The sequence below is a fragment of the Ylistrum balloti genome, unplaced genomic scaffold (assembly GCF_031769215.1).
Source record: "Ylistrum balloti isolate Yb309-2 unplaced genomic scaffold, AGI_CSIRO_Ybal_v1 Utg371158, whole genome shotgun sequence".
Classification (NCBI taxonomy): domain Eukaryota; kingdom Metazoa; phylum Mollusca; class Bivalvia; order Pectinida; family Pectinidae; genus Ylistrum; species Ylistrum balloti.
Window position 1 is genome coordinate 355 of NW_026782634.1, and position 144,179 is coordinate 144,533.

At 35.0% G+C, this 144,179-nt stretch overlaps 4 protein-coding genes across 5 annotated transcripts; 3 read left to right on the forward strand and 1 right to left on the reverse strand.

The window, feature by feature from the left end:
- Positions 1 to 7,029: 7,029 nt before the first annotated feature.
- LOC132561161 (15-hydroxyprostaglandin dehydrogenase [NAD(+)]-like) lies at positions 7,030 to 25,895 on the reverse strand. Its single transcript, XM_060225889.1, has 5 exons — positions 25,770 to 25,895; positions 19,325 to 19,448; positions 9,936 to 10,048; positions 9,519 to 9,615; positions 7,030 to 7,307 (listed from the first exon to the last, which is right to left on the reverse strand). The coding sequence occupies exons 1-5, from the start codon at positions 25,860 to 25,862 to the stop codon at positions 7,030 to 7,032; spliced, it is 705 nt and encodes a 234-aa protein (XP_060081872.1). The 5' UTR covers positions 25,863 to 25,895.
- A 7,057-nt stretch (positions 25,896 to 32,952) lies between these two features.
- On the forward strand, positions 32,953 to 48,021 carry LOC132561159 (solute carrier family 66 member 2-like). Of its 2 annotated transcripts, XM_060225886.1 has the most exons (6): positions 32,953 to 33,023; positions 35,196 to 35,540; positions 36,310 to 36,446; positions 39,467 to 39,559; positions 43,873 to 44,089; positions 45,333 to 48,021. In XM_060225886.1, the coding sequence occupies exons 2-6, from the start codon at positions 35,278 to 35,280 to the stop codon at positions 45,517 to 45,519; spliced, it is 897 nt and encodes a 298-aa protein (XP_060081869.1). In that variant the 5' UTR covers positions 32,953 to 33,023; positions 35,196 to 35,277; the 3' UTR covers positions 45,520 to 48,021. The 2 variants fall into 2 exon arrangements, with proteins under 2 accessions (XP_060081869.1, XP_060081870.1); XM_060225887.1 differs by lacking the exon at positions 39,467 to 39,559.
- Positions 48,022 to 60,530: 12,509 nt separating this feature from the next.
- Positions 60,531 to 99,361, forward strand: LOC132561160 (retroviral integration site protein Fli-1 homolog). Its single transcript, XM_060225888.1, has 7 exons — positions 60,531 to 60,598; positions 61,724 to 62,585; positions 81,381 to 81,596; positions 82,144 to 82,257; positions 94,266 to 94,319; positions 98,093 to 98,146; positions 98,701 to 99,361. The coding sequence occupies exons 1-7, from the start codon at positions 60,596 to 60,598 to the stop codon at positions 99,225 to 99,227; spliced, it is 1,830 nt and encodes a 609-aa protein (XP_060081871.1). The 5' UTR covers positions 60,531 to 60,595; the 3' UTR covers positions 99,228 to 99,361.
- A 5,255-nt stretch (positions 99,362 to 104,616) lies between these two features.
- On the forward strand, positions 104,617 to 107,944 carry LOC132561162 (putative uncharacterized protein DDB_G0291608). The gene is made up of 2 exons (XM_060225890.1): positions 104,617 to 104,659; positions 106,194 to 107,944. The coding sequence occupies exons 1-2, from the start codon at positions 104,617 to 104,619 to the stop codon at positions 107,942 to 107,944; spliced, it is 1,794 nt and encodes a 597-aa protein (XP_060081873.1).
- Positions 107,945 to 144,179: the final 36,235 nt, after the last annotated feature.

Genomic DNA, 144,179 nt, shown 5'->3' on the forward strand with positions numbered 1-144,179 from the left:
CAGCAGAACCAGGAAATAGAGGAAGAAGACGACTCCCCGTCACTTACCCTGTCGCTGACCCTTCATGGATCTTTTGAATGGATCATCTTCACACAAAAAATGCTGTCTCTGTCTTGTTACCTTTCCACAAAATGGAACAAAATCATCAGTCTTACCAAAACGTGCAAGACATCACCTGATCTATTCACAAACTGCTGTGTTCCCACCTCATCCCGCGTCTGCTCCATTCACCTTATTGGTAACGACTTAGATCCGTCTACAGAGGTTGTCCTTGATGGTAGCGGTTCCATGGAATCTCAGTTACCAGCAAAATCGTCCGAAATCATTAATGACCTCCTAGAGGTGTCGCACGTCCTTTCACAGAACCAGTCTGCGTTTACAATAAGCTTTTCGTCTCTTGATGTCTCGGCATGCATGGCCTGGACAGATTGGTCCAAAGATCAGTTCCCCGAACTCCACTCGCACTGTTCCCCATATCTTTCATCTGGTATATATACCAAGACTACACACAATGCTCTATTACTGTTCTGGGTAAAACTGAAAACTGACATTTCCTTTTTGGAATTTCCAAGTCAAGTGTGTCCAAAACTTTCCACTCCATAGTACAGGCATTAGACACATCGATAGTCCCACAATTTCTAGGTCCGGATCACTTGACAAGAGAACAATTGCTCGGGCACAATACTGTCTTTTCAGAAGGAGATAAAGCCACTGCCTTATTAGATGGCACATATATTTATATCCAGAAAAGCTCCGACCACAAGCTCCAGAGAATGTCCTACTGTGGCCAGAAGAAGAGAATCTATGTCAAATTCATGAGCATCGCCTTACCAGATGGCTACATTCTGGACACCGTAGGACCATTCACTGGCAGCGAAAATGATGCTACAATTACAAAAAAAGTCATGGACAAGCTAGTTACTTGGCTACAAGCAGACGACAACGTTGTCGTTGACCGAGGTTTTAGAGATGTCCTACCAGTTCTCGAAGCCTCTGACCTCAATTCTAGCATGTCGTCATACCTGAAACCCGGTCAAAGTCAACATTCTGACGTCCAAGCAAATCTTGACAGAACTATCACCAAATCGAGGTGGATTGTGGAATCCTATCAAATCGAGACGTTCTTGGCAATTGGTGTAACAGCTTTATCAATGTAATTGAGGCCTATCACTGCCTGTCTGAATGGTATTGAAACCAATCCAGAGAGAGACAAAGATAGGCTAATTCTTGAAGGACCGTTTGACAACACCGAATGGTTTATCCGGCAAGATAATATAAAAGGAATCAAATTACCTGATAATACAGAAACTGCAATAAATATGTTTGCAGACGATACGCAACTCCTTGAATCTGACGAACAATCAATTGAAGAATCATTCAGAGTGCTTAATGTATATCAATCAGCGTCTGGTTCAAGAATTAATTTAGAAAAAACTACCGGAATATATTTAGGTAGATGGAAGAATAAAGAACCCGTATACAGCAATATCTCATGGACACAAAAACATGTAAAAACATTAGGTGTACATCACGGTTATAATATAGATAATAATGCGATATGGGAAGAGAAAATAAAGAAAATCAAAGCATGTATACAAGTATGGAAAAGTAGACATTTAACTTTATATGGCAAGAGTCTAATTATAAGATCTCTTATCTTTTCCTTAATTGCCTTTGAGACAGAAGCTCGAGGTATACCTGAAAAGTATATTAAAAGTATTAATTCGTTAATTTGGAATTTTGTTTGGAACGGAAGAAAAGACTTAGTGAATCGTAAAATATTATCAAAGCATTATCATGAAGGAGGTATGAATATTATAGATGTGAAAGATTTTGTTTTTAGTATACAGGTAAAATCTATGTACAAAATATTAAAAAGTGACACTGATACATGGAACGCGATAGGCAAATACTGGCTTAGGTCTTTGGATGACAAATACAGAATCGAGTTTTTTGTTTGTAAACTATCGGACATACGTACGTTGAACCTATCCAACTTTCCATTGTTTTATAAAAAACTGTTAGAATCATGGTCAACTTATCAGAAATTAAATTTAAGACATGTAAACAGAAACGAGATTCTTAAACAACCGCTATTCGGTAACCACTTTATTCAATTTAATGAAAAACCTTTATTTTTTACCTCATTTACGAAAAGTGGCATCTGTACAGTCAACGATATATGGGATGTACAAAACAAGAATTTTAAAAAAGACCGTGATATATACTCTTTGTTAACAGATAAGCGAAATTGTATGTCTGAGTTATCGAGATTAAAAAATGCTTTTCCAATAGTATGGTTAGATGAGTTAAAGGGGAACAACAGAGAGAACAATGATTATTTATACCCTATTATTGATAGTAACCTAAATATTATTGGAAGAGATGGGAAACCGCTCACTATGAGAAAATTAAAACCTAAAATCATCATGAATACACTGAATAAAAATCTGACACCGAATTGCAAATTGAAATGGGAACAAACTTTTCAAAAACAATTTGACTGGGAACTGGTTTGGGATAACATAGAATTAACATTTACGACAACACAGATGAAGGAATTGCAATGGAAATGTATACACAACGTCATTTATACTGAAGTAAAAATAAGTAAATTTAGTAATTCAGACGGAAAATGTCATTTTTGTAAGACAGAATTAGAGGATATTTTACATCTTTTCTTCTCGTGTAACGTTGTAAAATCTGTCCTTATTCAATGCAGAAATAAAATATTTGTGAAGTTCCCAAGTTTTAGGAATGAACTTTTGACTCCAGAAATATTAGCTCTGGGCTATCTGGAAAAAGGTATCTTTTCTATTTTATTTAATAGTGCGCTAATTGCATTCAAATGGACAATGTGGAAATGTAGAAATGATATAAAACATAATAGTATTAAATATAGTATCAATCAAATGCAGAAGAAAGTTCAATCAGTAATAGTTAGCAATCTAATTTTATATGTAAAGTCCAATAAAAAGAAAACATTGCCTATTGAATATGCACAAAATATACTTAATAAGATACTAGATCAATGAAAGAGGCATTCTTTTATTACAAGTTAAATGTCAAGCTATGTTTAAACATATATATTGAATAAACAACTCATTTGTAAAGAACAGATTACAATTAAAAGTATAAAACGAGCACTGTGATGAAGAGAGAAAAAAAAAAAAGAGTTGATGTGACGTGATTTGAGAAGTTCCAAAACATGTAATATAACACTTGTTAATTCTCTTATGCATCTGTTGTGTAGTTAAAAAATTAGACTAATTATCATATATCATATATGTCTATGATTAGGATCTGTTATGTATACCGTTCTTTTGTGTATCTTAATATTTGTGACTTGTAACCGATGATAACGCAATCTGTCTGTCGTCCGCATGTTTATCGTTTCATTTTTCATGGAAGGCCGTATGTGATTTATCTGTGTGTCTGTGAGTATGTCAGTCTATGTGTCTGTCTGTGTATGTTAGGGTGTGTGTGTCAGGATGTCTGTCTGTGTGGCTGTATGTTTATTTGACTGTCATGTGTTTGCTAGTGTGGCTGTCTATGTTTATGATTGTGTGCATGTCTGTCTGTCTGTTTCTCTGATTGTCGGTGTGTCAGGGTATGTCTGTCTGTGTGTCTGACTGCCTACATTTCTGTCTCTCTGTCTCCTTGTGTTGTCTGTGTCTTTGACTTTATGGCTGTCTATCTGTCTCAGTATTTACTTTGTATATTGGTCCTGTTAATGTTTGAGTTAATTAATGCTAATATATTAGAATGAACGTAGACATTTAAAGAACGTCACGCTTATAACATTCTGAATGAACGTAGACATTCGAAGAACGTCACGCTGAACGTCATGCTGATACTATTCTGAGTGCTAAAAAAAAAAAAAAAAAAATACAGCCTCTCTATTATCTTTGACAAATGTCAGCGTCCTAACAACAATCCGTTTGTCAAAACTGACCTCAATTCAGAAACTTAATACCCTCTTTTATATACTATTGAATGTCAGAGATAACAGTTATGGATCAAGTTATTTACCTATTTAAATTATTGTGTCCCCGTTTCGATTCCTTTTTACTTCATTATAGCGATGTGTTTTGATGAATTTATTTTTTGTGTATTTTTCATTTTCAATAGAAAGGTTTCATTGTTCTGTTTGATGCTTGACGCGAAGATCATATCATATTTCAGGGGTGAAGCCGTTTTTTGTTTCCTATCATATTAGGTTTTCATTTTCTTTTAAAATATTCCAGTATTTCTTTTCTCTTCATATTTGAACAAGAAGTAAATTGAGAAATTATTTTAAGTATTCTAATGATTCAAGTTAAAGGCATATCATATCGAATGTACTCGTTGCCAAACACTCATTAAGCAAGCTTTTATCAATTGCCTATGAGTTTCGATGTTTTAAACCTTGTTCTCATTTGACAACTTAATAATAAATAATAATAATAATATACAACATTTATATAGCGCACTATCTATTTTGAAAAAAATACTTTAATGCGCTTCACAATTACATAATAATCTTACTACAAAATTTATAGAACATGTATAACACAGTAATCAACATATGTAACACAGTAACCAAATCAAGTAAGTAGTGGTGATAGTATGTATATACAGGACGTCTGCGTGAGAGTCTAAAATGCAGACGTAAACAGGTGGGTTTTAATATCCCGCTTGAATTTGGCCAGGGATTTTGACCTTCTGGTAGCAGATGGTAAGCTGTTCCACAAAGTGGCCGCTACCTTTCCAAAGCACCGGTTACCATAAGTCACAGTCAGAGAGTTTGGAACGCACAACAATGATTCTGTCTCCGATCGTAGTGATCGTGACGGCTGATAAACGGTGACAAGTTCCTGCAAATATTCAGGAGCTGTTCCATTTATTGCCTTGTATGTATACATCAAAATCTTGTATTGTGACCGGAATCACACGGGCAGCCAATGCAATAAGTAAAGGACTGGTGTAATGTGGTCCCTCTTTCGAGTACGGGTAACTAGGCGTGCTGCGGTGTTCTGTACCCTCTGCAGGCGGCTCATTAGTGCATCAGATACACCAACGAGTAACGCGTTACCATAGTCTAACCTAGAAGTAACAAGAGAATGTACCAATGTCTTGCATGCATCTGTGGTGATGAACTGACGGATACACCCAATGTTTCTAATTTGGTGATAACAGGAACTGGCAATTGAGTTTATCTGTTTCTCCATGTTCAGAGAGATATCAAAGTGTACGCCAAGGTTTCTCACAGCTTGGACGGCCTCAATAGTTTGGGCACCGACCTTTAACTGGAGACCTTTAGTGTGTTGACACTTGTGGGAAAAGACGATCAGTTCTGTCGTTTCCTGATTGAGCTTGAGCATATTTGAGTTCATCCAAGCACTGATGTCATTAAGACAGGCTTCAAGACTTGCTACTATTATGTCCCAGTTGTCTTGAGGTCTGATAACCATGTAGATTTGTGTGTCGTCGGCATAACAATGGTACTGAAGGTTATGATGACGACAAATCTCCCCGATTGGTTTCGAATAAAGACAGTATTTTCTAGGTCCCAGAACGGACCCCTGAGGAACTCCGAAGTCTAAGGTTTTGCTGTCTGAAACAGTTGATCCAATGGCAACGCACTGTCGTCGTTCATTCAAGTAAGACTGGGTCCAGCGTAATGCATCACCAGTCACCCCATAAGAGTACTCCAGACGCTTGAACAGTGTACCATGGTCAATAACATCAAATGCAGCAGACAGATCAAGCATGATAAGAACCGCTCTACACTTGTTATCCAGAGAGGCAGCAATATCACTGTAGACACAAAGTAGGGCCGTCTCAGTGGAATGTCCTGTGCGATAGGCTGATTGCAAGTTGTCATGAAGACTGTTAGCATGAAGATGATCCTCAAGTCGCTGGGACACAATCTTCTCCAAGATCTTAGAGAAGAAAGGGAGATTTGACACCGGACGGTAGTTCTTTAATTCTTCCTTGTTCAGTCCAGGCTTCTTCAGCAGTGGTCTTACATTAGCCTTCTTGAAACACAATGGAACCCTAGACTAATGATTTGTTCATGATTAAGGTGATCAAGGGGAGCAGTACATCAAGACATTGCTTCAGTAAAACTATGGAAAGCGGGTCCAGCTCACAAGATTTCGATTGAGAGTTTGTAATGATCTTGCGCAATTCTTCTTCGGTTGTTGGAGTGAACTGCGTCAAAGGTTCACCTGATATTTGGATATCGGCATCCATGGCAGAGATGCCAGTGTCGGAAGTTGAGTTCACAGCATCAATCTTTTGCCTGATTGTGTTGATTTTATCCTGGAAAAAATCACTGAACTTGTTGGACAAGATTTTTTCAGATGAACAGCTTGGTAGGGCGATTTCACCAGTATGTCCCATTAGGTTTCTGATGAGTCTAAAAAGCTGTCTTGTATCCGATCCACATTCTATGATTTTACCTGAATAATAATCCTTCTTACGTTGAATGAGTAGTGAACTGACTGCCCAACAATGTTCTCTGTATATCTGGCGATGGATGGTTAGTTTGGTCTTTCGCCAACGTTTCTCCGTCTTCCTCCGCAATTGTTTTGCATCACGAAGTTGTTCGTTGTACCAAGTCGCGTTAGGTCTGACAGTAATTACCTTTGTCTGAAGAGGTGCTTGTTTCTCGATCAGAGCCTCGATACCAGAGTTATATGCTTCAACAAGACAGTCACCTCCACCCTCAGTAGTCTGAAGGACTGAAGATGACTGAATGTCTTTGATGAAATCAGGTACAGAAATTTCGCGGGATTTCCGGAAGCTGACCTCTTTTCTGGCACGTTTTGGTTTACCACAATTTAGTATGGCATAGACAGCAAGATGATCACCAGATAGGTTTCCCTTAGTGTCGCTCAGACATGGATCTGCCACTAGAATTGCTCCGTGGATTAGAGAAGTATTTCCCCTAGTGATAATCACATCTAGTGTATGACCATGTGAATGGGTAGCTTCTGTCACATGTTGTATCATCCCCCGGGAGTCAAGGATTCCGGCGAACCGTCAGGAATCAACATTAGTGTTATCATCCAAGTGGAAATTCAGGTTGCCAGCGATAATCAGCACCCGAGGCGCTACAACCTGTTGATCGAGATATGAAGACCATTCATCAAAGAAGAGTTTGTTACGGAGACCGTTCCGTTTAGAAGTGGGAGGCCTGTATATGACGCACAGTCTGAATTGTGTATCATAAATGGTGACGGAACACGTCATGTGCTCAAAGTGTGTAAAGGAATCCTCGTTGTTGGAATTGAGATTTCTCACACTCAATCCTTTCTTTCCTGGACGAAATGTCGTTTCCGATGTAATATAGTTGAATGACAAACTCGTCAATTAAAGAATAAATAGAGTTCTTCAATTATTACTTTTTTATATGAGATTATGCAATCAAAGAATGTTACTAAAATGTCAAATGGTCTAAGTAAATGTGTCGTACCGTTTTAATTAGAAATTTACGTATGACTCGTCGAGTGCGATAAGACGAGAATGAGTCGTAGTACGTTTACAACGAAAGGGGTGTTGTCCTGACTATCGTAATTAAAATTAAAATATGTGAAATTGAATAAACTATGTTACAAAAGCTGATATCACCAATCTGTATAAAATAAAGTAGACTTCACAGAGCAAGACAATGTGGAAACACACACACGACCTATCGGAAGCCTATGAAACAAGATGGCGACCTATCCAAGCTATGCGGTATAGCGATGAAGACATTGCAAATATCACCACATAGTTATGTAATACAATAACAAATGTCTGTATCAACTTATAAGTTAACAGAACATATTATTAGAACTAAACAGAGAAAATAAATTCAGTCAAGATGTAATATTACGTGGGTTGACCAGGTTTTACACGACGGTGTCATTGATGATAACTCTTACGGAACACCTGGTCTTATTCTCCTTGTACCTTTTCAAGAGTCTCCGTTTAAGTCTTTCTTTTGTTCATATCGTTTTATTGCATTCGAGTTTGAATTATGATTATGTTCTTTGTAGGTACTTTCCAGATTGTTATTTAGATAACTCCTGAAGCTGTCATAGACTAATAACATATGTTACTATAATTATAGGTATAGATTTGTTTTGAGATCATATCGTTCTCGGTGACAGACAAATCGATGATACTGGAGGCTATGTAGGTTGGTTGGTGTATTGAATTTCACATTGAATCCTCTTACGCGTTTGTCACGGACATATGCCTAATAAGACTGACACTATTTAAACATGATCTGTGTTCTCAAGTCGGTCATGACGTGAGTACGATGCGGTTAACATCATAATCACATTCGAGGTTATCGTCTTTTCTGGTTACTTGACATCCATTTCCACCCCTAATCAGTATAAATTATACATTGTCATGTTCATGAAAGGATCAACTTCCTAGCATGGGTACATTAATATCTCGAAACTACTTTTGAATGCACTCGTTTCATATAAATGTATTCAAACACTTTAAAATCCTATCATTACTAAAAGTAGATCATCAAAACTGCACAATTCCTGTGATGCGCTGTTTTGTTTTACTATGGAGCGTGTCTAGATGCCTGAAGCGAAACCCTTTATTAAAAAAGTAGGACTATTTCATTCTCTCGATACAAGTACGAAAACAAATCTGACTTAGATATAAGCAATATATACAATGCGTTCTTTTCGGAAACAACATCTTAAATGGCGTATACCCTACATATTACTAACCAGTGCGTCAGTGATTAATTAGTTTGAAACATTTCATTTTGTTTGGACAGTTTTTACTCTTTTAAAATCAGGATACATTTTTGAAATATCAAAATGTATGTTTTAGACCAAAAATATTTCCTAGAATTTTTCGACATGTGTATAAATTTGCACAAAAAATCGCAAGCTAGTAGCAAATACCGAACCTACTCTGCATCCGAATTTTACTTAAAGTATATGCCTATCCCTAAGAATAGTTACGATGAATTAGATACACCCTTTGAACAATGTGGCATTGACATCAACATGATAAACTTAAGTGATATCTGTATATTCTTGCATAATTATCGATATACAGCTATAGATGTATTGGGATATATATTGATAACAGTTGATAACATCAGCGGATGTCGACACTAGTAAACAACCACATTCTTATAAACAATTCGGTCAAGCCATTACAGCGACTACAATAATTCATAAACAAGGCGAACGTGTCATTTACAGAATATATGAAAATGTTGTATACATAAGATGTAAACAGCTTAGCATCTCCTTAGTAAAATGAGTAATTACCTGCACACTGTTAAGTAAGGAGCACTTTACTCTGGTCGAAGAATCCCAAAACATGTGCACGTTCAACATCAACATATCTTAATTATATGGTTGCAAACATGTAGAAGAATGAGAAAACTTTTACTACGTTAACTGATTAAGAATGTGGACGAGAAATCCATATAATAATATCAGGATTATATCTATAGGATTATTGACGGGATCATCAAAGGTTTCAATGTACGTATATGTATGTACCTGCAGCAGAGGAGATATTGACGATGACGCCTCCATTTCCTCCTTTGTCTTTCCGAAGGTATTCAACAGCTATAAACGTGCCCCGCGTCATTCCTTTCTGCAATTACAAATTATGACACTTCTATGTTCAGTAACTTCTCAAATTTTATTAAAACTAAATTTAATTCAATTTCTAAATCTGATTTATCTTAATTTTGCGCTGCTATTTACAAATCTAATTAGCCTGTGAAATTTCGTTCATGTTCGAATTATCTTCTATCATTAAGGCTTCATAAGAGAACAATACATGTAATTATGCAGAATGACACATCCACCAGTATCTAATATCCTTTCATAATAATTGAACACTGACAATTAGTAAAATCTCCAATAGATTTTGTATTTTGCCTGCGTATGATTGTCTAAAACACTACGTACTATATTAACGTCGACAACTTTCTCCCATTGTGGGTATGACTCTCCGCCCATACCAGCATTGTTACAGACGATGTCAATTCGTCCGTATCTCTCTTTTGTTGCTTTAAATAACGCTGAAACATAGAAAGTAAATATAAAGCAATACAGCTCAGCAGTTATAATGATCTCACGTAAATAAATTGTCAGCTAAAATACAACGTGAAATTGTTCATTTTAATATATTTGATACATCAATAAAACAACGTCCATAATAACGAAAACAAAAAACAAGTAAAAACAAGTAAACAATATAGCATCGGCAAAACAATTGTTAATGCTTAGTGACTCACAACCACGAACACTAAACACTCATGTTTTACGGTGCGGTATCGAATCATAAGTGAAAATGTATGTATTGATAGCAAGTCATCTTATTGATTACCTACAGAGGGATGTGCTGTTTCAAAAAACAATATGTATCTTGATAAGCCCACATCAAAAATGTTACCAAAGCGTTTAATCAAACTATATATAGTAGTAACCATTTCAAGAGACAGGCATGACAGTTAAGATTCATACATTGTATAGTGTATGTTGTAATATAAATGATTATGTACATATACCTCCATTTAGATGGCAAATAGAGGTCTTCAATATATATGAAATTTTTAATGAAATCGTAATTTTATCATGTGATCATCATAAAAACTGCCTAAGCTTAAATTTATAGCACCAATGTCCAAATCATTTTCACGTATCAATAAGCAAATCTTGTTGGGGTAGACGGTGGAAAGAGATTACTCCATAATGGATGGTGTTTGATAATTTACGCTAAACAAACAACAATGAAAAAACTGACATATCAACAGAATCTTCATATCAAGTTAAAATCTATGAAACAGAGATATATATGAGCAAAAGGAAGGTTTACATGGAGACCGATGACAAAGTACAAGGAAAAGAAGACCAGGTGTTCCGAAAGTGTAAGCTCTGCTGCTACATCGACACTTATTTTGTAGATATTGATCAAGTCGGGGAAATAAAGTTGCATCGAATGATTTAATAACGCAATCATTATGGCAGTCGAACACTTCCTCATAATCTGATCTGCATCACTTGAAAACCAGCGCTGTGAATTAATCTGTCAGCTGTCAGTACCTTTCTTGAAAATCGTGCTATTTGAAATAAGCGAATCGGTTTGGGAGACAGGTGATTATATATCAGAATGAACTATTACTTAAACATTCCGGTACATTTCTTTACCAACGTCATTAACATAAGCCAAATAAACATTTTACTAGTGTTAACAAGTTCTTGGATTGTAAACTCTAAACTTCTTTTCAATGTTTGTTTACATGTAACTTTTTTCTTCTTGGTTTTGTACTGGGTCAATAATATAGCTACTTGAGGTTCGGTCACAGATACTATTCTGGGGTAACATAATCCAGAGGGCTACAGACATGTTATCAGCCCCTATGATCCTGAACAGTTGCATCGCTGTACAATTAATGTCAAAATACATATGTATCTTTTTTGGCGTTCGGCTTCTGTGTGTAACTGATGCCTTTTATCTTAATTCATAGATTTCCATGAATCTAACCAACATTTAAAACCAGAATTACCAGTACGGGAAATAGTTTGCTATATAGACGTGCATTGTATGGAGACCGCCCACACGCTTATATCAATCTTCAACACGAGTACAACTACACTACCGAAACTGACTCGTTTTACACACCTCTCAAAATATGAAATATAGATGAGTATATATATTATAACATTTTATTAAATGTAATAATATCACTACATGTTCCTTGAGACTACTATTGTCATATGCAATCAGCACATTTTCAAAGTATTAGGTGTTTTTTCTATAAAACAAGTTAGGTATGGCAAAATTATTCACTTAAAGGATATCTTATTATTTTGTATCCTTAATTATGTTTACATCATCAGAATACATTATCTGTTGTAATGCAACCTAGTTATTTTCACAGTTCTATTGCACATATAGCAGCGTGTAAATAGACAAATAAACAACACAGACGCACCGGCAACAAAGCGCGTTTAATGCACTGCACCATTTCTTGGCAGATCTCTCTGTCCAAATTATTGGTTTTTGTTATATGTAATTACACTTGCACACTAAACGTCTGACCCCAGATAACTTCTTTATCTCAAAGAGCGTCTTACTCAAAACTGCTCTCGAGGTTTCTTTTCAAGTGTAGCCGTAGACGCGATTTTCTTTGTCAATTTTGGATAATGTTATAGGTAATTGGAATCTCGGATGCAGTGTTATTGGTAGTACATGTTAGTTATGACATAGATACAGTGCCACACGGCAACTACACGACAACCACATACACATGAACTCAAACACATCCGTTATTCTTGGTAAAGGGATACTCATCACATGGAAAACAGCGGGTCTGGAAGTTATGTAATATACACAATATCGGCTATTGATTAAATGTGTTTCACAGCTGCTGGTTTTCAATGTGACCTTTGTAATATAGAATATTCTTCAACTAGACGAGGCAAACTCTCAACGAAAGTTGAACTTCCAAAACCTTTTACCAACATAACCGCATTTTTAAATGGATTGCATATGAAATCAAATGAAAACGTCATATCTACCCATGGAAGTAAAAAATTGTGTAACATACGTAATGAGATTATAATTGTTGGGTTAATCACTTAAATTATTGTGTTGTTGTGTCACACACATACGATGATGAATAATTAGAAGAATTTGCAGCAGAATCATGTTTCTAAAGATTACGTAAGATTTGTGTATTTGTACCCCGAAATAATTAAGCCTTCAACATAAAGTGCGTTCCACTTGCAAAAGCTATTTAATAAAATGTCGAATCTCACATAAATCAAAAGATATCTTTCAAAATGGAGAAGGTTTTCTCTTTCAAGTATTCAGTTTTAATGAACTTAACAACAAGTAATCTCTTTCAAGAAATTTGAAAATTGCAAAGACGGACTGACGAAGTATCCGTTGACGTTTAAATGCGCGAGGGGAGATGTATAGGTACATGTAATTGATGGTGCTATCAACCTAGCTGGTCCATCCAATATTGATGCTGAAACACGAGGCGATCCATTTTACGGGGAAGTGAACTGGACAAAACAAATGTGACATATATACCAAGTTTGATATATACTGTGAGATAATGTATTTTCGAGAGGATCAAATTTCGTTGTTTTTCGAAAAAATGTTAATATGTGAACGCTTGACTTCGTGGTAAATTAAGTTCAATTAATCACCCACAAAAACAACAAATTTATTATTCTACCCAACTTATATACCTCCATAGAATTTCTATATATTCTATTTTCAAATTCACTTTCAACATAATTTTTAAGATGTAGATGAATTAAGATATTTTTCTATACAAAAATTGTCGATGCATGCATTATTTTTCTTTTACTAATTCCAGAATCATTTTGTTCCGAGTGTTCATTGTAAACCCGATGTTTCAAACTTTTGTTGATCCAGGCGCCAAAGAATTATATCTTCTCTTTGAAATGCAACAATGCTAAACTAAAATGTATTCAAATTATCCCTTCATTACTGATAAAGGGCTCAGAGGTGATAAAAAAAATCTTAAATTTCTATCCGTTCAATTAGAAAAAGCCTTTGAGCTGGAAGAAACGTCTGTAATCAGTATGAAATATCTTATATTTATCACATATAGACCCGTTAGGTAATTGAAAAAGACATAGTTATATGTTTCGTATATTTTCGCAGCAAGCGAAATTTCAGTTTTATTCTCAATATTCGTAGCTTTTTTTCTCGAATGTAAGAAATATCATTCCAATTGTCTTTTTTACCTTCACTCTTTATTTCAGATAATGCAGACACCCAAACTGTGTGTTTATACAAGTTAAATCCGACCGATTCTACAACAAATCTGGCATTGTTCCGGAAGTAAGTAAGAGCACGTCAGAAAAACCCTAAATCAGTGGAGCCATTCAGAAAATAAACAAAGATATTGGAGTACGGACATTGCTTTCGGAAGAAACTTTATCTTTGCATGGGATGAATCTTTTTACTAATCTGGTACATTTGCGAATGATAAAATGCACAAGTCTAGTGGAACATTGATAAGGGACCCTCGTATCTACAGGTAAACACACAAATCGCTGTGCTCTTAGGATAGCACTATTCCGTGTTGATAATATACAAAAGATAATTACATTTTCGGTTCACGTGGGGGGATGTTTGCATGCAAACAAAGATGAACGGAGCGTTTTGATCTCATTCTAATTTGACCGCTAAGCAACGTTTATCATTCAACAGTGCGTATTGTTCTGTACAGTTGTGTCTCTTTGCCAAGTAAAACCACATCACTGGCTGGTAATTACTGAGTTGTACACTAGCAGATACTTTGCTTTGCATGTAACAGAAGGCAAAATCTCAAACAGAAAAGAAATGAAATTGAAATATTCAAATACTGATCTCTAACTACAAGAATTTGAAAAAAGTGACATACGAATAAATTTGCACAAGATTATAATTTAGAAAAAATGCATATAATCCAGGTATAGTTCGTCAACAACATATGTTACGGAAGACTTATCACTTATCACTTGTCAAATCGAGTCGACAAAAGGAGAATCAGACAATGAAACAAAAAGCTTCAGTGACCAAATGTCCCTAAAATAACATACTTAACTATCATGTTTGAATTTTCTAATCGATTAATTAATCATTTAAGAATAGTATTGGACGCTGTTTGCGAGTTGAGTGAATATATTGTATGCCTTTGTTTTCAGGAGGTTGTGATATACTCGTGTAAGCATATTTGTGATAATGCAGAACTCGAGCCAACTTAATAGTGAAATACCACTACCGCTTTTAAAGGCTCTAATATGTCGAAGCCAGGGGACAGAATTCAAAGTCTTCCTCAAGGAGGCAAACTATCCACAAAACGTGAGGGAGTATAAAAGGACACATTATGAAGAAAATTTTTCGGAATAGAGATCAATCATAAATATTCCATGTAGCAATAAGAGACAACAGATACAATTTTCACGTCCTTCCAGTAGTGCAGTCATTAAAACATAACTATCCCGAGTGATACGATTATTTGAACCTTTTAGGTAAATATATCGAGAAACAGAATCAATGTTGTGATAGCTTTATCTGGTTATTAACATAGACATTGATACAAACATCAGTATGAATTCTATTTTTATCATTTCCTCATTTTTTTTTTGTTATCGTTATTATTTAATTCACGCGCTGTCGATGACAATGCTAGGTACATATATACACAATACAACATATGCTCTCTACATGTTTATTCTTCGTGCCATGTTTTCTTTCTCTATTGGCCAGGACCTGCAATTTGGAATACCGAAGATGTGTGGTTTTGCGTTCATCTTATACTAGTTCGGCTTCCATTCCCCATCTGTTTTACCCAATTTAACAATGTATGTATACCTTGTTTTCATTACCCATGAATCAGACATATATCTCTATAAAAACAAATCACCGAATCAGCTGATTGTAGTTCTGTCAAATTTTCAGTAATTGCAAACACTATTTTATTAAAATTCTCTTTAAAATATTCTTAAGTTTCCATATATTACAAATTCGACGATAGGTTCTCAAACAATACATTGTTATATTTGTCCTACTTTAGATAAAAATGAAATTCTTTTAACAAAATTATATACGTTTCAGGAATACTAAATATTAGTAACACATATTAGTGGCTATAGTCTACCGTATGATTATATGTAAATACGGAAGCAGCAGTCAATCACCCTTTGTATACATACAATATAATCGGTTTCAGGACGGAGAAGAAACTGATGTCTGTACTGTGTACATCGTGCAACGATCATGTCGGATAAGCATGATTTAAGAGAGGTTCGCGATGACCTACCGTTAAATTTACAGGGGTCAGGTGCGAGACGTGGTTATTTGTAAACATTGACTGTTTTATATTTATCTTGGCTTCTACTCTGGCTTTACATCTTTATAAATTTGGTAATTTGTTTACTGATTCGGATTGGATTCTGGATCGTCCTAATTTTTGAACATGCATACTGAAAACTAATAAACGTTCGCCAAAGTTTTAGTTCGATTATTTTTGGCTACTTTTAACCCACGAAATAATATGCAAAAGTAAACTTCTTAATAATATCTTTCCCCTGAATGCCCATAGAGGATCCACTTTTGAAATTTGTGCACCACGAATATAACTAAGTTTGCAGTAATATACATTGTCTAAACCAGTTTATCATTCGTTACCAGTGTTATCTAAGCCCACTGTAAACATCCTACACAAAGTCATGGATATTTTCCAAACAACGTATCACGAGGTTTCAGATTTTTCTCAATGAATTACACATATTAAGTTTCGGTAAGATTTGTGGTGATGGCTGGGTTTTTTTTACGCCGTTGTAGATACGCCTGTTTTAGGTATCATCATAGATATGGCTTGGCAAGCGACTTTGTTGATATGAGGTACTAGTAGAATAAAACCTCTATTTTGTAACTTGACAGATATCGTTCCTTATCTTCAGACACACGCATACAAAAACGACATCCTCATTGGAAACAACTACGTTTTATTTCTTTTGAATGAAATCAGATCTTGCGTCCTGTAAAAACGTTATATTTCTGTTATTGTATTAGCGATACTCTCACTCAGTGTGTTAAACGGTGGTCGAATAATCCCGCCTTCAATGAGGGCATGTAGCAGTGCTAGTGATTACTCCCTACTAGTCAGTGTCTGTGTTTTGGTAAGTTCTTCGGTAAATTCAGCCTCGCAAAGAAAAATAAGTCAGCACAGTTTGTACCCACTGGTATGCCAGTAGTCTGTGAGAAAATTTTGCCACCAAACTAACAAGTTTTTGAGTATATTTCTCTTGACTTGTACATTTCACAAAATATGCTAAAGTATATTTCAAATCCATACACATGTTAGGTTTAAATTTCTTTGAAAAGAAAGTTTCCAACGACCAGAAAATAAAGGAATTCCTTGAACATGGAATGGAGATCGTAGTGGACAGATTACAAATATTAAATGTTTTTATTAAAGTAATGTTGAAGATACATCAAAAGCCACTTGCTGAGTAAACAGCATTTCAATAGGACTGCGCCCCTGTTTGATAGCACTATAACCTTCATCTCGAGTGGTCAGTGAGGTCAGATAATATCCATGTGCATATGATATCGGTGAGTGATATATCCAGTCATGACCTCGATATGTCATGGTAATAGTTTATAAATCAGATTTTACGCAGAATATTTAACAGTTGACTATTTGGCGCCAGCTATCACGGACAACTCAAAATTGCTGCACGTGAAACTATCACGTGTTCTTCTTCGATGCGTATCAAGGATTTTCGATGTTCAATATCCAATAAATGTACTTATTACACGCAGTTAGTTCTAATTATCGTATTTCATTATTAAAGTATATACATTACTGTGCAATTATTAAACCGCACACTTAAAAGCATGTTTTAGTTAAAAGAAAATACACAAAGACCTGATCTTCACTTTATTTTTAGCTATTATTGTGTTATCTTTGTTTGGTTGGTTGTTTGGTGGGTTTTTTTCTTGTTTGTTTGTTTTAGTACCTGTTGTTTGTATATCTTAATATTGAAATTTGCGTGAAAAAAAATGTACTAAATTGTGTTCAAAATAGAAAAAAAGAAATAGTTCACAAGGTGATGACTTTCCCAGGATATAACTTAACTGATGTTTATCATCTATGAGGGACCCCGCTGTTGACATCTAACATTAAACATCGAATCTGAAAGCACTGACCTATTCCAATATCTAACTAGCGTCTTCTCCATGTTTTGAGTTATTTCCGATGATTATATGAATGGCCAGTAAATAGCACCTTGCCATACAAATGTTGAATTGCATCAGTAGAGCAAAATTATAAACTAGATGGCGTCATACAGCTGTTTCGTCCTTCTAGGACTCGTCAGTGATGCTGCATTATATAGCAAATTGTCCTTCTAGGACTCGTCAGCGATGCTACATCATACAGCTGTTTCGTCCTTCTAGGACTCGTCAGTGATGCTACATCATACAGCTGTTTCATCCTTCTAGGACTCGTCAGTGATGCTACATCATACAGCTGTTTCGTCCTTTTAGGACTCGTCAGTGATGCTACATCATACAGCTGTTTCATCCTTCTAGGACTCGTCAGTGATGCTACATCATACAGCTGTTTCGTCCTTCTAGGACTTGTCATGTTACTTAATTTATCGGAGGCTGAATCTATCTCGGATTTGACACCCCTCCCTTTCACGCTCCTCACTACACCTTCAGTAGAATCACAAAGCATTACAGTACACAGATTATCTTTGTAAATCGTGTGAACAGGAAACAGACACTACTGTCATGAAAAACATTTATGAATGGACAGATGCCAAACGCAGTAAACAATTATGTTCATTGGTTAGAAAATAATAATGATACTTGACTGCGGTTTCTGACGACCTACAAAGCCTATCTAGTGGTTGCCAGTGGAGACAGAACAATGTGAAGAATGCACAACTCTTTTTGGTCAAGGAACATTGATACAAATTGTACGTAATACATACACATCAAATCGTTTAGATAGGAAATACAATTTTCTTTTAATAATTACGTAGTTAAATTATCAGGCAAAGTGACTAGTCAAGAAAACAGATCATAAACTGCATCAAATAAAAGTTACTGAGCTCGTTATGGTTATATCATGTGACTTATAGTTACGTTAGGAGATGACGTCACATTCTCGCAGAATGCATTGTGACGTCACAGTTGAAACCATATAACTATATAAATGATTTGGAGAGTGAAATGACATCGAACAACATGTATTTTATGTGATTTATGAAATGGAATACCTACAGTTTTCTAGTAGGTAACAGAAAAACTGGTAATAAACATAGACCTCACAAACGAAATGAAGAAAAACCGGTATGATTTGTCGCGATGAGCGTTTCTTGCACCAAATATGGAACATGTAAATGTCATTTGTGTGTAGTAAAGCTGTCTGCTGTTTTTCAATGATTTTTGACAAAATTAATATGTCTTCTAAGATGACTTGGACTTGCATACAGAACGAAACAAGCAATATACAGGTGTATACATATCGATGGTGCTGTTTATTACTAAAGTCAACACAGACTACGTATTCACAATTCTATATTGAAACGTTTCGTGTCTAAAGAGCGAAATAAAAACCCTATAACAGTGTTTTGCTGTAGTGATAAAAATGTACCGCATACTCTATCTTACTTATATTACTGGAATTAGTACAGATGGCTGATTATCATCACTTTGTGATTAGTTAGGTAATCTTAGTATTCATACCATGGATATCGTTCAATTTTATTTACCATCCATTAAAAACTTTATAAGATTTATGACATACCTTCCATGTCTTCCTGACTTGTGACGTCACAGCGCCTAAACATAATCTTTTCCTTGTCATATTTTTCACAGAGTTCTCCAAGAGTGGCCTCTCCCTGACTGGTGTTGATATCACAGAAACAAACCTGGAAACGAAAACAATTGCGGTTATTATTTTTCGCGACAACGCGATATTATATAACTGCTTAAAATATACTGACCTTCTATTACCGCGTATAGAATTGCACTGGACCTGCCCTCTCCATTCCATGATCGTGATAGGCGACTGAATTGGTGATCTTAATCCTATCTCTATTTCCTGAAGACCTTATCCCTTCCTGACGTTTCTACACACCACCTTACCTTTGATATCTGAGTGAGTCTGCGTCGAAATTGGAAAGTTTGAAGGTTCAGTAGCGAAACAATGATACAGCGATTCTAGTCACTAAAATGGTGTATCTTGCCCCTTGTTTGCTACTATGTTTTAAAAGTTATTCGAACAGACCGATAAACCATTTGCCCATAATGTATTGCTTGGATGGATGTTATATCTATCGTATCTAGGATGTAACATTTCAGTTTGTTAATATTGTAAACGTGTCCGGTAGTGTCCCAATCATTTCAGTTATTATAATCTTGTTTACAGTAAGTGAATACAAAAAATTAATTGGTATGCACGCACGTCATTTTGCATCCAATTCAAGTATAATACGCAGTGATCCAATTTAATGACTTTACTATGTCTTGTTTTGAGGACAGAACACATAGCTTTCCCGATTAGGTGGACCGTCAACGCTAAGATCAAAAGTAAAGTGTAATTTAGAAAGGCCTTAGGAAATAAAACCAACTTAGCGGTATTTCGGCGTAGAATATACCAATGTTACCTGTCGGACAGCACTAGGACTTCAAGGTATAGAAAGGAATTATTATAGAAACCATCAACATCCTCAATGCTAAATTCGGTGTTTCTAATAGCTTAAATACACTGTCATCAGTTTAATGACATATTTTACATAAAAATATGAAGGAAAGAAAACTTGTGAACATAATCATGATCTGAATTCATAGTTTGTAAAACTTGTACATAATATGAACAACAACAACAAAGTTTTACACGGATACTTCCAAAGGTAGTGGTGATTGTAGGTTACTCGCACCATTGACGCTACAGTTTGGTCGGCTTGATCACACGAATTTACTCCTTTCGTTTGTGAATGACTGTTTAGTTAGTAACATGAAACAAATACAGGACTAATCTGTCTGACGAGAGCGAAAAAATACAAGTACACGTTTTTGTTTTGTCCTTAAAAATTGTATTTGATGAGACATTTCATGTAAATGCACACGTTGATGTGATTCTTTTACCAGACGCCTGATATGTTTTTTCATTACCTGTATACAGTATCTACATTCTTGTCACGATATGGAGAAACCCGATTACCGCTGCGTGTAACATGCGAATTGAGCCTGACTTTTTTAATGTTAAAAAGCTGACGTAACATGGTGCTTTATCATGTCTCCAAATGAAAAACTTGATGTGCATGATAAACACATTTTGTCTACTGAAGATAAACATGTAGTACCGTAACACTAAATCACTTAATTCGGAAATCTGAATAAAACTTTTCTAATGATCGATTAAGCCACCGGCTAAATCTTCCAAACCCCAATGTTGGTATACTTGCTTTACAGACCTATGTGAAGTTTACATTATGAAGCTAATATAGTATTATAATGCTTGTTCCAAATTACCCGACACCTGACAGTAACAATTTCAAATCTGGGTCTCGAGAAATGCACGTTGACATATCACTATCTCATTTGGATAAACCCTAAATCAATAGAGGTTTAGATGTTATTGACATGGTTCTCATTTTGAAAGCATGACATTTCTGGCAATGACCTACATGAATATCGATGAAGCAGAAGAAGACGCTCATAGTGAACCTGGCACACAAGGTCTTATTCTTCGAGCGCTTTGCCAGATGCATATGTGTAAATATTTTCTTTCATATTCTGACGTCAACATATTTGATACCTTTAATATTCGAAAAGTGTCAACAGATATTTCATAGGATTATATGCGCTCGACATGGTATCTCTGTTAACAGTGGAGATTTCAGAAAACCTCTAAAGATAATAAAAGCATAGCATCTGGGTCACATGTGGTTTTGTTTTATATTAAGGTCCTATCATGGTGTGACACTTCACGTTCAATAATAGTGGTGTCAGTCAGTATTGAAGACTCTGTGGTATGAGTTAAAATAAGTACTTGTCAAAGGACAAAATCAAATTTACTTTCAATCTCTATAGATGTTTGACAGTCTTATCTTAAACGTAAACATTGTCCATACGAATCAGGGGCCTTGTAAACGGTTTTATGGTATCTCTATACAGTGCAGATCAGGGAACCTTTAAAACAAAAACGTCTATCAGAAAGCACATGTTAGGACTAACATTTATCCGACGGTGTTATTTAAATGAATGACCATTGTTATTTTATATCATTTATTTACAATATTTCATTATTTTGTCCCTATTTCATCGAGTTTGTGTTTAGATTAAGATTCTGTGAATATGTATGCATTCTCTCCGCCATATACATGTAAAATGAGGTGATGTCTGTGTGTCCCGATCAATGTGACGCACCATCTCAGTATTTATTAGTATTCATTTACATTTTGAAGTTCTTCTCCCCCTCCTTGACCTCCACCACAAAGAAAATATAGACTTGAATACATTTGTATATACAATGTATTACACGAGAATGTAATATTTGAAGTGGTCATGTCTCAACACTGCATTGTACACTTCAGACAGGACAGGAAGTAACATTACAAGAGTCGGTCCATCCAAATGTCATTTCGAATACCAATTTTTGCTGACTCATTCATTGTATGTATACATATTAAAATGTTTGAATGAATAGGTCAAAATGCGTATTCTAGTGAACGCCAATTTGCTTTCTACAAGTTAAAAGACGATGATGGATATGAAGAATGATAGAGGAAATGAAAGTTGTGCTGATAAAGCCGGTCATGTTCCACGATTATATCCAATTAATCATTGTAGTTAAGTTAACCGTACGCACGACAAATAATTAATAGTTAACTTTCTATGCGTTTTCAAGTTGTCTTCTATCCTCATTGAGATGTGTAAATCTAATCCCTCAATTAAAGGGGAAATTTTATCTGACTTGTAACACAATTGAAATTAATCAAAATGTATAATACTGATATAACCTTCTGGTCAATACCTGAGGTGGTTAAGATTGAGCAGTAAATATATTGCTATTCTTAAAAGACGTTTGGCTTATATAATATGGCTGACAGCTATATGGTGTCCATTATTTACAATGTTGGGTAATACAGACGGGTCTGTGTGTAATAAGTTACCTTATCGACGTTAGCTTTAAAAGTGGGGTATAAAATAGCGCTAATGTATCGACTCATATGATGAATGTTCCATGCATTATATGATGTGGTCAACATCGCTTAGCTTACCAAATAAACCATTTAAATAATACAGTACTTTGTAGTGCGTGGTGACCCAACACCTTTCCGTGTTCGGTATATAAATATATGAAGTGCTAGGAACAGCCCCGTCTGGAAAAATTGCAAAAATATCTGGCTATTTCATTTCCTATTGGTGTATTTTACAACTTTCGTCGTAATATGTCAATTACGTACCGATTCAGGTGCATAGTGAAACGCTGTCGAAAAGATGGATATCAAGAAGGAAAAGGTTGGCAAGGTATAAATTAAAGTAGAAAAAAATGTAAGATGATAACACATTTGTAAGCTCTCATTCACAAACAGACAGACAACCCGACACTTACAATGACCGGTATAGGAAGCCGACTGCAGCAGTCCCACGAAAACATTATCTGAACAATGATGTTAAAAAATGTTGGTATATGAATAATTATTACTGTCAAACTGCTTAGATGGGATCAAAACTACTGCGTCTGAACCGTATAAATATAATAAACTAAATATTAGTTTTACTAGAATATTACAATGGTCACACAGAACATAATGGTGTGACGCTGCGTCATAATTACTTATAGTATAAAGAGTTTGTCCTGTGTAAAGGAAAACCTAATTAATGTAGATGTCGCCACTCCTAAACAAGATGAATGACATATTTTTGTTGTAACATAATTAATGCGAACAAAACACAACGAAATCCTTACAAATACCTGACATAGTTTTTTCACATGTCCAGCAACATAATCCGCATACCTCCTAAATGTACATTTGATTAAATAGTCAACTTATTGATCCAATTACCCATTATTTTATTGTGCCATACACTTAGTCAACATTACATAAGGCTGTATTCTTTGGTTGAATACTGATTACCTCAAGTTACTTTTACAGATGAAAATAATATATGGTTTTAATAAAATAGGACAACATAACAATGTAAAACTTTACTGCTACGCTAATTAATTAGAAAGCTACGTGTTCGTCACAATTATTCATGAACAAAACTTAAGACAGTGTAGCATAACCTAACTGACTAGCATCGTTTTGATGTTGAGTGACGGATGTTTCAGCACCTATAGCTTAGGTGCGCGTTTTGCATGGAAATTTATCAAAACAAAAACGTAAGGTAACACAAAGGAGATTAAAAAACGTTAAGATAGTGCCAGTATTTGTTGTCAAAATATGTCAGATGTGATGGAAATTCCAATTACACTTCACAATTATATGCTTCGGACAATAGACAAAGTTTTGTAAACTCTACCTGATACATGTTAAAGGATACATACAACACGTCACCACATGCTTTATGGCTTGTGTTGAAACTTAAATACACAATTACAAGGATATCCAACACCGTTATATATCTTAATAACTGTAACTTGTTGATGACTTACAATCATTCGTTACTATGTTATTTTGGATGTACATGATTTTGTGCGTCGCATCTTAACTAGATAATTAGCAGTGTTTCTCGTACTGGAGACTGCAATCTATGGTAAAGAACTGCTAATATGCTGGTGTGACGATGACCATATGGTTGTATATGATTTATGAAACGTGCACGGCCATACATTTATCATTTTAAGTAACTGTCATGTCACTTTAGCACCCTGTACTCCTTGTTTATCTATGTATAACCAACCTTCTTGATGACAAATCGTTGTGAACAACTCATTTACAATGATTAATCACATGAATATACACAAACAATCTTGAATGTGCATGAACTTGCAATGTTCAAAAGCCCATGTGTTATAATGGATAAAAAGGAAATATTGTAATAAGTATATGTACATCAAAACTACATTATATTAGAATTTCATTAAAAGAGATTTCATACATTTGAACCAAAATGACACGACATCTAAAACATTAAACGGGTTCGGTTGAAGACCACATATATACGCTAAGTAATACCTGAAACTTGTATGTTCGGTGATTATGATATATCATGATAAAGTCTGCTACGAAATGTGCTTGCTAGCTTCAATTTTGCATGTTATTTCGTTGCCTGTATAAGAAGATGATACGTACGGGATCAATACAGTACAAAAACTACAGATTTAAATCTATCCTTGGCAGGAAATGTTACTGGAGTGTTCGAAATGCTATCAGAACATCTTTGTAATTATATCGAGTGCGATACCCATAAGTATGTACATTTGGCCCCGACTTTCAGAATAGGAGATCTATATACATGATACACGTATATATATATATACTGAATGTTGCTACTCTCTTGTGGTATTCAAACAGCAGCTGATATATAAATAAGGAATGATATCCTCACTACACGATGAAATCGAAAATTCGGGGGTCACGAGTAAGTACAGAAACAGAACTCGTGTTTCAGTCAGCTAAAGGTACAGATATGGCGAGTGTCTGTTATTCTTTATCATCAAACGGAGCCAAAACAACACAGCAGATATACTGTAATGTGTATCAATAGAACCAGTAATGTTTTAAAATATTCGTCTGTTGCACACCAGATGTAAAACGCCAGACCATGCGAAAATCCGAAATCCTCCTGGTTGTAGCTCATAACATGAACATTAACAACTCAGTATCTTTACCAAATGTAAACAATGGACCAATCGATTTGTAGAGAAGTTCCATTGTACGCGAGTGATTCTGCTATGTCGGTAGCCCAGATATCTGATGCTTCATCCTGACCTCTTTGCTTGTATCATAGTAATGATAGCCTTTCTTACAATAGTAGTAGATGTCATGATATATTAATTTAATATACTTAGTTAAATCAATGTATTCTATATTGTTCATAGCATGGCTACGTATGATTATTTCTGCTGTAAGCGACTTGGTGTGTGGCCTTACAAACAATACTACTGGAAACATGTAAATAATAACAACATCAATGTTACAACACTGCATTGTCAGTTTAACAGCAACTTAAATGAATGACGACCTAGATTGTATAATAATACAGACAGACAATTACACCTTGACATTTCTTACCTTTGCTCCTTTGTCGAGAAGTGCTTGTACAAATGCATATCCTAAACCTTGAGCACCTCCCGTCACAAGCGCAACCTTGCCTTCTATCTGCATTCCGCGGGTGTTTGTAACTGGGAAGTTGGCTCTACAGATGTCTCTGGTGTGAGCGATTGATCCAAATTCTTCCTGGGCTTGACTTATAAATAGAGAGCCATATTCACTACGTATGTGTGTATAGCGCTGCCGTATGTTATACTTAACTGACTACTAGGACTACATTCACAAACCAGCGCGATGTCTGTCGTGGTATTGTCTGTTGTAGTATGTGATCCCTATCCATGTCCTATGTATTATTATCATAGGAGGGTAGATGATACTCTTTTCCTTCCAAATACAAAGGCATCAGTCAAATGTCTTTTCCCGTATCCATTACCTATTTGGTTAGTAAATAAAATTAACGCTATTTGAAAGCTCATAAAGACATGTTTTGTTAGCTCTTTAGGACTATTGTCATGGAATGTATTGCTTTACCATGAATGTTTCGATAGCAGTATACTTTTTTACAAACAAAAATTCCTTCATTTTGCTTTTAAAGTTTACAGAGTGTCGGAGTGGCTCTTAATTAGGGACTTCAGTAGTGATATCTTAGATATAACTAGTCACATACTATTTCGTTCCATGCCGCGGGATCTTAAACAAAGTTACCATTGTCATTTTAGCCCCGTATTAAGGACTTGATTACAAACTAACTACAACCGTCGTTGTCCTGTATCAAGATCTCAAATACAAATCAACCACATCCATTACGCCCCGCATCAAGGGCTAACTACAACTGTTATTGTCCCGCATCAGTGGCTAACTACAATTGTGCTTGTCCCGCATCAATGACGAACCACAACTGTTTTCGTTCCGCATCAATGACGAACCACAACTGTTTTCGTTCCGCATCAATGGCTTATTACAACTGTTTTTGTCCCGCATCAAGGACGCTTAAAAAATAACACAGCATCCCCCAACCCCACCAGACCTCTATTAAAAATACATCTTTTCTAAGCAATGACAAGCGCCTGAAGAACAGAACGATGACAAGTCGAAACAAATATATGGGTTACGGCAACAATGACATTTCTCAATCAAGTCAGCTATTAACTGTCCCGGTGTTTATTAATATGTCCCTTGAAAAAAAGGAGTAAAATTTGACACATCAAATAGTTGTGAGGTACCAAATTAAAACTCAGAACATTCAAATTATGAAATTCAAAATAAAAAGGTTGTTTTTCAGATACCGAATTATTAGTTCTGGGGTTAAGTAAAACCTGAGTAATGAAAGACACTTTCGGATACTGTAGGATAAAAGACTTTGGTACAGTAGAGTAAAATCACTTTGGTACAGTAGGGTAAAAACCTTTTGGTACTGTAGGGTAAAAACACTTTGGTACAGTAGAGTAAAAACCCTTTGGTACAGTAGGGTAAAATACTTTGGTACAGTAGGGTAAAAACACTTTGGTACTGTAGGGTAAAAATACCTTGGTACAGTAGGGTAAAAACCCTTGGGTACAGGGTAAAAACACTTTGGTACTGTAGGGTAAAAACTCTTTGGCACAGTAGGGTAAAAACCCTTGGGTACAGTAGGGTAAAAACCCTTTGGTACAGTAGGGTAAAAACCCTTTGATACAGTTGGGTAAAACACTATGGTACAGTAGGGTAAAAACAATTTGGTACAGTAAGGTAAAAACACTTTGGTACAGTAGGGTAAAAACACTTTGGTACAGAAGGGTAAAAGCCCTTTGGTACAGTAAGGTAAAAACACTATGGTACAGTAAGGTAAAAACACTTTGGTACAGAAGGGTAAAAGCCCTTTGGTACAGTAAGGTAAAAACACTATGGTACAGTAAGATAAAACCCTTTGGTACAGTAAGGTAAAAACCCTTTGATACAGTAGGGTAAAAACACTATGGTACAGTAGGGTAAAAATCCTTTGGTACAGTAAGATAAAACCCTTTTGTACAGTAAGGTAAAACCCCTTGATACAGTAGGGTACAAACACTATGGTACAGTAGGGTAAAAATCCTTTGGTACAGTAAGATAAAACCCTTTTGTACAGTAAGGTAAAACCCCTTGATACAGTAGGGTACAAACACTATGGTACAGTAGGGTAAAACCCTTTGATACAGTGAGGTAAAAACCCCTTGATACAGTAAGGTACAAACACTATGGTACAGTAGGGTAAAAATCCTTTGGTACAGTAAGATAAAACCCTTTTGTACAGTAGGGTAAAAACCCTTTGATACAGTGAGATAAAAACCCTTTAGTAGGTAGAGTCAAAACACTTTGGTACAGTAGAGAAAAACCCTTTGGTACAGAAAGGTAAAAACCCTTTGGCACAGTAGATTAAAAACCCTTTGGCAAAGTAAGGGAAAAACCCTTTGGTACAGTAAGATAAAAACCCTTTGGTACAGTAGGGTAAAAACACTTTGGTACAGTAGGGTAAAACCGCATTGGTTAATGTAATCGGATTACCCGTGATCTCTCGGTCATCAAATTACTTCTGGTTACTGAAACAAAACTCAACGAATTACTTAACGTACATTATTACTTCTAAAGCACTGAAATTGAGATATTTCGTGATGTATTCAAATGCTTTATACGGGGAATGTTAAAAAATACCTTCTACGAAATAAAATGAATTACGAAAATTGCAAAAAAGCCAAATATTTACATGGAAACCCTTAGAAAGTATCACTCACATATGAGTGTGTTTCCTGGAAGAATAAAGTCGATGCAAGCCATCTGATTTTAAATCGCAGCTAAATAATGACGCGTTCTCAATCAGAACATAAGAACAGGGACAATAACTATTATGTCGCTAGATATATTATATATATAAACAAGCATCAGACACGGCGAAATATCATTCAGTCCCACGATGAGAATATTTCTGAAATGAGAAAGTCATGGCTGTCATATTAATTTTAATCAATCATGAGTATTAGTAATTAAAAGTTCTGACTTCAAGTAGAGGAAGTAGCGGAGCTGGTCAAAGAACAGAACAAAATGTCATTCCCGCAGGGACCAAGAGAGAGGCGGTGTCAAGGGGACATTGGCAGAAAATGAATAATTATGAAATATGAAAGCATACAATGCATAACTACAACTGAACCGCTGGCCATCGGGAGGATAAGGTATAAATATGGCGAATTTCTGTACCGTTGTGTATCTGATACTTAATTAATTAAATCTCGGTTGACGTTTTGTTGTTGGTTACATAATATTTCGGGGTTTTTCCCCACTTACCTTAACAACTTATACTTATACATTACTGAAAAAAACTGCTAGCATGGCTGTACTAATAAAGCAGTGGTAAAAAGTGTGGGATGTAGTTCAGCATGTTGCTATCAACAGCTACAAGACATTTCAACATCAGGCAACGAGGAACTTAAAGAGCAAAACTGTCGTGACTTTTGAAGTGTCAATATCCGAACTACATGATGGAGAGTGATTACGAACTTCATCTGAGGTTCCGGTCTGCTCATAAGGAAAGTAGCAAACATTCAACAAATAGGCATCTTATGGAAATCCAATTTATCAATTAGGCTGGGGTTCGATTATATTTACCGGGTAATAATAGTGATATTTTCCTTAAACGAAACACATTATGATTATACTTGTGGACATCAAGTCATGACACATTACCTAAGCCTGTGTCACTCCAATGGTAGGAGTCTATACAGAAACAGTCACTACGGATTTTATACCAACAGTATATCGGGTCGTCTATCTTTAGGGTGTGATATTCTTGGATAAGACTTCATTACTCAAGGTCTGATGCTCCATACATACATAATCGGTCTCGTCATGATTAATCATTTTTGTTCATATTTGGCATTTTTCGATTTTCAAAGTTGCGATATAAAATTGACCTTTAACGTTAGAGTGAGATAACACTTATCAGTCTCTAAATGTGTAGTGACATGCAGGTATGACGTAAGTGATCGAACAAGGCGACTCAATGAGTGGTCTTCACGGTGTACTTATAACTAAGACTTTCCTTCTTCCTTAAATCCCTCTCGACTCTACCTCACATTTAGCTTTGGGTTGAGCGTCCGCCATGTTGAGAAAAGCTATCAGTTTTCTCTCAAAGCCATGTCAATTCAGTCTTTAAAAGTGTGTTCCGAGCTCTTTGCTTGTCACTCAGTATTTCATGTGATCCTCCAAAACCCAAATAGCAAGTGGTCGGTATAATGTGTATAAGGGATGCCATGCTACTACGTCCAGGATGTGAAATTGTAATATGATATATTTATAAGAGCGTCCCGAAGTGATCCCTCATCTGTGGGCACGATTTTCAAATGACACGGCTGTTATCCAGACGTCAAACACAGACAAGTTAGTTTGACAGAGACAGGAGGGTAAAGATTGCTTTGGTTTATCTTTACGGAGTATAGTGTACAAAAAGAATGTCCTTTTGGTCTTTTTATTAAACATTGATATAAGACACGGTGGAAAACCTACAGAGTGCCTACCATTGTCAGTAAGGATTGTTAGAAAGTTACCAGTATGATTTGACTGAGTGAGAAACCATGTCACCATTTAAGGATTTCACAAAGATATCATATTTAAATACAAACTCAGAATTAGATACAATATACCCAAATAATGAATTTGACTGAATAATACAGCTGCTTCGTCCTTCTGCGGCTCGTCACTTAGTCTGTAACATACAGCTGCTTCGTCCTTCTGCGGCTCGTCACTTAGTCTGTAGCATACAGCTGTTTCGTCCTTCTAGGACTCGTCACTTAGTCTGTATCATACAGCTGTTTCGTCCTTCTAGGACTCGTCACTTTGTCTGTAACATACAGCTGCTTCGTCCTTCTGCGACTTGTCAGTTAGACTGTATCAAACAGCTGCTTCGTCCTTCTGCGACTCGTAAGTTAGACTTATCATAAAGCTGTTTCGTCCTCCTATTACTCGTCAGTTAGACTGTATCATACAGCTGCTTCGTCCTTCTAGGACTCGTTACTTAGATTGTATCATACAGCTGCTTCGTCCTTCTAGGACTCGTTACTTAGCCTGTTACATACAACCGAGGTAAACCAAAGTAGACCGAAAGGAATGCAGAGGTCGCTAGTATTTGGTGTTTTGTATAAAGGGAGGAATTCTAGCTACCCGTCCGCGACCAAGACAAAATAAAATCTTTGATAGGTAGTCAGAACCGTTCGGACTTTATATACCCTTAACCATAACCTTAACCTTCACTTATCCATTTTATTGACCGTGAATAGACAATTCGTGTCAGATCCTTGTGTATACATATAGGCGATATATTTGTCTTCTCTGTGTTAGATTTTCAACAGCTTAAATCACACGAAGATATGATCACATATAGTTAAATCGGGCCAATCGAAGTGACAGTATATAAGGTCACGTAATATATAGGATAAAACAGTAAGCCACGTACAGTGTACAACATATCATATCATGGTCAGGTAGTAATCAATATAAACAGGATCTCATTTAACAAAGATCCTAATTGCCTTCCGACCACATAATATTATACTACTAACAATTCACAAAAAAGAAATATGTAATTACCATTTCTGCTCGGTTCTGTTTGTTTCTTGTGGCGTCTCAATTATCAAGTGATGACGTTGAAACATTTATTATTAGGATGAAAACTTAGAAAGACTAGTACGGAAATCAGATATATCATACTTAGAAAATCCAAAGTAAAGTCAGTAATGTCGAGCCTTGTGGGGATGTCTATAACAAGCTAGCTTATTTTTTGTCATGGAGCAATGTCGGGCCCTATTTTATTTCAGTGTACATGTTGATGTACAAGATATCAATATAATTGTGATACATAAGGTATCTGATATGTTATATAAGATACATCAATTATTTTCTGTATGGGATATTTTATATAATATATTGAGATATAATGTATTTTATGTAATGTGAAGTCTCGTCTTAGATATGATATACTATATAGGAACTAGACTTTGTTAATCTCAGCATTTTCATAAGATAATCCAATGATTATTTATATAATATAAGAGCTGACTTCCATTGTTTTATGTTATCAATATCATTTCCTTAAGAACCATTACCGAGGATAAGGAATAGTTTCGTCTCTCAATACATTTCTCGAAACTGTCAAGTAGCGTGTTCCTTTCGCCATCGAGTGCATATTCGCAAGCACCCCAAAGGATTCTTGGAGAGAAGTAACTTCATGCCACGAACTCTCATTCTACATGAGATATCCCATATAGAAACGAGATTTCTATTATATTTTATATATTCTATACGATATCTTATATAATGAGATATATTATCTATGATATAGCATACTATGTGTCATTCACTTTAACATATCTCTTTTATACATGTTTGCCCTCCGATTGACATTTGAAGTACTGATCCACCTGTCTTTCGATATAATGCACTATTTTATTTCAGTGCGTGTTACCAGGAAAACAGTGTTTAATGTGGCTTAAAAACAAATCGTTTATACAAATAATGCTTACCACCATCGAATCACAACTTTGTGGAAGTATTTGAAAACAGCTAAAACGCATATCCAGTATCATTACATTGCACCAGATTGGCACTGTGTATATGCTACATAAAATAGCAAATCACATTTAGAAAATCATACAAAAATATCACAAATCCAAGTTGAACTCGCTGCGAAGCACACTCGTCTCCAGCTAATTTTGTGTCTTCCTCCAAACGGGATTGGAAGGGCATATATATTGATTGTTTTTGTATTTTCCATTGATTTAATATATTTAGGTATTTTTAAATCAATATTTATATTCACAAGTATACATGGCCAGCAGTTTGTGTTTCTTTGAAACTGTCCTAAACCAAAAACACAGCACGAGAGACCAAGACCAAATTACTTTCCTGATTATAGTTATATGTATTCATAGTCCTACTTGCAATTCTACAGAGTAGCAAATTAATGTACTCGGAATTGTATATAATTATGTTGAAATGTTTAAATTTTGCGTATTCTTTATATTCGTATGTGTGTGTTGTTGATTATTTACTTTATATTAAATGTAAAATAAAGCATCTTTTTAGATATTTGCTGTTGTTACGATTCAATACATGGGAGACAAATCAACCATGAGTAGAGTAACCTCCCCTAGTTCGGAACTCTTCTTAAACTGTCGACGACTGGAAGATGAATTTAAGCAAATAGACGAACACACACCGGCAGATAACAACAGTGGGATATTCTGTTCCAGAATCGTACTCATGAAGGCTAAGGTATAGCCAAAATCATTACATCAAAGCCAATTTTGCATCACAAATTGATATCCATCTAACTTGTTCATGAAAGTTTTGATTTGGGACGTTGATTCTCCAAGTCTGCTCACAGATTGTCTTCGAAGCTTAACTAATTGAATTTACCATATGATAGCTTTGGATTGTAGCATTTGCAGAGAATAGATACAAAATGACATAACCAGACTATGTTTAGCGACAAATGTGTTATAATGGACTCTAACCTAAATACCAATGTGGATACTGGAACTTTATGTTTGCACATAAACAGTAAGTTCCTTGTTGTAAACGTTTGCAGACAAACGTGATTGACGTATTACGCAACTCATACGGCATATAGGTAGTCAGTAGTGCAGCATGTTTCTTCGTGTATCACATGTGCACCGTAGTAACAAAACGCTATACTAAAACAAACGGTTAATTAACATTTGTATTTCCTGGAGTAAAACCTAGATATTTTCTAAAGTTAAGAATAATTTAAAAGAATGTCATCTGTATAATATACATAATTTGAAATCTGATATGTGACTTTATGAGTTATGAAAATTACATACTGTATACATAATATATCACTGTATATCAGACATAAATATCATCACTTTTTGATAATAATGGACATCTAACATGAGTTATTTAAAAGGTACATAAAGTATACAATATGGTACATATAGGAAGAAATCCATATCATGTTATACATTTATTTTTTTTCCAAAGAATTTTTAAAACAATACATTAAATATAAACAAAACTAATTTCACTCAACATACAATTACAATTCTTTCATTTAAAAAAAAATTTTTTTTTTAGAAAAAATAGATATCTTAAATAGGGAGTAAGAACATGAAGATGTTGCATTGGAAGATCAAAGGAAAAAAGGAGAGATATAGATGGTAGAAAAAATAAAGTTTATTTGTAATTGAGAACAGATTGAAAGAGTAAGACAAAAATACAAAAACAAACTAAAGACATTCCAAGTTGGGCAACCATATAAAAGAAAAGCGAGGGTAAGGCTTTCCCAGTAAAGATATGAATGGTGTTTGTACTCTTTTTTTTAAAAATCGTTCGCATTGGAAAGCCCAGAGCGACATTTTAAAAATTCTAAGTGTTGATGAGTCCCATTAATTATGAAAACTTGCACATTTCTATATATGGATGAGTCCCACAGGAAAAGCATAAGTCCAAAACTCAAATATCTGTGTCCAAAATCACTATTATGTATTGTTAAGAGGTTTCTATTTATGGTAACTTATTTTATGTAGATGTGGAATTGTTCATATATGTAGATTGGACACCTGAAACTAATGTTAGATACTGAAAATTTCCAAGTACACGAACTTCAAAGTAAAATACTAACAAAAACATCAACAAATAAAGTACAGACTACAGTAAATTAGAACTACATGTATTCGTCATATCATTGCTTAACCTTATAATGTAGAGGCTGTACTTAATTAAGAGGTGGAGATGATCACATTTTTTCTCTAAATAAAGCTGAGAAATAGATTAATTATTGATCATGTGAATTTGGTGACCTGTTTGATCATACATGTATGAACTGTTTTTAACATAAAAAGCCTGCAGGTTTTGAAGTTTTGGGTATCTTTGTGTCCGAGATCCCAAACAATTTTACATAGATGATGTAGTAAGGTGTCATGTGGACTTGTGGTCCTTAGCAGATTGACTTCAATATCATTATTAGAAAGGTGATAGACACATCTCATTGAAAACTGTCGAGATGCACAACATTCACATTCTGAATGTAAAATATTGTATATCAAGCTGCAAAACAATAAAAATCTGAATTTTGAATGCTGTAAAAGCTTCAAATAAGTTATAATATGTTTCATCTCTGAAAACATTTCAGCAGCATATCAAAATGCCGGAAATCAGCATGTATCTTGCTAATTGTTATTCAGTATTGTATGTCAAGCTACGCAACAATCAAATTCTGAATTTTGAATATTATAAAATGTTCAAATTCATTATACATATACACTCTTTGTAATTGTTATGTTTCATCTCTGAAAACAGTTCAACATTATATTTGATTGCCACTAAATTATAAGCTAAAACATGTTTCTAGATGATTGTTATTCACTGATATAAGTTACTTGTTTTGTAACAAGGTATTAGATTGTGCTTTTTTCTTTACAGATTTTGCAAGAATGACAAATTACTTGAAAGGGTGACAACAATATCTACACTGTTACTATAGGAAGGCCAGGATTTGAGGGATATGATATCATCATCAGACTCCCCTGTAGCTGCTCAACTTGAGGCGATGTTAGCTGATGTGCCAAATCATCTGTCAGGAATGTTACCTGAGTTATCAGTTATGGGTATTATCAACTGGGGGGCGGCAGCTGCCATGGTGTTTGGTGGAGTGGTGCCGTTTATTCCACAATACCGAGATATCAGGAGAAGTGGTAACACAGAGGGGTTCTCCACATTTGTCTGTCTCACCTTGCTTATAGCCAATATACTCAGGATCATGTTCTGGTTTGTATCACATTTCAATTTATGAAAATTTCAAGTGTATTTTAATGCCCTCTAAGACTAAATTTTGAATTTACCTTTGTCAGATTTGCTAAATATAAATACACAATATTTCTGTTTTATGTTGTGGGGATTCATATTATAGAATGTATTGAAGAACATTTATGAACAAGAACTCAAATTGTTCTGAATATTCTTGTTCATTTAATGATAATTTGACACATTGTTTTAGTGCAAAATAATGATATATGAGAATTTACATGCAGACTGTATTCAGTATGTTCACTGCCTTGCATCATTAAGAATAGAGTACAAGTTTTGATATGTAGCTTTATCCTACAATATTTTGGGCCTATCTCATACAAGTTTCACTGAAGCATTCAGCTTACAACTGCCTAAACTTTATACAGAAATGTGGTCCTTTTTAAGTTTGTTGAGTTTTGACCCCCAAGGTTCACAAAAGGTTGACATTTAGGAACACAATACAGTAGTTTTTGTCCTCCTTAGGTATTGAATAGGTTAATATTCTAAAACATCATTTTCAATTATAATCCAGAAGCAAAAAACAACATGCTTGAAATTGCATGTGTGCTGTATTTCTGTGACTAGAAATGAGACTTTGACAAACAAATTATAGCAAAATGGAGAAATATAGACAGTTTAGTTGTTTATAATTGGAAAACAAAATAACAATGAAGTTCCAAATATAGATGAGAAGGAAATCTTGTATTTAAATTTGTTTCATAATTTTCATGAATATCTTTACTTTTAGGTTTGGAAAGCACTTTGAGTTACCACTTCTTGCTCAAAGTATCATAATGGTGTTTACAATGTTGATGATGGTTAAGCTGTGTGTACAGATGAAAAACAAATCAGAAATAGTGGCATCAAAACCACACAAATTCACTGGTAAGGATTTCTAACACCATGCATCTGTCTATAACATTGAGCACTCTTATTTCAGTTATACTCTATATATCATTAATACTACTAAAGGGTAGAATTTTCATTCTGGAATATACATAGTACTTCTGAGATATTTTGTAAAATTCTACTAGATATGCTATTTTGGTGGATGGGTCATATCTCTCAGGTCATATATACTGGCACTCTGAACTACTGCAGCACACACTACGATCACACATGTTTTCTATTGAGATTTTCTACTTATTGACATATTCTAGCATTTTGTGTAGCAAAAACACTTGCTTTTACTATCATTTAATCTTCATCTATCCTCCGTAAACTTTCAAAATGTTTATGATGTGACATTTATAATATTTATTCTTTATATGAAACAAAAATCTCTGTTTTGTTTACCTGTATTACAGATATAGTGTGGTTATAGTAGTATTACTTTGAGGTACAATATACATTGAAGTGTTTAAACTCTAAATGTGTATTAAAGTGCACTGTTAACTTGTCTTTTGTACAATCTTAGACAGAAAAATTTATTAGTGTCATTTAACTACTGGACACATTGATATGAGGAAATTTTTTTTTTCTTTTCATGAGTCTTTTGAATGTAAATAATACTTTAATGTAATATGGATTATTTTATAAAAATATATGAGATGATAGTTTTGGTGCTGGTGAGTAGTGCTAAGTCTAGTCCAAATTATTCTGATGTTCTCACAACTTTTATGTATCAACTTGGATTGATGAACATTAGAACTTTGTCGCTGTAAAAGATTGAGGGAAATAAGCAGAACATGCACATGTTGGCATTGATTTGATAACTTTTGAATGAAATCATCATTTTTACATGCGTATTGCACATGAATCAAATGGTCATTTCTTCATCTACAAGCTGATACCAATGTCATATTCTAATGTTCAGTGAAAACATTTATATAGATTCTTTTTGTTAATGAACACATATTTTGATGGAAATTAGGGCAGGAAGTCAACCATGTGACTTAACAAGATTCTACTATACTCAAGGTATTTCCCACATAGCTATGATGTGTATCATTACTGAAATAAGCTAGACAAGTATAAACACACACTTCCAGCTTTATTTAACTTATGAAAAGGAATGGTCCAAGGCAACATTTGTTGTTCTTAAATTGTAAGTGGATTATTTCCTAGTCATAGTCTTCATATAGGGCTCCATCCTCTGTAATTGTTTACAGCATTGTCTGAACGTTTACACATGCGCAAGAAGTGGTGAGGCTATGGGCAAGTGACTAGAGGAGGCATGGCTAACACAAACAAAAGCTTAAATAGATTGAGGCTGGGAAAATGTACATTTTGTGAGTGTATTGGTATTAAGAGACATGTCCCATTTGAAGATATAGTAGATAAGGTACAGACCTTTCGATCCGTGTGCAAAATGTTTGTGAAAATGGCAATTTCTTTCCACAATTATCATTTGAATGCCAACCCATTTGAGTGCTGCTTATTTTCCTTACTTTTTATAGGGATGGAATTCTGACATTCATAGACTCCAAGCTGGTGTATAAAAGTACTTCATGGAATTGTGCCAGGTTTCTGTCCTTAATTGGTTTTTAGTGAGTTTGAATCCAGGTGTTAATTGTCACAATATTTCATTTTCTCTGTAAATGAAGAAGTACTGTACCAGGTGTTTAATTAGTATCAGGAGATAAGTTGTAAGAGCTTATTGCCAAAAAAAAACCCCAAAAAATGAAGCCTCTCAATATTTAGGCATAAGCCCATGTAGTGTGCATCTTCATGATTGATAATAGTTTATGGTATATATGATGGGAGTGTTTCCCATCCCTGAAATTCATATATCTATATTATTTCATTGTAAATGTCAATAATGTAGTTATGAAGATGCCCAATACTTCAGTATGAGTGTTGTGGTTAAGATAGCAAAATATATCACTTTTTTTGTACTATGATTACATTGATGATTGATGTATGAATGGATGTGTTAGTGGTATTGGAACTTTTGCTTGCACGGTTCTGGAGGAGGTTATTAGATTTTTGGATGTCTGAAATTCTACATCAGCTCTAGTTGATCAAAATGTCAATGATTATTTAACTTTGGATAAAAAAGTAAACAAACCAATTAATCACCTATCAGAATCAGGTAGACATTGTCTTTGGTTGTGGTTGAGACAGGTAAATTGTGTTCTATAAGAAAATCTGACTTTGTCTTCCAATATGAGTTTTCTACTGTTCTGTTGTACTTCCTATTTGCTGTTTCCTTCCTGTATGATATTTACTATTTCCTGTTTGTTGTATTGTATATCAGGTCATTGAATATGGTGTTTTAATATATTTACACCTTGTATATGGTATTTACAGTTTTGTATCTACAGGTATTTAATGTCTTTTTATTGTTTTCATGTATAAACTTTTAACTTGTACCTGAAAGATATTTACGTGAAGGTATACTAGTAATGGTATTCAAAATTGTTTTCTTTTTCTCACATGTTTAATTTGAATACTTCTGCTAATAATAGCTTTAACTATGAATATCAAAATAAGCCGAGGACAGATATGAAGTGATATTTTTGGAATCAACAGCAAGGTTTACTAAAAACTTCACTGTTATTTTTTTTTTTAATTTTTTTTGTGAAAATGAAGCATGCAGTCATGTTTACTTTGTTGTCAAAATGTAAACTGTTAATGTACATGAGACTGAAGTTGAAATAATGTCATTGCAACCTCCAAGAGCTCTCTGTCAGCATCAAAATGTTGGAAGTTTTTTGCAAGGGAAAATTTATAACATAACAGAGGAAGATAAAGACATCAATGTGTACTTGCTTAATTATCATTTTCTAAAGTGGCTCTAGACTGTGACAATTAATCAGTCCCACATCGCCAGCAAACTAATATTTTTCACTGATAATGGCATTTCCACCTGTAATCTTTTAACTACCTCATCAGCACACTATTAATAACATACATCCCCTTTTAACTCATTGTCAGTCTGTTGTTTGCTATGTTCGTGACAGATTCTCAGAATCATCTTCACCAAAATGGCGACACAGATACCTCCCGGTCATACCCCAACTTGGGGAAGACTGTTGGCAGGTCTACCTTTCTTGGTATGTAGCCAATAGTTTTTTATCATCCATCTTTTATATGCACTGACTGTAACCTCCATCTTTCTGCTTCTTAATACAAACACAGTTAGTTTTTGGCACTGTGAGAGAGATGATTGTTTTTAAGTGTTGACCTGTTTTAAGTTGATGGGAGTTTTGTTTCCTAATATTTCATATTTTTTACAGCCTTGATATTGTATAGGTAGATGCAATAATTTATTTGTCGTAAATTCAATTTCATATCATTACTAATTTGTTGACTTTGAGATGAAACCTGTTTCAACTTTGAGAGCCAATATTAACCTCACACAAAATGATCACTAAATATTGTTCTATCTGAGTTGTAAGTTAATTCTGGAAAAGTAAAGTAATGGATTTGGTATGAAATTTTCACTTGCTGAGCTACATTTTGTAGCTTTGATATAAATTCAAACCTACCATGACACTGAAATACACTGACTGAACACTGCTAACTTATATTTCCATACATAAAATAACTGGTATATGACAAGTAAAAAAATGTTTATTGAGAAGTCTATAAAACGGTATTATAAAACATGTGTTTAACTGATATTTAGATATACCAGGCATTTTTTTAAGCATCTTAATTTGGGTTAAAATAAGGTTTTATTGAGTCCTGACTCAAAGGAAAGTAAGAATATGTCCAAACATACTCAATGTTAGTTATAATTGAGTCATGACTTCGGGTAAGATATGATTGAGTCCTGTTTAGGATGACGCATTATAATTGAGTTCCGAAGGGTAAAATATGATTGAGTCCTGTTTAGGATGAGACATTATAATTGAGTTCTGAAGGGTAAGATATGATTGAATCCTGTTTAGGATGAGACATTATAATTGAGTTCTGAAGGGTAAGATATGATTGAATCCAGTTTAGGATGAGACATTATAATTGAGTTCTGAAGGGTAAGATATGATTGAATCCAGTTTAGGATGAGACATTATAATTGAGTTCTGAAGGGTAAGATATGATTGAATCCAGTTTAGGATGAGACATTATAATTGAGTTCTGAAGGGTAGGATATGATTGAGTCCTGTTTAGGATGAGACATTATAATTGAGTTCTGAAGGGTAGGATATGATTGAGTCCTGTTTAGGATGAGGCATTATAATTGAGTTCTGACTATGGGTAGGACATAATTGAGTCCTGATTTCAGCTACGGTAGGGTATCGTGACATCCTCACGTATAATAAAATATGGTTGAGGTATGACTAAATTTAGATATGATATACTTGCGTTCTGATCCACAGGTTTGATTGTGCTGACGTGGGCTGAGCTATAATTGTCTTGAGCCCTGACTCAAAATGAGATTTGATTGCGTCTTTATCAAGTACTGACTCAGACTGAGTTATGATTTTGATGAGTCTCTACTTGGTCTGAGATATAATTGTGTTGAAGCCTGACTCAGATTTAGATATGACTGTGATGAGTCCTGACTTGGTCTGAGATATAATTGTGTTGAACCCTGACTCAGACTTAGATATGACTGTGATGAGTCCTGACTTGGTCTGAGATATAATTGTGTTGAACCCTGACTCAGACTTAGATATGACTGTGATGTGTCCTGACTTGGTCTGAGATATAATTGTGTTGAACCCTGACTCAGACTTAGATATGACTGTGATGAGTCCTGACTTGGTCTGAGATATAATTGTGTTGAACCCTGATATAGATATGACTGTGATGTTTCCTGACTTGGTCTGAGATATAATTGTGTTGAACCCTGACTCAGACTTAGATATGACTGTGATGTTTCCTGACTTGGTCTGAGATATAATTGTGTTAAATCCTGACTCAGACTTAGATATGGCTGTGATAGGCCTGACTTTTTTTGAGACATGTTTGTGTTGAATCCTGACTCAGATTTAAATATGATTGTGTTGAGTCCCGACCAAGATTGAGGTTTGAATTAGTTCTGACTCATACTTTGTTATGATTGAGTCCAAGTTCAGTCTGAGATATAACTGAGTCTTGACTCAGGCTAAGTTTTGATCAATTTGAATCCTGACTTGGGTTGATAAGTCCTGATTCAGGCGGCGATATGATTGTGTTGACTCTTGACTCAGTCAACTGAGGTATGATTGAGTCCTGACTGACAGAGATTGTGATGAGTTGTGACTGCCTGTTACACAGATCCCTTTCCTGAAGACTCCTTAGTAGTGCTAGTGTTAACTCATCAACATTACTAAATATTGATGTTGTGTTTTTCAGCTTGGTGTTGTTTATTTTAAGTTTTTCTGTAATTTTATTTTCTTTTGTCTTATTTTGTAGATGCCACTTTTTTAAAAACCTAATCTAATCTAAGCAGTCTTGGGTATTTTATTGGGCATCAGGGTAGTAAAATTAATTTTATTTTGTATACAGTGTATATTGAAACATTAATTGTAGACCTAATGTTGAGAAATAGTTCAACCTGTAAAAAAAATAAATTCAAATGACATTTATAGGTATTTTCTGATTCACATTTTGAATTCAAAGTTGGTAAATAGTCCCGAGGTGATTCTGACCACGTGTTATTATTTCTACAGTCTGTCCCTATATTTGAAACCCAATATGGCTACAATCTCAAAAAACACATTTTTAGCTTCTTCCACTGATTCCACTGAGCTGAAACTTTGTGGCAATGGAAAAGAATCAAACATAGAGAGTTTTTATTTTATCCCCTGCAAACTTTGACCGAGCTGTTTTGTATCATGATCCTACAATCATGGTTTTCAGGAACAAACCTGCTTTAAACTTCACATAAAGTTCAACTAGCAGAATTCAGATGCAACTTGTCTGAAATGATCCTCTGGTGTTCAGACCAAGTATTGTTTGTTTCTTTGGTAGGTCTGATATCTAATATGGCTGCCGATTGCAGTATTTAGATGTCCATACAGTTTGATGACCATTAAGACCCATGGGTCTCTTGCCTTTTTGTGATGACGAAATGTGTCAGAGATTTAATATCCAGTACATTACTCAGTAACAGTTGTAGATAACATTAGATAAAAAGCAACACATTGGAAAATTCTAGCTGCTATTTTGATGCATGGGAGTGCATACCTATTTGGTACCGATATATTGCACGAAAAACATGTTTTCTGAAAGAGAATTTTGGCAAAGTTAATATGATATAAATACATGCCAAAGTGTGATACCCAGAATTCCTTAGATTTCAGAATGTTCCCAGTTTACTACATGTACTTTGAATGGTTTAATGAGATATCTGTCCATGATATATATTTTTGTCTGTGCAGTCATTGATTCAGACGTTAGAATCCTTCTGTTATCCATATTCATAACAACTTGTAAACAGGTAACAGAAACCAGGTCCTTGCATGATAAGTTATGTTGATATTTTAGCATGATGTTTTACAGAAACTGAATTTACATATGTACACCTGCCACCAATCCAAGCATGAACCCCAGATGACATTGGTTGTGTTTTGTGATGGATTCATCTGTGTTGTTATATCGTTTTACCTTGTTTGTCAATTACAACAGCTTTCAAGTACATGAGCTTTATCTTTTAGATAATACTGATACACTCTTCATTGTAACATAAAAAAAAACCAAACAAAACAGATGATATTTTTTCAACAGCATGTTAATATTATCTCATTTAACAAAAAGCTCAAAAATTTGAAACCCATTCCTCTTCGTCTTGGACAAAGCTATTCTTAAACAAGGTCAATAGATGTGTGTGGCTTGTTAAAATGTTTGTGAAACATTAAAGTTAATACAGTGCAGAGCTTAATCATATTTATCAAGAAGTTAGTATGCAGTGATATTATTTAAGGTGCATGTAGAAATGCATGTGAAAACCAGAGATGCAAGTTTTCTCATAATAAGCATTCATAGAAATAATAATAATGATTATAAATCTTGTGATGTTACAGAGGTCACATGGTAAATAGGTTTATTTCAGTCAAGTTTGAAATTTTGAATTAATGAACATTAGATGACAAGTGCTGTCATTCAAAGTTTTGTCATACACAATGAACTGCTTCCTTGTTTTAGAGAAATAATGTACATTGTACATATACAAGAAAGTTTTAATAATTGAAAGCAAAACTTAGAGATAAGATTGTAAAAAAGATAATACAAGCTTATTAAAATATGAAATAAATGCAAAAGATGCATGTTATTTCAATATTATTTATTAACTGATGTTTAATGAATATTTCACTTAATTTCTTATATGATTATGCTGACCTACATATCAAAACCAGTTTATGATTGGTGTAAACTATACTTACAACCTGTCCGCTGCTTAATGATCATAATTAAATAATGATTTTATGTTTTGTAGATTTTGACCGTGGTCACTTTTGGCAGTGGACAGATTTCAAGAGTTACATCCAGTTTATCTCACTGTTTACTGCTGTAATGGCACTGCTGACCTTTCTTCTCCTAAACAACATTATCTATGTAGAACTTATAGGATTTTTAGCTGTGTTCGCAGAAGCCTTATTAGGAGCACCACAGTTTTACAGGAATTTCAAAAACAAGTCCACACAAGGAATGAGGTAGGTCTATAAAAAATCTCAGGTAAGATCATAGTGTCAAGGCCTAGATCACTTTTGTTGATATCAAATTTAAGAAATTGTGCCAATGTCAAGGTCAATGCCACTTCTGCTATTTACAGATCAATAATCATCAACCAATTTAGTGGTTTTGCTCCAAGTGACTTTTTTGTAGATTATAGCAGAAAAAAATGATAGATCGTTGAAACACTGAAGGTCACTTGACAAATATGAAAGATTTTGATAAAGCTTATTACAGAATTAGGAATAGAATTTTCTTGAGTAGATTTGATGCCTATATCTATAGGAGTTATTTCCCTTGTTTCAGCACACATGTTCAATAATTTTTGTTTTAAAGAATCCCCCCATATCCCAAAATTCCGTATGACATCTTTTATTTTGTTTGCATATAATTTGGTCATCAAAGTATTTAATCTGTTGTAAATTCCTGATGTTGATAGATTTGTCAGTAACAGCAAAAATACTTTCAAACAAGTGGCATGCCCTTTTGAATATTGGAAAGGATCGAGGAAAGGACTTATATTTCTTTTAAGAAAATGTTAAATATTTTTAATAAAAGCAAATGAATTCTAATATGTACTTTAGAAAGTTCTGATCTTGTTAATTTTCTGATTATCTTGAGATTTTATCACCTTATCTTCCCCTGGTAATAAAGTAGATACGATATTGAGATTTTATCACCTTATCTTCCCCTGGTAATAAAGTAGATACGATATTGAGATTTTATCACCTTATCTTCCCCTGGTAATAAAGTAGATACGATATTGAGATTTTATCACCTTATCTTCCCCTGGTAATAAAGTAGATACGATATTGAGATTTTATCACCTTATCTTCCCCTGGTAATAAAGTAGATACGATATTGAGATTTTATCACCTTATCTTCCCCTGGTAATAAAGTAGATACGATATTGAGATTTTATCAACAAATTTTGATAAGATTTCACACAGTCATCAAGAACTATAATATCTTGGATGAGTTCAAGTTTCCTCGTTGAAGGGTCAAGGTCACTTACCAGCTACAATTTTTAGAACTCCTTGTCGGCATTCTAGTGGTTTCATTTCTTGAGGGATTTTGATTATCTTCAGGCCATCTTTTTCCGTTCATCAGTAAGGGTTGAACAAGAATTTCTAATATTAGTCTTGATGTTTTGATCATTATGTATTGTATCACAAGAACGTGATTTAACTGGAATTAACACATTTATTCTCATTGTTTTTTCAGTAAGAAGATGGTAGGGTTCTGGACTTGTGGAGACATATTTAAGACTGGCTACTTTATTCTACGAGAGGCACCACCCCAGTTTTGGATATGTGGCATGCTACAAGTGTCTATAGATATTTCTATATTTGTACAGGTATTTCTGTACAGGAACCTGCCATCTCGTGCCCCTAAATTCTACAGTAGTTAATTTATACAGCATATAGTATTAAATTCTTCATGACCCTTAGGTCACTATTGTTTAATTACAATGTCTTTAACTAAATATACAATGATATATATATATATACATGTGTGGTATGTATTGGGGTTGATTATTACTCTGACTTAGCTCTTAATTGAATATTAAATTTGTTATTCCTTTCAGGAATTATGTGCTTCTTACTCCACTCCATCTATAAATAACTCTCAGCAATGCCTACACTGTAAACACGAAACACAATATTAATTTACATGTTTTTCTTATTTTTCGCTGTACAAAAATATGTGTCGAGTGAAACATCCTGCCAACATTTTTGTTTAGTGATTACAGGCAGGCTACTGGTGGTTGTATTATTACAAAGCACATTTTGTTTATTTTCAATCAAATGTTAATTTTTCATTACTCCACATATCTTTATTTAACAAAAGTTTACTTTAGAACTTGATACATAAATGCCATGTTAGATGACAAAAGATTGAAAATTTTGAAGATTAAACCAGATATGAATGCCTATATAAACAACCTTATTATGTGTCATAAAATAATAACGTCAGCATATATAAACAGGGTGTTTTTCCTCTCAATCTCATCTGTTGAAAGAATAATAGACGTAAAACCTTTTAAATAAATAAAACTCCTATTGTCTCTCATTGTTAAAACATTCTACATATGTGATGTCATAATTAATTAATGCTTGGAAGTAATACTTAAATATTACATGACTACATTTATTGTATGCCATGGTGGTCATGTAACAAAAGCATAAGTGAGAGCTGCAAATCATACAACATAAATATGATTAATGTTGAAAAGTTTTTCAGGAATTTTTTTTTCTATGAGTACTGGATCATCAGTATCAAGAGGTGTTCATTATTAGATAACTGAGGTATTGATATGAGTATTTAACAATATTTTGCATATTTATGAGGCCCAAAAGGGATTAAATTTCTGTTTTGGAGTTTTTGGTGGTAAAAAGTGTAACTGGATTGTAAAAGTCAGGAGATAGTTAATTATTAGTTCAAGCAGTAATATGAATGTCATCAACAGGCAAGCTATGATTTTCTCAAACAACTCTTGTGTTTTTAAATCTATTACTGGTGGTGTAGCTAGTCACTGAAACCTTTCTATCTCTAGTATATAATTCTAGTCATTTTGTTTCATTTTGTGGTAAGAGTTGTAGAAAAATTCAATGTTATGAAGATAAACGGTTTAATGATGATTCACAACAATACTAAACTAACTTATACAACACTTCTTGCCTGTGCCTATAGGTTTAAAATTCATATGTTTATCATTACAGTAGAATCTAAAGAAAAAATGGAAGATGGTTATGGATTTTGTTACAATTCACTTGTTGAAGTAAAACATTGATATGTATTGTGATGTGCAATATGTTACAAAATGTAAGGTACACCACTTGTGTGATGTGGAGACCACAAGGCCTAATAGTTGTGATATGTCTGACTGTGTGCACAGTAAGGTATTGAGGGAGTGGATGTCATTGCGTAAAAGAAGTAATACATAAGTGAGTATTCATAACAAATGATGTGCCTGAAAGGCTGTGTTTGTAATATTATGGATCACAGAAATAGGGGAGATAACTCAACATATACTACTGTTAACTTACCATAGCTGTATTGAAGATTCCAACATTCCCCCAATTTTTTTAACTTTTATACATTATTTAAGGATATCACACAAATCAGAAATGTATTTTAAAGCAATCAGCTTATAAATTGAATTAATAGTACATGAAATGCATTCCAGTGTTGAATTAAGGACACCCCATTTTCTATTGCTTCTGTGACCTGTGGAATGTTTGCAAGGGCACCCATTTTATATTCTTTTGTATTTTTAGATAACATTGTAATTTAGTTCCAATTTTTGTCATTACTGTGGTGAGAGACACTTTGAACACACTTTCCTGTATAAGAAAGGAAATCTGATGTGATGAATGTTACAGTTTGTGAATTAATGGATTTTTTTATCAATGTGGGGATTGGTTTGTTTGCCTGGTTTATTTCCCCTTGAACATCCAGTCATTTATAGGCAGGATCTCATTGTAGAAAGGTGGTGGCCATCACACTTAACAACATGTGACCAACATAAAGGGGGCACATTACATGCTGTCCACATAATTGGAGAGAGATGTCAAGGACAAGAACACAACCAGGTCATAATTGTTAGTGATCTTCGCTCTCTGAAGCAACCCCTCTCACCCCTAATGAGTAGGGACCATCAGACTTTACACATTGATCTTTACCTTAGGTTGAAGCAACCCCTCTCACCCCTAATGAGTAGGGACCATCAAACTTCACACATTGATCTTCACCTTAGGTTGAAGCAACCCCTCTCACCTCTAATACATAGGGACTATCAAACTTCACACATTGATTTCCACCTTAGGTTGAAGCAACCCCTCTCACCCCTAATGAGTAGGGACCATCAAACTTCACACATTGATCTTCACCTTAGGTTGAAGGAACCCCTCTCACCTCTCATAGGGACCAAACTTCACACATTGATTTCCATGAAGCAACCCCTCTCACCCCTAATGAGTAGGGACCATCAAACTTCACACATTGATCTTCACCTTAGGTTGAAGGAACCCCTCTCACCCCTAATGAGTAGGGACCATCAAACTTCACACATTGATCTTCACCTTAGGTTGAAGCAACCCCTCTCACCCCTAATAAGTAGGGACCATCAAACTTCACACATTGATCTTCACCTTAGGTTGAAGCAACCCCTCTTACCCCTAATAAGTAGGGACCATCAAACTTCACACATTGATCTCCACCTCAGGTTGTAGCAACCCCTCCCACCCCTAATGAGTAGGGACCATCAAACTTCACACATTGATCTCCACCTCAGGTTGTAGCAACCCCTCCCACCCCTAATGAGTAGGGACCATCAAACTTCACACATTGATCTTCACCTTAGGTTGAAGCAACCCCTCTCACCCCTAATGAGTAGGGACCATCAAACTTCACACATTGATCTCCACCTTAGGTTGAAGCAACCCCTCTTACCCCTAATAAGTAGGGACCATCAAACTTCACACATTGATCTCCACCTTAGGTTGAAGCAACTCCTCTCACCCCTAATGAGTAGGGACCATCAAACTTCACACATTGATCTTCACCTTAGGTTGTAGTTTGTAGTATACTCTATCAGTTGAGCTATCACTTCCCTGTGGTGTTACTTTGTTTACTTCAGTCGTTACAGAGTTTTCCAGATATCAAACAAATGCCCAGAATAATTTATTTGTAAGTGTCTTTGGTGTCTTTTTACTGGTGCATAGAAACAAAAAGATCTGGAGGCATTGTTGTGAAGATGGTTATGGTCTCTCTTATTTGTAAGTCCTGTGTTCACTCAAATATATCTTGTATTGCTTTGCTCAAATATCTTTGTAATATATCTGTTGTATTTTAGGCTTTAGATCCTCAGCCCTTTCTTCAAAACCTTTATTTGTTCGATTATTGATTCTAAATATATCTCTAATGCATTTGTACACTTTTTTCTATATGGTAATAGGGGTTTTGTTTTGGCTGTAAATAATAATTTGAACTTATTTATTTATCATACTGGGTGTAAGGCATATGAGAAACTGTTATGGTAATGACTGTACATACATACATTTCATTGGTGGAGTTACTGAAGTGTAAGGATATCCTTTGTCACAACTATTAAGATGGTAATTTATCCCAGCATAACATTGGATTTAAGTTGATTAATGGAGAAGTATATACTGTATAGTTATGCAGAGTGGAGGTATAGTGTTATTCTTTGCCATTTTATAGAGAACCTATGTAGTTACATGTGTCTGTCCTGTCCTCTCACATTCCAAGTCACTCTCATCTCTTTACTGTCCTCTCACATTCCAAGTCATCCTCATCTCTGTATCATTTTCATTTCTTCAGGAATTTTGATAAAGCTATACTTATTCAAATTCAACATCACCTCATACAAGTTTGAGTTTCAGGGCTGTAAGGTCTAGGCTACAGTTGCGACTAATTTGGTACCTCTCACTCATATACATATGTTGAATAGACTTGGTGAGTTAGTTCAACAGGCCCATAGGATATGACTGAAGGAATTTTATCTGATGTTGGTCAGAAGCATCCTTGGGGGAACTTGAACAAAGTTTGTATAAATGGTGGGTCTAGACCTCCTGAGGCCTGAGGGGCAGAGCCCAAAATGAGGAAATATGGCAAATTCTTCAAAATCCTTTGTCCCAATTTTTGGGTCTCAACACACTTGGATGTTAGGGATGGGGCCTAACTGGGGAATTGGATGTTAGGGATGGGGCCTAACTGGGGAATTGGATGTTAGGGATGGGGCCTAACTGGGGAACAAGAGTTTGAGGAAATTATTGAAAATCTTTTCTGGTTTTTACCAGTGCATTAATTTTGTATCAGTTTAGATTGAAACATCTTTGGGGAAAGGTAAGCAATTTTGTACACATGATGGGTCTTGGGGCACCTGGGTCAAGAGAGGAAGGGCCCAATAACGGAAATAAAGTGAATTTTTTTTAAATTCCTTTTTTTATTGTAAGAATGTCTGCATTCTCTCACAAATTTGGTCTAAAGTATTCTTGGTAAAGGGGAATCAGTTTCATATGAATTAGTTTTAGCTCGCTGAGATGGGAGGGGCAGGATACAATGGGGAAATAGGTATAAATCTTTGAAATGCTATTCATTTAGTTTATATGAAGCAATTTCAGTATACTAAATCAGATGGGTGATACAGGCCCTATATACCTCTTGTATTTAGCAGAAACCTTATGTTTAAATGCATTTAGATGAAATTGTCAAATTGTCTACGACAGGCAACTGATAGATTTTATTCTAGGACAGGCCACCTGACATGTTCTAGATTGGCCACTGACAGGTAACATTTTAAGACTGACCATTGACAGCTTACATTGAAGGACAGGCCATTGAGATATAGCATTCAGGGACTAGTGGCTATAGGATTTGTGATTGACAGGAAACATTCTAGAAATTCTAGAATAAGTTGTGCTGTAGAACCAGCCAGAAAATCAGAATGTTCTGGGGAAAAATATGTCAGTAAAGCATGTAATTTGCTATTCACAAATACATATATTTAATTTCTCAGAAATATAATTTATTTGTCTGAATAAATTTGATCCAGATATCTGAATTGGCAATCTCTCACTTTACAAAGTATATACCTCACACTGTATTAGTCATCTCAAGATGATCTTTATCAGAACCTGATACAAGACTATGGTATTGAATTGTCCCTTTTGGGAAGGTTAACATGTCAACTAAATATAGACCTATGCAATGGTACACTAGATAAACATATTGTTTTTCAGTGATTATGATTGAGAAGATGAATAAACATCATAATCTTAATGGCAAGAATATTTTAGAGAGATGGTTCTAATTATATGACTGAATTTTGATATAAGGGCACACTATTGAGGGGTATAGTCTTTAGAAATGTCCTACTGAAATGTGTTCTAAAGATACAAGATCAGGTCACTGGACATGCATTTATAACCTCTGAGTATATATTACCCAATCAACAGTATTCAAAATAAAAGTAGCATTATATTCAAAATATTCTGCAGTATAATGTTAATTACTTTCACAGGAAATAATTATGAAGATGTAGAAGCATTGTTTGTTTTTGTTTTTGTTTTTTTTTTGAAAATTCATTAATTAGGTTTTGCCATGGGACCAAAAGACTTCAATGAAGGATTCCAACTATCAAATTCCACAAAGTTCACATAATATTACGGAAAATATTGAACAACATGTATTTCACAATTGTAGGAAGATCAGTTTCAATCATACTGTTGTGTGAGGGATGGATTTGAAAGACTAATGAGATATGGGTGTAAATGAAACCTCGTTATATGCTTGCTAATTATGCAAATATTTTAACATTGTTGAATTCTTGTGCTGAAATAAGATAGTATATATTTTTATATTGGGTTCACTTAAATACACGTTTGTACACTTGCTGTGAGGTTTAGAAACATATCAATGAGCAGCTTGTCGTTCTGCTGCTGCTTTAAATGATGCATTTGTAGGTTATATGTCCCATTTAATTGTCCCCATATCTATATATATACCATTAGTGTTTTTATATCATGTTGATGTACATACCTATACATTTGATTTATTTCTTTGATTATAATCATATTCACTAGCTTGACATCCTGTTGTACACCGTAGTAAAGTGCATCGATATGAATACTGTTTGGTAGATTGGTCAGGACTCATTTATGTATTACACAACGTATATAGGTGTCTTGGATAACACTGCCTGTATTGCATGATTCCAACACAACTACTGATATTCAGATTTACTTGTAAAATTGTAGTATCTTTTGTGTTATACATGCATAATAATCTACTTCATTGGTCATTTATTGAGATTACACACGCAAGGAAAGAAAATTTTCATTACTGTTTCCTTAATGAATTATGTTGATATTATGAGGAGCCTGAAGTGTTTAGTGCATATGCTTCCTGTATGGCTTTCTATATAAATAGAATGAATTAAGTAGAAACTATCCATAACAGTTAGTGTAGAAAAATATCTATATTACTCTTTAAGTACACAAATCAGTTAAGGGAACTTTTCATTTCTATAAAAATGTTTGTCAGTCCATCCATTGTCTTGTCATGACATGGTCCTCACACAGTTGTAGAATCATTGTTATCTGTTTGTAAAAACCTGTACAAAACTGTTAGTCCCTCACTTTCTATACAGTAACATTGATACATGATAAGATATTACCAATAACTTGTATGCCCATATTTGGAGTTGTAACAATATATATCCCAGTACAATGCACCTACATCACTACAAATTTGTCCAGAATTATTGTTTGTTTTTTCCATTGCCTTACTTTATTTTGACACAAAAGAGATATCCAAAATATTTCCTTTCTTTCACTTTCTAAAATTTATAATAAACTAAAAATTCATCGTCACATTACCGTGTAGAGCTCTAATGTAATACAGCACTTTAAATAAATCACATACAAAAAAACTTAATTGGAGCTGCATCTAGGTCAGACTTTGAAAAGTTAAGTTGTATAATTGCCGTCAAGTACGGGTGGCTTTTATTGGTAAATTTACCATAACATTATTGTACTTCATATTTCAGTTTCAAGGATTGATTCACCGTCCTATTTATAATGCAATCCAAGATTTTCTGTCCAACTCGAAGCTAGAGAATTTGAAAGGGTTTCTAAGGGAATTATGAAGAAAAAAATGTAAAAGGGAGGTGTTGGACAAAAAAGATTATTTTTTCCGTTAACAAAAAATTTCGTCCCTCTAACCCACAATTCTGGATCCACATCTGTCCTTTGTCTCTTAATCTGTAGGTATTAGGAGATTGTTTTAAGTTAAGAGATTTTTTCACAAAAGTGGACACCTTCACTGTAATTGATTGCAAATTATCAATGAATTCATACTGTTAATATTTGAAGTTACTGTATTGATTATCTCATACTATGCAGTAGTTAATCATATGATGTGCACCTAATTAGCATAGTAACAGACTTCAGCACGTTAGAACTACATATATAACTAGTCAGCCAATTGTGGCTGTATACAGCAAACTGTTCATTTTGATGTTCAAAATGTTTTGTTTTAAATTAGACCTCTTTGAAAAAAATGAAATGTTTTCAATGTGTTCCTTCTTTACCTAATATTATGGTTTGTAAGCATCAAGTCTTGCATATTTGCTCTTTGAAAAAAAAATATAGCAATAAAGAATGATGGTCACTACTGTTTTTTCTGTAATTAATGTTAACGTCTATAAAGAACATCTTTTTCTTACTTGTATTTCCTTCCATTTTTGTGATAACGAAATTGACTTACTTATTGAATTTTTGGTTCTGCACTACCTGGCCACTTCTATACTTTGTTTGCCATTTGTTATTAAACGGGATCTTACGTTCTCGCTGGAATGGATGTCTAGGGCGACACCAACAGCCATGGTCGTATGAGGACGAGTGTCTATAAAGACACCAACAGTCAGTCTCATATGAGGTTAAAAGTCCAGGGAGACACCAACAGCCATCATCGTATGAGGAAGAGTGTTCAGTGAGACGCCAACAGCCGGGGTCATATAAGGACGGGTGTATAGGGAGACAACAACAGTCAGGGTAATATAATAAGGACAAGTGTGTAGGGAGACAACAACAGGTCATACACGTTTGAGGTCGGGTGTCGAAGGGATATCAGAAGAGCAGACAGGAAAATTTGGTCTCTTTTATGTCCAATTCATGTTTGCAAAGCCGATTAGTGCCATAAGATTTTTTTTTTAAATGTACCTTATATTGACACGGAATAACGCGAAATTACCTATAAAACACAATAACACAAAATGCATAAAAGTATTGGAAACGTGAAACTGCGAAAATATACGTAAACATTTAAAGTGCAACCAACGTATTCGAAGCATTAAAACAGACGTAAAAGACGTTTATGAACACTGACTACAGAAACCAAGGATGAAGCTGCTCTACGCAATGGGGGTTTAAAACAGAAAAAATAAAAAGGTTAAGGAGATGGCAATAGCATAGCTTTAAAAGGACGCACAGATGGTTACTACAGATATTTTATTTGCTGGAAGCTGCAACAACAAACAGTTGTTTAAAGGTTATAACCAACTTTGGAAGAAAGGTGGATGCCCTAAAGGAATAAGGGCAGATCTTGGAACCGAAAACATTAATTGGAAACATGCAGATGTTTTTTACGACCTGATCACAAAGACTTATATTCCAATAAAAGATTTTTTCCCGTACAGAAAAAACACAAAGCCATTGATCGAATGTTTTTTTAGGTCTGGTCTAAAAGAGATGGAAAAATATTATATGGATTTGTTTATCGACATGAGAAACGTGAATGACCAATAATGTAATATGCTAGACAAATGACTTATCAAGTTCTGGGTTCTGGAGATTACTCGGGTATATTAACAATAACGCACCTTTCTCGCATTTTCCAAAAAATTTTTTCCACTGACCGAAGGTGAATTTACATACTGAATCATACGCCTACTCCCATCCTTATACACGCATACCGGGAGGTGAGAAGATGTGACAAAAAGAAATCAAAATGTCAGAATCTCAATGAAAAGGTACGCTAACAATAAAATTCAATATATCTAAAATTTCGGCAAATTTTGAAACATATTTTGTAAAAATTTAGAATTGTCTACCCACAAGATTTATCAATTACCCCTTGGGATTGAGTTTATTACAGTATAAATAGGTGTGTGGAATTAATTAGCAAAGATAGCTGTCTCTCAAAGGCAGGAGATACCGTTTATTGTAATTTATAAATAACTTATCATCATATCAATCGTGGTTTAATTAACTTTAAACCGGAGCAAACTCATGCTGAAAATTTGGAGATGTCCTTCGTTTAATTGACTGTGGCCTGCTCCAGGGTCCACAATATGTCTGAATTTTCTCTCAGTTTGCTTGAAACTATAATATAGATAAAAGCGTGAAATTGACCTCGGCTCTAAGGGGTAATGATGTAATTCCAGTGATCAGAAGGTATTTTTGTGTAGCTCATAGTCTGCAAATGAATTTTCCAAAGTTTTGTTTCGATGGGATATTTTGGAGGAAAAACTCTACTCATTAACCGCTTTAGGTGGCTCACCAAGTACAACGAGAAATTTCTTGCCGTGGTGTGATTTGTATCGTTGATCTAGTGATCTGAGCTATTTTTGATGTAGCTCATGGGCTGTCAATGTAGATTCAAAAAGTTCAAAATCGATGGGATAAATTTGGAGAAAAGTATTGGTCTTCAACTATTGCTTGTAACTCACCAAAATACGTAGCTTGAATAATTAATGGTCGTGAATCTAGTAGTTAATAGTGTGGCTCTAGTAATGATGTGGCGCTTGTAGTTATTGGTGTGACTATAGTAATGATGTGGCGCTTGTAATTGATGATGTGGCTCTAGTAATGGTGTGGCGCTTGTAGTTAATGGTGTGGCTCTAGTAATGGTGTGGTTCTAGTAATGGTGTGGCGTTTGTAATTAATGGTGTGGCTCTTATAGATAATGGTGTGGCTCTAGTAATGGTGTGACTATAGTAATGGTATGGCGCTTGTAGTTAATGATGTGGCGCTTGTAGTTAATGGTGTGACTCTTGTAATTAATGGTGTGGCTCTTATAGATAATGGTGTGGCTCAAAATATCTAAGGACGATTTTGTATAGCTGATGGGTTGTCAATGTGCATTCAAAAAATGTATTTCAATAGGACAATTTCACCATTTGAGTTATTCCACTGATATAGAACAAAACTTGACATGGAATTGCTCACCAAAATACTACAAAGTGTAATGACATTTGGTTAAAAAGGTTTATATTGTGGCTCAAATGATCTCTGGACATTTTTTATCAAAAGGCTGCCAGTGTAAACATATGTTCCAAACTTCTATTTTATTTTAATCAAAAGATTTTGTAGGACGGTAATGTACTTTATCAATTTATATCACTCATATAGAACAAATGGGAAATTGCTTTCGGACATGGCTCTTATTGTTGATGACGTGGTTCTAATAGTCTTAGATCATTTTTGTGTAGCTCATCACCTGCTTATATATATTCCCAATCTTTTATATTAATGTGACAGTTTGGGAGAAATACCTTGCTCTTCAACAATTTCAGGTGATACCACCCCAATACAGTTTGATGGAATTTCAATGCATAAATGTTTAATTTGAATGGAGAAATTTGGAACAAAAGTATTGCACGTTTACCATTTGAGTTATGCCAGTAAAATTAAGAGCCAATCTTGAAATGATCTTTGACAGTAGTTAAAGTTGTGATTCAAATGATACCAGTGTATTTTCCTGTAACTTATTTCCATGTGATAATTTTGGAGAAAAAATATTGTTCTTCGCCCATTTAATGTGACTCACTCACCTATTTACATATAATGTAGCACCGCATGAAATGCACTGTAGACATGGCTGTAAGGGTTTATATTGTGGCTCCAATGATCTCAGGGCATTTCTGGGTGATTAAGAGGCTGCCAATGTGTGTATACAATTGGGGTTTTATATAAATATATATAATTGTGGAGAAAAATGTTGTACTTTATCGATTTGAGATATCCTACTAATATTGAACAAATCTTGAAATGGCTCTTAGAGTTAAAATTGTTGCTCAGGAAATTTTTGGTGTATCTCATGGCCTGCCAACATTCATGTATATTCAAATGTTTAATTTCAGTGTTATAATGTTGGGGAAAACATCGTTCTTGCACCATTTTTGTGACCCACTAATAAAGTGAAATGATCTTTGGTCTAAGATTCATTGTTGTTACGCCAAAGATCTGAGAACATTTTTGTGCCGCTGATAGCGTGTAATTGTATTAAACATTTGTAATTTTAAGAGAGTACGCGGTTTTCTCTTTATTGCACCATTTAGAATTTCTGCGGAATTTCGGCATTCCTTATACAGAAGAGTCTACTTCATTTCACATAAGGTGATAGGTAAAATTATAAGGCAGTACCTTTTGAAGTTGTTGGGGTCTTCACAACTGTTGTCACCTGAACTTTAAGAATGATGAACAAACACAACACGTGGACATGTTATTTGTTTAGCTGTAAATGAGATATAATGAAGATTGAGAAATGGCTCTAGTAGATAGGGATTGTTTTCCGCCTTGAACGAAGATGTTTGTACCTTACTGTTAGAGATCTCTTGAAAACCTGTAAGGGAGAAGAAAATATATGATCAAGTTGCAGGAAATGGATAAATCGAAAGTTAAATAAGGCTCTTTTAACTTGTTTTGAGAAATAAATGTCAAGTAAGGAAGGAGAATCAGAAAATTTATTACTGATAAAAAATACATTGATTACATTGATTTAATGAAATGATAAAAATACAAGTGTAATGTACTCTATTAAGAAGCCTACATTACCCAACAAGTTAGATATGGTTTGACCGAATTTCTTACATTCGAAGTGAAGGAATAGGATTTTCAAGGTTAAATGTTACATTGATTTTCCCACAGAAATTCACTTATTTAGAAGTGACCCGACCAAAAGGAATAGGATTTTCAAGGTTGCACACATGTTAGAACATTGATTTTCCCACAGCCATACATATATAGGTCAATACAAGTCAGTACTGTATTGTCAAATGAGAACAAGGTAAGCAACAACGGAATGAACAGGCAAACTGACCAACATTAAGCACGTGCAACTTTATGTCGCACAATAGAGAATATTTCTTAATGTGATCACTGTATGACCGTAAAACATCCACACAGTTTTATCAGCCTCTTATGAATATATATGTCAGTTGAGGACACTTTGCACAAAAATTGAACATATCCAAGGACGATCATATCACTGCAGCTAGTAAACCGCCAATCCATGGCAGTGATAACTTACAGTTTACGGTTCCGAAGCATGTGCAGCATTTTGCATCCTGCAACCTTGTCTTCTGCAGACACCGACCTTCTACGTCCGTTATCAACAAAATGTAACGTCCAAGGGACAGACTTCTTATATGAAGAATTTCTCTTTTTCAGTGTAATTTACAAATTCCTATCAGAAAAGTCCAATTGGGTTTAGGGCTGTCTTTGACGAACACGTTCTTACTGAAGTACGTGGTTAAGATACAACCTCTTGGTAACTAGTTGTGCTCGATTGTAATGACAACGATGAGGATGTATATTTCTACTGTACAGAATCCTCTTGGTGAATAATCAAAAGCGTACCACACGACATTTAACACTTTCAGCAATCCAAATATGGACAGATCAACATTAGCTTGGTGCAAAAGTCGCCCCACCCCATTATCCTAAATCATTCAAAAAAAAAAAAAAAAAAAAAAACACGTATTATCGAAATCGGATATTAGAGACTATGGAAAGTATTAACGTTCTTCTTAAAGTCCTTAAATAAAAATACTACGTGAGCATCACTGTGTTATATTTACTCTGCAATCTAGATATGTCTATGTATAAATCAGAAGAATTTGATCCAATTTAAGGTGTGCTCAATTTGTTTGTCAAGTTTATATTTATCGAAAAATATCGAATATGACGACCGCTGGTAACATTGACCAAAATGCGCATCAGTAATTCCTTGCTTCCTAATTGTGCAGATGGTGTATATATCAACCATGCTTCTGCTGCTGCAACATTTACTGTCATTCCTGTCAATATAACTTATATATATATATATACACAACAGTAAACTATATACAGTCTGATTTTTTCTGTTGGGTCTTCAACAAGAGATCTCGGATGATCTCGGCACCAACCGTCCTAAGTTCATTGGTTATTTCCTTCCCCTTAAAAGTTATTTTTTCCTATAAGCCATTTTTTCTGTTTGTAATGGCTCCAATGTGAGACAATGCGAAGATATTTCAACTGCTTTTATAAACAGCAATAATGAGATCTTACGCAATGTGCAGGAAATCATAAATTTTCTGATCACAACATAAAGTTACTCATTACGAATTCTTTTGGTTAAAAATTAAAGCAGCTGCATAGATCTGGAGTAAATAGCATTTAAAAATACATAATGATATTAAAATAATTGCCAATAATTAAAAAACTTGCAAAGATTTTGATCAAAGAAGTTTGATTGAATCTTCATTACAATGCTGACATATTCTTTAAAGCAATACATCATTAATCAAGTGGAACCCAACCCAACCTTATTCTATGCAATTGCGACAAAAAATGTAGGCCATAAGAAGGAAATAATTTCTAATTCACCCAACAGGGTCGGATTTAGTCTATCCGATGTCTTCTTTTGGCTTTGTTAGGGCTTTATTACAAATGAGCAGCTGTACTTTATACTTCAGACAATCATAGGAGGACATGAATGTTGAAACCCTGGTTTTCAAACGGGACATCATCAAGGCTATGTATGGGATATTGCCATGATCGGGAAGAGTTTAAAATTTTCGCGAGCGTAAAACAATTTTGATTTGCATCTATCGTGTCCATAACATAGAATGGTTTTTTCTACCAGGATCTCCAAGATATCTCTACATTTGTGTGTACGAATAGATATATACAGTGCCTTTCTATATCTCAGACATAGAGAAGGGCAAAAATTATTAATACTGATCTAGTCATTCATGATATGTATATGTAACAATATATGTCAAAACGAAAACTGCTAATTCTGAATCACTTAAAAAATTTGATCAACTATCACATTGTTCGTGAAAATGTGGCGATAACTACAGATAATATAATTAATCAATATAAAACAATATATTGTTACTATGGTAACGTTCCATGGGCCATCGAGTATAAAAAACAGAATTTCCGTGTGGGATATTGACATTGGTAGACAGTAAATGTTATGTACTGTAAACAACCCGTCAATCTGGAAACTCATAATGACTAAGGGATGACTGTGGGTTTTGGGATAGTATAAGGTGTTTGGAGGAAGAGAGATGATCCCTGCATCACCACACCGTCACAACTGAAAATTCAAAATCTCGAGAGGGTACTTCACATTGTAAATACTGCAGTCGGTTGTGCCCGTGAGATAAGGCTTGGAGTCTGAGCACATAAGCACAGACTAGTACGAACCTCACGTCGACAATGATATCGAGGACCATTGATGGAGGTAGAGTTGTATATATACACATACATGCACAAGTGTTTCAATATTTAGACACATTTGCAAGCTTCATCATATATGTATATATATAGTGTCTAATATACCAGGGTGATGGTTTGCCGCACACAACAAAGCCCCTTAATCCCCATGCATTTACACATCAACAAGTGGGCAGGCCTAGTGCTGGACAATCTACACGAGATACGTAGATGGTTTCCTGTCAGCCACTTGAGTTTCCCTTCGTATGCATTGTGCTGATAAGTCGCCGTTTCCTTTCGCCGAAGCCCTAGCTACGTCGACCGCTTTGGTGTATCAGTATTAGTAGTTTTTCATAAAATAACCTCTAAACATGCTACGTCAAACACCGCTCAAGTAGTTTACATACAAGAGCCGGACAATTTCCTTGTTTTCCTCGTTCCTACATCGGCACTTTCTCAGATTTCTTTGGAATGGTGAGTACGCCGTTTTATGCAATGCCAATGTCAGGAAATGTGTTTCACCTGCTTTGCTGTGTGTAATTGAATCTATCGCAGTTGACACTGTCGCCCGGTCGTGTCGTGTTAGATTGTTGACTACTTGAGCGACTTCCCCACACAGGAACGATCTAGTGTATAGGAAAAGCAGTATAGGAAGTATGGAGTTGAAAACCTCCGTTTTGGGCTCACTATATGAAAGAAATCTAAAGCACAGAGAAAGAATCATATTCCGGTCAATTTTAAGATTTTGATATACAATTATGCATGACTTATCAAATTGATGTTGAGCTACGACAGTGAACTACGACGGAAATACTCAATCTATATACGAATGTTTTGTTTATAAATCGCCATGGGTGATAACCCTTCTACTTTTTTATTTATCTGTTAAACTTATGTACATATAACCACGTTGATTATAAATTTATTGTTAATATTCGAATCTTAACAACTTTTGGTGCTTTTCTTTTGGCCTTTGGTTTTGCAACAAATTCATCAGTATGACTTTGATATGACTCGTCTTTTTGTACCTTCCGATGACATGAAGAAGATCAATGCACAATATCGATAATCATGGTTTAAATTGCACTCAACATATAAGGAATTATCATTGTTTCAAGTCTACAAAAGTTTAGTTATCCTGGTAGCAAGACAAGGATCATTTTGATAGTACTGGTACAATAAAAGAAGCAGGTATTGACGTCTGTGTTAGTAACCAGTTTATCATATGTAACTGAACAAATGTTATCTAATTATTTGATAATTTACTACCAACAAAATTAACGAATGGTCTGATAACCATTTAAACCGATTCCTGATGTATTGGTATATTTCAAAATTTCTTCTAAACTTCTCGTTAGAAAAAAAATCGCCGGTTTCGAAATGTTATTAAAGATAAAATCAAAATATGACTATGACTACCTTAAAAAAAATTACAAAAAATATAGGTAGAATTATGTATATATTTACCATTAGATAATACCACTAGAAAATACTTATCATGAATTATAATCATTTCATTTCATCGACAAGTCATATAATTATTAATGTAGGTTTTTACTAGATTTAAGTTGTAATAAGTAACATAATTTATTTCTCCAGGATCCAACGGTATGTAGAAACTCACCGTCACCGGTTCAACATTCCCTAACACCGGTCGACATAGAGAATTGTGACGTTGAAAGCACATGTGCATCCGAGGACCACGAAGGAGATATAGTAGAAACGGCAGCATCTGATATACAAAACGGCAACTCGACTACATATACTGATTCCAGTGGAACTATTCCGAATTTAACAGAAATACCCGGAAAACAGTCGTCAATTAATGTAAAGTTGGAGCCGGGACTCGTAACCGACTCCGTGGTGGGTGGGGTAGACGTACCTCTTTGTACTCCTGCGGTAACCTGTCCCACACAGTGGGGTGGCTACTCTGTTACGACTCCTGAAACTTTGTATTGTCAACCACTAGTCAACGCTCAATACATTGACACAAATTCCTCCGTAGGTTCGTTTGATTCTGGGCGGTCAGCTTTCGAACCCCCAGCCCCAGCTCCCCCACTCGTTACCACACCAAAAAACAATGCTGGTGTAGGCACGGGTTACCCTATCGTTTCTGATAATGGTACGAGTGCCGTTGGTGATCCCATGCTTCCACGTGTCACCGATATTGACGAACTAAACCCGTTTGATACAACCGCCATGCAAGCTGCATCAACTGCAACTTACAACAATGCTTACAACAAGTATTCCACCCAGACTGTAAAACAGCACCTGTATTCAATGGAACCTGTCAAACCTCCCTCTCCTTCCCAGTACCAGCGCACGTGCTCACCTTACGATATTCCCAACAAAAACCTAAGCAACGAACCCTTCAATCTCACGTGTCCCAGATCGCGATCAGAGAGCACGGGAAACGACGTTGCTCATCAGGAACAATCCAAGAAAGTCATTGTTCCGGCAGGTAGGTGTCTACATTTTAATTCCAGAACGTTACAAGTATATGTGTATTTCCAGATCATTTCAAGCTTTGCAAATACTATGGGGATTTTTTGTTTTCCTGTAGATAAAGGATCACATGTTCTTAATGATTTTGAATATAAAGGTGAATATTATTTTTAGTGAACACGTTTATGCCGTCTTTAGATCGCATTATTGTGGTCTTACTAATCTAGAGTTCATGAAATCATGATTAAATTATCTAATTTGAAATGAACCTAACCAATGAAGTACAATGTATATATGGCATATACAAACAGGAAATATTTCTAAGAATCGAAAACATGGACTAGCATATTTACTTGAGGAACAAGTTCGATGATAATATTCATTTATTTCTGAACACTTGGCCCCTAACTACAGGTGTATGCTTTGGTTTTAACGGTTCATCTATATTTATTTGTCTTTTACTGTATTGCAACGGAAGGTGCTATTGTCTCGCGTTCCTCTTATATCATTGTATGAAATGATTTACATTGATTTATTGAAAAAGAATGTATAAGGTATTGGAAACAATTTGACTTTATATATATATATATATATATATATATATATATAATGGATGTGAGCTATAACTGTAGATTACAAATTACAAAAATAAGGAACATTTGTTTATTTTTTACCAACTTTCTAGTCTTCTGGAATGCTGAAGTGGTAACTTGAACTATTTATTACACTGTTTTGTTGATCTAATTGTTGTGGATGTCGCATGTGATGGGCTACTTCCTATTGGTGGTTTGGTATACACTACGCAGATTGGTGTGGGTTTGTCTTTGTTGGATATCGCGGGGTTACAAATGCTTATATTGTGCGTATATTTTGGTTGTTTTATTTTATTGTAATAAACGGGTGTGATCGTTTCAGGGCGTACAAATATCAAACCTGCTTATTGGTCTGAATTGTTTTACAAATACAAACAGTATTTACATGCAACTAAAGTTTTTAATTCCTTTCAAATTATTCACCATAATAGGGCTGAAAATTAAGATACACCTGGCATTGATATTTTGGGGTTGTGTTCGTATACGCATGTGTGTAAAAGGATATTGATAACACAATACGAATTCAATATGTTTTTATTTCAGTTTTAACAAAATATACTACAAAATCAATATGTCATTCTTTGTTTACTATGTTTACAATGCAGGCTGTGTAAGTTAATCTCTAATTTTAATCTAGATTCAATATTCTTAACAGTGTCGATAAAGCTAATAAACAAAACACCTGGAATGAAAGTCGAATAAAATTGTTTGCGGGGAATCTCTTATATATGAGAAATTATTAGTGAAAAACTAATATCTCAGGGTTGAACAATTTGCATATGAAACCTAGTACATTCTGTTGACTTTGTGTTTTCAGATACTAAATATTAAATCTTAAAGTTATTCCATCTCCCAAAAAGTGTCGATATTTTTAAAAAAAATGTTGTAATATCACAATTAAAAAGAGTTTAGGTTTTTGTGACGTCTCAATATGCATTATCTGTTTTTATTTTGTTATTTAACACCGCTCTCGAATTGCTCATAACAGTCACAACATTATTTTAGCTGATATGTTTTGGTACGGCATTTAATTATTGACGATAGAATTCATTTGGACGGTCTGTATATAGTGTTAAGTACATTTTAAAAAGTATGACTTTTTCACGTCGGATATACAAGGTTATACAACAACTACTTGTTATAGGATGATCAAACGGATAACATTAAAGCCACGAGTTTGTGAGGCTCGTTTGTACCATAATAAACCAACTAGTTTCTACCACAATAAAAAGAGCTATTACAATGATAAATTGACCTGTTCTAGATTCAGGTGTGTTTTGTTCAGGATAATTATGCAACAATTACAGTTTCATAAGTACGTAGACATATGATTATTTATTACATATGAAAACAAGAAAGAACGGGTTTATCAAACTTACAAGTTAATAGAATTTCAAATATAAATCAATATATTACGAAAGTAAACGTAAACTACTTTGTGCGCGGTTTAATTTCCGTGATGACGTGAAACACCCTTCCGATCAAAGTCATTCGTCCGTGTCGCCTATCAATACGCCTTAACAGTTTATTCTAATGCACGTGTGGTACAAATGTTTATTCTTGTAACTGATTAATTGAGGTAGAAATAATATTGTATAATTACACTCCAAATTTTAAATCTTTGGTATAATAAATGCCTACAGATAACGCTATTACTTAAAGGTAAATCTTATTCAAACACGATGAAGTTAACGCTTTGCATGAACTTGTGTAGATTGTAGTTGATGTCCTTTATAAACTGTTGCTATTTAACATTACTATTGTAATACTAATTATAATAAGGTAGGCGTTATATAATCTTAATACATAATGAACGTAATGTGTATTAGATAGTGGGTATCATCATCCAACATGATTAATCTTTGTCTATACGCTCGTCAAACATGTTGATAGAAATATTAGGGAGTAAAGTTGTTTTTTTTATCGTAAACTCTCAATTGTTCTGAGATTCAAGTTTTCAATTGACTTCTTTCAAACTTTGTAGGGATATTCGACATAAAAAAGTTACATTTTTTTCTGAAATCCAATTGGGTGTTACTATATTTGGAAGAGGAAATGTTTCGTTTTTTTCTTGACGATAATAACATTCGGTGATATCTCTTTCTTCCTAACTTGGTAGACTTTATAACTAAGTCATGAAATCGTGTTTTAATCGATACGATTGAACTATATTTGGAAGAGTTGTTGCACTTTTTTCAGAGTCGTTTTCATATTTGTATGCATTTGTATATTTGTATTTAAATATTTTTCATTGATATGTTTAAAGTCATTCACGTGTAGCTGTTTAATATATTGAAAATTGGCAGTGTTTTAAAATAATCCAGTATATAGAAAACTGTTCAACAACAGAAAAGTAGGATTAGTACGTCTTCCCTTTTGTTGTTTGACATTTCGGTCGCTTTTAATGTTCGCTCCGAGTTGTCTTCTAGGTTTCAACAAAACAACAACAAAAAAACAAATGATTTACTCTGAGACCCCTGAAAAGTATTTATAAGGAAAATAAGATACCACTGACGAGGTCCCAAACAACTGTTTTCTGAATTTTTTATTTATAATTTTGCTATAGTGTATAGAATCCTATATTTGTATTGAAAGTTGTTACTTTCTTATCTATTTATTATTTATATATTATACAACTATATCTGTTTAATTTGTATACTAAGGTTAAGTATACCTGTTATACAGTTTGATTGTAAAAACATGTCGCCTTTTACACAAAGTCCAATCCATCAGATATATGCAATATTCGCGAATGAAATATTTGGTACGATATGTGAAGACAGTCTTGGCCTAATCTATATCAACTTTCTGTGTCTATGTTTAACTATAAAACCATCCATGGACTACATTTTAGATTTATAACAGGATCGCCTGACAAATTATAGGTATTAAATTTAGTTTTGATTCAAGTAAACTTCCTGTTTCTAATTTAGGTATCATTATTATGAGGTTTTAATAGCCATCTAATTCTACGTTCAATCGATCTGTAAATAAAATCGTATATTAAAAAATTTATGAAAATATGTTGTTTGAAAATGTACTCAAATATTATTTTCATATTTTATTTCGGTCTAAACATTATCAATATTAATAGTATTTTGTGATATTCGTTACTTTTTCCCTTGGTAATAACGCTGTTGGGCTCTGTGTGTTGTGTTTTAAATAATATTTTATTCTTCCTCGTTGCTTTGACAAAGTCATAACAAAAATATCTTGTAGATATAAGGCAAAGTAATAAGTAGCGTTTCGATAATCTCTGAAATTGAAATAGAGCTTTGGTTTTGTATGTGCTTTCTTTTACCATTTTTCTGAAGATGCGTCGAATTGGCGTCGACATGAGAAAAAAATGAATTCGATAACTCGGTCGTATCATAACAAAAGGATTACGTGTAAGACAAGATAACGGAATCCATAGGTACTAAAATCTGCCCATGAAAAATTACATTTTTTCTAGAACATATCTGTGATCTTATCGCAATCTCAAACGTCATTGCAGCACCCCCTTGTGTTTCTTTATTGTACAAGACTGTCTAAACAAGATATCACATTTTGTTGCAATGTAATAAGAAACCGCCTTTGGAATTATATCTAATAAACGGCCATATCACTTCTTCGTAAGTTACATGAAGGAATAAATTTTCCACAGTAGTTATACATATGAATTGGTTTTTTTATCGTAGGAGAAAGGTCAGCCAAATCCTACAGAGATATACATTGCTATACTTAAAGCCGAATTCTAATTGACAACGTTTTTAAAATCGATATTTTGTTGATTTAACAGTAACAAAATGTGAAAATCTGATGTCATATAAAGTCACAGATATGATAACCAGCACACAGAATATTATGTTTATTGTCTTTGCATATAATTATGTTTATTGTAGATGTAACGGCTTTATAGATGTGTACGAGAATAACGAAAAGAGATAGTAGCATATTTAATTTCGATAACTTTTAATAAGATGTTTATATATTTTTTGTTTTACAATTACAGTTTAATCATATAGAAATGTAGTGTGATATTCTGTAGATATGAATATTCTGTTGATGTTCTGATATCGACAAATCACGTTGTACACAGCCAGATTCGACATCCGGCCTTTCATCCGCTTCAGGATGATTCACGTTGTACCGATCTGTCGATACATTGTGTCATGTCCGTGTGGAGGTCATGTGTCCGTGTTTCAATGATCAAAGAACTGTTGAACGGCTACAATTACAGCCATATAGTTGATTACTTTTATTATCAAAACACCATAGGAATGCATCATAATATGACAATTTTGAACACAACATTAAGAAACACATCTTAGTAAAAATTCATATCATGAAAACGCAACTTATAAAAAGGGTACTGACTAAAATTTTGTTACCTAGGGTGGAGACTCTCAGGATGATATATTACGATTGGTGGACTTTAAATGAATAAACATGAAAATGTTTCGCTCAAAAAGTTGGAGTATGTATGGCACCATTGAGATTTTGTACTGAAGATGTATTTTAGCGTCGTTGGCCAATCAGCTGACAGTAAGGACATATCAGTTGATGCGAGGGCCCCCTAACGGATAAGGAAGTACAAGACTGAACAATGCGGTTTCTGATTTAATTGAAGTATCATAAAAATATCGTAATAATATCATCAGAACTTAAAAATTACCTATAAAGGTACAACTTGTACCTATACATTTTGTTTTTCATAGTTATGATAATTATAAAAAACAAAATGTATAGTGAGCGCTCTGCCTGTCTGTTCGAAACACATTCCTGTGCACTATGTAACTATGTAACCAGACATAGCGGAGCGATGGAACTTGGTATGCTTGTCAACCATTTTGAGAAGATTTGTCAAATTTTAGAGTTTTCCATGGGACCCCTATATTTGTCCGTGCATGTACCTGTCCGAAATACATTCTTGTCCGTTTCATAACTTTGTAACCAGCCATGATTGTTAAGTACTGCTACAAGTTGTATTATATACCCAGTTCTTCTTGTGCTCTATTAAACTACAGTCTTAATGAAAATAAAACGATTGAAATACACAAATATTTTCATCAATCCGTTTGTGTTTTCGAAGCCGAAGACCAACCCCAGTTTACATAGATATATAGATATATATATAGACAATATAATGTGACCGAGTCAGATTTCTCAGCAAAAATCGTAAATTTTGAATATATAATGAATGTACTCTGTCTTTCACACTCCTATCTTAGGACGTCTCTGTGGCCAGCGGATAAAAACCTGAAGGCTTTACTACGTTAAAATTGGTTGGTACCTGATATTTAAGTTTTATTCAATACTCCCCTTTGTTTTAGTGTCTGTGCTTTGTTGCTTGGAGTCTTTGTTATAAATGTTCCCATGAATTTACCAACTAAACTAGTATCGTAACACGAGATGTTATATGCAAAACCAGTATTATCAATAGAGGACAAAATGTGGGACGTTCATGGTTCAAATGTCAGTTTCGGTGACAGATCAGGAAATTTTAATGAGTCAGAACTGAATAATATTCAAATCTTGAATTATCTATAGGTCAAGCTTTTCGCCGCTGAGAAAGCATTTAATATAAACAAGACCTAACTAACCACATTTTCCTGTTTTTTTGTTTTTTTTTACTCATAACGTTTGATTATTATCTGATATTTTCGTGGTTGTTGCTGCTCGTCAATGTGATCGTATCATACCACAAACCAGAGAGTACGACTTCACTGCAGGTTGAGCGTAAGAACCTGCTAGCCCCAGTCCAGGATTTTATACTTAACCTCTTTTATTTATTCTAAAAATTTCCCCTACGTCGTCCTTGATGCTCTCTAACTTGAAGCTTTTATTTGAACGTTCGCCCCTGTGTGGAAGGCTTTCAGTTCTGTCCCATGCTCAACCAGAGTATATAACATATCATCAATTTGTCACAACGATCATCTGTTGACCTGTTAGTAGTTTATATAGGATAAGTAAACTAATCACTAATTTCCAAAGGGGCTTAACAACATTTCTAGGTTCTGTGTAGAAGATTGTTGAATATTTGGTCTTTGGGTCACCTTTGGGGTCAGATTTCCGAAATACACGTTTATGTGGCGAAATATATATTTGAAATTGGGAGCCGGTTTTAAGACGTTTGAAATTTGAAAATTTTAACGCGCGAATGTTGCATTTCCATATCAAATGACTGTATATGAAAGTCATTTTGAGCGGAAACAGGACATGATTCATTATAAGATAAATACTTAGTAATATTTCTTGCTTCATATACTTTGTTGTCTATAGTTTGACCTTTAGCCAAAACTGGGACACTTGACATGATGTTTCGAATAATGTTTGCTTGTGGTCTACATTTTATGACAATTCATTTTAGAGTAAACTTTTTCAATAAATTACTTTTTTGTGCGTGCTTTTTTTCTTCTTTTTTTCTTCCTTTTGTCCTTTTTTGTTTTTTGTTTTGTTTTTTCTACTTTTTTTTTTGATTCTTTTAAAATCATATTTCTTGATCTTGGAAAAAAAAGATGTTTGTTGAAAATTAAGCACTGCCTCTTTTTTAACTGTGGAAAAAAATCTCAAAATATTTTTTTTAAATGAAAGCATTGAGTCTTTATGAAAGCCAAACTTAAGAATTTTGTTAACTGTAATATTTAAATAGTTCTTTAAAAATCAGATTCTTCGGTTGCAATAGTTTTGAGCTCGTTGAAACAAATTAAAAATAATATTTCTGATTTCTTTTGAACTATAATCTAATTATTGTTTTGTTGCATTTTAGTGGAAATGAGATTTGCTGGGAAAGGTCGAATCGAATTAAACAAAGAATACTTGCTCTAGAAAAGAATTTAATAATAAACAAAAATGAAAAATGACCTAATACAAATATTCTGACACAGGTAGTGGTAAGAAAGTTAAAAATGCATATTTGTGGATATATGCATTTTATGTCATCTAGCCTTTCAAAACAATTCGTAACCAAAACAATAGTTAGATTTAAGAAGTTATGGTCACTGGCGTTCATACATGAATCTTTACAAGGCATTATCAAATCAAAGTACAAAGATTGTACATGTTTACAATGTTCACTTATACTCCAAACGAAAAATAGTAGCAAGGAATCTTAACGTAAGTTTTCGTGTAAGAACTTCAGGAAGTGAACGCTAGACCCAATCATACACACATGACATTTGAAATAATTGATTTCATATAAGGTGAAACAGGACACTGATCACTTAAATAAATGGCTTGCGCGTGCTCTCGAGACGTATTAATAGAGTCGGTTTAAAATAAAAAGAACGTTGTAAATTATATCATTCTATACATTAGTTCACATGTGAAGGGTACTCTACACTTTAATTAGCGTTTCTATACAACATGACCGAAACTTGTGTGTAACACTTGGTTGCTACCATTAACTCGGTGTTGACTAAACATTCTGATTATGTAAGCAGTAATAGGTGGCGATAATCATCTACTATCAAACATTTGTTCACGTGCCAGCGTTTCGAGAGTTTTAGTGACCTTTGATCCCAGATCCTAGATGTAACTATTATTTATATAACAAGGACAACATACATTCATAGAGTACGACAAAGTCACTGATCCGATATTTTTAAAATTGGATCCATTTAACAAAAATACCTAGTGTATTTTCATATTTACATATTAGTTAATTAGAATTAGTTTATATTGTTGTACGGTCAACTGACAATTAAAGGTTGTAAAGAATACATATAGATCCGCTATATTAACAATATATCAAACGTGCAAACCGTAAAAATATAATTCTAGATCGTCTGAAAGCTGTCCTATTTATCACAAATTACGACGGCCGTTTCACTTCATCTTGCGAGTATTCAGCTACCTGTCTCCAACAGTTTGTATTGTGTAATGCCAGTTTCTTTCGGATCCTTTTTGTCATCACTTGTTGGTCCTGTTGACATTTTCTGTGTTGATAGATTGTTATAAAGGTATGATAATGATAATTGGTACACACTATTGTAATGTTGTGACTGTGACGTAATATAATAATACATAATATACATTGTACTATGTTGTATGGCCAACAGAACTAATCTCAAGTTTAAATCTCCAACTTCCTGCTTTGTTTTCTCGTAACAAAATCTTATCTTAGCTGTATCTGATCTGAGATCATTTGATTGAAGAAGCGATTAAATGTGTCGGTACATCTAACAAATAAAAACATAGAATTCGTATACATGGTTTTGAGCGTCCCGAATTACTGCACGTATTTCCAACTTCCCTGTTTCAGTCGACACTAGTCTGTGGAGTGTAAATGAACTGAAAAGACGTTATTTCACTTATTTTGTTTTTCTTTCAAACGTTTTAACCTAAAGAAATTATCATATTATGCCTTCCAAATTTGAATACTAAAAAATCTTCATATTTCTGGTTCTTGTGCACAGGTTCGCCGGTAAAGACTTTGCAACAAACAACACACATGTACATAATAATGCAAAATGCCATTAGCTCTAGTCAGGGCATTTGTTAAAATCAGGAATAGAGTTTTGGATATGAAAACATGAATATTTCTGGATAAAACGGAATTATGTTGTCAACATCGCAAATGTCCGCAACAACAAACGGTTTCTGAGAGTTTTATGTTCTGATGTAGACGTGTGTTCTGACAGTGTAACAGGTCCGTTAAATGTATCTAAAATATGGTTATGGAGATAAAAGAAACCCTTACGTTAATGAGAAGCGGAATCAAACGAATAGTTTTTATCAACATTCGTTCAATACTAGTTTTTTAAAATAAAGTTCAGACATATCCAACATCCCTGCATTTCTTCTCCCTTCAGTAAAGCTCACCTAGCCATACCCCATTTTCAACCTCATCCTTTCACGAAATTTAAATTACCCTTTGTTCTAAACTCTTCCATTCCTCTTTAACCAGTTTAACACGAAAAATCTGATGTCATGTACATATCTATCGGTGCTGAGCTGAGAAAGACGTTTGAACTATTGTCGGGATTTCGGTACCGGTACTTCAAAAGTATTATGACATCCGTTCTGTAAGTGGGGTAAGGGTAGACCGTGGATATCAACTTCTTAACAATTTCCCCTAATTATCTTCTATATTTCCTCCAGCGATGAATCCTTTAGTGACATTCTAACCCACTTTATACACTGTTAACTGTGTCATTAGAGACCATGGACCCGGTAGTACCCTGCTCATTAGCCTCACGTACAACCTAGTGCATTTTCTCGACCTTGAACTATAGCTAGACCATGTGTGGGGACTCCAATCCGCTGCCAAACAATGGTATGGGTCACAGGGCTTTGGCACGAATTCCCGACCCACGGTCCATATATTATGTGTATTATAGTGCCAGAGCCCTGCGGTATGGACAATAACCCACAAGGCAATGGTATGGGCAATCGGGATTTTTTTCAGTATCATACTAAAACTTCTGTATCTGTTTGATAAGTAAAATAGTTAGTGTGTGTCTTATACCAAACAAAATCATTTGTAATGTACTAAATGATGAAACCTATAAAAGAAACAACAAGTTAACATGACATGCAGTTTTTACGAAACTTTTCTGTGTTGTTGACTAATCGTTTCTTAGACTACATTATGTGATCGTGTTGCAGAGTCATGTCCATCTTCTCTATGTAGATATAAATAGTTTCTTTATTTTCTCCATAAAATGTGTCACGTACGACCTTCAGCTTGACTTAGCTTTTTAACTTCATGTGTGAGCTTTTCACCAAGACGACTGGAATTTTATTTTCCAATCTGACATGAAAATATCTTGTCCTGTTCGATTAACGGATGACTACACAAGAACTTTGCCCAAATGTTCGACCCGTCGGACTTTAAATGTTTATGGTAGTGACAATGGCTGTAATTCCTCAGAAGGAAAATCTGAACATATTTTTTAATCGTATTTTTTTATCCTCCACAAAGATCGACGGCCTTATAATATCCCTGTGTAGTCGACAGTTAATTAAACCATTTATCAAAAATATTTAATTTACAACCCTTGTTAATATGTTACATTGTAAATATATATGACCAGTGGGTTGGGAAGACGCGCCCGGTCCCTGTGACTAAGTATATTGGACGGACTTTGTTAACGACCGTTCGTGATTAAACGCTAACTATTGCTGCGCTCTAATGAACAGAGGTAAAAACCAAGTGTCGAAGTGGAAAATCTGACTTACATGTATCTTTGATTTGTGTGTCTATTTCGGATGGAAATCTAGATTATATCTCCTATATTAAGCATTTTCAACGATTCGTCAATAGGACGTTATTTTAGAGCAATGTATACTAACAAGCCAACCATAAGTAAATATTTGCATATTATTATATTTAAAATAAAGATGTGTCTAAGAAAGGACAGTTTTATAGTGTCCTAACATTGGCCACGGGGTCGAGTAACACGTGATACAGCGGTCGTAGTGAAAAAAACCCTGTTTGCTGGAATACGATTTTGGTGAATGGTTTGGTATTCACGAGTTTCATAGTTAAAAAAATAACTCGAGGAAAAAATAATTAAGGAAATAAAAAGGAAACAAAATAATAAATAAAGATAAAAAAATCTATTTTATGTAAATTTGTATAAATATTTTAAACAAATGAACTTTGAATCCCAGCCATAACCGAGTTCCTTGATGACCTATAGATAATGCGGTAGTAGTTTGCTACTTAAGGAAAAAGTAACCGATAAGTTTCTTGAGGAACTTTCGAGTCGTTTAGAACCTTTACAATACTGAGTTTTTCAAGCACGCATATGCTCTAGTGCATGATGTACGTTTGGAACCAAATGACGGTCTTGACGAACAATTGACATTAGGATTGAATATTAGTTATTTCAACCAAAAAGTAAACCTTTTACAATGTCTCCGTGTGGTCAGATCAACTAATTTAGGCAATATGTACTCGCATCAGATGTTTAGTCGCTAAGGTCATTAACATGCAGTATTATCATAAAAACACTTATTTAACAAGCTAACGGTGATACCTGTTCATATATAACTGTATTTAAAATGCCACAATGCCCCAATACTGGGATCTTATGACAAACGATGCAATAGATGGAGTGATACAAACAAAAAATCAAACCTGTTTACTAGGAAACGATTTTGGTAGATGATTTGTAATTTCCACGTTTCTTATTAAAAACAATAGACTCGTAAAAAAGTAAAAATGAAATTGAAAAATATATTGAACCGTCCAGCCATGATCGAGAGGGTGTTTTTGGTGCCTTTAAAACTATACAGCTACGTCTTCATTAATTTATCGCCTATTGGCACCACAGTAAAGTAAGCGTGTAAACTTACAAATAATGCGATAGTAATTTGCTACTTAGAGAAAAAGTAGTCGATAAGTTTGTGGCGTTATTAGTGACCTATACTTCCGAATATTTCAGACTATTTGTAAACAAAATGGCGGGACTTGGGCAGACGTCTTTGAATTTTGGAATTGAATAGCGTATATTTCTGCAAGTTAACCGTCCACAATATCCCCATAGGTTCAGTTCATCTAATTCTATCGAGGAGTAATATACCATGTATACAACATGTACAACCACTGGAAAGGAGGGGTACATATGTACAGTGAATATATAGCACTCCCTGCATGTTTTACTGACGTCATGTTTGCGTGATTGTCGAACTCCACACGAACAATCGGCGTGTTATAATGGATACAAGACGTGACCTCTAACTGTACCGTATGAATCAGATTTAGTCATCATTGTTAGCAGATCCTAACGGAGACAACTTTATGAAAGAGACCACTGATGACAAACCAGTGAAGCTGTGTGGCCTGATTCTCTCCGAAGGCGTTCAAAGTACAATTAGCCGAACCCGTAATATCCTCCGTGGCGGGTATGTTATTGCTAACTCCAGCCAAGATAGTGTTACAACAAGCGTTAATAATTTTGAATGCCCATTAAATTAGTTTTCCTCTTTGTACATGTACCAAGGATATTACACCCAGTGGTACAAGAAACATAAAATCGTGATGTTTTAAAATCTGTCATTTGACTGATATAACAGAACATAGATAACATATGCAATTAACAAATTGAATACAAATAAGGCGTGTTGTCCTGCTGACATTTTGAATTAATATGATAATATATGATATTATAATAATATTCAATAATAATTAACATATATAATTCAGTAAGACAGTGTTATTACCATGCTTCGTTGTCTTTTTTAAATGTGGTCAAAAGGTAATACCGTACCTGCATTTAGGAAAAGAGACGATGTAAATAATTACAGGGGTGTAACTCTCGTTTGCTGTCTGGGTCAACTTTTCACATCAATTATAAATAATCGGCTGATGGCTTTCAATCAAATGTATTATAAAATAACTCAATTGGTTTCCAGAAAATTCTATCTATTTTTAACGCTGTATTGGCATTGCAATCGCTAATGAACCGTACTTTCAGAAATAAGAGAGGATTAGGAACAAAAAGCTTTATTCTCTGTTATGAACGAATGTCGCAAGATTTATTTTGATGTAGAATCTCAATTATCAGTTTTTGATACGTACGTCAATAGCAGTTTAAGTGATGGATCGCTGTAAAGAACCTGATATAGAAAAAGTCCGCCGATGTTCTGTATGTATTTGTCCACTGACATTGTTAAGAAAGCTGAAACTATTTGAATACTTGATAAAATTGAAAAAGTCTATAATTATTTATTTTGAAATCATACTTTGTAGATAGTTTAGAGAACAAAGATAAATGGATGTTGAACATTATGAACAAATTATTTTCAGGCAGGGGTGGAGAGAAGAAATTAGAACATCTCCGAAAGGACAGATCTATACACATTCGAATCATGCATTTGATCTGCAGTGCTACTCAAGAACACAAATACCGAAGGGATATTTGATAGAAATTACAAAAATAAGACTATCAACTCATAATTTAAATGCAGAAAAATTCGATACCATATATAGAGAAATTGAATTCGTACCGTTTGTAATGCAAATGGTGTTGAAAATGAGTTCCATTTTATTTTAAAATGTACATACATTATCTTAAGTATGTGTAAAATTATAGAGTTATCAAATGTTAAAAACACAAAAGAAATCGGAAAATGTCCAAATACATCAGAGCAGCTAATGCCTCGAGAAACCCTTTAATCTGTTTGGATGCTGATTGGCTGCTTTCTCTGGGTATAGTTAATATTTTGCGGTTGTAGTATTCAGTGTTATTATTGTGAGTACTTTTAATTGATGACGTTTTTGTTTTAAACTGATGAGTCGATAATTCAGTTAAGGATGATAAATAACTTGGATAATGTATGTTTTGAATCAGTATTGATCATACCTAAGGATAACACATGCATAGCAATGGTTAAATAAGCAACATGTTCTATTTCACTTGTTAGCTGGCAGACTGATCGTGTTGAGTAACGTGTAACGTTGAACCTAATAAATCACGGTACATGAGAATGAATCTTTGATATGAAATAGGAGCGATGCCTCTCCCACCCTCTCGATGGCGGATTGTCATATTCAGCCGCACTATACGGAAGTTCTACTTCATCTGTACGCCATTGTTACAGTTCTATGTTATGACATATCAATCTTTATTTTATTTTATCTTTAACAATGGTGTCATTATTTAATTGTTTCTTGAGCGAAGCGGAGTCACATTTACATGTAACGTAATGTACTGTTGCGAAGTACATTGTCTTTGTCTAGTTTTTATACCTCCGGATCGAGATGATCGGGGACAGATAGTTTCTGCGCTGTCTGTTTATCTTTCTGTTGTCAACTTTAACCCTGTCCATAACCATAACACCGTAAGAGGTAGGGCTTTCATATTTGGCATATGTGTTCCATGTGACAAGACCTCTCCGGTGGTACCAAAATTATTGACCGTATCACCTAGACCGTCACCTTTGATCTACAATTGAAAAAAAATCAACATTGGCCATAATTATTGTACCACGAGAGGTATGGCTTTCATATTTAACATGTGTTTTCCTCGTGACATAACCACGATGAAGACAGAAGTGTTTCACAAAATGTGTATGCAATAAGCACATGCCTTACACAGTACAGTTATAATGTTCCACTTCATACTTTTGTTGCAACTAGGGGGGGGATTGTTTCATTTTAGTATAGGAAAATTACAGGAAATTGATTCTAAAAGACATCGCTCGCCGTTCTAAATTTTGACCACAAAAAATGTTTACTTGAGACATTCATATCACTTGAGAGTATGAGTTAGCTCCCTTACGTCAAAATGTGACATTTCTGTACACCACAATCTGTATAAAAGTTTGAAGTTCTTGTGAAGAGGTATGAAAGTAAGAATCTTGTATACTTTCCCAACTGTAACAAAATAAACTGTAGGTATGTGAGAGTAACGGAGAATGTTTGTTAACGACTAGTTGGGTGTGATATATATTGATAAATACGTGTTAAACGATACCTTAGCTTAGATTGAGTTTATTTGAATTGTACCACGCACCTTACAAGTTCACGAAGGAAACAGTATAACGGACAGAATACGGGATTTTTATTTAGCAAATGATTTCTATATTCAATACTGTTTCCTAGATAAAATAAACAAAAGTTACTCTCTGTGTATGTTAGTATTGAGTTGTAGTGTGATACAGGTATAGAAGTGTAAACATTTAATATCGCTGTAATGGTTTGAATAATGGTAACAAAGTCTTATCTACAATTTACAAAAAATATCCATACATCATTCTCCAGTCAACTCTGGAAAAGAAAGTAATCAGAATAATTAAAATGTTTCACATCAAAAAGCATTACAGCTCTCTTACGACCACTAAACAGATTATCAGAGATCACGTGGTGATGATACAGAGAGATACAGAATTATTTCCGGGAAATATGACAGGCCCCGTGAATTTTGGCTTTAACCTGAGTATTTGTGTATTTGTGAGGTTATATATATATAGATCTAGTAAGTAATATCGACAATATGTTACTGCATCCTAATAAACATGTGTTCACTGGGATAGATATATGATCAATGAAGTAATAACGACAGTACCGTGACAAGTGAATTGTCAAACTTTCGAGGCAATCTGTCCTTTTATCAAGACACAGATATTACATAAATTACAACACATACATAGAACATAAAACAAATACAAAGTTATAAACTAAAATCGAGAGCGTTGGTGTAAATTTTGTATGTTGATAATCCCTTCGGCCGATGGATGCCGTGGGCCCTTTATAAGGGACAAAAACATCTTAAGTTGTGGTATCCAATACTCCGAGGAAAGCAGTTTACCAGCCCCACTCTCAAAAAGGAATTATTTGATTAAAGAAATCAGAAAATTCACTGTAAAAACTGAATGAATAAGTTACAATTAAGATTTTGATGAAAATTACCAGTTAAGTGTAAAAACATATACATTGAATATGGTCGATTAGGCCCCAGATTTGTCAATAAGTTGTCAGACTAGATTTTCTGCTTTCTACCTATTTCTATATTTCTTGGTTCTTGTAATATTTACAGTGAATTATGTTAGACAGGAGACAGAGCAGTCGTTCTGTGGAAACGAAGACAAAGAAATACACGGATATCACCTCACTTTCCCATGCTACTTTTATACGTAGTCAAGTAGTTTGAGAGCACACTTGGTCGGCTTTAACTAAACCTCTGCACCGTTACAATAGACCGTTATCACACAAAGGCATAACTACACCATATGGAACTTGTATACTGACAACACAGACCACTGTTATGTCCAACTTAGTCCGAAGTTTATAAAGCCAGCAAGATTCTAGTCGTAGAACAGTTAACAGAAAGCAAGATTAAAAAGAAAAATCTACCCATACCTTATAATGAATTCGTTTACAAAACTATCAAAAAGTACAAAGAATCCCATGTATGCTAATATTGGACGACCGCTTTTAAAGCATCAAGATATTGGCCATGTTGTAGTTTGTCGCCTTTTTTATGTAAAATATTTGAACATTCAATGGTAAAATGTCCGGAAACCAAATCTCCGACCTTTGCTATTACAACCGACACAATGGATGTTTGCTTACACTGAAGTCAACCTTTGTTCGCCATCTTACTCCGGACTTGATATGTGAATTATGACACATGTTTTCGCTAGATGACCATCAACTGGACAATGGCTTAATTTTCTTGACCACTGACTTGGTCAGCAGATGTTAATTGCTTGTCAACAGAAAAATCCAAGCAGTCACGTGTCAGCTCAAATAAAAAAAAGGTTGCTAATGTATAATCATACGCCTCCAGCCAAACAAGAGTTCCGAATTCCATTTTGGACATGGGTTAATTGTCAGAGTTGGTGGGCCATCGAAATGTTGGATCTACATCCTGCTGGGACCTACATTCATTGCCAACGTCCAACTGTTTTAAGGCGATGATTTCCAATCTGTGAGGACATACTGGGAACCATGACATTCATACTCCTAACACTTGGGTTTCTTTTGTTAGTTTCTTTGGTGAAATAAAGGATTTTTTAGAGAAAATACAAAAGGCAAAAAAATGTTTTTAAAATCCGTATGTACGACATTAACTGGTCATGTAAGATAAATCTCTTTTGAATTTTACTACAAAGTAACAGTGTATTGTTAAAATGTAAATAACTAATTAACAGATTCTCCCACCTTACATTCCTTATATGGATACAATTAATTAAATGCAAAATTGTTACTATATTATAGATAATATATTGACAGCTGTATTGTTAATTTCGATAGATCAGTGTAATATCTATACATTATTATGTTGGGTGTACAAACTGATTCTTTATAATACATAGACATTAGTTTGACATCTATATAAAATCACTATCTGTTTATATAAAATTACATTTATCTGGATGTTTTATATCCTTCTGATGGCAATATCATGACGCTTTCATCGTTCACTGTCTTTCAATTATGATGTTAGTGATTATACTTCACTTATTTTATGACATTTGATGCACTTACAACGTCATTTAGATTCCGATGATGGCGGGGGGAGGCGGGGGAGGGGGGCGATTTATCGGTAGGGATAGACCCAACCACACTCTCACTTCTCTCGCCATCGTATCGGAGCAGATTGGGGTATACGAGTTCTATTTCACTTTTTATGTCTAGATATCTTGCATGTTTTATTTGGTATGAATTCTAGCGCCACGTAAGTCATATAATGCCTTGGGAAATTTTGCATGTATATTTTACTATGTAAAGTGTGATTTAAAACATGTGTGACAAATTAATAAAATATTTTCATCATTGAATAGTCATTGGTTCTTTGTTATATCATATGACTTACCATTTTAATCTTTTATGTTAATATAACCATTTTAGATTTTTAGGATTTGTCTTTTGTTGTTTGATGTTATTTCCTTTTGGATCGCTGTGTCTTTCACCGGTTGATGGCCCTAATGACTTTTTATGTGTTGACGGGCCGTTATGAATGCAATGATAATACTTGTTATATCAAATACAGAGTTTACTCCCTTTTTTAAACCCTCAGAAACTAATATGATAATTGTATAACACGGTTCTTGTTTGTGTTAACATAAATCCATATAGATACTGAGTACATTAACCTCAGGCTCAGAGCGCTGTTCTATGGATCAGGATCTGACAGTGTTATATCACAGGCACTCGAGGCCAGGATATTATTTTTTAAACGTTGATTTTTGTTTTAGCAAAACTGCTGATATTTCGTTTAAATAACGTCAGTCATGAGTGCTAAAACAAAAATCAACGTTTAAAAAATAATATCCTGGCCTCGAGTGCCTGTGTGTTATATACTTATACAAGAACACTGTCAAGTTTTTAGCCGGATCCGCATAATAAGCTGTCATAAGGAAGTAAAACTTTATCGAAACAAACACTTTTTGTAATGTTTTCTAATCATTTCTTCCTTACGTTATAGTTTTTACATGACCTAACTCTTTCTATACATTACCTTTTGTTTAAAGATACAATGTAGATGTGCGGCTTTCTAACAGTAAAAGTCTTAAAATTATACAAAATGAAATCAATTGAGACATGTATAAATACTCTATATTATATATATTTATATATACATATGACGTTCAGAAACAACTGTATACCTTTATTTTTCAAATAGTCTTTAGTATATTAGAAATGTCTGTCTATATAGATCATGTATGTTTGTGACCTCCACAGGTTCTTGATCACACAATTTATCTACAAGTGACAGGAGTATATGTGTTGTTTTGCTATGTTTTATTTATCCCTTCCTTCTTCCCGTCTTCACATACAGATCCCAGTCACTGGACGACATCACACGTTCGTGAATGGCTTGAATGGGCGGTTAGGGAGTACAAATTACGCGATCTTGACGTCAGCAAGTTCCCTCAAATCGACGGGAGGGAGTTGTGCAATCTCACAAATGACCACACCCACTTCGTTCAGATCTGTGGGTGGAACACAAGTGTGGCGGACTGTCTCCTCACCCACCTAAACTACCTCCGGGATGGTAAGTTTGGACAATATATCATTCTTTAAACTGAGTTCAAGACAGTATGAAAGTTTCCAAACGAGGGCTACCATATCCTGCTTCAAATTATGTCCGGGACAGAGTGTACCCATAGCTCCGGGGTTAATATACCAAGTCTTAATGTTTCCACTTATAGTTTATCCTTTCCATGAATTAACAATATCCTTCCTTAACCACATCTGCGACAAAAATTCAAACATTTCCAAGGCCAGCAGATAATAGTTAAATCATTCTAATATATCACTTAGCCATGTATAGAAGATTTTTTTTTAAGATTCTGTATTGAAAATAAACATAACTAACCACGACACATGTAAAACGCACTTTTCGGTACGCCTGTCTCTTCTTCTGTTTAAAATTTTGTCGTAGTCATTTAAAATGTCATTCACTGCTTGGACTTTACGATTTCTACTTGAATTGCACTTCCATCACAAAAGCTAATGAGAAATTGTATTTAACCTGGAAAATCTGTTTTTACGAGAGTTGTCTCGCTTGTCGTTTCTTTATCAATCGTACTATTTTTCAGGTGTTGCAGTTAGTACTGGATACAGTAACGACACCGTAACTACTAATTCTCCAGCTTCTACCGTATCTTATACCCATAGCAGTGGGGGCAGCTGTGTGGCCCGCTCTCCTACAGGTAATTAACAATTATGTACATTATGTATGTTATCACTGAAGTCATGTGGCCCGCTCTCCTACAGGTAACTTACAACATGTACATTATGTATGTTATCATTGAAGTCATGTGACCCGCTCTCCTACAGGTAATTAACAATTATGTACATTATGTATGTTATCACTGAAGTCATGTGACCCGCTCTCCTACAGGTAACTTACAATATGTATATTATGTATGTTATCACTGAAGTCATGTGACCCGCTCTCCTACAGGTAACTTACAATATGTACATTATGTATGTTATCACTGAAGTCATGTATCCCGCTCTCCTACAGGTAACTTACAATATGTACATTATGTATGTTATCACTGAAGTCATGTATCCCGCTCTCCTACAGGTAACTTACAATATGTACATTATGTATGTTATCACTGAAGTCATGAGACCCGCTCTCGCACAGGTAACTTACAATATCTTTATTATGTGTGTTATCACTGAAGTCATGTATCCCGCTCTCCTACAGGTACATTTTCAAAAGTTATCATGCCATCGGGAAAATATTAGCCCATATTATCAGTTGCAGCTCTGTGGCCCGTTATTCTTTATGTACACTATTAGTCGTCAGAGAAATACTGGCCGACTGGGGAAGTGCTGCCTGTTTTTCTACATGTAAGTTAGCATGTAATCACCGAAAAAAAAAATCAAGTTACCATGCCACCGAGAAAATATTAGTCCATAGAGCCAGGGACAGTTGGGAGGCCCGTTTTCCTACAGATACAATATTTAGTTACCATATCACAGCTTAAAGAAGCGGGGTAACGGTTTGTCCCGTTTTCCTTCAGTGAAGTTACCATGTCACCATGGAATATGATGTGCCAATTAAAAAAATACTACAAAATACCTTAATTGTATGCTAGTAAAATCTGGACCTTCTTCGGAATTGTTAATTCCGTACTCACATTTTCATATGATAAACTGCCCGCATCTACACTTAATAAAAACCGTTACTTTGTCTTATACACATAACAACATACACCCATGTTTCTACACCATGATTTACAGCCTCATACATACTATACAGTTTATAAGACAGCAGAGAAATGATTGGTGTCAATCACACGATTCTGTATATTAGAAACTGTAGAAAATTCGAAGAGATAGAGAAAAATAAATTGACCTTTGTTTGTTTTTCGTTTTATCCTATTAACTTCAATTATCATGAATAGGACAAGGGCTGTGACGTCATCCATCGTTGTTACATTAAGGCCCTCTTGTGTTATATATCTGTTTGAAGAGTAAAAGATCATCAATTCAGACTTAACAAGTGTACTTAGTGACCAGAGGGTTTTGTTTATGTACTCAGTCTCAGAAGTGCTGTAAATTTGCGTTAAGCACTGGTGAGCCGATTATCTCTCTCACACATTCTCTGTTAAAGGAGATCATTTCTGTAATGAGTGTTTTCCGCCATCACAAGTAGCCGACATTTTTGTCCTTCAGACACTTCGATAAGAATTGCCATTGTATCGTATTTGGTGCATGTTTGGTGGTCGTATTTACCGATGTAAACATCTAGAGGTCCCCCTCCGTCAACTTTAAATAAGCATTCCGACACATCCATTGTGTGTTACGCTTGTGTGGACATTTCTCCTATGTTCTGTTGACTTAAAGCTGCTATATTATTCGAGTCTATTTCGAAAAGCTCAATGAGAAAAATCAACAAAAAATCTTAAAAACCAGGAAATCGTTTGATAATGTATTACCTCTGAAAACACGGGAAATTAAACCGGGTCAAACACGTGATTGATACAATCCACGTTTCACATGAAGATATTTTAGCAAATATTTATTGGTTTCTCGGACAAAATAAGGAAATTGCTGTCGCTTTCTTTGAAGAATGATCCGGAGGTTCTGTGCTACGAATATGTTTACTTACTACGAATGACTTTCTAAGAAAGCGGACATATTCATTACATATACTGGTTTGTACAAACATCTTGAGATTTTATCTTCACTACATGATTATGTTGTACTCGATGGTCATGCACTTGACCCATTGAGCACTTTGTACAGATATAGATTAATAATGTTCATTAATTCAGTCATGTTTCCTGTTTCTTATCACCGCTACACCTACGCTATATTCCGGGAAATTTCTCCCCTGTTATTATTTTCGTCCTTTTCATCCACGTATAGAGAGGGCGAATTAACACGAGACGAATTCGTGCATATTGGTACAAGGGTGAAAATAATAGATAAATTCTTTAACATGTTTTATCAGATATTAACTACAATTTCACATATCCCTTTCTCGAGCGGCTTTCGTCATTCCTTTTCATACATTTTTATTCTGTTAAAATGCAAATGCGACAGTTATTTATTTATTTATTAATTTTTTGAGAAAAAAAGTGTCATTAAAAAGTTATCATGATACGATTTGGTTTTATCGAAAGTCTTTAAATAAATTTGGATTAACATTTGCTTGTGCAAAATTAAACTTATCAGCCGTAGCCTAAACATTCATCGGCGATAAATAATATTTGTACAAAGTATTTAGATACTGGAGCGAGTTCCTTTTCTTTTTACAGAAATGTTGTGAAAGATATAATGTAATGACTCTGGATGTACACGGAGCGATAAACCCAACAACACCCCTCCCCCCACCGCCCCCCCCCCCCAACATCCCCCCTAAAAAAACCCCCCCCCAAAAAAAAACAAAAAAACAAAACAAAACAAAAAACAAAAAAACACAAATATAATAGAACTAGTGCCAGTGTGATGTTTGTCTGTGATACATGTAGTTAAGATAGTGATAAGAATGGGATTGTAAGTATTTAGAATGTGAATGCTGTCTGTGACAGACACTTGTCACTTCTCCTTTCATTGAACTGTCGGTTCTTAATCAGATCTGGATGTCTTTATTGAAGAATAAGTCACTCAGAAAAGATTTTTAAAAAAGGAGTGAACCAGTTTAGTACAAAGACCTGTGAATGCATCGGTCAAGCAGGTGGTCATCGTGTCGAGTCCCGTGCACACGTGAGTCTCCAGTTGCACATGCATATACTCGGAGTAATCTGCCGTTGGTCATTTCGTCGAATTTAAGGTCGTTTTCTGCTTAACTGATTTTCTCCAATAGTTCATCAGAACTGTTAAGAATCAAGGACCATCCAAGTGGCAGGTTTACTAGTTAAAGTAGCATGTATGAAACTGACACTCGAGTGACACACAAAATAAAAAGAAATCTGATTGTTATACTGCTAGTTTTAATACTAGGGCGTGGAGAGAGTGAAATAAATTATTGTTTAAGTGTGAACAGCACAGGTTATTTCCATACACTGTTTGATATCGAGTGGTGTACGATTAAATCGTATTTATTAATAACACAAGAACACATCAAATATTATTTCTGCCCTCAGACTAAGCGAATAAAGATTTTTTTTAAATTTGATTTTCTTTTTAACGTTTATGGTACAGCTGAATTATACATAAGTACGTTTGGAATTACAAACGTAACGACTGAAAACATACTCGACTTACTCCAGAACTAGAGGATAAGAATTCATGTTTATTGTGTTTTAAAATTATTTTTTCATAAAGAAACATGTGCATCAACAAAACGTAGGAGTATTTGTATTATTTACCTGAGTCTTAATTACATATATAATGGCAACTCGTATCAATATTAACAGATAGGGAACAGAGGGTAAGCTCCATCACAACCTAGCCTCTGGTGACTATACTGTTAAAGCAACCTATTCTATCTTAATTGGAACATTTTAGATAAGACAGAAAGCATCTAAAAGTAAAGGCTTCGATTAGTAGGTAGGAAACCACGAAAATGAACGACATAACTGGTCAGCGTACCATACCATGTATATATATGTGTATAAAAACATTTATGTTTCATATGGTAACATGAAATAATGATTAAAGTCAGATATTCTTTATCACCAATAGTAAAACCTATAGTCTGACGTGGTATCTGAAATGTCGCTTCTATCACAAACAAGTTGTTACTCTGTAAGTGATAGCTAAGTTCTCTCCAACATAGCTTCTCCTTTATCTAAGTCAATCATTTTATCACAATATGACAAGCATGAGACAAAACATACTTCCGATGTTATATACATTATACATATATGTCCATGTAACCCAAACTAAACCGCACCCCCTCCCCCCAAAAATGGGGGGAATTTGTTTAAAAAGAATTGTTCGATATTGACATAAATAATATATGGTATAAAGAAAATAAATGCAAGGCGCCGAGTCTGGCATAATCATTATTATCTTTTTTCTTTTTGTTTGAATGAGGAACACGAAAGTTAATGGTCGTTTACTAGGACAGATTGTTGTTTTAATAACATTTTCACCAGTGAAATATTTTTTTGGAAAAATAAAATGATGATGTTACGTTTAGTAAAACGTGTAATTCACTACAATAGCTCGTAAAATAGAATAAAATGGGTAAAAGAGACCCTGATGTCCGTTCGTCCGGGTAGAAAACTGAGATAGCCGTTTAATGGATGACCACATGGTCACATCACCATCACACATCTCGAAATTCTCTTTTCAAATAAGAACATTATCCACTACTTTTTCTCATCATGAAATGAATGAAGACAAACACTGTCCGATTTTCATAGTTTCTATAAGTATAAATACCCTTGACGATGCAACTTTGTTAACTGAAGTCAACGAGCACTTAATTCGGTAACTTTCTAATATTGACCTGTCGTGGGATATCGGTACTGAGTAATTGTCTGACTGCAGCAAGCGTTGTATAATTCCTAAGTGCTTTAATGATATTGACAATTATATGTTCTTCTTTAAAAATGTTGGAATCAGAGACTGGATATAGATTTAATAATGTACATTCTATTTTCATTTTTTTTCCAACTTTTTGTGTAGCAGCGGAGGATTTACGAAACAGGACTATGTCATAGAGAATATTTTGATTTGATTTCAACTAGTCAGTTGCCATTAAGTTGATGTTATTGAGCGGTGCCTAAACGATTAGTATCGCTGTACCCATATTGTGTTACTACACTGCACATTTGACTGGTTCAAAAATCAGTTGTGAGCCTGGGAGAAGTCACCACTAATGAAGTCATCCGCCATTATCCTTCACAACATAGATATCGCCAAAATTATACAAGTCAGGAAACATTAGTAAATATTTGCCTTTTCAATTTCCTTTCATTGACAAATTTCGGCTTTAGAAATTTAATGTGGCGTGAAATAGGTAATTATTGTAGAACGTTAAATTTGGACATTAACGTAGTGGGTTTGGCTTACTATCACCTTGAACAGGTACTCCGGTTTCTGTTTACCGCCGTCCATAATGGGAGACAATACCGGTATTGTAGAACAATCAATGAGTATTCCCTATCTCCCAAATGTTCCTTTTATCTATCCACGTTATCAGGCGCTCTGTCTACGGTACGCTACAAGTGCCACCCGATCTCCGGAGGATTAAAATGATTTCTGAAGTTTTCAACGTATAATGTGCGCTTCTTTTTCTTGCACATTTGTAATATATTGTAAATATACTTATTGGTGTACGATTCCTACTGTTTTTAAAAAATACCGTCTTTAATTGATGATAAACATTTTTCAGTATTTTCTGTTCTGTGTTTTTTTTTTGATTAACAACTTGACTACTTCGTCACAATCTCGATCTATTTAACCAATTATGAACATATAATGCAGTCGTAATTAATTCAAGTCGTAAACATTTGCATTGCACATGGATAACAGTAGGAAATAAAATGCCAATGTCAACACACACAAGTAAGCTATACCTCGTAGTCGGTAGGATCAGTAAAAACACCAAGGATATTTCAAAACAAACGAATTTATGACCCAGGCTACCACCCAACCATATCATATCCAACACTGGCCACTTTCCCAACACTTCAATATAGCATGTAGATTAGAACTTATATATGATGGTTCCGTTATCGATAACCTGTTCTCATTTGAGAAAGTGACATTACTTACATGGATTGACCAAACTTCTATGGCGGGTGTCATCGATGAAGCAGAAGATGCTTACTTTTCCGGAACACCTGGTCTCAATGTTCCTCTCTTGTATTCTTATTTTGCCCTTGTTTTGTTCAATTTGAGTTTGGATTATGTGTACATGTCAGAGTTTTCATATTGTTTTTATCGACCTTCCAGTCAACATGTACTTATTATTGTACAACTTTCACCATATCATTTTGCTTGATACCTTTTTCATCAAATTTCACTGATTTTTGTTTGTACTATAATGTGTTGTTTACCATTCATTTTTTCTTAATTTGGTTTTTAACATAATATTAAAGATTTCATGCCTTACAATACAAAAGACATATTAATTCCTACTTGCTATGACGTTTATGAAAACAATAACATACCTTGTTGCGCGCAAGTGATGTGTGAACAGCGTAAACGAGATGTCGCCAAAATAGTAGTGTTAACCATATGATGAAATATGATTGTTATTTATTGTCCCCCATGTCAACCCTCACGTACGATTACTCAGGTTTTGAAGCCCTTCAAAGCTCCCATATTTTGTGTGTGATTAAGAAATCAATGAGATGATGACAAAAAGTGACCGCCTCTTATTCTACGTCGGTAGAATATTTCACTCCTACTGATGTCGGCCATTTGATGTGATCTAACGAATAATCCAATGCTGATAACTGATTCACATACCTTTTATATCTAATTGTCACACAATGAGAATTGGTACGTTGTTTAATCTGATGCGGTTTCTAATTTACTTCTCGTCTTTCAGGCGTTTGATTATTATTGAGCATCTCCCACCTCGATAAAGCGAATAAGTGATGATTTTTTCATTGTTCAACTACCATTGTGTCGAAATCTGTGTTGATCTAACACAATCTGTCTGTTTCATCTGTTTTAATATCGGATGAGCAATCACTGACCTTGGTACGCTTAGTGTTCGAATAGAATCAGCCAGACCAATGTTGATAACACCAATATCTTTGAGTAATTAGGTGTCTGATGTGTCGTAATTAGGACTATGATGTGAAGTAAGTGGGACAAGTAATTAGGGCTGTGCTGTTGTAATGAGGAATCTGATGCATATCTGTAGAGAATATGTGTTTGATACTGTTTTTTTTTTCGCTCAATAATCTTAAGTTAAACGCTAAAAAATACTCCTTCAGAATTCTACGAAATCAAAGACAACAAAAACAACACTTCAGCAACCAACTGGTCTTGATATTTTAACCTTCCTGTACCAAATATAATTGACTAAATACCAATAAAACATTCTTAAAGACACACTATTTGGTTGTATTGAAAACATATTCATTGTTGTTAATTTCCAAATATCTGTTTCATAGTGTTTCACTACAAACATTGGATACCTTGACGAATATCACATGCAACAGACGTTTCACGGTAGTCGAGTTCAAAATATGGTGATGAGAACCAATTAGATTTTTTCTCTCTGCCTGATTATTGATTTGTGTATAATGCATCCTTAAATCTTGAATAAATATTAAGTATGTAAGTCATTCTATTTACTGTCTGTGTACAAAGAGAGTATCATCGCAGTGTCTAATTAGTTAATCGTACTTGGTATGTAATATCTTAATCCTAATACGTAGTTAACCCTGTATGCTGTAACAGCTAATTCATCTCTAGGAAATCGATATCAAAAAGAGTCTTTAATGCTGTTAGGATTTGACCTTGTATGTCTCAGTTTTAATGAGTAAAACATTCCATAGTCTCGAAACGAATCAGTCTCGATGATTTACCCGATTTGTAACCACATAAAAAAACACATTTATTTCTGTACATTGAATTAAATGTTTTGTCAAAACAAATCTACTGCCAGATGGTACAGTTCACCATTTAATGTGTTTCACATATTTTGTTGGAAATAAATAATTCTAGTGAGTTGTAAATATCGTCACAGAAACTAGAAATGTTGTAACTACATGTATTTACAATATATTTTACAGAAGCTTACTGTCTGGAATACCTTGTCTTATTCTCCGTGTTTATGGAGTCCTCATGTAAATTCTTTTGTTCATATTTGCCCTAGTTTTATTGAATTTGACTATAGATTATGTTGACATGTTAGTATTTCTTTTGTGTGTGTGTGTTTTTTTTTATAACGACCTATTATAACATAAAATTGTATTTGTCTATTAATGGCAATTCTTTTTAATAACAACTAAATAGAAATATTTTTGTATTTCAATTTGTTTTTCATAATATCACAAAACTGCACATTATACATGTAGCTTTTGAACAGCTGACTGATGTATTTAACTGATTCGTTTCATTCCTGATACGAACTCTGATTTTCAATGATGTTTATTACTGTTGACATTTTCTCCACAAAAGTTTCCTAAATAATGTTTTAATGATATATTTGATATAAACAAAAGAATCTCGCATTATATATGACATGAATAAACACAATTCGCAAATTAATTTGCAATAAACGTTTGCATCTACAGGGAAAATAACTATACAAATAAAAAAAATGCATTTAAATTGATAGATATTTAGGATGTATTTCAAAAATAAATACATTATGATACACACAGTTTCCTATGTTGTGCAAGAAGAATGATTTCAAGTAATCAATCAATCAATCTGATGGTAGTATCATTTGTTTCTTGAAGGAAAAAAAATGAACGGACATTTTTTTCGGTGGTGATGTTTATGATTGTAGGACAGTAACTATCTGTGGAACCGTCATTTTGGATAACCTGCTACAATATTATAATAATCTTAACTTTCTTACACTTGTAATGGTACTATTTAATAAACAGGAAAAAATAATAAGTATAAATTTTCAACACACAGGAGAAAAATTGTTAAGAGTATAGAATACTTGTTTGCACCAAGGAAAGAAATAGACAAAATTTAGACACATATAAAAATACACACGTATATATTATGTGGATTGAACGAGATAACCATGATAATATGAACAATAACGGCGAATTTACAACAAAATAAACGATTACTTTATTTTGATATCGTATTGGATTCATTCCGAGTTAACTTGTCCATTATCGGCAGCGAAAGTTTGACGTAATACGTAAATGTTCCATCTCTGTCTATACAAATTTAGATGAGATGGGAGTAGATTTCAAAATAACCAATAACATCTATAATAGGGCATCACAATGTCCCGTTACACCCGGCTTTGTTGATGGGTGTGAAGCCCCCCGCGTTTCCGAGTCTCTGTATTACCGTACGACAATGTAAACACCGGTCTCGCGCGCCGAGCCCGGAATTATGTTACGGCACTTAGCCGGTATTGATCAATCGCCAAGAAAAGAGGCAGTTTGTGACACAGGAACACATTGGCTATCGCTGATATCCGCTAAACGATTTGATTGGTTCGTACACGTAAATCACTTCTCAGCGCTACTGAATAAGGCAATATATAAAACTTTAAAATGACAAACAGCAGGAACGCGAATTATAATCATTATTATCACGGTATGTTTATCGTTAAACGTCGATGTTAGTATCCTTCTGTCAGTCACAGACGCTTTACATTTTAATGTGATTTATTAACGATGATTACTCTGATACCACTTTAATTGTTCTACTGGAAGTTTGTGGTTTTATTTTTGGAATACTCAGAATATTTGTGATTTTGTGAAATCATCAAGATTGCCAGGATATCAGTATTTGGCTACTAAAATCAGCTGTAGCTCTGGAGACAATATGATACATTGTCATTAAAATATGTCAACTGGACAAGCAACATTTATTGACGATTTACCTTCAAATCTAATACCCGGACAATTAGTATTTAATTAATTATGGATGTGATTGACCACAAGCTAGAGTGATTTGAAAAGTGCTAACAGTAAAAATTATTAAAAGGAAGATCTGCGAAAGAAATTAATCCTTTCTGAAAATCACATCCCGGACAAATCTATTTCATTACCAGTTTAGCGGATTACTTTGGCTTTTCATGGAGACGACGTTGCGTGACAGATCACCTGCAGCGTTGACGGATGAAAATATTTACTGTTGATGACAAGACTGTAACAGTTCGGGTCTTCGTAACCTCATACACATCAAGATGCACATGCAAGCGCTGAAACAGGCCGATTACTTCAGACAATGCTCATTTGCGGGGTTTTCTAGTTTCATGTTCTCAGGTAAATGCGACGTCAATTTTAGGGTCATCTGTCACAATTAACTGCTGAAGCGTGTACAAACAAATGCATGTCACGTCATCCATCACGTGTATATCAATCCGTCACCTCAATATCAGCGGCGGAACTCCTGTAGAGTTTTTATGACTATGACTGTGATTTCTCGATGAATTTTTAACAGTTGATTGTTTTAATAATTATTCTTATAATGTATTTCCTTTTAATCAACTCTCTTCCTGTAGTTTTTAAGATCGAACTCTACAGATTAATGTAATGTTCAATGTTTCGGTTAACCCCTTTTTCATGGACACATTAGATTTTTTGAATTGTTACAGTTTGCAAATATATGTTTACACTGTAAATTTTTAATTTGAATTTTGTTTTTACAAATGTAACTGGTCTATTTAACCGGAAATACAGCAGTCTATGTATATCTAAAAATATTTCTATGGCACTTAATCATATATCTATTTTGGTTAGAATTACTACATTATTTTATCTGATTAAAAGTCATGCATAATACCATATAAATATTCTCATTGTAACATATTCATTGAAAATCAGCACTGTATTGTGTTGATTGAAGTATACAGTGTTTAAAAAGTACATTAGAATGAACAAAAAATCCCTTTTCATGCTTATAATTCACCATTTCAATCAACCTGTCTGATTCGTGTAGTGAATGACTTTATGTATAATGATATACACGCTGCTTTCAGGACGAACTCCTCCAACGTCTATTTATTATATATACGTTATATAGATACATTATATATTTAATAGATAATATACATGTCGTTAAACAGTCACGTGCGCTCTTACATAGGTTGTATTGTCAAGTCTACCCTGTGGTTATGCCTTTTTCATAATATGTTAAACAAAATCAACATTCAAGCTGAAGGTTACAAGCGTCCAGAATACTTTGTTGTTGTGTTTCCGGCGTACACACGTGAATTGGGAAGTAATTGATTCATGTAATGAAATATACGTTATGAAACAAGGTTAATGTAGAGTGTTTCCGGGAAAAAAAGCTTTGTATCATGTGCTACCTCTAGAAATGGTATGACACAGGCCCTATTGATACATTGTATCTCCCTGAGACGGTGTAATATAATTCTTATTTGTACAGTACGTGAATGTGTGATATCAGATACATTAATACAGTCTTACTTAGTAATGATAATGTACCTTATATAAATAGATTCAGCTTGATAATATACTGTAATTATGTAAGTATATAGGTACATATATCCTCACGTTCGTAGTGTCTTACACGTGATATTAGTACAAACATATCACATAATTAGTGCATTAGTCACTATGTTTTTTTTTTTTACTTTGTATCAAAGTACAATTTGCAATCACGCAAAGTAGCATGTAAATATGAAGAAATCTCCAAACATCTCCGACCAAATAAATGTAAATGGCTTTGGAGCAGACTTGAAGTGTTATATAGATGTAGTGGTGAACATCCTATTTTCTAAACAAAATAATATATCTATTCAACACATAGCAAAACATTGTATGCTAATCGTTACGAATGAGTCAGAGTTACACTGTATACATGCTTAAAAATCGATTGTTCAGGTTGAATAAAAAATAATTTATAAAAAAAAGCTTCAAATAGTCCCAAATCAAACAATATACACCAAAATTTCTGGGAAGAGATATGACTAATACAAATGAATATCTGCCTTTATTGTAAACAGAAAACTTATATTTAGATCTACTCACTACAACTAATGTTGATTTCCAAAGGAATCACATTTTGATCTAAACATGATCGAGTTTAATGACATTTTTTTCTGAAAATACATGTTATTATTACTTTCCTGCATAATAATTCAACGTTTTATATTTTTTTATTTATATTTCAGATCATGGTTTCGGCAAGTCAGCCTGGACTCCACAGACAAGTCCAACTCCACAAGGTGAGTGATATAGACCAATAGTCCTCAATGTTATTATACAAATCATGTCCAACCCAGAAGAGTAGGTTATAAAGCAACTTGTCCTAATAGTGTATCTCAGATGAGTTAAACCCCGGTAAGTAGTCTACAATTAGATGGTTTGTCACTTGTCATTATTCCTTCATAAAGAATTTACAGTTTACAACGCAATGTTGTCTGGTAAAATTGTAAATATTATTTAATTTTGATGTATTTCCTTATAAAACTTATAAAACAACCGAGATTGTCAGAGGAATATACATATTTTCACAGTCTATATAAACTACTTGTTAAGAGAAAAAAGTAATTAATTGGTCTATTGTGTATTTCTTAATTATATGAAAGAGATACCAGCAATACACTTCATAAATTATAGTGCTGGTTATTTTAAAGAAAAGTCGTTGTTGTTCAGCATTGGTCTTAATACAGGATATTTAGTGACTTTTCCAAGATAAATACTCTTTTGTTTTCACTCTTTCTCCACAAAAGAAGATGTAGAAATAATCGATGCTTCCACTTGATGCCCTTAAATCACAGTGTCAGTCTTTACCATGGGCTAATCATCCAGCGCCTCTGATTTACAAAAGCACGAGAAAGTTTTCTTCACTCTCGTAGCTAACTGTATTAATCAAAAGAAGACCTGGAAAAGTCGAGAGGAAAATGTGACATCAGTATTGGACCTTATTACTTCCTTAGTAATTAGGTTTCGTCAATTGATCATTGTAATTTTTCCTGTTGTCTTTTCCTCCAAGACCTTTCATGGTTGTTGGGATTCCCAGCCATAAAGCAGTGTTATTTTGAAGCAATGATTCTGACAATCCTGGTATATTATCACGATGCCATATTAGTATTCGATTGGATGCAATCTTCCGGCGATTTGTTCTCTACTGGGGTAATGATGGAAGGAAATGTGAGAAATTACTGTCAGTTTTAACATACATCCAATGTTAAGTCGGTCTGGTTTGGTGATCAGGCTTTCCTTTATACGGTGATTTTCTAATTTCTATGGTAACAATTATTAACTGGTTAATTTCCTTTGCTTTCATTTTTTATATCATCATACATAGATGTTGATCTCTGTAAATCTAAACCGATCTTTTGTGTGTCAAATTAAAACCAATCATTTTTAATATGAACTCTTTTTGTTCAAAAAGAGAAACATTATCAGTGGGTCATTTTTTATCGATGATACAGATATTTTCGTCTATTTTCAAATACTAATTAGTGGTATAAATTTGGTTGTCGGATTATAAAAATAAATCCTGTTCATGAAAATAAAAATGAGATTTATAGTTTTTGATCAATAATTCTGCAGCAGGGTTAAACAAGTACAGGCCATTTTACTTCCTTTATATTGTGACTATGGTATGATATTAATTTCTACTTGGAAACCAGGGATATAATTTAGGCCACTGACACTGTGGAAAGTAATTATCTCATTCAACATTCAATTTCAAATTTCACAGTTAGCAATGACCTGTGATTGAGTTTGATTCCTTTTACCTGCCCAATTAGTGACTATGGTGGTAGATGATATATGTGTCGGTCTGCCCTCCACCTAGACCCTTAGTTTTAATTAGACGCGTCATAACTGTCGGGACGGGGTATCCGTTGTTTCTGAAGCTGATTTACGTTCCGGGTAGATGGTCGGAACCAACGTATTCATTGTTGTACATGTATTGATTCCAAGTGTACGACCCTAAACTACACTTAGAAACAACTCATCCTGAAAACAGTAATGAAATATGTACCTTTTCTAGGAGAGTCGCAACATGCACAGCACGTGTGTCATGTACGTGTCGTCTGTTAGTGACAAACACGCGCGTGCGGGGTCAAGGGTGACCATTGATTATCAGGGCTGTAGTGACCAGTGTCCGGAGAATGGCTATTAGATTTGTAAAGGTGTCTGCCATGGATGTAATGAAGCGTTTATTTGTATTGTAGAACAGAAATACTGATGTAAACGATAGCCTAAGTACACATCCACTACGCCATTGTTAGCCACTAAACAACTCTCAGGTTTGACATGGACAGACCCCACTGACTACAGCGGTCTTTGTCAACCGATTAACCAGCCCCTTATGACACCGGGTATCAGCCTGGCGAATACAGTCATTGACTCGGTATGAGGTCCAGTTAGTTAATGATTTGACTCTTTCTCACTTGACATAGAGTACCATTATTTGATTACGACTTAGAATCTCTGCTTTTTCATTCTATTCTGACAGGTTTTGTTTGACACGTATTCCGTGGAGGTTTCAAAGCCTCACATTCACTCATCATGTACCCTCCCTCGCCGACACTGTATATCGCTTTTAAGTTAAATCCGGGATGCGTTCTACCTTTTATGTCACCTTTAAGCAAAATAATGTTTACATGTAACTGTTAATTGACCGATTAAAAGTCCATTTAGTTAAAGTGATCTCGACTTAGTTTAGCCGGGTATTCTAGTCCATAATACTTGTAGAGTGGAGATGACAAATAGCTGTTAATGTTATTTGATATGATGTGCCCGTGTCATTCGCTACATTTATTTTAGATATTTTTTCATGAGAATATTTCTTCAGCTTTCGCTATGAAAACAAATAGGAACAATACTTGTCGTGGTGACACTATGATCCTCGTGTGACCGTATTCATTTTCCTCTGTAATTTGTCGTCATCCAGGACAAATAAGGGGTCAGAATGATATACTAGGTGCCATCATTATCACATTCTTTTTGATGGTACGAGTCCTGCAGACGTCCATTTTCTCGTACCACACGTGTCTACATAGCTGGGTACTATGACCAGAGGTTTCTAATTCGTTACAACAACACTGCGTCTGTGTTGTCATAATAGACATAATAAAGGTCAATTCTACAAGTCATTCTTTTTTTTCACTTTCTGTCACCATGAATGAATGTCGTAAACATGCCATGGTCAAGCTTTCCGCCATTGCTGCTGTAATTTTTTTAACAAAAGAATTTCTGTGTGTGTTGTCTGGTACACCCGCCGGCCCCTCCCCTAGTTGCAGTGGTAATTACTTCGATCACCGCCCAAGCCCCTAAATGTCCCCAGGGAGGAGACCATCTGATTAGGGCGGTAATTTACAGGATATTATTGAATGTAGACTTTGTCTTGTGGAACAAAACCACAAGTCGGCGAGAAGGTTGTATAAATTGTTTTCTATTATCAAATTGTCTGTATCTACGGAGGTTGATAAAGAAATTGATATTTAGTCGCCTGGGTGAATCTCCTAACGACTTTTCAAGGAGAGGAAAGCGACTGTAGCTACCGGTTACGTCCCGCGGGCCGATTCCTGTTTAAATGAGTTGGAAAATGCGAGTTTCTTTATCATCTGGTGTAGAAAATTAGCTCCCCATTTCTTATTGAACCAATGCTGACATCTTCTTAGTAATCTTTGTCTCTAATTCTGTGACCTCTTGAATTGTAAGTGGGTTTGATACCTAATAGGTCACCATCTCGTCTTGCCCTTTCCGTAGTATGCTGTTCGTTTCTTCTGTTAAATCACGAGATTCTGCTACAAGGCAGAAGTCACAATTCATATAAAATGGATTTTATCAATTGTCGTTCGATATTCCTTTTCAATTTTCTAATACTGCTCTCCAGTATTCTGGTTATCGAATTAAACGGGGGTTGAATTTCACAGAATCTTTTTTATTTCAGGCATTAAGAGTTTCCAACAATGGTTGATCAATAGAAACTGACTTATGTATGATTATGTCGGAATATGACTTTTCTATTTTCGTTCAGTTACAGATCCATATCAGCTCTACGGTCCGATTTCAAGTCGTCTGTCAAGCTCCGGTAAGTAGAAATGACACCGATTTACTGTATATATTAAGTGAAGCTTTTCAATTTTCCTGATATAATGCTGAGGTAGCCATGAGCTTACATGGCAATAGGATATCACTTTACTAGAAAGTCAGCTATTTAAAACGTTTTACATCACTTTGATTAAAAAACGATGTGACAAAACGTGTTTATATAAAGGCAATGAATGATAAGTGGAATACAGGGTTACACACAGGTCAAATGATAACTATTAATTAGTCTTATCTCTGTGAAGATCAATAGTCCAATGTGCAAGTTATTTCAAAATGCTTACATCAAGGCGATAAAACGCAATGAATAACGTTTTTTATCATATAGAAGATAATAGATTTTTCTAAGAAAGCATTCAGCCTTAATCTTACAAACACGTTTGAATGTAAACAGGCGAAAACATAAAAATTACGATAGAAATGGCATCCGGTCTTTGAGGCCTCCCTTAAAATTATTTTTTCTATATAAAAAAACTTGTGTTGTGCAGTGCCGTCTTGGAAAACAATACACATGTTTCATATCTTGTTGATTAACAGGGAGTGGTCAGATTCAGCTTTGGCAGTTCCTACTAGAACTCCTCTCAGACCGACGTAACGCGGGCTGTATAGCATGGGAGGGAAACAATGGGGAGTTCAAGCTGGTCGACCCAGACGAAGTGGCCAGACGCTGGGGTGAGAGAAAAAGCAAACCTAACATGAACTACGACAAACTTAGTCGCGCACTCAGATACTACTATGACAAAAACATTATGACAAAAGTTCACGGTAAAAGGTATGCATACAAATTTGACTTTGTGGGCCTGCAACAAGCAATCCAACCAACTGCCCCGGACACAGCTTACAGGTACCAACAGGACATGCTTATGTCCGGATATCCGTCATCTAGGCTCAACTACCTACCTGCGCATGCGTCAATGCCAGCACCGACCACCCCCAGCTTATTTGCGGCCACAAATCCTTATTGGCCAACGACAACCAATAATATCTCACCTTACATTTCAAATCATGTGATGTCACCACACGCAGGACATTTGCCGACACACATGGGATCGTTTTACTCGTAAAACGTTAGTTACAATGACATTACTTGTTATTTATGGCAAACTATTACCACATTCCTTTCTGTATATATTTGCAGAACGTTTTATTTATAAAAATCTTTTTTGTTGGAGAATCGTTGTTATTTTCAAAACGAGACATGTACATATTGTATGAATAAAAAAATGAATAAAAAAGTCATGACGTTTTAATTGTCATTTAACCGAATCATTCATAAATTCTGGACCAATGAAAGGAAAATAAGATCACAACAAGATTTTCACGGAGACCACTGAAAAAGAAGTTTAAGAAGAATTAGTCGAGGTATATGGTTCTTTCACTTCATCGATGGCACACGCCATGTCTTCTTGGTCTTACGTCATAAATAATGTCATACAACCGAACCACTATTCAGACCTATGTGATTCCATCACATGTAATTTCATATAGCTTTCCTAAAGTTTTCTCAGTGGTATAAACATTTTTTTTTAATTCTGTTTTATTTTCAACATTATTACTTAATCTAAAGAAGACTATGTTTTAAGAATGTACAAAAATGTATATGTAATCTAACCCAGTAGGTATTCTGTAATCAACATATACATTTTTTACAACCTGGACACATTTTCTTTGTTCATTATTAACGTTTGATATGTGCATAGATTTTCCATGGCCTGCTGCTGTATCTGGTCCACAGATCTACTAGTGACTAAAAAATAACAACACGTCAACATAATCATAATCCAAACTTAATAAAACTAGGGCAAAGCTAAACCTGAGAAAGTTTTACACGAAGTCTTCTGTGTTCCGGAAGTGTAAGCGTCTTTTGATCAACTAAAATAAATAATGTCACGTTCTCAAGTGAGAACTGGGTATAAAAACGGAACCAACACGAAAACTAACGAGCATCAAATACGTCCAGCTTCATATCGCACAACGATACAGAATATTTCATAATGAGATCACTATGTTGACTGTAAAACCTCCTCATAACTACAACTAGTAACAATTCTATACCTTTAATCGAAGTTGTATCTATTTTATGACATGTCGTAAAAACATTAGATATTTTCGTGATTAAATTCAGAAAAAGTGATTGATTTTAGTATAACCGTTGAGCTATATTTTTTGTTGTATGTTATCGCTTCCCCCTGAAAAAGTTGTTTCAAGACAGGCTTATCAGCGTTATTGTTTATGTAGGAAGAAGATTATCAAAATAGACAATTTGAATGCAAAATGTAAGTATGTAAATTGGTTGTCATATGTTTTTACATTCATATGATTGTTGTGTTACATACATGAACTGCCTACATGAAGTCTGTATATGTAAAGCCATTTACGTTAAACACTTATGAATGTACAACATAAGTCAAGCACCCCGTAATTGTACCGTTTATCCTACCCTAAATATGTACTGTAAATATCGCTTTACTATGGCTTTTACTGGAACAAACTAGAATGGCGTGAAGGACAACTGCCATTACTTGACAGGGACGCTATGTTTCTTTCGCTGGTTTGATAGATCTGATGTGTGCCTACATGCAGCACTGACTCACGTCAAAGGAAAGACAATGTCCGATATTTGTATTTTGTAACAAAACAATAAAATAATACCAATATCATAGCAAATTCGATCAGATCCTCTTAGAAACGAAAACATAAACTAAAACTCAATTAGGCAGCTAGAATTTTGATAGCTCATTAAAACAGGAATATAATGATAAACAAAAATACCCTTGCGGATATTTCAAACAAACGAAACCCTACAGTGTAGATTTCCACTGTCACCGAGTCTGGGTAACGAACGACACCATGTTAAATGATTGGGTAAAAAACCTCTACACAATCATCCAATTTTTTCTCCTGTTTCCTGAGGGGACAAAATATCACTAACAATTACAGAATATAATTGGCAGCACAAATAGCCAGAATTCTTTAATACCGCCACAGGCGTAAAAAATCTGGTTTAGTTTTTTAATACAATTTACGCAAAACCATTTTCAATAACGGATAGAAAGGAGCGGAAAATACATATATGCCCACACACCAATAAACAGAACTTCTTACATTTTTCATTGAAATAAGGGCATATTGCTATACGAAAGATGCAATACATATGGATATTCATCGGGCATTCACCAAAACGATATCTTACATTACAAACATTTCAACATATTCATTTATATCGGTCATGACATCCTTTTCTTATGTTAAGCTAGAAAGAACCGGTAGAGTATTACACTAGAAAGTACAAGTAGAGTGTTACACTAGGAAGTACCGGTAGAGTGTTACACTAGAAAGTACAAGTAGAGTGTTACACTAGGAAGTATCGGTAGAGTGTTACACTAGAAAGTACAAGTAGAGTGTTACACTAGAAAGTACCGGTAGAGTGTTACACTAGGAAGTACCGGTAGAGTGTTACACTAGGAAGTATCGGCAGTGTTACACTAGGAAGTACCGGTAGAGTGTTACACTAGGAAGTACCGGTAGAGTGTTACACTAGGAAGTACAGGTAGAGTGTTACACTAGGAAGTACAGGTAGAGTGTTACACTAGGAAGTACAGGTAGAGTGTTACACTAGGAAGTACAAGTAGAGTGTTACACTAGAAAGTACAAGTAGAGTGTTACACTAGGAAGTATCGGTAGAGTGTTACACTAGATTGTACCGGTAGAGTATTACACTAAAAACTAAAAAGTACCGGTAGAGTGTTACACTAGAAAGTACCGGTAGAGTGTTACACTAGGAAGTACAGGTAGAGTGTTACACTAGGAAGTACAGGTAGAGTGTTACACTAGGAAGTACAGGTAGAGTGTTACACTAGAAAGTACAAGTAGAGTGTTACACTAGGAAGTACCGGTAGAGTGTTACACTAGGAAGTACCGGTAGAGTGTTACACTAGGAAGTACAGGTAGAGTGTTACACTAGGAAGTACAGGTAGAGTGTTACACTAGGAAGTACCGGTAGAGTGTTACACTAGGAAGTACCGGTAGAGTGTTACACTAGGAAGTATCGGCAGTGTTACACTAGGAAGTACCGGTAGAGTGTTACACTAGGAAGTACAAGTAGAGTGTACCTAGAAAGTACAAGTGTTACACTAGGAAGTACGGTAGTGTTACACTAAGTACACGGTAGAGTGTTACACTAGGAAGTACAGGTAGAGTGTTACACTAGGAAGTACCGGTAGAGTGTTACACTAGGAAGTACAGGTAGAGTGTTACACTAGGAAGTACAGGTAGAGTGCTACACTAGGAAGTACAGGTAGAGTGTTACACTAGGAAGTACAGGTAGAGTGTTACACGGTAGAGTGTTACACTAGGAAGTACAGGTAGAGTGTTACACACCCTCTCTTCCGGTAGAGTGTTACACTAGGAAGTACAGGTAGAGTGTTACACTAGGAAGTACAAGTAGAGTGCTACACTAGGAAGTACAAGTAGAGTGCTACACTAGGAAGTACAGGTAGAGTGTTACACTAGGAAGTACAGGTAGAGTGTTACACTAGGAAGTACAGGTAGAGTGTTACACTAGATTGTACCGGTAGAGTGTTACACTAGGAAGTACCGGCAGTGTTACACTAGGAAGTACCGGTAGAGTGTTACACTAGGAAGTACAGGTAAGTGTACACTAGAAAGGTAGTAGTGTTACACTAGGAAGTACAGGTAGAGTGTTACACTAGAAGTACCGGTAGAGTGTTACACTAGGAAGTACCGGTAGAGTGTTACACTAGGAAGTACAAGTAGAGTGTTACACTAGAAAGTACAAGTAGAGTGTTACACTAGGAGTGTTACACTAGTGTTACACTAGAAGTACCTAGGAAGTAGAGTGTTACACTAGGAAGTACGGTAGAGTGTTACACTAGGAAGTACAGGTAGAGTGTTACACTAGGAGAGTGTTACACTAGTGAAGTACAGGTAGAGTGTTACAGGAAGTACCTAGAGTACCGGTAGAGTGTAGGAAGTACAACACTAGGAGTGTTACCGGTAGAGTGTTACACTAGGAAGTATCGGCAGTGTTACACTAGGAAGTACCGGTAGAGTGTTACACTAGGAAGTATCGGCAGTGTTACACTAGGAAGTACCGGTAGAGTGTTACACTAGGAAGTACCGGTAGAGTGTTACACTAGGAAGTACAGGTAGAGTGTTACACTAGGAAGTACAGGTAGAGTGTTACACTAGGAAGTACAGGTAGAGTGTTACACTAGGAAGTACCGGTAGAGTGTTACACTAGGAAGTACAGGTAGAGTGTTACACTAGGAAGTACAGGTAGAGTGTTACACTAGAAAGTACAAGTAGAGTGTTACACTAGGAAGTACCGGTAGAGTGTTACACTAGGAAGTACAGGTAGAGTGTTACACTAGGAAGTACAGGTAGAGTGTTACACTAGGAAGTATATGTAGAGTGTTACACTAGGAAGTACCGGTAGAGTGTTACACTAGGAAGTACCGGTAGAGTGTTACACTAGGAAGTACAGGTAGAGTGTTACACTAGGAAGTACAAGTAGAGTGCTACACTAGGAAGTATATGTAGAGTGTTACTCAAGGAAGTACCGGTAGAGTGTTGTGCTAAAAAGTACATTTGACTTCATATTTTCATCTCTTTTGCTGACACGATCCCCGAACTCACCCTCTCTTCCTTTGACTTCACATTTCCATCTCTATATCTGACACGTTCCCCGAACATACCTCCTTGACATTTGACATCATATTGTGATACATATTGTCCCACCATGTTCTTCCCGATGTTTCTTTCTTAGAATTTAGTATTTTCGTTCATCATTTTTGTCGGTGCCAATAAATTTCAGTCACATTCAATACTACTTATACTTTTTAATACTATAAGAAATTTTTTAAGTAGAAGAAAAACGCGATCTTGTAGAGAACAAATTATTCTGGGGTAGTAAGGTAGGAAGATCGCTTTATCATTAGTACCAATCGGTGGCACACTGATCTAGCGATCACCAAGACAACAATACTAACACAAGGCCTATTTAATATGTATTGTGGTCAATTAACGACATTGTTAAAGCTATCGTTGGTATGGTCAGACTAGAATAAGAAATCGTGTCAATCTGAAATTACTGAATACGGTCGATGTTTATATCAGGTATATATGTTATTAAAGAAGACATATTACATATCCAATCAGCAGATATTTATAACAGCTATCTTCCTGTCCGATATGGATGCTTCTCATAACATTTAATGTCATTAAAATAAACAAACAGTAATAGTTGACAAATTGTGGTCTATAAACAACGATACAGGAACAATACAGAATACACCGACATGTCAAGAAAATCTTAATTCAATTCTGATTGGATGAAATGAGAACAAACGTGGAGACCCTTGAAAAGAGGATAAGACCAGGTGTTTCGTAAGGGTAAGCATCTTGTGCCTCATCGACAACAACAACGAGAATATGTCCAACACACAGGTACAAAACGAACTCAGATTCGAAAAAAGTAAGAACTGAATGGATACGAACACTAACAAATTTTGACAGTTATACTAAACATTTTTTGAAAGCTCGTTTTTAAGCAAATAAAAAAGGGACTATGGTTCTCTCTGTAAATATTATTTTCAAGATGGCGATTTTTTTTTAACTCGATTCAATCTACGAAACAAGAAAGAACCTCTCAGAAATCTACAATCTACAGCATGAATATATTTAGATATCAGCCTCAGTTTACTTTAGATACATAAATCTATGTTAGTCAAATTCGTCGGGTTCGGTGGTAATATTTCCAGCAGACTTTGGCCATACCTATGTGATCTAAATGCGCCCCTCTGTTGTCTGATTTTTCTTACGAGGTTAAATTTATCAAAGCATATCAAATCAGATCACAAAGACCTTGCAAAGTCGTTCAATTTCAATTTCAGAAATCTATTAACCACGCCCATCCTCCACCAGAATCAGAAATCAAGGACACGACAGACTCTTCTACATCAGCCGCTTATCTCGATCTTTCACTACAACGAAACCGACATAGACAGCTTTCCGCCAATTTCATCAATTTTCCGTTTGTGTTTAGCAACATTCAATGCATCCCAATCCTATGTATTTTTGCAGTTGATTCAATATTCAAGGGCCTGTTCACATTATCACGATTTTCGTGCAAGAATTGGTCATTTGACTGACAAAGTCGTAAAACAAGGTTTCAAAAGGTACAGTTTGATGAAAAATTATGGGGAAGTTTTACGGTGTCTGACGTGTTTGATTTTTGTTAGATGGTTTGTTGGTTCGTTGTTGTAGACCTTGTTCTCACAAAAGAACGTGACATGACCACGAAACAGGAGATGCTTGTTCTTCTGAAAGGATTTTTTGATGTTGCTTTCCCTTGTCTTTACAAACTTCTATTTCTCTGTGCCATTTTGGAAACACAATATATTTTTTTTCCAAATAGAGGAAGATAGTTAGCTCTAAAACAAAGTTAAGGCAAACTCAGTTAAACAATCTGACTAGAATTGATATTTGCTTTACATAAGACTTGAATGATTTGTAGATAAAAACAGGCTGTTTATCCCGTTTTTTGTTATGTGACCAAGTGCAGGGGCATGTCCCAGGCTAACATTTCAGTGTAATAGTACTGTCTGTATGTCCTTCTATCCCATTTATAGTACATGCCATGTCCCTGTGATCCCATCAATAAGTAGACTCTATCATATTTAATCTTCTTATCAGTAACACTGTTTCTGTCTCACTATAACATACATATTCACAGTATGTGTCCTCACATATTAAATTAATAGCCCGTTGTTTATATATATATATGTATATCATGAAATCATGAATGATAAAATCTTTAAAACTAAAACAAATTATAATAGGAAAAAGAAATGTATTTCATATTGGGAAAAGTATAAAAGTGGTTTGAAAATAAGCAATGCTATGACCTAACTGTAAGTCTGACACTGAAATCAATTAAATACCAAGTTCGGTTTTACCACTTGCTTCCAAAGTCTAAATTGTATAATGCTGTTGAAATTCATGATAAGATAATTATGCGAAAAAGTACGAAGATAAGCCTCACTCGAAAAAGTACGAAGAAAGGCCTCACTCGAAAAAGTACGAAGATAGGCCTCACTCGAAAAAGTACGAAGATAGGCCTCACTCGAAAAAGTACGAAGATAAGCCTCACTCAAAAAAGTACGAAGAAAGGCCTCACTCAAAAAAGTACGGCGATAGGCCTCACTCGAAAAAAGACGAAGATAGGCCTCATTCGAAAAAGTACGAAGAAAGGCCTCACTCAAAAAAGTACGAAGATATGCCTCACTCGAAAAAAGACGAAGATATGCCTCACTCGAAAAAAGACGAAGATAGGCCTCATTCGAAAAAGTCCGACGATAGGCCTCACTCGAAAAAGTACGAATATATGCCTCACTCGAAAAAGTACGAAGAAAGGCCTCACACAAAAAAGTACGAAGATAGGCCTCACTCGAAAAAGTACGACGATAGGCCTCACTCAAAAAAGTACGAATATATGCCTCACTCGAAAAAGTACGAATATATGCCTCACTCGAAAAAGTACGGCGATAGGCCTCACTCGAAAAAAGACGAAGATATGCCTCACTCAAAAAAGTACGAAGATATGCCTCACTCAAAAAAGTACGAAGATATGCCTCACTCGAAAAAGTACGAACATATGCCTCACTCAAAAAAGTACGAAGATATGCCTCACTCGAAAAAGTACGAAGATAGGCCTCACTCAAAAAAGTACGAAGATAGGCCTCACTCAAAAAAGTACGAAGATATGCCTCACTCAAAAAAGTACGAATATATGCCTCACTCAAAAAAGTACGAAGATAGGCCTCACTCAAAAAAGTACGAAGATAGGCCTCACTCAAAAAAGTACGAATATATGCCTCACTCAAAAAAGTACGAAGATATGCCTCACTCAAAAAAGTACGAATATAAGCCTCACTCAAAAAAGTACGACGATAGGCCTCACTCGAAAAAGTACGGCGATAGGCCTCACTCGAAAAAGTACGAATATATGCCTCACTCGAAAAAGTACGAAGAAAGGCCTCACACAAAAAAGTACGAAGATAAGCCTCACTCAAAAAAGTACGACGATAGGCCTCACTCAAAAAAGTACGACGATATGCCTCACTCGAAAAAGTACGGCGATAGGCCTCACTCGAAAAAGTACGGCGATAGGCCTCACTCGAAAAAGTACGAATATATGCCTCACTCAAAAAAGTACGACGATAGGCCTCACTCAAAAAAGTACGACGATATGCCTCACTCAAAAAAGTACGACGATAGGCCTCACTCAAAAAAGTACGACGATATGCCTCACTCAAAAAAGTACGAAGATATGCCTCACTCGAAAAAGTACGACGATAGGCCTCACTCGAAAAAGTACGACGATATGCCTCACTCGAAAAAGTACGAAGATATGCCTCACTCGAAAAAAGACGAAGATATGCCTCACTCGAAAAAGTACGAAGATATGCCTCACTCAAAAAAGTACGAAGATATGCCTCACTCAAAAAAGTACGAAGATATGCCTCACTCAAAAAAGTACGAAGATATGCCTCACTCAAAAAAGTACGGCGATAGGCCTCATTCGAAAAAGTACGAAGATAGGCCTCACTCAAAAAAGTACGACGATATGCCTCACTCGAAAAAGTACGAATATATGCCTCACTCAAAAAAGTACGAAGATATGCCTCACTCGAAAAAATACGAATATATGCCTCACTCGAAAAAGTATGCCTACATGCCTAACTCTGTCTGCAGTTAAAACACATCGGATGTAACAAAAACCCGTACTAATACATATCTGATTCTAAGTATATGTATTGGCTGTTGACACCGACCCCTTGCAGTGACATGTTATCTATTGGGGACTTGTAGTCTTAGAGGCTGTGACGACAAAGGAACTAAAACGTCACACAAACCTTTCCAAGAATCGTACTGACTAACTACTCTAGTGCCCTTTGATACAATAAAACGATTTATACACTGACCTACAAAACTTCAACTGCATGCAAAATCCTAACAGCAGGTGACACCGTACAAAACAAAACAAAACCCGCTGTTGTATAAACGAACCTTTGCTTTCAGATTACTCAAGAAAGGTGCTTTCCTCTTCCGAAAACGCTAAACATGCCTACAAACTGCAGGTGTTGTATATCCCAGCAAAACCGTATCGTTTTGACAGTTTCTCTTTAAAAATATCTTCTTTTTGGCGCTTAAACTAGTTTTATTTCGATATCTTTGAATTTATTCAATGTTTATAACATATTCTTTATTGCTACCACTCGCTATATTTCAATGTATTTTTGTTCTGTTTGTTCGATGTTTATGAAAATGACCTCTCTTGTGTAATACTCAATCAAACATTTCTGTACCAATACCGGCAAGGACAAGTTGGCACTGTTATTATTGATAACAAATGTTAAGATGACATTGTCGCGTGGCGGTGACAACCATTTTGGAAAATCAGAATTCACATGACCCATGACCCACAATCAGACAGCAGAAGGTTAAACCTCTTTATCATACTCATAAATCACAATTTTGAAAATTTATAAAAATGAAAGTTGTTTTGTTATTTCTCATCGTTTATCGTTTTGTGTGGTCTCCAAGTACTCCTTTATTAATATGTCATTTTTTAGTTTTTCGTTTAAATGGCAAAAGCAAAAACATGAATGATTTTCTATGCATTTTAATTGAATGTAACACAAAGAATTTACCGGAGATTTTAATTTTGGAGGAATCTAGTTTATCATTATTGGATAACTATATAGAGGTAATTGTATTAAAGGCTATTTATCACTGCGGTATTGATTCTCTGTATCTCTCTCTCAGTTGGACATGTCATTTTTCACCTTAGATTTAAGCCGAGATACAAACAATATATATTATGATGTACAACGTATCAAAATCTAACTGCATAGATACTAATGGTTTCAGCGATGGTCACGATGTTGGAACAAAACCTTGACACTCCTGGCAGAGTGACGCTTTGTTAGATAGCTTTGTTCTGAACATTGCTAGCCATTAGAAGTGAGCATTCCCCATAACATACTACATAACGTGCCGACTAAAATCGATCATGTATTGATCTTTCTAAATGTGCAGGGATGTTAAAAACGTCGGTTTTAATTGATAGGAACAATTTGGAAGCGATATCGTTCGGACAATATAATTTTTTGTTACTTTGAATGATCCGGCACGATTGTTCAGTTTCTAGTGAGTGATGTTTCCGATTTAAGCATCCGACTGGATTCCGCGTAGCGTCACAGTAATGCTAGCCATTTCCGGTGAGTGATTCGGCGCGCATTGTTATCGGGTCGTGTGGATGAGAAACGGGGAACTATTTAATGTAGTTAGCTGTAAACTATAATGTTAACTTTCCGTCTACAGTTCGTGTGCAATAATAGATCTTCCTGCCCATTAGCAGACGTTCACTTAACTTTCAGTTCTGTCTACCCATACTTCGCTCTTGATCGCTTTGCTACCAGTTTAAAGTAAAGCTTTGTCTATCAACTCCCGTTCCTGTGAACGAATAGTTACAAATTACAGGTTTTATAGAAGCCGAAATGGAAGCGACGTCAGATTACCGGAGGAAAATAAAAAAGATTTCCAGAAATTTATCCCAAAGTTTTCATGAAATTGACCTTGAAAAGCTTGTCACTGTCTTTTATCAATTCTATTCTCAATACTGCCGTCAGCTGTCATTACAGGAACATGTCGAAACGTCTCTTACTATTTGCTAATATTCACTGTTGTAGATTTCCTGTTCATGCGAAGTAACAGTAGAATAAGAGAAAAGGTATTGGTACGGTTTTTATATATACAATCGGGTATTAACTACAAAAAACGGTTCTATCCATAAAGATTCTGTCTCATTTATATGTCTGGGAGTATTACTATCAAGTGAGGCTCGTTATGAATCTGCTCTGATGAAAAGTCAGAATTTTTTGATAACTGACTTTTAGAATGTCATACTTCACGAAAATATAGAAATATCAAAAATAAACAGAACAAATAGGTCAATGTGCTCGTTTTATCATGGCATGTTGCTGAACCCTCGGTAGTATCCTTGATGCGTTTTAGAGCTGTTTACTCTAAAGCGTTGCCTTCTTCTATATAGTTAATACTTGTGATATTTTATAACATTCATCATCAGCTGTTCCTTTCTGAATAAGCATCTGGTATTGATTTTTAACATAAATAAAAAAATGTTTCTGAAGCGAAAAGTGCAAGAGTGGAGGAGTGTTGATTAGAAATAATCGGGTAATTTTTTACCTGAGGTAGGTATATACCTATATATTACCTACAGTGCTTGTATGACAATCATGACAACACCACGCAGTTCTATACAGTTTCCTCTCTATTACTATGTTGTACAATACGTGTATTGACGAAACGATTTGGACAAAAACCTATATCAGATAAACTCATCTGACCGGTTCATAACAGTTCAAAGAAGACTTCCCAGCTTCCACTGAAAAATGTAAACAGTGCGTAAAAATAATTAACATGGTATTGTTTGTGTTCATAGAGCTAGGAATGTGTTTTTATGTAGAAAAAAATACAGGATTGAGTAAATGTATATTTGTTAAGTTGAACCTGGTTGTAATCAAATGAACCGGACTGTATTTTTCAATCACTCAAACGTTTAGTCATATTTGACGATAAAATGTAACCAGAAGAAAAACAAATAAAATAAATAAACTAAGGAACAAACAAAAAGGCCACAATTCCGCCACATCAACCTCAAAAACGAAATCATTTGTTTCAATGAATGAAAATGGATGTCGTTTGAGGCGAGTTCACCCAAATAATGATAACTCTATCAAGTAAGACAGGTTTTGAGTAAGCACATGTTATTAAACCCATATATCTTATTTAATTGTTTATGATAATTAAAACTCCGAATTCGCCTTTACCAGAACAAACTATTAAGTATGACACTTAAGTAAATAATCTTTACAGGTTTATTAATTTTTAGTTTCTTTTAGTTTTGCCCACTACGTGCTTGTGCTTAAATATGTACTCCTTTGACGTTTGACCGGAAGTAAGACATAATTAAATATACAATTAATTCCAACATGATACCTTGAACTTTTGTGTTTTTATCTACAGTTATAATTACAATCCTTTTTTTCAAAAAAAAAAAATGTGATTTTTGTTTTCGGGTTACTAAGTATTTGTCTTGAGCATAACTCTGAATTTCAACTAAATTTTACATGAATTATCACCTTTCGCAGATTTTTGGGACCCGAAAATAAATATTTCAGTCGGTTTCTTAATCTGGAAAACTGGCTATTTGGGTGAAAATTGCAAACGTGAAAACATGGGGACAGACACCTTTTTTCTTACTCATGAAAAGCATCCTCGAAAATGTTTCTATCGAAACATCAAATCTTTTTTAAATGTTTAATACCAGAAGATGTTTAGATAAAGGTCTGAAGTCGTTTTGGAACATTTTTATTTTTGTTGTTGCTATGCAGTTTAAAGCTCATAGCCCATGAAAATGAAAATGAAAAATTTGCATTTGCACATTATTTTTTTCTCAATACCAAGTATAATACATGAACTTGGTTATGGAAGAAGAAAGGAAAATTCATTTTTTAAAATGTTGCCGCAAAAATAACAAAGAAAGTCAGTTATTCATATATTCTGGCTGTAACGAGAAAAGCAGTGCGGAAACATATTGATTGGATGTGTTTAATCTACTGTAAAATAAAGCCTTTCAAAAAATCATCTTCAGAGAGAAGTTTAATACCGGATCTATTTTCGTAAAGGAGCACATCCTTCATTTCATTCTTCATTTGGCGAAACAAGTTGGTGAAAGTCTCTCAGACAACGAACATCAACAGGAAACCATTTATAAAAATTCCGCCATTCTACCTACAGTCCGCGATACGTATAATGGTGCTAATTATAGATAGGTTTGAAGATACATATACATGATATTATAATTTATACTGTATTGGGTCTTTCAACAACATTTCGATATACCTAAATATGAATTATTTTCATATGGAGAAAGTTATTGTATCATAAATGTTACAGGATATAATATACGTGCCCTGTCGGAACATCTCGCTTGTCTCCGTCCGTTTATCATTATTCGAGTCCTTTTTGTATTTCGTATTTTTACCTCTCTTTGGTTCTGTCGTAATTTTTAGGTTCTCGATTTTATGATTAATTGAACAAATAAGATTTTCCTCCTTATACTTAGCATCAAATCCTCTTTGTTAAAATGTTACTATTTTGAAGTATTTTCACTGAGAACAAGCTTTAGAATAGTTTATATGTTGACAGAATATAACCCAAACTTCTCTGCAATTATATTTATTTATTTATTAATTTTTCCATGAAAAGTATGAAACGGGTCAAAGAGCATTGTTTAAACTTGATCACTAATAAATTTTTCAAAGGTTGAAAAAAGGCGTCACTTATAGGAATGTTTTCGTGCCAAACCTACAACTGTAGCACTTCCGGTCAGAAAGTGAACCCAATATTATTAGTAGCTTTTGATCAATTTTGCATTATTCTAGAATGAATGAGACAGCTTTTGACACAAACACACAGTAAAGCCTCAACGAGAATTGGCGACAAATACCCGATATAGATTATCTATGCGTCACTCGGTACTACCCTACTATAGAAACAGCCCATAAACACTGATAACCATCTTATAAGTCTCCCACTAAAGCATTATAAATCAAGTAGCTTCGCCAACAAAACACCACTTTCTCTGTCCAACATACATCACAGCCTTTTATGTTGATTTCGTACATGACATTTTATTTTTAATCATGGCAATATTTTCAATAATGGTCACTACTACAAAAACGTCCTTTATATCTAAACTAGACGGTCTTTGATCCATGGAACTACCATCGACGATGCCAGATTCTTTAAGTGTTCTATACAGAAGCAAATATCCTGAAATTATGGCGAAACCTTCCTGTTAAAGGAAAACACGCAGAAGCAACTTCCGGTAATGTAAAAGAGGGAAACGGCAGTTCCGGAAATGGGCACGAATACAAACCGGGTATCTGGGTTTGGGGATATTGATCGTGTCTAAGTAGGCTGATCGGCAGCTTTAGATCTTTGTGTGGTAGGAGACATACAAAAGTTTGGAAGCTTGTAATGGACATTTACATGTTACACGAGTAGCGGTACGTGCCACGGAATTACCCAGACTATTATGTTACCGAGATGTTTCTCCTCACAATAATGAAACTAGTTTATAGTGATTTGAAAACTCAGGATAAAAGCCAACGGTAACAGCACTTCCGTTTCTTGATTACACTTCCGGTTCAGCCTTCACTACTCAATAAGCAGATTGTTGCTTTCAACACTGAAGCGTTTCAGTGAGTAAAATCAATCTATAAGTAGATTTACTCATATGATTATTTAATAATATTGTTACGTATTACTAGAACAAGTTCTATGAATCAATCGATGTTGTATTCCAATGACACAATACACATCGTTATTTACAGGGGTTCATTTCGTCCGATCTTATCTGTAAATATCACACCTCTAGAAAGGACAAGTATATCTAACCTTCCACTACTATACACTGGCTTCTTTTTGTTGAAGAGAGGGTTACAGAAAATATCAATCATAAGATGTTCATGACATGGCATCATAAGATATGTTTGAATAAAGATGGGGTGTATAATTGCTTAGTTAAACATTGCACTGTATTTCTACCAGAGATGTAGATAATAAATATTGTAGACATAATGCATGAATTAAAATCATATACGTCAGAAGGGATTTCATGTTGATGACATATTACATATTTGTAACGGAGGACGTTCACACTTTCTTAAATAGTTACGAAAATATCCATACTGTGTTTTGAAGTTTGTAGCAGCGTGTCTTGATTAAACTGTCGCAAAACAAAAATTGGATGGAAAAATCATCATCCCAAATTACATGGACACAAAAATTAATTTTAACTAACCAAATAACGGAGTTCTCAAATTAAGTCCAATCAACACTATGATAACGAATGTACACGCCCACTTTCCCTGCTCGTCAAGGTGACCGGATCCATTATGAGTTGTTCAGCTCAATGCCAGTGAAACGACAATGATTCGGATACATTTTTATCTAGCACACCAAGATTACTTCCTATATAACTCATTTCATGCTAATGTACCATAACAGCGCATGTCTTCATACTAAATGACATCAAACCATATATTTGAACAAAGATCTATTTCACCTTGTGAAAAAGTGTCTTTCTTTGATGGAAAATCGAAAATTCTGTTTCCATTTCCTTCCTCTCAATTCCTGCAGATTTACGACCACAGAAAGTAGTTCCGTCTTTGAAATGTCAGTTCAGACATCAAGATGTATCGCCGTTTCGTCTTTTGTGTTAGAATCCGAAAAATAAACTTACCATTAAGGAAACTGGTGTTTTAGTTTAGCAGGTCGCTCACGACTTCGTTTCAACTTCTCGGTGCATTGCGTGTCAAGGTTTGTTTCTTACAACACGTGAACGGATATTGCAGGTTCCAGTTTGGCATAAATCACAAGTTTATGCTTAAAAGGTAAGGAAATACGATCTAGCCCCGGAGATTCACCGCCATCTTGGTCCATGGAGATAGCGATCAAAGTTTCCATCAACATAGGTTTCGTTTTTATTTCATAATTGACTTCCTGAGTTGTTTTCCTCGTTTTCCTATCAAAAGGCATAAAGCATTTGACGGCCAATCAACGCAACATCGAGCTTGATGGCCGATGTTTCCGGTATGCTTCCTAGTCTAATGACATCATTGAAGCGCCCTTCCTTCAACAAAGGAAATTGTACATCTAAAAGATATAGATTTCAGGCTCTTTGTTCATTTCCCAAACATTAGAATCTCACATCGAGGACATGGCAATGTATCGTCCTTCAATTTCCAATATACTTTTGTACCATACAAAACTTGAACACTTCATCTAACCGATTTAAATTGTCTGATTTAAAGGGAAAAAATATCATTGACGTCATTGATGAAAAGTTAATGTACCTTACTTTTATCACAAGTGGATGAAAAACCAAGCTGAAATGCTAAGACACTATCAAACTATTTTTCTTTATTTCTTGTCGATTTTGTGTATTATTGTAAACGATTAAAGGGCAAATTTCATTAAGCCTGAATCAAATAGAGCTGAATCTAGAGAGATCCGCGCACAGTGACTGAGGATGTTATGGCTGTGTAGCGGCGAGTCTAGTGGCCCAGGCCTTTCACTCCCTTTATTCAACTTCCATTATTAGCTATATCGACGTTGTAAATTTGTTTTCAGATTAAATACCGACATCTAACTGCCGGCAAACGAACTTAACCAACCGTAAAGGTAGAAGCGCGCAGCGAAAAAAAAATTATCACTAATTTCCTGTGAAATCCGATTTTTGATAGCCATGTTCTCCCGACGTTCATTCTAAATCGCAAAATCAGGTATGCGTACTGGTCAGAAAGGAACTGCCCGCACGTGCTATGGAAATCTATCTATAGAGTTACATTGTTGGAATAGATTTACTAAAGAGCTAGCTTATTTACACCTTTATACACACATTTACCTTTTTGTTATTTAGAACAGGATTTCTCAAAGCATTCCTATCTTAATGAGTTTTTCCAATTAATACCTTCCAGAAAAACTCGTCGTTAAAGGGAACTATCGCATCCTTGCTAGTCATAAATCACAAGGATTTTTTTTTATCAAGTTTGATATTTCGTTTTGATATCAAAAATCGAGATGTATGACTTTATAGCATTAACTGACACGTTTTGGTACTTAGCAATGTAAACCCTGATGTAAATCGTAAAGATTTCGACTCAACAATTTATGCTCATCTTCATACTGTGTGTTTAAATTCTCAATGATAAAGCATTTTCATTTGATCTTTTTAGAGCTGTCATTCAGTAACATAAAACACCGACGCAATTTTGTAACGTCATGGCCTTTGTGGCGGTTTAAGAAATTTACAAAAGGGACTATCATAAATTAAAAAAAACATTTCAGTCTGTGATTATACTACAAGGAGTTTTAAGGTCATTTTAATATATTGATCCATAACACGAAAACCGGAGTGTACTCTTGGCATATATCGCTGTGTTATGATTCTATAACTGTACGCATTGCCAATACAATGAAAATTAAATTTGATTTCTCGAGCGTAGACAAAAATAAACAACTGTCTTACAATAAAATAACGTATACTTGCATGATTTTAAAATGACCCACAATCGATTCCTTTTTTCATCTTTAATTTCATTCTTAGTAACATGTCGATACTGAGGAAAGATATCTTAAATTAACGGGGATATATTGTTTATCTCGCATAGTAAATGTAGTGGACAATGCTATCACTAAATTCGCTATATAAACAAGTATGTTTAGAGAAAGAGGATAACACATTTACGTTATTTGCTGATGAAAAATGATGAATGAAGTCAGTGATTTAAAGAGAAAGAGGATAACACATTTACGTTATTTGCTGACGAAAAATGATGAATGAAGTCAGTGATTTAAAGAGAAAGAGGATAACACATTTACGTTATTTGCTGATGAAAAATGATGAATGAAGTCAGTGATTTAAACTAACAATTAGTCCCTGTTATAACCGATTATCCGATATAGGTAAAAATGTAAAGGTGTGACACGTGTTGTCCATTCATTAGCACAGGACAATGATATATTTATATCCTTTAATTTGAAACAGAATGGACTCACTACCGTCCTTATTACAATCCCACATAGCGTCTGTGAAAATCAAACGGAGAAAACATCTACAAGAGCTAATCAGATGGTTAAAGTAAGACATAAAAACTCAACTTATGGATTGTCAGAGAAGTAAATAAATAAACTGATTAACGAGAAAACAAGTAAATGTATTGATGTTTTACAATATGTGTAATTTTCATTTCATGTTTAAAATTATTTTTTTACATGGAGTAATTCAGAGAAAAAATTATTTAGAATGAACAGAAATAATTATTTGTGGGATTTAGTTGAATATGACAATTTGATGTCGACTTATTCTGTTGAATCTCAAGCCTGTCAAAGTTATCTAACACCCTTACCATGTTATACCAGCCACGCAGCCACTGCAGCAAGTTATAGGGGAGACAACTCTTACAGAAAATCTAGCACGTTACATCACAAAGCGGTTTTCTTGTTTGCAATTTCCCACACTCTAAACGTTGGAATTCAAAAATTGGTATCGCTTCCGTTTATGTTATCAGACAGTCGTTGTCATGAATTTTAAATGCAACATACGATGAATAAAAGTGAAAAAAACTGCAATAGTAATTAAAGAATTAATTGTCAGAAATATTGGCTATATTTATCACGATACTAACCACACCCAGTAGACAGTGACTGGGAAAATCTGATAAGTGAAACATGTATGTATCTAAGGACAATAAAAACGAATTTCTTGTCAACTCAAGGTGACTTTATTCAGAAGTTCTCTTATGAATAATGAAGTTATCGACGTATTAAATTAAATGTATTCTCATCCTTCAGTCCTCGGGATAGCCAACTGTTCTCCTTTTTATATCCGTATGTCATACCTGTAATCACCCGTTTGTTCTCTTTCATACTTGAACCTGTTATATGTAAACTGTTATTTGTTCCTTTAGCTGACTGTTCTCCCTTTATCTACTGCTTGTAATATGTCGACTTTTCTATTACCTGTAATATGTCGACTTTTCTATTACCTGTAATATGTCGACTTTTCTATTACCTGTACTATGTCGACTTTTCTTCTATTACCTGTAATATGTCGACTTTTCTATTACCTGTAATATGTCGACTTTTCTTCTATTACCTGTAGCTTGTCGACATTTCTTCTATTACCTGTAATATGTCAACTATTCTGTTATTACTTTATTTATCGACTGTTATCCTTCTCTGTAATATGTCAAATGTTTCATATTTGCATGTAATCTGTCGACTGTTTGTTTCAAATTTACCTGTAAGCTGTCGACTGTTTGTTTCAAATTTACCTGTAATATGCCAATGGTTTCCCTTTATCATTAATCCGTCCTTTTATCTGTACCAAGGTCGGCCGGTTTTCTCTCCCCATTGACTGGTTTTCCTCTAGTGGTAACCTGTGTTTTACTTGTTTATCTTAACCATTACCCTTTTACCTGTAATAGGTCGACTGATGGCATCACTTTACCCGTAATACGCCGACTGATTTTCTCTACTTCAAACATGTCGACAGGTTTCCCTTTCCGTGTAACCGGTCACCTGTTCCTTCTCTTATTTATATATTTTATGTTTTATTCTTTACACCTGACCTATTAGTACTGTATCTTCCAACACCAACACACCAAACTGTTTTATATTTTACTTCATATTTTTTTATTCAGAAGAATAATTTGACAGTTACTTGGTAAATCGTAGACAACATAAAAAGGTGTTCAATATATTTCCAAAATAAGATACCACAGGAATATATAGTTATGGCAATTAATATTGAATTGATATCTTTGTTCTAATGGATGACAATAGACAGTCGTCTGATCTGATCACACATGATACAGGGTAATATTACCTTTGTCAAAATTGTGAGTCATATTTACATGTAAGGTTACAAAGTGAAAAATATATACAAGGTAATGAGTAGAAATTAAACTACACATTGCAACATTTACAATTAATAAATCAATAAATGAAATCAACTTTCATAAATGTTTTTTTAAAAATGACAAAAAACCGTTGCAATTTTATCGTTATCACGATATTTTCTCGATCAATTCGGCACATGCACACATTATACAGTTAACACTTCTTATACGCTTTCAGTTTCATTAAAGCCAATGGAAACTGCTTTGCATTACACTCATTTTCAATACGAGTGATTGTACATTGTCTCCTTTCTGACAACAAAGACGCCGTCTTGTTAATAATAGAATTATTTTCAATTTATTAGTACGGTAGATAAATTTAAAAATCAAGGTTCTGAGCATAGGAACATATATATTTCTACACACAAATACTGACTGATTTGTGTTGATTTATGCCACTGTCGTGTGTTCAGTAGTGATATTTGTGGAGATGATCGTCCATATCTGATACATCCTACATTAGTAGTGTGTTTAAATTAGTGTGCATCATCCGCAGTCATTATCAGGGATAGATCTTCCAGGCAAAATCACTGCAGGCTAAATCCATACACAATGATAATTTTTCAATTGATCTGTATTTCCCGTGACATCCGAAATTATCTTTTCAAACATTGGATGCATTAACTAAAACATATTTAGCATGTGTAGCTATTTTATTACAGGAAGTAACAAGGGAAACGATTTTTTCCGGGATAACAGACAGATTAAACAAAATGGCCGACTTGATATCACCACATGCTTAGTAACGTATAAACTTTTTCCTCTCAGGTAATGAATTTCGGAAGTTTTTGCAGTATTTCGTTCGGAAGGTTCCTAGATTTTAACGGAAGATGCGCATCCGATACAAATAAAGGGCATTTCCAGGCAGGTAAAGCCGGGAATTCCGGCGGAAACGGAAAGGGATATGTATCGATCGAGAGGCCTGCCAGGTCCCATCTCTAAATGGGAAGTCGACAGGACATGTTAATTCACACGATACAACAACCAAAGTTAGGAGTATATAATGTATATATATGTGTGTTCAAACAAAGTCTGTTTCCAGTATTAACAGAAACTGAAGTGTTCAGACAACACGCCATTGATACTGCCGTATTTGTGGAAGGAAAACTCAATCTCCTTAGTTTATTTAAGTCTGCTTGGAAAAGGAAATTAAATATATAATCCACGCTCATACAGGAGCGGTATACAAATGGGAAACAATGGCGGAAGCGCGCTCCGGGTCCACGTCATTTGCATATTTGCCCGGCTAGAAGACTTCCATAATGGCTGAACCAAATAAACACTGCTGTGTGCTCTTAGTTGACTTCCGGTGCACGCGGGATTGCTATGGTAACCTACGTTAAACTACATTCAATGTGACATCGAGAATGATCCTTCGCTTTTATGTATGGAAAGTTACTCTCTGCCGTTCACATTACATTTATTTCATGGTCATGTTTCTGTTAAGAACGTAATAAAGTAAGCCTTCGTCAGAGGTTGTACATACACTGTATGGCAATGTGCTCACTCTTCGTTAATTAGCCTTAGATTCTGTCGCTCAAATAAAATGGCGACATTACCAGAGAGAGGTTTGGTGAAAGGTTCGCAGTTAATGGCCTCCTGGTTAATTACTGGTACGCCAGCGCGTTAACACACAGTTCGGCACGAGCTTTGTGAGTGACACACTTATTGATATTAATGCGATACGTATTAAGGAATCACCAGCCATATTTATTTTTTCTCTATCTTAAATTTATTGTCTGATAGCACTTGGAAAACAAGTGTAGTCCTGTTTAGTTGGTACATATTCTGATATAACTTTAAACTTAAGTTATCCAGCAATATGTCATAGAAACCATGAAGTCTTAGGACATTAATAAAACAGGGGGCCTGAAGTCGGTTCACAGTATCTAGTTCCGTTTATGAAAGGAAACAAAGAACTGAAAGTAAACACCAGACTCCCACGGAGTCCGAAAGGAGAAATGACAGAACAAGAAAAGTACGAATAGAACTGAGGGTGAATAGAAATGATGATACACAGAGCAAAGGCTGCACAAATAGAACAGAGTAAAGCAAAAATGAACCGAGGATGAACAGGAAAAACAGAGACCGGACAAAAAGAACAGGAAAGAGAAACAAGAACAGAGGACCAACGATTAGGACAGGGGAAGGAAAAAACGACCTCAGGGTGGCCAGAGACTGGACATATAGGAAGTAAGGGTGAACAGAGGTAAGGGTCAATAGAGACTGGACAAATAGGAAATAAGGAAGAATGACGTAAGGACGGACAGAGACTGGACAAATAGGAAGTAAGGAAAAATGTAGTAAGGATGGACAGAGACTGGACAAATAGGAAGTAAGGATGGACAGAGACTGGACAAATAGGAAGTTAAGAAGAGTTAAGTAAGGACGGATAGAGACTGGACAAATAGGAAGTAAGGAAAAATGAAGTAAGGATGGACAGAGACTGGACATATAGGAAGTAAGGATGGACAGAGACTGGACAAATAGGAAGTAAGTAAGAATGAAGTAAGGACGGACAGAGACAGGACATATTGGAAGTAAGGAAGAATGAAGTAAGGACGGAGAGAGACTGGACAAATAGGAAGTAAGGAAGAGTGAAGTAAGGATGGACAGAGACTGGACAAATAGGAAGTAAGGATGGACAGAGACTGGATAAATAGGAAGTAAAGAAGAATGAAGTAAGGATGGACAGAGACTGGACAAATAGGAAGTAAGGATGGACAGAGACTGGACAAATAGGAAGTTAGGAAGAGTGAAGTAAGGAAGGACAGAGACTGGACAAATAGGAAGTAAGGAAGAGTGAAGTAAGGATGGATAGAGACTGGACATATAGGAAGTAAGGAAGAATGAAGTAAGGACGGACAGAGACTGGACAAAGGGGAAGTAAGGATGGACAGAGACTGGACAAATAGAAAGTAAGGAAGAGTGAACTAAGGATAAACAGAGACTGGACAAATAGGAAGTTAGAAAGAATGAAGCAAGGAATGACAGAGACTGGACAAATAGGAAGTAAGGTAGAATGAAGTAAGGGTGACCAGAGACTGGACAAATAGGAAGTAAGGATTGACAGAGACTGGACAAATAGGAAGTTAAGAAGAGTGAAGTAAGGATGGATAGAGACTGGACATATAGGAAGTAAGGAAGAATGAAGTAAGGATAAACAGAGACTGGACAAACAGGAAGTTAGAAAGAATGAAGCAAGGAATGACAGAGACTGGACAAATAGGAAGTAAGGTAGAATGAAGTAAGGGTGACCAGAGACTGGACAAATAGGAAGTAAGGATTGACAGAGACTGGACAAATAGGAAGTTAAGAAGAGTGAAGTAAGGATGGATAGAGACTGGACATATAGGAAGTAAGGAAGAATGAAGTAAGGACGGACAGAGACTCGACAAATAGGAAGTTAGAAAGAATGAAGCAAGGAATGACAGAGACTGGACAAATAGGAAGTAAGGTAGAATGAAGTAAGAGCGGACAGAGACTGGACATATAGGAAGTAAAGAAGAGTGAAGTAAGGACGGACAGAGACTGGACAAATAGGAAGTAAGGAAAAATGTAGTAAGGATGGACAGAGACTGGACAAATAGGAAGTAAGGATGGACAGAGACTGGACAAATAGGAAGTAAGGATGGACAGAGACTGGACAAATAGGAAGTAAGGAAGAATGAAGTAAGGACGGACAGAGACTGGACAAATAGGAAGTAAGGAAGAATGAAGTAAGGACGGACAGAGACTGGACAAATAGGAAGTAAGGATGGACAGAGACTGGACATATAGGAAGTAAGGACGAACAGAGACTGGACAAATAGGAAGTAAGGAAGAATGAAGTAAGGATGGACAGAGACTGGACATATAGGAAGTAAGGATGGACAGAGACTGGACAAATAGGAAGTAAGGAACAATGAAGTAAGGATGGACAGAGACTGGACAAATAGGAAGTAAGGAAGAATGAAGTAAGGATGGACAGAGACTGAACATATAGGAAGTAAGGATGGACAGAGACTGGACAAATAGGAAGTAAGGATGGACAGAGACTGGACAAATAGGAAGTAAGGACGGACAGAGACTGGACAAATAGGAAGTAAGGAAGAATGAAGTAAGGATGGACAGAGACTGGACATATAGGAAGTAAGGATGGACAGAGACTGGACAAATAGGAAGTAAGGAAGAATAAAGTAAGGATTAGATAGAGACTGGACATATAGGAAGTAAGGATGGATAGAGACTGGACATATAGGAAGTAAGGGTGACCAGAGACTGGACAAATAGGAAGTAAGGAAGAATGAAGTAAGGACGGACAGAGACTGGACAAATAGGAAGTAAGGATGGACAGAGACTGGACAAATAGGAAGTAAGGATGGACAGAGACTGGACAAATAGGAAGTAAGGAAGAATAAAGTAAGGATTAGATAGAGACTGGACATATAGGAAGTAAGGATGGATAGAGACTGGACATATAGGAAGTAAGGGTGACCAGAGACTGGACAAATAGGAAGTAAGGAAGAATGAAGTAAGGACGGACAGAGACTGGACAAATAGGAAGTAAGGATGGACAGAGACTGGACAAATAGGAAGTAAGGAAGAATGAAGTAAGGATGAGCTAACAGAGGATCAACTCATGTCAGTTACATTTTGTAGGTATGAAAATTATACAAAATATAGTGTTAATGACAATATTTGTTTTGTGGTATTAGGTCTTCGCAACAGACTGGGGTATTTTAAGTGATTTTAGTGATGTCTGTATGTTACTGCCCGGAAACAGAGTGTGTGGCACTCATCACTTGGTCGGGCACTCAATTCAAAGACAGTAGGAAAAGTCAAAGTCTTAGGAAATAGTCGAAAATATAAAGATTGCAAGTTAAACCGCCGCTTAGGATGATAAAATTCGGCATCAGTTCTCACACCCTACCTGCAGGGCAGTGAATGTTCAAATTACACAAAATCACCTTTATTGTCATCACCGTTATCATTTTTATAACAATTATTTGCGAAGTTCATGTACAATCGAAAAATAATAAAACAAAATTGATCATTTCTTTTTTTCGGTAAAAAGTCGAAGACTCCGCGAGAAAATGATTAGTAATAAAATGAAAGCGTTATCCATCAAAGTTCAAAATATAGCCCCAAAGGGCAACAAATGGGATCTAGAAAGCAATACCTTCCGTCGCGTCAGCCTATATTTCCGTTATATGGTGGTGCCACATACAGGCAAATTGAGGCATTATGCTTCATTTTCACAAAATTGCTCTCGAACGGGAGAGAAAGAGAAAATGTTTGATGGTTATAATTTTGACGGATTGGTAGAATATTGACATACAGATGAAGGAAGCGGCCTCTATGAGTATACCAGAAACGTCATGACGAGTCGGTGAAACCCGGTGTACCTACAGATCGCCTTCATCTATATTAAATGTCGTGATACTAATCATTTCCTCAATTGTTATAAATGAATACCATTCTAGGGAACGAGATTGAATTGTTCATGGGGACGGGAAGCGCTCGAGCGCTGACGATACAATTAACTCTGGGGTAGTCTTCCTGTGAACTCCTCATAGACCTTCATTGTTAAATACTTACCCGGGTTCTCCTACATCTTACAAACGCGTTACATAATGGTAATATCAGTATTTATCTAAACTAAAATTGCCATTTTTATGATTTTAATCAAGAACATACGAAGATAAATAAGTCCACGATGATAATCAATGTTATGTTACTAAGCCAACAAGGCTACAAATATTCTGCTTCTGAGTTAAGATGTTTTACGAACTTTCTATTTTGACGAATGGTAATTTGTCATTTACAGATCCTGAAATTTTCTTGAAATCTACAATGCATAAAATCGGGTTGACATGATGATTTGAGCTTAACGCCAAAAGGAAAGAAAAGGCAGATTATATCGTCTTGGCCACGCGGTCACGCAAGGCTAGCCCATCATTGACAACACGTTACACAGCCAAATTACAATGCATTAAGTCACAGACGGTTTCTCGGGGCTGGGGAGGGACGAGAACGTGGAGGCTATGGGCAGAATAATGCAGCGTATTACATTCCGATTTGTCTCATTTGCGCCCCCGGTGACCACGACCAAACTAACGCTGACTCGCACGCGATTCTGTCGAGACAAAATCATGGAGCATTGTACAATTTTGAACAATTTTGATGGGTTTGCCGAAATCATTCTTTAGCTGTTCTGGTTAGCGATGGGAATATCATATGAGATCAGATATAGTTTCACTAATATATGATGTGAAATAAAAGCACAATAAAAGTGCTAGACATTTGGTGTTGTATGACTTGGTACAATGAATCCCGGGATGGAATCAAATTGGCATTGCTGACTTGTTAAACTGAACACCTTTACAACACACACGTTTCAAGGTTGTATGCTGTGAACAAGCTAAGTCAACAACACTAGACTCACTGTTGTGTTGATAACAAGACTTAGAATTAGTAGGGAGATAATATGAAATTCTGAAGTTTTTCAATCCCGCCAACTTTGTCTCTATCGTTTGTACCTTATTGTACCAAAGAAAGTCATCTCTAAACCCACTGAGGCAAAGCCTTGAGGAAACGGTCGAGAGGCGTCTGTGAGGCGTCAGATAGAAAGATAGGTAAAGAGACAAATAACAGAGATGGAAAACTACTAGATAGAGAAACAAGAGGAAGAGAATTAACAGGACGTAATGGAGAAAACATACCAAATAGCAAAGTGCCAGGACATGTAGAGAAAAAGGACAGAAAATATATCAAACTTAAGTAACAAAATGAAGAAACTACATATGATTAAAAAAAATACAAAAGAACAAATTGACAGAAACCACAAGGATACACAAAAAGACGGGATAACAGAAACCACAAGGATACACAAAAAAGACGGGATAACAGAAACCACAAGGATACACAAAAAGACGGGATAACAGAAACCACAAGGATACACAAAAAGACGGGATAACAGAAACCACAAGGATACACAAAAAAGACGGGATAACAGAAACCACAAGGATACACAAAAAGACGGGATAACAGAAACCACAAGGATACACAAAAAGATAACAGAAACCACAAGGATACACAAAAAGACGGGATAACAGAAACCACAAGGATACACAAAAAGACGGGATAACAGAAACCACAAGGATACACAAAAAGATACACAAAAAGACGGGATAACAGAAACCACAAGGATACACAAAAAGACGGGATAACAGAAACCACAAGGATACACAAAAAGACGGGATAACAGAAACCACAAGGATACACAAAAAGACGGGATAACAGAAACCACAAGGATACACAAAAAGACGGGATAACAGAAACCACAAGGATACACAAAAAGGTCGGGATAACAGAAACCACAAGGATACACAAAAAGACGGGATAACAGAGACCACAAGGATACACAAAAAGACGGGATAACAGAAACCACAAGGATACACAAAAAGACGGGATAACAGAAACCACAAGGATACACAAAAAGACGGGATAACAGAAACCACAAGGATACACAAAAAAGACGGGATAACAGAAAAAAGGATACACAAAAAACGGGATAACAGAAACCACAAGGATACACAAAAAGACGGGATAACAGAGACCACAAGGATACACAAAAAGACGGGATAACAGAGACCACAAGGATACACAAAAAAGACGGGATAACAGAGACCACAAGGATACACAAAAAGACGGGATAACAGAAACCACAAGGATACACAAAAAGGTCGGGATAACAGAAACCACAAGGATACACAAAAAGGTCGGGATAACAGAGACCACAAGGATACACAAAAAGACGGGATAACAGAGACCACAAGGATACACAAAACTCTGAGATGAAGGCAAATTGTTTTGAAAACAGAGACACTATGCAACAGTAACAAGATATTTCCTATTTCAATGCATCCGCTAAGTTTCGAACTCGGGACCTCTTTCTTACTAGTCTGACGCTCTGTCATCTCTATAATGCGACTAGCTATATATAGTATTCACCAGCGTTACAAGAACACTTACCAGTTTTGTAATTCATCCCAGCGGGTAACAGATGCAAGACAGAGAACAACTGTAATTCACCTCAGCGGGTAACAGACGCAAGACAGAGAACAACTGTAATTCACCTCAGCGGGTAACAGACGCAAGACAGAGAACAACTGTAATTCACCTCAGCGGGTAACAGACGCAAGACAGAGAACTACTGTAATTCACCTCAGCGGGTAACAGACGCAAGACAGAGAACAACTGTAATCATTTCAATACAATACCCAAGAGCAATGTGGATACTTGCCTGTAGACTCAGAATTAGTATCAACAACAAAAAGTCATTTTAATACAATACCCCTGAACAATATGGACACTTACCTGCTTGTTAATCACATTGAAATCAACACTATTAGCCATAACAATTTCCTCTCTTAACTGTAGTTGCTAACCATAATTTGGAGGTTTGTGGATGCCCGAAGTGTTCATGGTGGTATATTTTAATTTTGCGAAACGTGCTTCTGATTAGCCGTACTGTCACGAACTTCATGTTCATTGTGTTGATTGTAGAAGGTTGAACACTATACACAGACAATGCTGGAAGTAAGTTTACTGTTGTGACTTAGATAAGAACTGTGCTGGAATAATTAAAAAATAAATAGCTAAATACAAGCTAATCTGGCCGACTAATTGTGTATCTCCGGTGGTATATATTTAGAAAATGCCTGTCCTTAAGTTAACAAGTTGATACATGGGAAATATTGATTTTTAGTCAGCGAAAGTGCACGCGCCTTTTAATTACAAATAGGATTAAATGTGCACTGTTATGCAGCAGATACAATACACACCATCTTTCGTACTTAAGTAGGTATATCACGGATAACAAATGCCAAACCTGAAATACCTGGTATATCTGATCATGATAAATACCTGGTATATCTGATCATGATCAATACCTGGTATATCTGATCATGATAAATACCTGGTATATCTGATCATGATAAATACCTGGTATATCTTGTGTATCTGATCATGATAAATACCTGGTATATCTGATCATGATAAATACCTGGTATATCTGATCATGATAAATACCTGGTATATCTGATCATGATAAATACCTGGTATATCTGATCATGATAAATACCTGGTATATATGGTATTTTGGTCATAACGAATACACATTTTATCTAGTATATCTGAACATGATACGCAATACCTTGATAATCTGATCGGTCTATATGATCAAAATACAAGCTATATCCGGTGTATATGATGATGATAAATACAAACTATATCCGGTGTATATGATCATGATAAATACAAGCTATATCCGGTGTATATGATCATGATAAATACAAGCTATATCCGGTGTATATGATGAGGATAAATACAAGCTATATCCAGTGTATATGACCATTTTAAATACAAGCTATATCCGGTGTATATCACCATTTTAAATAAAAGCAATATCCGGTGTATATCACCATTTTAAATACAAGCTATATCCGGTGTATATCACCATTTTAAATACAAGCAATATCCGGTGTATATCACCATTTTAAACACAAGCTATATCCGGTGTATATGATGAGGATAGATACAAACTATATCCTGTGTATATGATCAGAACATACTAAGATCTTCGTGGTATATGGCATCACGTTAAGTACACGCTATTCCTGGTTTTACTTATCATAACGACCATGAGTATACAAACGTTGAATCCTAAGTATTGATGTCTGAGCCTTACAGACAGTTACACTATATAACAGAGATTTTCTATGTCACGTGATACACCATGTACAGTCTATGTAGTATAACTGCCTGAGCCTTACAGACAGATACACTATATAACAGAGATGTTCTATGTCACGCAATACACCATGTACTGTCTATATAGTATTACTGTCTGAGCCTTACAGACAGTTACACTACATAACAGAGATTTTCTATGTCACGTTATACACCATGTACAGTCTATGTAGTATTACTGTCTGAGCCTTACAGACAGTTACACTATATAACTGAGATGTTCTATGTCACGTGATACACCATGTACAGTCTATGTAGTATTACTGCCTTACAGACAGTTACACTATATAACAGAGATGGGTTTTCAATGTCACGTGATACATCATGTACAGTTTATGTAGTATTACTGTCTGAGCCTAGCAGACAGTTACACTACATAACAGAGATTTTCTATGTCACGTTATACACCATGTACAGTCTATGTAGTATTACTGTCTGAGCCTTACAGACAGTTACACTATATAACAGAGATGGGTTTTCTATGTCACGTGATACACCATGTACAGTCTATGTAGTATTACTGTCTGAGCCTAGCAGACAGTTACACTACATAACAGAGATTTTCTATGTCACGTTATACACCATGTACAGTCTATGTAGTATTACTGCCTTATAGACAGTTACACTACATAACAGAGATTTTCTATGTCACGTTATACACCATGTACAGTTTATGTAGTATTACTGTCTGAGCCTTACAGACAGTTACACTATATAACAGAGATGTTCTATGTCACGTGATACACCATGTACAGTCTATGTAGTATTACTGCCTTATAGACAGTTACACTATATAACAGAGATGTTCTATGTCACGTGATACACCATGTACTGTCTATATAGAATTACTGTCTGAGCCTTACAGACAGTTACACTATATAACAGAGATGTTCTATGTCACGTGATACACCATGTACAGTCTATGTAGTATTACTGTCTGAGCCTTACAGACAGTTACACTATATAACAGAGATTGGTTCTCTATGTCAAGTGATACACCATGTACAGTCTATGTAGTATTACTGCCTTACAGACAGTTACACTATATAACAGAGATGGGTTTTCAATGTCACGTGATACATCATGTACAGTCTATGTAGTATTAATGCCTGAGCCTTACAGACAGTTACACTATATAACAGAGACGTTCTATGTCACGTGATGCACCATGTACAGTCTATGTAGTATTACTGTCTGAGCCTTACAGACAGTTACAATATATAACTGAGATGTTCTATGTCACGTGATACACCATGTACAGTCTATGTAGTATTACTGCCTTACAGACAGTTACACTATATAACTGAGATGTTCTATGTCACGTGATACACCATGTACAGTCTATGTAGTATTACTGCCTTATAGACAGTTACACTATATAACAGAGATGTTCTATGTCACGTGATACACCATGTACTGTCTATGTAGAATTACTGTCTGAGCCTTACAGACAGTTACACTATATAACAGAGATGTTCTATGTCACGTGATACACCATGTACAGTCTATGTAGTATTACTGCCTTATAGACAGTTACACTATATAACAGAGATGTTCTATGTCACGTAATACACCATGTACTGTCTATGTAGAATTACTGTCTGAGCCTTACAGACAGTTACACTATATAACAGAGATGTTCTATGTCACGTGATACACCATGTACTGTCTATGTAGAATTACTGTCTGAGCCTTACAGACAGTTACACTATATAACAGAGATGTTCTATGTCACGTGATACACCATGTACAGTCTATGTAGTATTACTGCCTTATAGACAGTTACACTATATAACAGAGATGTTCTATGTCACGTAATACACCATGTACAGTCTATGTAGTATTACTGTCTGAGCCTTACAGACAGTTACACTATATAACAGAGATTGGTTCTCTATGTCAAGTGATACACCATGTACAGTCTATGTAGTATTACTGCCTTACAGACAGTTACACTACATAACAGAGATGGGTTTTCAATGTCACGTGATACATCATGTACAGTCTATGTAGTATTACTGTCTGAGCCTAGCAGACAGTTACACTACATAACAGAGATTTTCTATGTCACGTTATACACCATGTACAGTCTATGTAGTATTACTGTCTGAGCCTTACAGACAGTTACACTATATAACTGAGATGTTCTATGTCACGTGATACACCATGTACAGTCTATGTAGTATTACTGCCTTACAGACAGTTACACTATATAACAGAGATGTTCTATGTCACGTAATACACCATGTACAGTCTATGTAGTATTACTGCCTTATAGACAGTTACACTACATAACAGAGATTTTCTATGTCACGTTATACACCATGTACAGTCTATGTAGTATTACTGTCTGAGCCTTACAGACAGTTACACTATATAACTGAGATGTTCTATGTCACGTGATACACCATGTACAGTCTATGTAGTATTACTGCCTTACAGACAGTTACACTATATAACAGAGATGTTCTATGTCACGTAATACACCATGTACAGCTTACAGACAGTTACACTATATAACAGAGATGTTCTATGTCACGTGATGCACCATGTACAGTCTATGTAGTATAACTGTCTGAGCCTTACAGACAGTTACACTATATAACTGAGATGGGTTCTCTATGTCATGTGATACACCATGTACAGTCTATGTAGTATTAATGCCTGAGCCTTACAGACAGTTACACTATATAACAGAGATGTTCTATGTCACGCAATACACCATGTACTGTCTATGTAGTATTACTGTCTGAGCCTTACAGACAGTTACACTATATAACAGAGATGTTCTATGTCACGTGATACACCATGTACTGTCTATGTAGAATTACTGTCTGAGCCTTACAGACAGTTACACTATATAACAGAGATGTTCTATGTCACGTGATACACCATGTACAGTCTATGTAGTATTACTGCCTTATAGACAGTTACACTATATAACAGAGATGTTCTATGTCACGTAATACACCATGTACAGTCTATGTAGTATTACTGTCTGAGCCTTACAGACAGTTACACTATATAACAGAGATTGGTTCTCTATGTCAAGTGATACACCATGTACAGTCTATGTAGTATTACTGCCTTACAGACAGTTACACTACATAACAGAGATGGGTTTTCAATGTCACGTGATACATCATGTACAGTCTATGTAGTATTACTGTCTGAGCCTAGCAGACAGTTACACTACATAACAGAGATTTTCTATGTCACGTTATACACCATGTACAGTCTATGTAGTATTACTGTCTGAGCCTTACAGACAGTTACACTATATAACTTAGATGTTCTATGTCACGTGATACACCATGTACAGTCTATGTAGTATTACTGCCTTACAGACAGTTACACTATATAACAGAGATGTTCTATGTCACGTAATACACCATGTACAGTCTATGTAGTATTACTGCCTTATAGACAGTTACACTACATAACAGAGATTTTCTATGTCACGTTATACACCATGTACAGTCTATGTAGTATTACTGTCTGAGCCTTACAGACAGTTACACTATATAACAGAGATGGGTTTTCTATGTCACGTGATACACCATGTACAGTCTATGTAGTATTACTGTCTGAGCCTTACAGACAGTTACACTATATAACAGAGATGGGTTTTCTATGTCACGTGATACACCATGTACAGTCTATGTAGTATTACTGCCTTACAGACAGTTACACCATATAACAGAGATGTTCTATGTCACGTAATACACCATGTACAGTCTATGAAGTATTACTGCCTTACAGACAGTTACACTATATAACAGAGATGTTCTATGTCACGTGATACACCATGTACAGTTTATGTAGTATTACTGCCTTACAGACAGTTACACTATATAACAGAGATGGGTTTTCTATGTCACGTGATACACCATGTACAGTATATGTAGTATTACTGTCTGAGCCTCACAGACAGATACACTATATAACAGAGATGGGTTTTCTATGTCACGTGATACACCATGTACAGTCTGTAGTATTACTGTCTGAGCCTTACAGACAGATACACTATATAACAGAGATGGGTTTTCTATGTCACTGTGATGCACAATGTACAGTCTATGTAGTATTACGTTATATGTCATTTGATCTTCCTTAAACGTTATAAAAAATTATGGAAATTTGAAATTACATTTGATCAATTCAATAACATTATTCCCTGTAAAATATATATCATAAAATTATAATGATCGACATCACTTTGATATCGAACACCATTGAAACGATAGATGCAAATTCTGCTTTTTGTATCCCTTCTTTTATGAATCAGGATCAGGTGAACAAACACATTGAATTTCGGAATCCCTCGACATTTTATGTTGAAGTATTTTCAAACGTAGGTATATATATTATTTAAGCAAAAACTCATATGATGTTTAATGTCTGTTTCTAAATGATAAAAAATGTCTAAGAAAAATGATTAAATGTTTATATTACAGATATAATTTAACACGAAATATATCAATTAAGCAGCATAAAGGTTGGAGATTGGTGGGCGGACAGAGGAGTGCTCCATGTTAGAAAAAAATACGGGTGACGAGGAAATGTTGATGTGGGTGGTATCTTGTTACACTCACAGAATTGTCTGTCTAAACACGAACAAATACTAGAGTCCTAATTGACCCTCATCTCATTCAATCTTGATTCTTTACAAAAAAAAATCCTAAGGTCATATGAACACGTTATATCCTATTTCATTCTGCACTTTTAAACATAAATACAACGGATTTTTAGAATGTCCGGAGATACTATAGTTTTAAATGTTTATCTGTAGATACGTGAGAAAGATATGTTTCTTTAATTCATCTTGTTAAATCTCTATCCCCTTAATATTTATTTATCCGCCCCTTTACTATTTTAGGTGTGTTAGTAGATTATGAGTCTCCTTTGTTATAGTATCAGTTCTATACTGTACGTTACCTTCAAATCGGTATACTGGTACATTACGTTATTACTTGGTTCATTTCTATAAGATCGGAAATATTTGAAGTTATAAGTTGACAACTCTCGCAAAATCTATTTGCCGTTTGAATTCATTTGGCAATAAAATATGCGGGGACTGTATCATTTTATTTCAATTCGGTGCGTTGTATCGTGGTTAGTTAATATAAATAGCATGAAAAGCAAATATAATATAACATACTGATTCCGTGTATTTCTCGCGTCTATCGCGAGTGAAATCCATGACGTTCAAACATGACCAAACATGTGAATGTTTGATTTGGTGCTTTGGGCGAATCCTGAAGGTCTATGAGCAATCTCGCTATGTTGGGCGGCGACCGCGACGTCCTCGGTATGGTCGGTGTCCCCGCGGTAAGATGATGCAAACTGACATGTGTCAGTCGTCACGCCCGACCCTTGTCATCATAGAGGCTGAGTGGGGTACTTTCGGTTCGTCCATTCTCCCACGTGTTTGTACATAGAGCGCGCGACACGCGACCGACACGTGCGTCTAAATGAAGCAGACGTTTAAATCAACGCTAGCGCGAAATTAGCGAAAAGCAGAAATGGAAAAGAGTTATTTGAACCGAAATTGAGTAGACTGTATATTAGCTAGCATGTAACCATTGTTCCGCGGGCTTCTAAAAACTGGGCGGGGGAAAATTCTAAAATAAAAGTCAATAAAGTGAAAAACAAAAGAAGGGACGACAACTTTCGCGTGTTATAGCCCGACCCAGCACGTGTCATGAGCAAAAGAGAGGCCGACCCCTGGCGGCGAGAGATATAATTAGGGCTTATATTTCATCAGGAAACTACCCTTCTAACACATCTGCAGAGCTAATAGTCCTCATTTACAAAAGTAAAAAAAATCATCTTTTTGCCATAAATCTTTATATGCCAATTTCATTTTAAACATTAATGAATGCAAGCGATTACTACATCACTTCAATGCGTTCCGTTTCTCTGACATGTATTTTATGGAAAAAATTCAAACTAAATGCTAATGTCGATATTAAATAACATTTGAATGATTTCTTACATTTCGCTGGAGAAAGGTGATAATCTGCACACAAAATGTTGTAGTGCAGTCGACACACAGCACCTACAGCGGTCATCTCTGACCTAAGTTCAATAACATTTATTTTTCTAGATATCACAAATACAAAATTTAAATTTCCTGTAAAATGGCGAACTTTAATGTACATAAAAAACGAATTGTTTGAGTGCTAATTAGAACGTAATAATTTCTAAAATAAAAGACTTGAGGGAATCACGGAGAAAAAAGCAGACATTCTTACAATCTTAACGAATAACATTAGTTTTTTTTTTTATTTTCAAGGATCAAAATTTCATCATCATAGACTTTTAGTCGGGTAGCGAGTTGTTTCCATCAGAGTGGGATTTCCCAAACGGACAAGAAAAAGGAGAATTTAGTGATTACGTGTCCACTCTACTTGAAGCATCGTAATTGATTAACAATAAGACAATTTATATACAGAAATTTGGTAATTTGTAGAAAACAGTCAACTAACATGGCATGTTTAAAATAGTCACTATGATTTAATAGAATTCTAAAAAAAATTGTCCGACGTTTTAATTATATATTAGGATACTGCTACAGTATACAGTGGAACTAATGATATTGACCCAAGAGAATTATAACAAACATGTAGTGGCGAATAGACGCATAAAATACTTATCTCTCTGGAATTCTATGACAGATATTCAATGCACAGAACCCTTTGAACTGCTCTGTAAGTAAAATATGGTTGACGAATTCTAACGGAGGAAATCAGTGTTTATATGACACCGTATCGAGTTACAATGAATCCTTTCGAGAGTCTCAATAACTTCTGGTTTTACCTGCCGCCATGTTTGTTTTCTAACGGTCATGTTTGTGTGGTTTATTTACTAGCTGATTTAGATATAGTACTGTAAACTCGCCGGGCCAAGTGCTCTCAAAGGCTCATTCAAACACTTCGTTACTTTCTCACGAGAAAACTTGACAACTTTTATCCATTTAAAAACATTTTATTTATTTTATATACATGTAATCAAATTCTAAGTTAAGACAATATTTAAATGACTTTCATTGGTAAACATTTGTACAATGTTTCATGTTAGTGTTTACTTATAGACTTCTACTACTTACACTATATCCTCAATTAGGACCAACACTGACCAACATCAACATAGATCTTTAACATTTTGGTCATTTTCAGCGTTGTATGAGTGTACAACTATATATTAATAATTTTAGAATAAAATTAATGGTACTCTCAAATCATTAACAATTTCCAATTGTTACATTTTCTTTACCTAATTCATTCATTCATTCATTTTTGGATTTCGGTAATTTTCTACACCATATTGATTAACAATTCCGATATCCTTTGTTGGTAACCTGGTCCTCTTATGCACATTCATGTATAGATCCAATTGATTAAAGTTTAAGCAATACCGCTAAAAAGACCGATATTCTCTTTCCTCCGTGTAGCACTCCTTTCCTCTACAATAAAACGTATACATGTTTAAATTAATTCTGTTCATGCCTGATTCCGACACAAGATGGCGCCGGTATCGCCACACTCATCGGAAACGTTTACATTTTTCTAAACAATGAGGCACTAATGAATAAAAATCGGCCCTATTTGTTTACAAGAGTCGGCTACCTCGTGTATCTCCAATCACGCCATTGCATATTACATCTTACCGAAGCCGAGGCTCTCCGTCATACCACGTGATACGGGCACTTCCGGAATTGAGTGTTAAGTTACGGCAATTTTTGTAATGGTTCAGTAATAAATAACCATTGTTTCGATTTGACTGTCAGACGAAGGAGATATTTTGATAGAGTATCAACGACGGTTGTTGTGGAACAACACAACCACTGTTTACAAGCAAAGCGGTTTCTAATGAAAAGCTGTCTTAGCGAACATGACAATTTCCTAGAATATTGTGCATGATTCACCCGTTCACCTAAATCATATCTGATGGTGTGCATTGCTACACTATTTCACATCTTGTCCGGATGTCGAGGAAAATCGTCCATAAATTGATGACGTTTATGAAAGCATAATTAATGAAGAAGAATTGTGTGGCATTTTGTGGAGAGAAAACCACTACAGCACATTTTAACAGTAGAGATATCAAAAGAAATACCAAGGTTTGTTCGGACTGAAGAAAAATATACGATAATGACTTGTTCAAATAACGACAGAATAAATGTGACATTGGCTTGTTCAGACAACAACAGAATAAATGTGACATTGGCTTGTTCAGACAACGACTGAATAGATACGATAATGACTTGTTCAAATAACAACAGAATATATGTGACATTGGCTTGTTCAAATACCAACAGAATATATGTGGCATTGGCTTGTTCAAACAACAACAGAATAAATGTGACATTGGCTTGTTCAAACAACAACAGAATAAATGTGACATTGGCTTGTTCAGACAACGACTGAATAGATACGATAATGACTTGTTCAAATAACAACAGAATATATGTGACATTGGCTTGTTCAAATAACAACAGAATATATGTGACATTGGCTTGTTCAAATAACAACAGAATATATGTGACATTGGCTTGTTCAAATAACAACAGAATATATGTGGCATTGGCTTGTTCAAACAACAACAGAATATATGTGACATTGGCTTGTTCAAATAACAACAGAATATATGTGACATTGGCTTGTTCAGACAACAACAGAATATATGTGACATTGGCTTGTTCAAATAACAACAGAATATATGTGACATTGGCTTGTTCAAATAACAATAGAATATATGTGATATTGACTTGTTCAGACAATAACAGAATATATGTGATATTGACTTGTTCAGACAACAACAGAATAAATGTGACATTGGCTTGTTCAGACAACAACAGAATATATGTGACATTGGCTTGTTCAGACAACAACAGAATATATGTGACATTGGCTTGTTCAAATAACAACAGAATATATGTGACATTGGCTTGTTCAAATAACAACAGAATAGATGTGACATTGGCTTGTTCAGACAACAACAGCATAGATGTGACATTGGCTTGTTCAGACAACAACAGAATATATGTGACATTGGCTTGTTCAAATAACAACAGAATATATGTGACATTGGCTTGTTCAAATAACAACAGAATAGATGTGACATTGGCTTGTTCAGACAACAACAGAATATATGTGACATTGGCTTGTTCAGACAACAACATAATAAATGTGACATTGGCTTGTTCAGACAACGACTGAATAGATACGATAATGACTTGTTCAAATAACAACAGAATATATGTGACATTAGCTTTTTCAAACAGCAACAGAATATATGTGATATTGGCTTGTTCACATAACGACTGAATAGATACGATAATGACTTGTTCAAATAACGACAGAATATATGTGGCATTGGCTTGTTCAGACAACAACAGAATATATGTGACATTGGCTTGTTCACATAACGACTGAATATATGTGGCATTGGCTTGTTCAGACAACAACAGAATATATGTGACATTGGCTTGTTCAAACAACAACAGAATAAATGTGACATTGGCTTGTTCAAATAACAACAGAATAGATGTGACATTGGCTTGTTCAGACAACAACATAATATATGTGGCATTGGCTTATATGTGGCATTGTTTTGGCTTGTTTAAATAACAACGGAGTAGACGTAACGTTGACTTGTTCATACAACAACGGAAGTGATGTGACATTGACTTGTTCAGACTAAGACGGAATTGATGTGACATTGACTTGTTCAGATAACAACAGAATAAATGTGACATTGCCTTGTTCAGACAACGACTGAATAGATACGGTAATGACTTGTTCAAATAACGACAAAATATATGTGATATTGACTTGTTCAGACTGCGACAGGGTAGACGTGACGTTGACTTGTTCAGACAACAACAGAAAAATGTGACATTGCCTTGTTCAGACAACGACGGAAATGATGTGATATTGACTTGTTTAAACAATGACGGAGAAGACGTGACGTTGACATGTTCAGACTACGACGGAAATAATGTGATATTGACTTGTTCAGACTAAGACGGAGTAGATGTGACGTTGACTTGTTCAGACTAAGACGGAATAGATGTGACATTGTCATATATACATGTAGATGTTAACAGTTTTTCATTTATATTTACTTCACACTGAAATCTATTACATTAGCTCATGCAGGCATTGTTAATTTTTTTAATACCTGGGGTTCCATGAGTGAGGTGTTCTATAGAGGTGTGACTTTATTAGTATCTTTATCAATTTAACTGTCCTTCCTTCTTAATCCTTTGACATCAATTCCTTACATATTGTTTTACCCTTGGCTTAGATAAGTCCGTGTTTCTACTTATTGTCATGTAGATGACATCATGTCGTGATGCTTTAACAACAGGCTGCTACAGAATAGTTCATATCTCGTTTAGCTGTACTGTTAAATCGTAAATATTGTCAACTTCAAAATCCGTTAAAATAACATATTAGTAAATAAATATTCCTCACCAAGATTGCTTGATAATACCAACACTTGTGATGTCAAATATACCCCCGGAACATATACACGAACATTTTAAAATTAACTGTAATTAAAAACAGTAAAGTAAAATGCATCAGGTATCAAATAAATAATTCTGCTTTATTATCTGAAAACGTGTTTAACCAATAAAACACTTAAGGAAAGCACCGTTCGTCATTTTATTCCTGGCTGTGTATTTTATATACAAAATCTAGCCGCCGTCACTGGCCGTTATTTCGCTATAAAAAGAAGATTGCTTCATTTTATTTAATTGAATTCCTATTCTTCTACACAATAAAACGGTGATAACGTTTCATTCATGTACTCTAGTGTTGTGTTTTGCTTTTATTTTCCACACAATAACCGGATGTGACGGTAAATTTCACCACAGATAAAAATAGAATTATCTTCTGTGTCTGATGTGTGATCTACGCTATTAAATGTCGGAGAGTAATCACGTGCATCCAACTGTGTCCGACAATATTAGAATAGTGAACGCGGCATTTCAATAATCTTCTTATCAATCTTAGTCTGTGTACAAGGTGTGATGTAATGTTTCAATTTAATTTAGATATCCAGTTTAAACTGATTGAAAATATTTTTTTAGTTATTAACTGTGTTAATTCAAATACTGTGTATGTCTTATCTCTATATAGACACGTGACTTAGTGTCATCATATGACTTAGTGATACTGTGTATGTCTTATCTCTATATAGACACGTGACTTAGTGTCATCATATGATATAGTGATACTGTGTATGTCTAATACCTCTAAGACACGTGACTTAGTGTCATCATATGACTTCTGTTATATATTTTCTATAAGTTGGCAGAATTTAAAATCTTTTCCATTTGTTATTTAATGTTCCAATACAATGCTTTTAGACTAAACTGTACAGTAGTATTGTTTAATATTTTCTTTAGTAACCTTTTTTAATAAATTTATCCAACGACTGTTCTGATTGCGAAAATGTGCCTAAAAGTGTTGTAAATCGAGCGAATACAATTTATTTGTATAGGGTCTCGAGAACTATGCTTTGCCGGTTAAATGGCTAAATGCTTGACTGGTGAATTACATTGCCATGTAATAAATTATTTTAAGGGAAGTTAATTTCGAATAATTCTATTTTTTCTTTTTTCGAGACTTGTATAAAATTACTAAACTAGATACAGCTACTACATAATTTATAGAGGACACGATAGTTCATTAAACGATTTTTATCAACATACTTCCTTTTGTATTAAAACTTTCTGAAATAGCTGCGAAATTTTGAACCCATTCTTTGCAGTATAGTTTATAATCATTTTAAAATGTCTATTCAATTACTCTGTCCGATCTTTTTTATCACAATAAATTGCAGCTTTATTGTCACTTATGGATAAGGCAAGTTGGTAGTAAACTGGTGTCAATAGAACATACTTAAGATGACACCTACAGAAATGTACATCCATTACAACATTGACACTTTTATTTGGTGCTTTTTAAACTTAGAATGAAACCTTGAATATTAAAAACATAAATGGATGTAAAATTTTTTATCTGAAATTGTCTATTTTTAGTTACCGTCAATCTATATACTTTATACAATAATCTATAATTGTACGGTTAATATCATTAATACATATATAAATATATTTTTTGTTACTGTCAATCTATATACTATATACATTGAACTATAATTGTACGGTTAATATCATTAATACATATATATAGAAAAACAATTATTGCTATTAGAACATGAGTGTATAAATGCATGTCACAGAAACCGTGTTCATTCTGTAATATAAAAATACATATACATGAGATAATTCAATAGAGACGTGTTTGAACCAGAGGTGCACAAAAATGATTTTATACAAGAATTAAAAAAATATGATGCTAAATGAATACAGCGGGTTAATTGTACTGTTAAATGTTACCACAGGATAAAATACAATAATTGATCTATAACAATCAGCTGACATAAAATAGAAGCCAAATCACAAGGCTGATCACATCCACCGAAGCCTGTTCTACTTCCTATTAAGCGTGAGTGCGATCTAATATATCAGAAGAAACATTGAAGCCCGGATGGTACCAAGGTTGTCTTTCAAAAACCGTATAGAATCTCGCTGATTCTCGGCCTTGCGCGAATTTTCTGTGGCATGTACATGTCACGTATCCATTTGATTCATGACTTCAGATCATTATCGGTCATAAACAAAACTCGCACAACTAATATTTCATTATAGAAATCTTGACAAGTTATCGAAATATGAAACATTTACTTCTGCTTTTGTACACGCATAACAAAGAGATACCCAATTGTGTATAAGAGTTTTTAGAAGTTATGATGATTTTTTTTTTCTTTTTTTTTTTTTTTTTGAATTATTGTTGACAGTATCTTTCAATGTTTTATATCAAAACTAGTTTACAATAAATGTGTCTTCCAGCCCCCACCCGAGCGCCGTTCTCGTTCTCCGATAAGATGTCGTGTGGTTGCATGCTGTTGTTTAGGGTTCTCTAATTGTCCCGTGACCGTTTTCAGATCCGATAAAACATTGAAATGTTAATTTGAGTTTTTCGTCCACACGTTGCCAGTCCGATGTTTTAGTTTATTCCATGAACAAAATAATTTGGCGCGTGCCTCGTCACCATTGGCGATTGTTTACGTTCTCGTACATTATAACATCACGTTCAGAAGTCACGTGGCCTATGTCGGTTTCGATATGTTTGTGGGATAATAAGGTGCCTACACAATTCTAACGGAGTCCATATCAAGATGAAATACTGAATAGGTCATATTTCCATGTGCACTAATTACAAACAGTTTACAAAAGGAAACCATCAGTCATATGTTTGACTCTTTTTTATCATTTAAATCAATATTTTGTTTTTGTTATGACTAAGAAATACAAATAATTGGTATTTTTCTTCTTGTAGTTTTGACAGAATAAATGGATATGATTGGGTTAATATATTGATAGGATTTCTATGTTGAAATGTCAATGTTGACAGATATATACGAGGTGGACGTTTTCTACCCGATCGTGTGGTATCATAAACACTTTTCTCGTGACAGTCTCACTTGGTGCCGCCGGAAAGATTTTAATAGGACACTGGAGGAGCCTGTCTCTGAAACTGTCACGACAAGTGAAAGAGTTGTTGATTAGGACATCGCCATGAGGACCCAGATATCTTGTTTCCAAGATAGTCTTGATGCGCATGTACATGCAATCTTCTTTTCTTTCTAGTTATAGCCCCACTGGTCATCTGTAAAATTCAACTATTATCATATAATTGTTTGATCGAATTTATCTGTTCTTCAGAACTTTAAATATATGTAAAATTCTGTTTCGGAAATGTATCACGCACGTGTATCAAAATCATTAATTAATCAATGTGTAAAGATCGTTTTAGGTAAAATTACGACAGAAATACTTCAGCGTAAATATCAGTGTGTTCCAAATACAAAAAAAAATACAATACAACACATGTTTACAAATTAGGATCATACCACGACCTTAACATATACACACAAATACACATTACAACACATGTTTACAAATAAAGATCATACCACGACCTTAACATATACACACAAACACAAAATACAACACATGTTTACAAATTAGGATCATACCACGACCTTAACATATACACACAAATACACATTACAACACATGTTTACAAATTAGGATCATACCACGACCTTAACATATACACACAAATACAAAATAGATAAAATGTATACCACAAGCATAACACATCAGTATAGAGACAAAGAACAGTTTGATACAAGTTACTAAAACAAAACATGCCACTAATATACTGTACATATACCACGACAAAATCAATGATAAATTGTACCAAAATGTCTATACTTGTTTACCAAGTCACTGAACAATAGCGGCATTGTTAACAAGGCAAAATATATTACATTAGATACAGGTACAAAAAGAAATGATATGATTTATATATCTTCGCAATGATGAAATAAACTTAAATACCAATATATATACGGATTTAGTTTAAACTGTATCTTATTTTGTGAAATGAGTACAGTACAAAAGCAAATATGCATTTTGGATTCAGAAACAAGTACAATGTACTTATATTAATCTGTCTCCGTATCTAATTACATCAGCAATGGACAGCACTGACAACATAATGTAATTAAGTAGGTGCATAAGTACAGGGAAGGGGAAAAGAAAGGGTGCATGGGTTCAAAGGAGGAAACCGTTGTAGGATGACGAAGCAAGAGTTTAGGACTGCTATAGATCTATATTTGATTGTGGTTCACTCAACAAAGTACAATATACCACGACCAGGTCAGTACTGTAATTGAGATTACTTCGTAGTATACACAAACTCACTAGATACGCTAGAGCTTAATTAAAACGTTTAGAACGGTTAATAAAGTTTTGGACACAGTCAAAAATATTTTCATTGTACTGATCTGGCATATCAGGGTTACCATATAATAAGGTATTAACATTAATGTCGGGGGGTATGTTACTGAAGCATTGCATTCTGATATGATGGTAGTTAGGGCACTGGAGGAGGAAGTGTTCAGTAGTTTCGTCGGACTGGTTACATGAACATAGAGAGTTGTTAACAAGATTACGAGAATATAAGTGTGCGTTTAGTGAGCTACAGTGCATCCTAAGTCGAGCATGGTGAATCTGGCCGTGTCTAGATTTACAGAAGTAATAATAGTTAGGAACAGTTGTTATATCAGCATTTAGGTATCTTTTTAGAGTAGTAGTAGACGGATTACGTTTTATGGCATCGGGGAGTGCATTCCATAGATCAACAGAAGAAGGTAGGAAAGAGTCTTTAAAGAGATTAGTTCGGCATGGAGGTTGGTAAAAAGAATCGGCTCTCCTTGTGTTATAAGAGTGGATGTTAGAGTGACGTTCAGGAAGCATGCTGGTTAGGTAGGGAGGGCACTGACCATGAACAATCTGATGAAATTTGATAATTTTATGTTTTTTGCTTCTATTAACGAGAGTATCTAAGCCGGATTCTAAATATAAGAGGTCATGACTGGTGAGTTTTGTAGCTCCAGTCATGATTCTAGCTGCCTCAAGCTGGATGT

Bases quoted from the DNA above. Each gene is read 5' to 3' on its own strand.
- LOC132561159 (XM_060225886.1), top strand. From the start codon at position 35,278: ATGATATCATCATCAGACTCCCCTGTAGCTGCTCAACTTGAGGCGATG. The intron at 39,560-43,872 runs GTATGTAGCCAA...TATGTTTTGTAG, and splicing joins TGGCAGGTCTACCTTTCTTG to ATTTTGACCGTGGTCACTTT. The intron at 44,090-45,332 runs GTAGGTCTATAA...TTGTTTTTTCAG, and splicing joins AAGTCCACACAAGGAATGAG to TAAGAAGATGGTAGGGTTCT.
- LOC132561160 (XM_060225888.1), top strand. The intron at 62,586-81,380 runs GTAGGTGTCTAC...CTTCACATACAG, and splicing joins GAAAGTCATTGTTCCGGCAG to ATCCCAGTCACTGGACGACA. The intron at 98,147-98,700 runs GTAAGTAGAAAT...GTTGATTAACAG, and splicing joins AAGTCGTCTGTCAAGCTCCG to GGAGTGGTCAGATTCAGCTT.
- LOC132561162 (XM_060225890.1), top strand. From the start codon at position 104,617: ATGTCCAACACACAGGTACAAAACGAACTCAGATTCGAAAAAA. The intron at 104,660-106,193 runs GTAAGAACTGAA...ATTCATGATAAG, and splicing joins CGAACTCAGATTCGAAAAAA to ATAATTATGCGAAAAAGTAC.
- LOC132561161 (XM_060225889.1), bottom strand. From the start codon at position 25,862: ATGCAGATAGAAGGCAAGGTTGCGCTTGTGACGGGAGGTGCTCAAGGT. The intron at 10,049-19,324 runs GTATGTCATAAA...TCTATGTTTCAG, and splicing joins AAGTCAGGAAGACATGGAAG to CGTTATTTAAAGCAACAAAA. The intron at 7,308-9,518 runs GTACATACATAT...CATTTCGTCCAG, and splicing joins CAATATCTCCTCTGCTGCAG to GAAAGAAAGGATTGAGTGTG.